Source organism: Calypte anna, chromosome Z (genome assembly GCF_003957555.1).
Source record: "Calypte anna isolate BGI_N300 chromosome Z, bCalAnn1_v1.p, whole genome shotgun sequence".
NCBI classification, from domain to species: Eukaryota; Metazoa; Chordata; class Aves; order Apodiformes; family Trochilidae; genus Calypte; species Calypte anna.
This window is the reverse complement of record NC_044274.1, coordinates 49,135,154-49,252,623: the sequence shown is the minus strand read 5'-3', so window position 1 is coordinate 49,252,623 and position 117,470 is coordinate 49,135,154. Positions and strand designations below refer to the sequence as shown.

General features: G+C 37.6%; 1 protein-coding gene across 1 annotated transcript; it reads left to right on the top strand.

The window, feature by feature from the left end:
- The first annotated feature begins 787 nt into the window (after positions 1-787).
- On the top strand, positions 788-102,574 carry RFX3 (regulatory factor X3). The gene is made up of 17 exons (XM_030467339.1): positions 788-1,002; positions 48,424-48,548; positions 54,977-55,074; positions 64,730-64,988; positions 75,030-75,104; positions 80,405-80,586; positions 81,115-81,234; positions 90,029-90,150; positions 91,393-91,505; positions 92,320-92,435; positions 93,524-93,678; positions 97,610-97,707; positions 97,991-98,140; positions 99,618-99,826; positions 100,694-100,847; positions 101,396-101,438; positions 102,336-102,574. Exons 2-17 carry the CDS (start codon positions 48,432-48,434, stop codon positions 102,572-102,574), a joined length of 2,250 nt encoding a protein of 749 aa, XP_030323199.1. The 5' UTR covers positions 788-1,002; positions 48,424-48,431.
- Positions 102,575-117,470: the final 14,896 nt, after the last annotated feature.

Genomic DNA, 117,470 nt, shown 5'->3' with positions numbered 1-117,470 from the left:
GGAAAGCAGGCGGTTTTTACAGCTGTGTCAGCTCCACACTCACGGCCTGCCCGGCCCCACGGCCTCCACAGGGCTCGAGGCCCGGGCGGCAAACAGGCACCCCAGGGCCCTGGGTCGCCCACAGCCCGGACCTCCGCCTCCCCGCCGGATGAGCCCAGGACAGGCAGGGACACCTGGAACCACAGGGCTGCGGGCCCGACCGCCACCTCCGTCATCCCTCCAGCCTCAAAATGGCGTCAGCCGGGAAGCTCCCCCACCACCAGCAGCTCCTCGCAGCCATTTTCCTAGGGAAAGAGGCGTGGGGCGCCTGCGACTGGAGACGGTGGGAGGGGGAGAGCAGTCGCCGCTGGGCCTGACTTCCTGCTCGTCCCGCCCGGCAGCGGCCCATCTCCCGCCGGCGGGCGCAGCTGGAAGCCCGCGGCGAGCAGCAGACAGCAAGGCCCCGGCCGGACACCTCCTCCCCACCCGCCGGAAGTGGCGTCAGGCGGCGGCGGGACCGGCCCAGGCGTCACCCGCGCAGCCCCGCCCCTCGGCCTGGCCTGGCGCCGCCAGCCACCGCCCCGCGGGCAGCCCCGCCGGCTCTGCACCCTCCCCACCACCGCCCGCCCGCTCGCCCGGCGGCCCGGCTGCCGCCTGAGAGCCGAGGCGGCGTCCGGACCAGCCCCGGGAGCCGCCCCCGCCCGCCCCGGCGCCGCCGGTGAGGGCCGGCTCCGCCTCTTCCGGGCTGCTCCGGCTGGGCCGCCGCCTCCTCCTCCCTCGTTCGCTCTCCCTTTTGTGAGTTATAGCAACCGTTGCCTTGTGAATCAAGCGCCATAGTCACCGTAGTCCTGGCGACTGTTACCCATCAACAACAACCGCTCCTCTCCTGCTCCTCCTCCTCCTCCTGCTGCTGCACCTCACCCCCTTCCTCATCGTCACCCACAACAACAACAACAACAACAACAACAGCCACCTCCAGCAGCCACGACAGCGGGAACAACACCACAGCCCGCCTCAGCCCAGGTGAATATTCTTGTCGGGCGCACGCCGGCCCTCCCTCCGCTCTCCCTCCCCCAGCCGCTGCCTCCCCCCTCCTCGCAGCATCCGGGCCGGGGCTGCTCCCGTGGGCTGCGCGGTTGGCGGCGGTGTGGTGAGGGGGACGTGGATTGCCCTCCTTGCTCCTCCGCTTTCTCCCGCCGCCTCCCCCTCTCCATCCATCCATCCATCCATCCATCCATCCATCCATCCATCCATCCATCCATCCCTTCTCCTCCTCCTCCTTCTCCCCTCTCACTCCCCGCCCTCTCCGGCCCCACTACCCCTGGGTGTACTTTGCGGTTGGGCGGGGAGCGGCTTCTGGAGACGTGCGGTTGGGATGGGGGTGTCCATTGGGCGGGGAGGGGAGCTGGCCGCGGTGCGAAGTGAGGAGGAAGAGAGGCTTGGCGGTGATGGGGACGATGCCACGCTACTGGGACCTCACGGACAATTACTTGGATGCGGTGGGTATGCATCTTTCTCGGTCTCTCGTTTGCCAGGGTGGGGGCATTGAGGAATAGGGGATCGAAGCTCTAAGGTTATTTATTTTAAACTCGATAAAAGCCGTGAGGGTAGGAGGAAAGATGCGGCCAGGGACGATCCTGTAGCACACCGAGAGCAGGAGGTGTTTTTTCCTCTTTCACTTGTAGGGGCCTTGTTGGGATTTGACGCAACTGCTAAATGTTGCAGATTTTGAGAACTTGCTGTCTTTTAATGATGCTGTCTGGTACGGATCACATCAATCACTTTTCCGAGCTTTATGTCACTTTGAATTTTTTCTTTTATTCATAATTAATGTTGCTTCTTATTTTAGTACAAGCTGTCTTGTATTGTGAAGAGTTGTTTTTTGTTTTTTAGGAATTTTTTTTTTCCTGAACTCCTTCAGCAGGAGATTATTTTTTTAATTACGCTTTCATACAGCCAGTGTAATATGGAACAGTGCATGTGTAGATATAATTTATGCAGACTGAGTTATTTTCATGTGGGTAGAATCCATTTCAGTTAACCTAAACTCTCTACAGTGATGAAAATTCAAGATACTGGCTGAGTTTGTGTGCTCAGCAGCAAAGAAGGGAGAAACCAAGAAATAGTATTAAAAAAGCAAAGTGACTTCATTATACCCACTGTATTTTGATAGTATAATTGGGAATAAAGGAAGCGGCAGCATTTTAGCTCTCAAGAAGCTTTAGTGGAAATTGTGTTACTAATGAAGGTGTTTTGCCTTTTTATTTTTTCAAAATGCTTGTTTGCTTCATCCTATTTGTGATGACTTTTTAAGATCTAAAGATATGTACTGTTAGTGGTGTCAAATCATACTTTATATACTTTTAAAATTCTTTCAGATAGAGTGAGGTTTTGGCATCTATTATGGCAATGAAATTTTCTTTTAACATCTCCATATGCAGTTGCACTCTCCCCTTTGACTTGCCGAATAATATGTTACTGGGGGAAGCTTTTTGAACATTTCAAAATGACTTGTTTATTTTGTTATTCCTTTATTTAGTGAAATACTTCTTGTTTTTAATCTAAGCTCTTCCTTTAATTGTATAAACATTTTTTCCCTTTTTTATATCTTTAGAACCCAGTGTAAAATGTAGGGTTTCTCTTTATAAGCGAAGTATTAATTTGTCTTACACTGGTGCTACCAATGAATGTGATAGGGGCAATTTTTCCAAGTAACTGTCAACTACAAACATGCTAAGTAGCTAGTGCATCGTTTGATATTAATATTTCTTGAGCTATGGAATAATGAATGCATTTTTCCTTTTCCTTTTCCCTCTTCTTCTTTTTCTTTGTTTTTTAATGTGTATTTCATGGGCCAACAAGAAGTTAGAAAATGCTTCAGTATTTTGAGTAATGGCTGAAGGTCTCCATGTTGTCATGTTTTTACGATTTTACAGATTTTCTAGGTCTGCTGTCAAATAAGTTCTAAAGACATTAAGAATTCATGTGAATTTAGTACAGTATTGGCTATATGGCACATTTACACCTTAAATATATTTCCTGTTAGGTTTTTTTTTTTTTGATAATTCACAAGATTCGCTGGTAGTGAAATCATTCATGGCATCTACTGTGGTTGAGAAGACAGGATGTCAGATTTTCACTATGCCTTTCTTGAGCATCCCTCCAGACAGTGGGATAGAGTACCACTCAGGAGGGAATCCTTCCTGGGTGTTGAAATCTGTCTTTGGAGAGCTTGTATGCAGACCACTGGTAGCAAAGAGGTGCATAGGCAATGACACAAACTTTCTCTTTTGACTCTGTCAGGAGATGTACAGATGTTTCTTAAAAATCCAATTAAAAGTACACAGTCTTGTCTAAAGGTCTTAGCCACATTTTCCTTAGGCAGTGACTGCAGTTTGGAAAATAGTAATGCAGTCATAATAATCTCTTTTGATATCATGGGACTATTTCACTTAGAAAACTATTGACTCTATTCTCTCTGAAATGCTGTAGTGATCACAAATGAGATCGGCATTACCTGTTCTGGTCCCCTAATGCCCACAGCTATCAAAATAGTTGGTGTTTGTGATGCTAACCAGTGTTTGAAAATGTGGTGGCTTGTAATTTTTATATTATTGGTTTTCAAGACTTGGACTGTGTAATTACCTAAATGTGTTCCGGTGTATCTTAATGAGCCTATCTGGATCATATGCTCCATTGTGTTGTTAGTGAGCTAACCTACATTGTACTGCTGTGGAGAAACCCTTTCAGTAATGTAGTGTAGGCAAATGAAATGGGAATCAAAGCTGCAGTGCCATTAAAGAGTTTAAAGGGTGCTTTATTTATGTCTCGATTTCTTAGCACGATCCCATTTCTTGTTCCTGCCTGATACAGTAATTCGTTAAGCACAAAACTGTGTAGAGAAATAAATGTTGGCATTTCTTTTCCTTTACTAAACATAACACTGAGACAGAAGGCTGTACCCTTTTACTCTCTCTCTCTTTGTATCTAAAATACAGTCTAGTCTTTAATCATTTCAGTAAATTTTGGTGGTGCTGGTTTTCATGCCTTACCTTGTCCTGTTCTAAAACGTCTTCTTCCTTCTTAAAATACTCCATGCTAGTTGTATTGTTACCTGCTGTCTCCAAAAGCTTATCAGTTGCAGGTATTGTCATGTAGAATACTTAAAAAAATGAACAGGCTTTTAAAAATAAAAGATATATAAGTCTTGAAGTCCTTTAAAAATGTTTTCATTTGAAACGTTATGAATTCATTGTAATACAGACAGAATGAAAATTAAGCTTTCGGTGGTACTGCAGTGTCCTTGTAGCTGGAGTTCCATTTCAAAGTCTGTGCCAAATAAACGTGTTAGAATTCCAAAAGCAATATGTTTTTAAATTACGAGTGAAACTTTTTTTTTCTGAGAAAAAGAGCTGAAAAATTAGTGAGGTTTTAAAAATGAACAGTTTAATGGTTAAGACAATGTTTTTCTGTAAGACAGTTTTATTATTTATATATATGTGGTAAAGCTGATTCTCAGTCATAACAATACTTTTTTTTCACAGATGTAACATACACCCATAGTTTGGAAGTTTAAGGAGAAGTACACGTACTAATTTGGCTAAATATAGTTTGTTAGGACAGATGGCTGATTTAAACAGGTGTCACTTTCATTTCTTGTGTATTGAGTTGAGACTTCCAGAGGTTTACAAAAGAGCTTCTTAAAGCAGGTGGTGAGCTCTACTTCTGTGATTAGCAAAATGTACTTTTGGAGGAAATTATTTTTCTCCGTGACTAGATGTATTTTAACAGTCAAATGTGGTTTAGTAATTTAACCTGTCAAATCAATGATGTTGTTTATTTCGGTGTGAAATTTAGTGTTTTATGACTGTGTGTGTAGCTTTAGTCCTGCTTGATGTAACCTTTAGTTACATTTGATGGAACATTTTGTTCCACTAAATGTTCCACCTGTACTTTTTAAACTAAAGAATGTATAATTCAATTTAATTTCATTTCACAATATTTACAGTATTTTCATTTTCACAATATTTTTAATAAACATTGCCTACAATTTTGAATAAAGGAATATAATTTCAAAGGTTTGGTGTTTTTTTTTTTTAATTAAGGTCTTTTTTATACAATAACTGCTGCTTATTCTTTCTTTCTATTAGATGCACCAGAGGGTGCTATGCTATTTGGAATACCAAAAGGAAAGAAAATCCTAAAAATTCTTTCATTGAAATACACCGATAATGTGTATGGAATTTAAATAAATCTTACAACAAATTTTCTCCTTTCTTCTGTTCATTGCAATATAGCAAACTTAGTATTTTGGCAATATGCTTGAAATCATGGAAGAAATTGGCTGTTCTGTTTCTGGGTATTTCTATATGTGTTCATATTTTCTTTCTGAAAAATCTTCCTGAATGAAACTAAGGTTGCATCTTATCTGTTACATATGAGTTGCAGAAGTGACAGGAACTTTAGTTGACTAGTATAGATGTCTTTATCAATCAGTAGTTCTGGAAAAAAAACAATGCACCCCTCCCCACAAAAAAAGCCAACACCTCTCCCCTCCTCCTCAGAAAACACATCAGAGAACTAGTATAAACTACATATTTATGAGTACCACTATGTTTCAAAATTTCAGGAATTTTTCTATGGATTTATGAACCCTACAGTTTAAAATTTTATTGTTTTAACTTGTATAGTTTAGAAGTATCCATTGTTTTTCCATACACTGTAATTAATGAGCCAGGTGTGGTTTTTTTTGTGTGTGTGTGGTTTTGTTTTTTTTTTTTTGTGTGCGTGTGACTGGATAATGGAGTCTAGCTCTGTAATTTCCCTTTGAAAACGAGTAAAGGTGCAGGCCAGTGCAGGGTCAGTACACCTTAAATTGCACGGTACCTTTTGTTGTTTTTCCTATTTCACCATAGTAATGTTCCACCGTTGCTTGTATTTGGTCCCCTAAATTCAGATTTAGTGGCCAAAAATGAAAGGATGTTGATAGCACTATATTTTGAGTTCTATTTAATAAACAAATTAAATGCTTTATAGCAGAAATTTTGATGAAGCTCGGAAGTTTAAATTGTAGCAATTCAGGCTCTCTGTCCAAATTCCTAATTTATTTCCAACCTCTCTTTTTAAATTCTTACATAACAGTGATAGCTACACCACAGGAATATCAAAGTTTGTTTATTAATAACTAAATTTGATTGTACTTCTAATATTTTTGACTTCATTAATGAGAGTGAAAAATATGTAGCACTATTTTTAAAGCTTGTTTCATCCACTCATGGATATTTAGTACCCTGAGTATATCCTGGCTTTTGAGAACTTCTCTGAGTTCTTTCACTTTGTTCTTATTGAGGTCTTAATTTAAATAAGTTTATGAGGTTGCAAAGGCAAGTACCATGTCTTTAGGTTTTATTCAGGCTTTGAATGCTGCCACCACAGCTAATGAGTCAAAGCCTTGTTTACTGTTTATCTGCCAAGTAAATGGCTTCTCTCTTCTGTTTTATTACCTCATAATAATTAATCTAACTGTTTTTTCTCTTGCATACTGCCTCAGGGATGCTTTATAAACACTTAAACTCATAGTTAAATCATGCAACATTACAAAGTAGGAATAGAAACAAGTAAATCTGTTAAAAGGTGCAGTATATCATTTCGCAGGTTCCATTGAGTCAGTTTATTCTACTTCAGCTAAAGTGTTCTGATTTCTTGTCTGATTACTTCTTTTCTGTCATGTTAACTATACTTCACTTACAAAGAATTGAAAAAGACTGATAGGATTCTAGGACAGAATAACACGGTTAGTAAGGTTATTTACAATGCTTCTGTGGAGATAAAATCTGAAAGTACATTTTTAACTCCAGTGAGATAGCTTATGTCTGCTGAATCTTCAGGTGATGCATTGTATATTGTTTTCAGGGTACCTTTGGTCTGATTTTCTTTTTGCCCCCCAAATGTACTTAAATCTGCCGAGGGAGAAAGAGGAGCAGTCTTGCATACGTTGCTCCCTTATAGGCTATCTGAAGAGTTTACTCGATAGTGGCTGGATGACCAGAATTTTGAATATGAGCTGACATATTTTGATGTGATCTATTGCACATTATTCACAAAATATTTACAAAAATTGCTGTTCATTAGTGTAGCCCCATCTATCACCTGATTTTTTCTTCCTCATCTCTTGGTAGTGTTCTGCATTGTGAAGAGCTTGGTGCAATTTGACAGTGCAATTTTGAAATGGACTAAGTCTAAGCATGACTAAGTCTACTCACTATAGGTAGGTGAAAGGAAAAATAACAAAATAATTGTAGTTCTCTTGACGTTGGAGGCACTTCTGCCTTAAGTTAAATGTCTGGTAAATTTGAAGATTATCTTTCTTTTTAACTGCTGCAAAAAGATCACTCAGTTCTCTGTCTTGAGCCTTAACTGCTGTATTCTTACCTTAATTATTCTTTAGCTTAACATAAGCAGGAGTGACAATGGAGTTACAGATTTAGTGAAAGAAGAATGTGTCCTACTCCACATTCCAGTTCTTGAGCTGTACGTTCTTCCATTAGGAAAGATGTAGCTGTACATAATGGATTGCTAATTTTCTAGTCAAGTTTTTATGTACTATGTGTATTATTCAAATTCAATGTTAATTTCTTTGGGTCTGAGAGAATTTGGAAAGATACAATTATGAAAAAACCTCTTGTCTTAAACCAGCTTGCCTTAGTTAAAAAAAACATAGTTGCTTTTCAAAGTATTTTTTAGGACAAGAGTTGATCTATAATTGCCATTTAAAAATAAAATTTACTCAAAATTTCTTACTGAGAAATCTTACAATTTAATGACCAGATTGTACACATTTTACAGTTAATTAATGGTTAACTAAATAGCTATCACTCTACAGACAGTTGCAGCCATTTGTAAAATTATTATATGCTTATGAAAAGTAGATTACCTATGCAGAAAGATCTTATTTTATTTAAAGTTGCATTAGCCGTGACTAGTGAGGAGGTGTTGAACTGCCTGTGTAGTACCTGACTTACTGAAACTTTTTAGCCATAAGTTGAAATCAACATGCTAGTTGAGCATGTGGTAGTCATATCACCATGTGGCTTCCTGTTTAATATTTCATTCACTCTTGTTTTATTTGGTCCACTCTGTGTTAAGCCACTCCCATCTAAATTGCAGTTTGCAGAAAGAGTTGATAAATAACGGTTCCATATTAATTTTATTGTTTTCTATCATATTTAGTAAATATAAAAAAATGTAGAATCCAGTATGTTTTTAACTCTTCAGAGTTGATTCCGTGCAATAGTCATAGCAATTTCCTATAACTTCTAGAAAGATTATTCTTTGGGCAGAATGAAAGCTCTTCTGTGAGCTACACCATCCTTACAGTTGTTCTAGGGAGTAAAAAACATGCTTAGCTACAGAATGAAGGTAATTAGCACAGAAATCCATCTTCATTTCCTTATTTTATGGAAACCCTTTTATGCTTGGATTTTGGGTTTGAAGAGAGGCAAGTATCAATGAGCTAAAATGAGAGCATGAATCTTTGTGGTATTCTCTCTTCCCATCTTTCTGGGTCCTTTCTGACTGAAGGTTGTCCTGAGTTGCTCTGTTAGTCTCCAACTCTCTGAAACTCCTTTGTACTGTAAGAAGCGTAGCTCTGACAGGGTATTTCATGGAACAACAGTGGGCAGGTAAGTTTAAAGAGGTTTTGTGCATTGGGTCTGTAGTTGTGTGGAGACTAGAGGGGCTTAGGATTTCCCAAACCTCTGCCTAGTGCACAGCATTTAGATTTTGTGGCTGGAGTAGACTTCACCAGCAAGCTCATGTCAAACCAAGGGAATGTTTATTTGCAATAGACTGAGAATCAAAATTGGTCCTACAAAGCAATAGCATAATTTGTCATGGAAGTAGTGATTCTGGTTTATGAAACAGTGTATTTCATAGTATTTTAAAGGTTGTCTTTTTAATACTGGTTCACTTGCAGCTGTTTGGTGTTGCTTTTTAAAATGCTGTTATTTGAAGTCATCCAGATGGCCAGTAGCTGAACAATATAGCTCTATGAACTTGTGCAGTCTGAGCTATGTCAGTTACTGTCTTATATCTTTCTTCTGGGAGGCAGCTCCTACAAGGATTTAAATTTCAGGTACAAAAATTACCTGCCATGATCCTGATAAAAGCCACAGAGTCAAGTTTCCTGTTTTTAAAGGGGCTTGAAGTATTTTCACTGCTTGTCCTTCCTTTAGCATATACTTCTCCTCACTGAATTCTGAAGAAACTGACATTTCCTGTCGTAAGAGTTAGATACAAGATCATGATGTCAGTGCTGTGACCAACTCTGTTAACTACATTCTCTGTGGCCTTGAGTCACAAGTTGTGTATCACAAGTGTATTTTGGGCAGCTGAGATGAAGTTTTATGATTACTTTGCATGTGGAAGATGACCTTTTAAGTGTTTCCACTGTTACATTGCGGAGTGACATACTAGGTTATATGGCTGGGACCTGGAATAACTCGGTGCTGGAAACCTCAGCAGCTCTTAATGGCTTGTGTTCGCTGCACAGTCATAAGTTTGGAACACTCGAAATTTACTGTGTCAGCATAGTTGTGCTGTTGGCTAAATGTTATGATCCAAGGATGGTACCTCTTCCGAATCTGCTGAATTTTTCGAAGGTTCAGCATCAGCAGGCTTACCATCTATAGCCTAATTTTGCTTCTTCTGACCCTCATCCAATAATCTGCAAGCTACAGGCTAGGAACAGAGTGGCTGGGAAGCAGTGATCTGGAGGAGACCCTGTGTTACCTGGTTGGCAGTGAGCTGAATGTGAGCCAGCAGGGTTCCTTGGCCATAGGGAAAATCAGCAGTGTCTCTTTGGCTGTCTGAACAAGGGTATAGGCAAGAAAATGGGGGCAATTATTTTCCCTTCCATCTCCACACTTGCTAGGCAATGTCCATGTGTAGTTTTGCCATCACCATACATCATCACCATACTGTTGTGAAAGGAATGACACTGCTAAAGTGGACGAAGGTCAGCAGAGGGTGACTAAGGCAGTCAGGAGCTGGAACACACATCTCTGTGAGGAGGGACTGAGAGACCTGGGCTTGTTCAGTGTGGAGAAGAGATCGTTTCAGGGGTCCTAGCAGCACCCTTCCCTAATGCATGCAAGGAGGCCATCAAGAAGATGGAGCCAGGCTTTTCACAGCAGTACATGGTAGAACTGAGACACAACGCTTGTAAGTTGAAACAAGAGAGATTTAGACTGAAGATAAGGAAAACATTTGTCCTTGGAAGGGCAGGCCAGTGATGCAGGTGGGGCCAAGCAAGTTTTTGCCATCTTTGTCCTCAAGAGATTTTCAGGGCCTGACTGGATAAAGTCCTCAGGAACTGGTCTGGTGGCATGTCTGAGTGTGCTTTCAGGAGGAAGGTGGTCTCAAGAGCAAGTGGACAAACTCTATCATATCTCAAAAATTATACTAATAGTATGCAGTGTTGGTATTATATGTGTTCTAGGTTAGGTGCTTATCTTCCCATATTGGAAATGAGATAGCTAGTGGTATTTAATAATAGCGTTATTTTACTGTTAGTTGGCAACTGTGCAGAACAGTGAAATTATGTTATGTAGTCTTATGTCTCTGTTTTAAGAATTATAAATCAAATTCAGTTTTTGTTCATGACACATGCCCTTAATAAATATTGTCACTGAATGTTCTTTATATTTGAATTGTTTTCTGATTCTCTATGTGTGCAGTGGATGGAGTCTAATAAAAGAAATACCAAACAATTGTAAAAATCATTTTAACATTACCTTTCATTAAACCATCTTTTGAAAGTACTAGTGTTTATATTACTTGAGAATGAAGGGTTTTGTGAGATTGAGATAATTTGAAAATTTGTGTTAATAGTGTAACCTTTCTATATCCTTTCAAGACAGAAACTAAACAAGCAAGGATTCTTTGAATCCAGTTGTGCAATTCTCGGTATTCCATTTGCATTGTAAGTACAATAACTGTAAACACAGAGAGTTGTTAACTATTCTCTATTGTGCAGTGCTAGTTTGATTGGTGACATTCTTTGCCTTTTTATAATTAATGGCTTTTCCCTAGTATTTATTTGCATGTTCTCCATTTCTCTGTGCTGCACTGGTGTTCAGTATTCATTATTTCATTTTGGTTTTACATGTACTGCCTATTTGTTCTGTCTCAGTGTTTTTTCTTTTGAGGGAAAAAAAGCCATGCCAGATAACCTTAGCTAAATAAGAATGATTATATGTGTTTTTCCGCAGTTTCACGTTTTGACATGCTTTCTAGGGTCAATCTTAGCTTAGAGCTTCAAGGGCTGTTTCTTTTAGAGAAGTGCAGTGATAACTAAGAAGGATTTTAATAATTTTAGATTTTTTAAAATAAATATATGCCTTTAATCTAAAAACAAATGTTGAAGTGGTTAGTTTTAAGTGACACGTGGAACAGAATTAGAAGTATTGACATCTCTCCATCTAAGATGGCTGAGACTTGTTCAAATGACTGTCTTTTAAGGGGCTGTGTACTGTTAGTATGGAAAAGCAGAACAGAATGAACTGTTTGGAACTCAGTTGTTTTTCCAGCAAGGCAGAAACATGTGGAAGTCTTTTGGCACGTTTGGGTTATGGGGTTTCTTTATATCTTTATGTATGAATTAATATACATTCTTACATTAAAAATATCTCGTTATTTCATAAGAGCCAAAAATCAAACTTTATATTTGAAACATATTTGTTTATAACAATGTGCTGTGAATAAATTTATGCTTGTGAAAGAGAACATTGGGAAAAGTCCCATGAGAAATCAAACAAGATTAAAATGAATATCTTAAATGTTGTTGTTCAGTGTGATACTGAATTTCAATGGTGTTTGGTAAAGCAATATTCTTACTATAAGAATATTTCTTTGTCATTGCTTCCAACACAACGTTTCTTGTGTATTTCCTCCAAAATTGCTATTGCTCCATTTGCTCTTGGCTTGATACACCTTTTTTAGAAAGAAAAAAGAACACTGTAAACACACAGTGAAATATTAGTTGCCTCATGCAACTATACTGGGATGGAAAAGGACACGGATACTTTTATCATCAGTTACTGTTTGTCTTTTTTTTTTTTTTTAACATTCTTTTACCAAAGCAGAGTGAGATTCATGAAAATAATTTAAATACAGTATTAGGAAAACAATACAGTTTTAAAATTACTGTACTTTAAATACATGGATACACAGCAAAACAGTACATTTTTAAAGACATACTTAGGATTCAGATTTTGGGGTAGGGTGCTGGATATCTCTAGGACATAAAGCAATATTTTAAAATAAGGTAGCTTTTTCCAAATGTACAAAAATTTATAATTTGGATACTTGTTTGCTTGTTTTCTTTGTAAAGACTTAAAAATTGATCATTTCTTTTTGAGACACAAAATTAAAGTATATATCACTCCTTAAATCTTCTGCATCAACAATTTTTTCTTCCTTTGCAGTGTATGCTTTAGTCCTTTTCTGCTGCCTTATTGTCACTGATGGCAATGATACTTGTTTATGTATATTTGTAGTTATAATTTTCACTACTTTTGGCACTCATGCTTAGTTATTAAGCTCTGCAGTTCAATATCCAGTGTTTTTTCCTGTTCCTTTTTGGATGCCTGGTGTGCATGTGGTTTAATATTTAACAGTTTACCTGAGATAGCAGGATGTGACAAGGCTGCTAAGCATCACACATTGCTGACATGTATCCAGCTAGGCTGTGGGGATTGCCTACACCTACTGATCTCTGCTTCCAGGGACTGCACGATTCTTTCTCTGCCAGTGGCCAATTTTCCTTCTTGTTGGCTAATCTCTGTCTTTCTTTCAGGGTACTTTAGCCTGCTTCATGTCAATGTACACAAAATAGACACTAAAAAATTACATTCCGAGGAACATTCTTTTAACCATTTTTTTATAATTGGAAAGGAAGGTATTGAGAAGTTCAGAATCTGTTTCCCTTACCAGTAACTTGGGAATAGACAAACCTCCAGACTATAGGAAAAAATCATATTGAGGAGTGAGGAGTTCTGAGGGTATCTTAAAATAAAATTTTTAATTGTTTGGATATTTTGTGTTTGGACTTCTTTTGTTTTGTTGGGTTGGGTTTTTTAGGTTGATTTGTTTGGTTTTATTAGTTACTTTTATTAGTAACTTTAAAAATTTTGCTGTCAGCTATAGTCAGCTTCATCATCAGTCAGGGGAGGTGGTTCTCCCCCTCTTCTCTGCTCTTGTGAGACCCCACCTGGGCTATTGTGTCCATTTCTGGAGTCCCACACATAGGAAGAACATAGAGCGCCTCGAATATGTCCAGAGGAGAGCCACTAAAATGATCAGAGCACTTCCCCTCTGAAGACAGGCGTCTTCAATTTGGAGTTGTTTAGCCTGGAGAAGAGAAGGCTCCAAGATGACCTTAAAGCAGCCTTCCAAAATCTGAAGGGGGCCTACAAGAAAGCTGGGGTAGGGCTTTTCACATGGGTGTGTCGTGAGAGGACAAGGAGAAATGGTTTAAAATTTGAAGAGAGGAGATGAAAGTTAGACATTAGAAAGAAATTATTTTCTGTTTAGGGTGGTGAGACACTGGCAGATTGCCCAAGGAAGTTGTGGCTGCCCCCTCCTGGCAGTGTTCAAGGCCAAGTTGGATGGGGCCTTGAGCAACCTGATGTAGTGGGAGGTGTCCCTGCCCGTGCAGGGGGCTTGGAACTGGGTGATAAGGTCCCTTCCAACCCAGACCATTCTATGATTCTACAATTTTGAAGTAATTCTGAGACTTAGGCCTGTCCAGGACATTGATTGAGAGTTCTAAAGGACCAAGGGGTTCAGGAAGGCTGAAAGCTCTTCAAGAAAGAAATCTAAAAGGACAGGAACAGGAGAAGAAATGTCAGGGAAGATGACTAGCATGGCTGAATAGGGAGCTTTTGCTGAGGCTCAAGTGAAAAAGGAGAGTTTACCTCCTTTGGGAGAAGGGCAGGCATCTCAGGATTACTATAGGGATCTAGTTAGGTCATGCGGAGAAAAAAATCAACATCCTGTTGAATTAGTCAGGAAACAAACTGTGCTAGTGTGTCATTGTATGGATCCATTTTAAGGACCAAGCTGGAGGACGTAGCATTCTTAACTATGGTGCTGAGAACAACTTGGGTTTGGTGCAGGCTAGAACACCCTCAGATTATTAGCAAGAGTGGAGAAAAGCCCTAATTCTGCTTTTCTGCATGTAATCTCTTAGCCATTCTCCAGAAGGTTTGCAAAAATATTGCTGAAATAAATGAATCTGCAGAGATATATGTAGGCTGCATAATTCAGCTTTCATACTGTGTAAAGTGACAATGGCACACCAAGGCAGAAGTCTGTTTGACTGCAAGGTCTTTAAAGTAACCTACAGACCTGATGGACATCTTTTGATATAGAGAATAAATACTAATCACAGAATTACCTTTGTAGGAAAAGACCTTCAAGATCATCCAGTCCAACCAGTAACCTAGCACTGACAAGTCCTTAACTAAACCATACCTTACTAATAATAATACCTTCAGTGATGGTTACTCCACCACTGCCCTGGGCAGTCTGTTCCAATGCCTGACAGCTCTTCCAGTGAAGAATTCTTCATAATATCCAGTCTAAATCTCCCCCGGTGCAACTTGAGGTCATTACCTCTTGTCCTTTCACTTGTAACTGCACAGACCAATCCCCACCTCTTTACAACCTCCTTGCAGGTAGCTGTAGAGAGCTATAAGGTGCCCCCCCCAGCCTCCTTTTCTCAAGGCTAAACAGCCCCAACTCCCTCAGCAGCTCCTTGTAAGACATGTGCTTCAAACTTTCATAATTTTCATTGTCCTTCTTTGGACATGTTCTAGTAGCTCAATGTCCTTTCTGTAGGGAGTGGCCCAAAACTGCACACAATACTCAAGGTGCAGCCTTATCAATGCCAAGTACAAGGGTAAGGTCACCTCGCTGGTCCTGCTGGCCACACTGTTCCTTCTACAGGCCAGGATGCCATCGGTCCTCTTGGCCCCTTGGTCACACTGCTGGCTCATGTTCAAGGGTTGTCAGTCAGCACCCCAGGTCCCTCCCTGCTGGGCAGCTCTCCAGCCACTCCTGCCCAAGCCCATAGCACTGCTGGGGATTGTTGTGGCCAAGGTGCAGTACCTGACATTTGGCCTTACTGAAGCTCACACAGCTGGCCTCAGCTCATTGATCAAGCTTGTTGAGATCCCTCTGCAGAGCCTCCCTCAGGCAGAAGGATGCTTCCACCCAGTTTAGTGTAGTCTGCAAATTTCCTAAGAGTACACTCTATCCCCTTGTCTAGATCATTGATAAAGATGTTAAACAGGATGGGTCCTATTACCTATCCCTGGGGGACACCACTTGTGACCAGCCACCAACTGGATTTAACTCCATTGACCACAACTCTCTAGTCTGAGACGTCATCTAAGTTTTTAACGCAGCAAAGTGTATGCTCATTGAATCCACAAGCATCCGGTTTCTCCAGCAGGGGGAAATGTGTCAAGATAGGCAACATCCATCGCCTTTTCCTCATCTTATGAGTGGCTCACCCTGTCATGAAAGATCATGTTTGTCAAACAGGATCTGCCTTTCCTAAGCCCCTGCTGACAGGGCCTTACTAAGTAGTATTATGCCAGTTTAAAGCAGTTTGAAGTATTGTTTTAAAGTATTGTTTTACGATCCGAGTATGAAACTAATGTATTGTTCTGTCAGGCTTTATATCCATGCGAAACATATCGTGCAATTCCATTGTACTAGTGGGTGAAAGTTGAAACTAGGAAGGGTTTTGAAGTTTACGGTTACAAACTTTTTGAAATGCTGAATTAGAGGAACTGTTGCTGTTTCTTGTAGCATGTAGTAGAGATCAAATGTATTGCTTTTGTGCTGCTTTTCTGTTTTCTTGTTTGTTTACATTGTTCAGATCTGTCATTGCAACTTTTCTGAAGGGTATGCCTGAAGTTGGGGGGTGACTGAAGAGAATGTTAATCTGCTGAAATAAACTGGTTAGAGCCAAAAGAGGCAGCCTGTGGTGTTTTCAATGCTTCTCAGACTGAAAGTGCTGCATAACCCTTTTTGGTTGCATAGCAACAGGCTCCTAGCAACAATAATTGAATTTCCAATAGCGACCAGGCCGGATGTAGTAATAAAACAAGAGTACAAACAGTTTTCATGGTTTTCTTTTCATGATAAACTAGTCTGAATTTAGAGGGATTCTGTTTTTCAAAGTGGCGAACCTCTTTGCTAAATGAAGATACTTTTGAAAAGTTGTGGTACTGAAACCCTGACAAAGCTGCATATAATGAGTGACTTCCAAGACTGGTACTTTGACACACAGGAGAAAACAAAGCAACACTGAAATAGGGTATTTAATAGTGACTTTAAATGGCTTGTAAATTTCAGCTTCTTTTATACATTTATCTGTACTCTAACTTTGTAGAAGTCCCTAGGACGTGTATGAATTCTAAGAATATGGCCCATCACAGCTGAATTAATGAAGTGGAAAAGACACTACCCCAAATGAGGGGTACTATTTGGATTTTCACATGCTATCTTTGGAGAATGTGGCATCAGCTATTGCTGGAGAGTGGTTGCTAGTTACAGTCAGGCTTTTCTGAAGTTAGTATTTGCTCTGTTATTTTCTCTTGATTCAGCTATGCAGCAGTTCTCCTATTTTTGAGACACATGTTGATTTAAAATACCCATATGCAAAGTCTTGTTCTGTAAGATACATAATAAAGTAGGCTATGTCAAATCGTTAGAATTCTAACAGTATTTTAAAAAGTTTAGAAATCTGTTGTGATGATAAAAGGGGGTAGTGAGTAAAATTGAGCAACTTAAATAAACTGGCAAGTTTATGTGATACCAGTCTGTAGATATTTCATGTTTTCAAAGATCTGTCATGTGGGAAAGGTTGAAATGTATGGGCAAATAGGTGATTTTGGATAAGAGACAGAAATTGTCTCACAAAATTATGATGAATGTAATTCCAGATGATTACTTTTGAGTTTAAGTGTTTTGACCTGGCTGAGTTGAAAATTGAAACACTGGCTGCTGTGCAAAAATATAGATCTATACTAGATAAACACCTATTTTCATTTCCTGTATCTTATTTTGGGAATAGTAACATTTGAAATGTCACTATGGTAAAGGCCAGTTACTTAAACAGAAAGGCCAAATTAGTTATTTGCAAGCTGTTATAGTCCATTAAAGTAACACTTTCTTTTTTTTTTCTCTCTGAGTAGCTGAAAGCTGTTCCAAAAGTATAAAAAACACATCTTTAGTTAATGGTGAAAGGTTGACTCTAGGAGCTACACAGCGTAGAAGAGAATTATCAAGTGTAATCAACTAAATGTTAGAGACTTGACTTGGATGTTACTGTGTTCTGCTATCTCGGTGGATTCAAATGTTGATCAAGTGGTTTCTTTTATCCCAGGAACCATAATAACTGGATTCTGAAAAAGGCTTACCTTTTAAACGTATCTTGGACTATGTAAATAGTATCCTTCTCCTTAACTGTTCACTAAATGTTTATCTTCTGCATCATTTAACACAGGTTTGAATATATTCAAGAAAACAAAAAAGTTTTATCTGATTGTATTTGAAAATTAAATTTAAATGTAGCATATATAAATCCAAATCTAGAAAAATAACTTTAAATGTAATGTGGGTCATCTGAGCAGTGTTTAGGCAAATTGCTTTAGCTTATGCTAAGTTTCAGGTATGTGAGTTCTCTTAGTTGAAATGCAAGACAAGTGCTAGTCTGAACAATATTTTTAATTTTTATGATGTTTGTAGTTTAGACTATCAACTCATTTAAACCCTGGAATTTTAAAATTCTGAAAAACTGTTTCAGCAGTGTGATCTCATCTGAGTATGACATTTACTCAAAACTGTTTGAGTAGCAGTTGTGGACTGCTAATAAATGTGCATTACAGAGGTGTTTGTTTGGCAAAGCGTCCAGTACTGCCACAGCTGGAGAGCTAGGAGAGTTTCAAAGGTTTATGACTGAAGGTTAAAACTGAAGGTTTATAATTTAAAAAGAGGTTAAAATCTGATAATGAAATTCTAGCTAATATATAAAAGCAGAAATTAAAAAAGCCAAGAACATACAGTGTCCAAATTCATAGATGATACCATTCTAAAGGTATTTTAATCAGTTGTTTTATATAGTAGAGTTGTGACATTTTCCAAGGAATCTGAAACATTTTCAACTTATGCTATAAAAATAGTATCCAGTATTTATTATGGCAAATTAATAATCCTGAATTTTGTAGATGGCTTTCAGAATTTCTGTAGGGGTGTAATTACTTTACAGAACTGCTGTAATTATTTTTGTTTGTTTATCCATATCCTTTCTCCCAAGCAACCGGATTTCTGTATATTGGGTTGGTGCTTATCTGTATTTCTAGAGTCAATGATGTTGCTCATAGTAGTTACTTCCTAATAGTTTTCTTATTGGACAAACCTGAATAACTTGTTTTGCAGGTTACCGCAAATTGCATCTAGACCTAACCTTGTGGGCTATTTGCTTCATGGTTAAAAAGCCCCAAAGCCCCCTTCCCATTTCAAAGAAAGAAGCAGAAATTAGATAATGTTGTGTGCCAAATATGATAGTAATGACTATTTAGTTGCTTCTTATGAGGCTAAAGTGAAAACTGTATATGAAACGATACTTTGCATTTTTTAGTCCTTTACCCTTCTTGTAAAATGAAATTTAAAACCACCAGTATTTAAGGTAACTAGAAGAAGGAGAGGTCAGAGAACGATAGTGTATAGAATGTTCTATACACTAGAATACAACAGTGTAGAACATTCTACACTGTTCTGTAGAGTGTGTAACAGTAACAGTAGAAAATCTTGAGGACTGAGGAACAAAAAGGAAGGTTAAGCAATAGAGATATTTTAATATAACAGTATGTAAGTTTATGAAATATGTTTATCTGCTTGGAAATACAGAAAAATGAGCTGAGAGGAAGTAGACCACTGAAGTCCAAAGGGCAACAGAAAGGAGGAAGTTTGGCAAAAAAATCTGTTTGGTCTGTTTACCTGTGCATCTATCCCTTCAACTGAATTTTCTTGCAGTTTAATGTATTGTGGCATTCTGTTATATAATTGTTCCTAATTTCTTTTTTGATTACTATTATTGACAATCAAATGTATTTCCAAAATTTTCCATTTCATGTAGATGTGGCATATTCTCATACTGATTAAGTGTAAAAACAGTCATTTGTAGATGAAACAATTATTATATTTTTTTTTATTTAATGTCTGTAAGGTAAAAGCATAGTTTATCATAAGGAGCTGGACACCAATTCTGAAATAAACTTCTCGTCTGTTTTCTGTTTAATTTTTGTGGTGAAATCTTTTTTCAATACACTAACCATTCCTAAAGTAACAAATAGGAAAAATAATGTTACTTTATGTACTGTTAGTGAAATGTTGTGTAAAATTGCACAATGTTTAAAAATACAAGTTGTTTTATGTAAGGAGTTTTACGTATTGAACGCTTTCAAGAAAAGATCCATATTGGCATAAAATGTTCTTCTGTCATTGTCTACAGAATGTAATTAATTTTCTGGGACCCAGCTGCTATTTATGTGCTACTAGAGCATCTGTGGTATTTTATTGAATTAATTTACCAATATATGATATTCACCGTGGGACTGTATACTGTATTTATGGCACAATTATCTGCCAACAAGAGCGAAGTATATAAATGAACTGTTTTTCTGCTTAATTAAATACTTTAGACCTAATTTAATGGGCCTGCATCACATAAACATAGCATTTAATCAGATATAAGTACAGAATGCTGTTTGTGCATTTTAGCTACATTTGTGTATATTAGTATCTCTCTTCTTGCTGTGCCCTTGAAAATTTGTTAGTGACTTGTATCAGAAAGGTAGATGTAAGAAGCTACAATGCAGTATTGCAGTTATCTAGAAAGGACGAAGGTATACAAAAATAATCGTTGCTGATTACCTGTTGAACATGTGGATGGAATTTTCAAGTTGGCAGATTAACTAATGCCTGTTAATTCAAAATGAGAGCTGATGTTTCAAGAAATGGGCAAAGCAAAATTAGTTTCCTTGTGAATCTAGGACAAGTATAGAAAGGATGCAGAATTTTCAAAATACCATTGTCGGGCAACTGGAGAGTTATTTGAAAAATTATTTGTGAAAATAATTTAGTTTTACTTTTAAACTTCATATAAGAAAACTCCATTGCATGGGTGTATCTCTCTTTACTTTGAGAAATCTGAATATTATGTTAGCATTTGTATTTTCTTTACTATAGCCCAACCTGGGTAAGTGTTAGATTCAAGTCCAGGACATCACTTTCTAATTAGGAAAGTTACTTGTGTTTATTTGCAAGAAAGTATAAGCATGGATTTCCAGTTGTCTGGAAAACAGTCTTCTAAAAGTTTGTAGCTTCTCAGTTCCTAGGAAGTGACCATATACTTCAAAGACTAATGAAGCCAGAAAGTTCTGCTGAATCTTGCTATTTATAGGGAAGTGTAAAGAATCTTCAGGTATAATGTGATCTAATTTTAATAGTTTGTACTTATAATAGTGACCTCGGATTCCAAGGGATCCTTGGGGTCTGGCGGTTTTGTGTGTCACTTGTATTACCTGAAGGAGAAATAATAATTGTAACAATGGCCTCACAAGGATTTGACTATATGCACAAATAGGAATTAGAGCAGAGATGGGTAGGAGTTCAAAAGTGTAAGTAATCATCAACATGTTTCCAAAGTTGAAGACTTAACTTTAGCTTTCCTTTAGGTTGAGGAACCTGTGTTCAACTGTGTTCAACTTGAGTAGCGTTGTAAAGTTTGATAGTGAATTGGACTTATTCTGGTATTTAAACTCTCTTTGAAAACAATGTTAGGTGTGTATGCTACACTGGAAGCCAACGAAAACTTAATTTTTGATCACATGTCCTCTGGGCACCAAAAAACTGTGTGGTCCATTGTGCAATGCCTGATTGGATACTGTAACTTCCCTCATGCTTTGCTGTTACAGGAAGGAGTTGTGGCTTCTGTCAGATGAAGAGTCCTTTTTTAGGCCTTTGGCAGTGTAAGTCTGAAGTAGGCAATAGTAGCTGCTTTGCAGGAGTACTTGCCATCTTTGTGCAACTTGTTCATCCAAGCAGGTCTCGATGCATTCCTGTCTGCATTCCTTTTTGTTGGAACACATTGCTTTTGGCTTGGAGGAGGTGATCCTTGAATACTGACCAGCTTTCTTGGGCTCTTTTTTTTTTTTTTTTTTTTTTTTTTATGGCTTTATCCCATGGTACCCTACCAAGCAGATCCCTTGAGAGGTCAAAGTCTGCTCTACTGAAGTCCAGGGTAGTGAGTTTTTGCCCTAAAGGTCTTGATTTCCACCATTTAGGGTTTGTTGCAGCCAAGGCTGCCCTTAAATGTCACATTCTCCACCAGCCCATCCTTGTTGCTGGGAACAAGGTCCAGCATAGCACCTTTCTTCATTTGTTTCTCTTCCACTTGGAGAAGGAAATTGTAATAAGGGCATTCCAGAAACTTCCTGGATTGCTGGTGCCTTGCTGTGTTGTCCTTACAGCAAATGCTGGTTTGGTTGAAATCCTCCACGAGCTTGTGAATGCAGAGCTGCTCCTGTCAGTCTATAAAGAGGACTCATCCACTCGGACTTGCTGGTCAGGTGGTCTGTAGCAGACCTCCACTTTCATATCATCTGTCCTGTCTTCCCTTCAATCAAGGTCTCAGTCAGCTCCTCATCCATCCCCAGGTGGAGCTCCATGGACTCCATCTGGTCACTGATGTGGAGAGTGACACTCCCTTCTCTTCTCTCCTGCCTGCCTTTCCTGAAGAGCTTGTACCCATCCATTTTCCATGCTTCCATCATAGGAGCCATCCCACAATGTCTCAGTGATGCCAGGAACATTGTAGCCCTGCAGGCATGCACACATGGGTAACTGCTCTTGTTTGTTATGGTTTGTACATACACATAGAGGCATTTAAGTTGGGGCCCCATTGAAGCTGTCTTGCTGTCTGAGATTACGCTTCCTTGCATTTCAGGTATTCCTGCTGGTTTGGAATCCTTCTCCAGGCCCAGGACATCTGGCACTGTTCTCCAAGTGGTGGCAGTGGAATGTCACCCGCTAAGGGTTGATTGAATATCCCCTCAGCCAGCAACTGTAGTTTGAAGCCCTCTTTACTCAAAGCAAGCCTATGACCAAAAGTTTGAGAGATCAGAGAAATCGGACCTGATCAGCCCCTAGGAGATCAGGTTTCTCTGGAAGCAAGTCCCATGGTCTAAGTAGCCAAAGCCCTGGCTGTCACATCCTCCCTACTGTAACAAATCTGGTTTTCCCAGTTCTGTTGGCCCTTTCAAGCCCTTTCCCTTTGACTGTGAGAGCTGATGAAAAGACTGTCTGCTCTCCAGAGTCCTTCACCTCTGCTCCCAGTGCTCTGTAGTCCTTCACAGTCGTCAGCTTGCTCCTGGCTGTATCACTGGTACACATGTGAAACAGCCAGAGTGGCTGATAGTTGGTGGGACATCCTATCAGCTGGTTCTTCTTGTTTCCATGACAGGGCTGTCTTGCTTGGCTCTAGCAACTTACCTGCTGCAGCATAGTTTTCTTCAGTCTGCAGAATGGTGAAGCAGTTTTGTGGGGCCATCTTGGTCTTTGAGGGAGGCCTTTTTTTCCCCACTGGTTTTTATCTTTGAAGTCTTCCATTCCCTTTCATTATTGACATCATTACGCTTACCATAATGATACAGTGATAAATGTTACTCTCAGGGCAAAACGATTTTCAGTGCTACCTTTTTGTATTAGTTACCGATTAGAAAGTTGTTTTTAAGGAGTTCTCTTTCAAAAAAACTCTAGTTATAGCATATGAATTGCTGTCCCATGAGATTTGGTATTTTGGACCTTATTAAAACAAAAAGGCTTGGGTAATATGTAGAACTTTTTAGAAGCAAAGAAATTTCCTGCTACAGTGACTAAAAGTGCTGACCTATAAAGCAAACTTTAATTTTCTCTTTGTTGGTCATGCAGTATTACTACCAAGCCAAAATCACCATTTATAACAAAAGGTTACTCGTGCCTACAGCAAATATACCATTCAATTCTTACACATTTATGAGAGTGATCCTATCTTCTAGTCATTTAGAGGAGCACTTTTGGGGCTTCTGAATGGGTGGAATACATACAGTGATCAGAAGGAAAAAGCTGCTTATTGCAGTAATTCGTCCTTGAAGATGTGTTGTTTATTTCATTTGATAGCCTTATGTGTCTCTACTACAGTCTTGAAGTACTTTCACCTCGCAAAAGGGCCAGGGGGCAGCTGGCTCATTATGTGAAGTGCATGAGGTTGTGCATGAGGACGTTTGCAGTAATGAAAAGGCATAATTTACCCATCAGTTGCATGTAAGTCAACATTACATTTTAGAGATTGGTTCTCTGATATGTAGGTGTAATTTAGTTGTTCCATTTCTACAACTTCTACATATCTTCAGACAATTCTGTCACATTATTGAAAATACACAGTAACAAAGATTATTTTTAGTAGTGTTTTTTGTATTATGTTTCTGCTCTAGGTGTTCTCTTGGTAGCTTCCAGGTTGAGTGTGTTCATTTCAGCTAGCTCATCTGTTCTTTTTATTTTTTCTTTACCAGGATGATGAATATTTCAAGTCAATTTCATTGCCTATTCTGACTAATTCTTGAATCAGTCAAGATCAATCAAAATCTATACTTTTTATTCACCTACTTCCTGACAGTAAGCTTGAACATGCTGGTTTTTGTTGCAGTCCAGACTTCCCTGATGTCTGGACAGTTGAGCAGCACATCACATCCCGTTACCATCCAGTGTGGAAGCATGAGGCATTTTGAAGAAATCTTGGTGTGACCTGAAAACCAGGGAGTGGGCTGGGAGGTGAAGATGGGCATGCAGAATGATGCAGAATGATGAATTAATCTGGGAAATTGTTAAACTGCGTGCAGACATTTCAAATCTATGTCAAACTACAAAAGTCATCTCTTTGATTAATTTATAGTTTTTCACGTTGCAAAATAACCTTTGGAATATTCAAAACTACAAGATATTGTATAATGAAAACTGTAGTTCCGGGGCATATTCTCTAGTGAATCTGAGTCCTGTCTAAGTGATGGAGTTAGATATATAATGTCGAAGGACTGCAGTTGTTATAAAGAAACATTTTGCCTGTATCTTCAGGCTAATTCACAAAACACACAGTGTGGGGATGTGTTTTAACTGCATTTCTGATCCATGCTGCTGTTTATATGCAATTATCACAGAGACATAATTGTTTTCTCTATGTTCTCATTAAAAAACCACACGTGGTTCTCCACATGTATTACTCCATTTTTAAATTTTTTTTTTCCTGATTAATTGTTACCTATCTGGTGTTCACTTTTAGTTTCCTGGTACTATATTAGCTAAAGATAAGTATTGGTAATCTTGGCTGCTTTTCTGTTTCATTTTCTTCCATGCTGTTCTAGCATTGGATAATGAAGCTATTCAGTTATGAGTTACAGAAAATTGAGGTTCATTCTGAATGCAGCCTGGTATGATTTAGATAGAATGCTTTCAAAGCTGCTTTTCTATTTAATTCAGATTTATTCAAGCTGCTTTATGGTAGTCTAGACCCTCCTAATAGAAGACTAACATGAGGAAGTAAACAAAGCAATATGTTTGTCCCCAGCAGGTTGGATTTTATTAATTTAGTCAGTTAAATAACTTAATAGATTTTAAAGCCTATTGAGCCAAATCTGGTTAAATGCCAGAGTAAAAGTGGAGCACATTGATAGTCTGGATACTAGTAGATAGTCTAGATACTTACTTTTAATTTGTGCTGTTTTGATAGAAAAGGTCACGGAACTTGTCAAAATATTTAAGGATTTGTTACTTATCTTGCTAAATGATCTGCTGTTCAGCAGTGAACTTAATTGTCTTGCTGATTTGCTTTTAAATTGGAAATCTTAAGTTTTACATATTATATAATTGCCATCAGTGCCTCATGTCAGTCTGAGGCTATTGGGATTTAAGTGACAAGTTATTTGGGAATCGATTTATAGGTCATAAACATTAACCAGATAATATTTCGATAAGAAGTATCTGCTAGAACTCAATTGTTCCCGTCAGCAATTTCAGGTCTAGAAATCTGAGAATATTCTACTTTGTGTTGTATACTGCTGTTTATTTACTACTAGGTCGCAGTGGATCAGAGATGTCAATGTAATTTCCTCTTCTGATGTGTCTGTGAAACAAAGAAATACAGCTTTTGCTCTTTCAGAGTTAGTTAGGTTGAAACACTGTCAGGCAAAGTGACACGCTGAAGGTCAGCCTGGAGAAGAGGAGGCTCAGGGGCGACCTCATTGCTTTCTACAACTCCCTGAAAGGAGGTTGGAGCCGGGGGGGGGTTGGTCTCTTTTCCCAGGTAACTCTCAGCAAGACAAGAGGGCACGGTCTTAAGTTGTGCCGAGGGAGGATTAGGTTGGATATTAGAAAGAATTTCTTTGCCAAGAGGGTGATCAAGCATTGGAATGGGCTGCCCCTGGAAGTAGTGGATTCTCCATCCCTGGAGATATTTAAAAAGAGACTGGATGTGGCACTCAGTGCCATGGTCTGGTAACTGCAGCAGTAGTGGTTCAAGGGTTGGACCCAATGATCTCTGAGGTCCCTTCCAACCCAGCCAGTTCTATGATTCTGTGATTGTGGGAAAGCAGGATACTGAAGATAGCAACTGTTAGGCAAGGAACTTCACTGCATGGTCAAGGACTCTACTTAGAGTTATTGTGGTCTTTGTTGCCTAGAGGCTACGTAGAAAATGAAGTGTTTTCTACTGAATCTATTTAGAATTTATTTCCTACACCTATCAGTGAAATGTGTAACATGTAAACAGTTAAATGATCTACGGAGACAGAAGGTCATTGTGTGTATTATTAAGAGTCTAGAGCTAAAGGGAGTCCTTTTTGTTGGTAGTTCAGGATGCACCCCTCTAATAATATGACTGGTATCTCTTTTATATCAGTCATTAAAATTATAGTGATGAGAAAAGCAAGTGAGTTAGTACACTGGTTGCATTCTAAATAAATTGGTAAAAATAATATAGATCTTTATTTATGAACTAGGTATTTTCATTATTATGGTGCACAGTGCACCCTTTCTATAGTGATCTTAGTGTTGTCTAAGCAAGCAAATCTGCTGAAGCAGCATAACAAGCCAGCAAAGCTTGTCTGAAAATGAAATCAATAAGCAGCCAAAATAAAGTTTCCATTGACTAGACCCTTCATGATTAGAAGCAGATTAGCTACATTCTTAGTCTATTCAGGCCTGTGTAATTCACATGTTCATAGTTAAATTTCAAAAGCTAGCATAGTTAATGAAGTTTTTGACATTTATATTTGTCTGTGATGGTAACATAATACAGGAAGAATGGAATTGGTTTATCTGCTTGACTTCAGTGATACTATTGGAGTTGGCTTACTAACAACTTCATTAACTGAATTTTAAGTAAGTTTCAGATGGGTGGTCACTGTAGGGGAACACTTAATGTAGTAGTTTTTCTTGATGGCCAAATAATTGATTTATCAATGTGATCTAGTCTGAGAGATATATCTACTGAAAAGCATTTACAACTATGTTTCATTAATATTAAATGTGTCATATTTTAGAGAAATTTCTGCATAGTGCCACAAGAAAAATAATTAAACAATCCAAGTTAAATTCTGTATAGGCATCAATCTGTCTCTAACAGTTATCATGAGAATACGGGAAAGAAATAAGATGTTTGGTAGATTTTGTACAGGCATGCATTTGGATTTAGAACTTCTAGATATGTGTAGTTATTTCTAGTAGGTGCTAGTCTTACTAAGGAGAGGTATATCACCCTGTTCTCAAATGAACTATCCACTAGCCTATTATGTTTCTCTGCACTTGGTGTTTAAGGTTTCAGGGAGTTTAAAGACTTTTTTTGAGCTTTTGTGCTGTACCTTTTTAGAGATGCTTGTCTGAATTACTGTTTTGCTTTCTTTGTGCTGCTTCTCTAGTAATATCATTTATAAAATCACAGAATGTTTAGGTTGGAAGAGACCTCCAAGCTCATTCAGTCCAGCCAACACCATAATCTAACTACTAAGCTTTAAAGTTTAGTACTAACCTAATCCTAAAGGGCCAGGTCCAAATGCCTTTTAAATGCCTCCAGGGACGGTGACTCCACCACTGTCCTGGGCAGGCCATTCCAATGCCTCACAACCCTCTCAGTGAAAAAATGTTTCCTAACATCCAGCCTAAACCTCCCCTGGGACAGCTTCCATCCATTTCCTTTAGGAAATTTAGGTACTATATTTAGGTACTATGAAGATAATGAGAGCAGACATTTTAGTTGGGAAATACCAATTTTTGTAAGTGAATGAAGTATAGGAAAAAAATGTAATTTATAAGTACTTCTTACAATATACAACTCAAGATAGCAGAATGTGTGTAGTTCAGTTTTTTTTTATAATAATACTGTTATTTTAATTTCTCATAAACCAAACCAAGCAAAAAAAATTTAGAATAAGGTATACAAGTTTTGTCAGAAGAATATATAGGCATATTATAGGATTTAATTTTGACACCTGGCTGGAAATACTCCATAGTAATAAAAGAAAAAGTTATTTTGCTTATATAATTTGACTCCCTGTTGCCCTCTGTAATGTTAAGCAGTTTAGTCTGAGCTCCTGTTGGCTCCTGTGAGAACTGAATGTTCCAGAAGGAATTAATCCAGTAAATTTCAAGTATGTATTTTTGAAGAATGAAAAGAATAAGTGTTCATTTTCAGGTATCTGTTCTGGAATCAAGATATTGTCCTGCAAAAGCATTGAAGTTTTATTTCAGTGTATGTTCCAGTGTGACTCCTGACTGTTACTTCCGCTTTTGATGCAGGTTAACATGTTCTTTATTGAAATAAACTAATCTACAATATATTTAATAATAATATAGTTGCTAATTTTAGATATTTTTTCCCCTCTTCCTATGGAAGAATCAATATTTTCATTAACTTTCTCTGTTTATGGCATAAAGAAGTTAAGAATTAGTTTAAGGATTTTTCACACATTTGGTGTTTAGAAGTCTGTTTTCATATTGTGATTTACCATCTTGCATATGTTGCTAAATTTAGAAGAAAATGGCTAGGATTTAAGGGATGCAGGTCTCGGCATACCATGCTTTCTCTCTTCGGTACTTGTTGCATGTGTGGTTTTGTTTTTTTCCATTCAGATTGAATAGCTTCTATTAGAGGAAAAGAATATATTGGTATAAAATTTCTAATATCCTAATCAACAGAGAAGAAATGAGGCTAAATTGAGGGCTCATATTGTTAGCATAAACCAGTCTTTAAAAATGTTTCAGAAATGTTTCGGTTTTAAATTTTCCATGTATTTCATAAAGACTATACCTTATCACTGTTTGTGCAAGAATGCATAATACAGTAGAGAAAAAGTAATTCAAAAGCATATCCTTTGCATCCTGGGTTTTAGTCTTTCTCAGTCTTTTTTTCAGTCTTTCTTACTAAATATAAAACAGTCCTTGCAGTTTTTTGTTACCTGCAAGCTTGCTGAGGTGTGCTCTGTCCCACTACTCTGTCAGTAGTGGAGATGTTAAACAGTATCACTACTTGTGGCTACTCAAATAAAGACTATCTTCCAGCTGGACCTCTCTTGTTGCTAAAATCCATTCAGGGCTCTTCTTTTGAAATATGTGTACTAACAAATACTTCTTTCTAAACTTTGCAGGCTTGAAGATGTACACTTTCTAATTGTAAGAGGTCATTAGTGGTACAGCATTCTCACTGAGGCCTTTACTGTTGCACGTGTATGCTTGTGCAAATTGAGTACTCACAAAAGATACTGGAAGGTGTGCATACCCTGGCTGAGTGACTGGTTCATAAGGATCTTGTGACAGGCATCTGTAGTCATATAACGTTATTAGTATGATTCTGCTAAATAAATCCTTTTAGCTTCCATTGGCATAAAACGGTATACTGCACAAACACTCACTACTGTAGCATGAGATGCTTCAAGAAGATTTAGGACTATATTCCAGTTACGATATCCATGAATATCTGAACCTTACCTATAATTCGTAACAAAAGTTTCTGAGCTACAAGTCTAAAATTAGTCTTCTCTTATTATAAACTTTTCCAGTAATAGTTTTCTCTCTCTGAATTTGTTTATTCCTACTAGTTGTTAACCAGTTAGGCTTTTGACGTAAACACATTTTCTTTTATCTGTCCAACACAATTGTTGAAACAGCTTTATAATTTTCATTGCTCTCTTCACAAATCTGATTTTTTTTCCTGTAATGATGTCTGCGCTACTGTATTTCTGATAACATGGTCGTTACCAAGTTTTAGCTTTTTGACCAAATTAACTCTTATTTCCATTTTAGACATGAGAAGAGAGTGGTCTGAAATCTTTTGACACGCAAGATTGTAATTATCAAAATTCATTTCCTATTCAAAGTAGATGCAATCCTTTCAGTAACTTTCCCTTCCCCTTCTTATGCTTTCTTTAGGGTTAGTATTTTTCCCTTTGCTTTTTATTGTTTTATTAATTTATTAGCTAATGTTCTGATTTACTGAAAAAATATGAGTGGAATTGTGTATGTCTTTCTCAGCTTTCTTATGTATTGCTTTGAAGCTTTCACTGTATCATGTTGGAGTGAATTGCAGATTCAGATGAGAACTAAGCTTTGAGATGAGCCCAGTCTCAATGAATTGCTTGTAGTGACTAAGCATGCTAAAAACTTGATGACAGAATCAGCTCTTAAGCTGTTATATTTTATTTTACTTCACTTCCTATAGAAGCTGGAATCTGAGTAAAGTTTGTGTTTTCTGCTGTATGAGACACAGTGCTGAGGATAAAGTTATTCCTTGTCAGTTTTTGAGTCTGTGTTGGTCATTACCTTCTCCTTCCATTTTCTTAATCTGTTTTCTGACTCTTAACACAGTAGTGCTTCAAATAATATATGGCTTATCATGAACTAACAAACAACAGAAGTTTTTAATAATTTGATTATCATATTGATCCATCAATCTTCATAGAAACAATAATTCTCAAAGACTGAAATAATAAAATGCATTATGACTTTGGTGTATTGTATTAACTCCTGAGTGTATTTTTATCTAGTTTATTGTGAAGTGTGATTACAGCAACCATTTCATTTATGATGGCTTACTAAAGGAAGTATACCTCTGTTTGCTTGAGATCATATTCTGCTTTTGCGTTTTGTATAGTACTGGTGTACTTCCTGTTAGAAGAACTTATTTCCTCACTGATTTATCTTTCTTTCTTTCTATTTTTTTTTTTTTTTTTTTTTTTTTCCTTCTTGTGCTTGCTTAGATAGACCTAGAAACTTGTTAGTATTTGTTAAAAACAGAAAACACCTGACTGCTTTCTAAACTGTGCAATATAGCTTCATACAATTGTCTAATAAAAGGCAAAGAACATCTATGTTTTTTAAAAAAATGTGTAGTTAAAGTGCAATTGGTTTCAATTTGTGGAGTCCAGAGGAAGTTCAGGCAACAGACTTTAATTAAAGTCTTAGCAAAGATCAATATGTCCTCTAAAATTTAACACACTATTTTACCCTCTTTCTCCTTGTTGCCCCTGGGAGTCCCTGCTTTGTCATTGCTGTCTCCCCACATGTCTCTCCCTGGGAGTGGCTCAAGAAGCCACCCTCATCAAGGTGCCCAAAAGAAGGTGGAACTGCAGGTCCTGTCCTTTTACCGAGTCAGGGCGACCCCTTTGCTTCAGCCATCATCTGATGGCAGGAAGCAGTGATATATGGCTACTTCGTAATACACATCCTGCAGTTGGCTGACAGCACTGCCAGAATCAAATGCATGAGACCTCAGCACATTCTGTGGTTGGTTGCTAATGTCTTTGGACCAGAAATTCACAAAAATTAATAAATGTCCATTTCTCTGTATGTATATTCATATGAAATCTAGGTATAAAATGCTTTATTAATGTTTTAAAACACATTTTTTACTTAAACTCTGTACCTTATATCTTCGTAGTAGTATTATATACAATATAGGTATATATACTTCATGTAGTGTAAAGATACATCAATTAAATATATATGTCTACATAACATTGCATGCATAAAATGTGTAAAAACTTGTTACAAAGAGCTAATGAAATGAAGTTTAAATGCGAATGGAAATAATTTCCATTCACATTAGATTTCCAGTCAAATAACAGCATCAAGTAGGTTGAAGGTCCACCACTTCACAAGTCCAGTGAAAAGATTCTGACATGTTTGGGGTTGAAGGAAGTACAGGAGGATGACGAGGGGGGTTTGGTGAGGCCAGTGAGGGGAAAGGGCATCATCAAGTAGGACCATGGTCAGAGGCTGCCATACCTGTCCTCAGATACAGCTCACCAAGGAGCCTCCGTGCATCCCCCACCATGTGCAAAGAGGAGACAAACCATGGCCATCATAGGATGGCCTTACACTGCTAATTACTGGGGGAGCTTTGAGGCTTGTGCTGTATTCCTGTCTGTGACAGTGGAAATCCAGGACAAGAGGCCAACTTCAAAAAAATGTGTGTATGGAGATAGTAATGACAAGTACCATCAGGACTCCTGAAAAAACATCACATGAAGCACATGAGCCATCTGCCAGGCCCGTGGATCAGGAAATCAAGGTAAGTTTCATAGAGAAAAGGCAAGTGCTTTTGCAAGTTTCTCTTTGAAAAAAGCTCTGGATGATTAACTGAGGAGGCAGAAGACAGAAGTGTTCCTATATGAGCCTGCATCAGTTTAAGAATGAAGAGATAAAAAACAATGACTTTCCCAGAAGAGGACAAAAATACCCAACAAAAACTAGGAAAAGCCTGACAAATGACTGTCACCCATCAAACCTAGTTAATAAAGTATTCCTCTGCATGACTTAAACCATGGTGAAGTGTTTAGTTTCTTCTGTGTGCATATTGATGGCATGTCGATACAGATGGTCATGCTGCTGCTTCTCTTGAAAGGTGTTTGCTGTGCTTCTGGAGAGGTGGGAAGCAGAGGAGAGGAGTGGGGGATACAGATCTCTTTTTAGAAGCTCCTGTAAAAGACTACTGATTTGAACTGGAGCCAGTTTGCAAGGTGGGTTGCAAACCAGGATACCCAATTCAAGCCATGAGAAAAACACTTTAGGAGAAACAAGGTGGTTGTGGCAGTGGTGGATGCTTAGGTATCAGTAAGCTTGGTGGAACTGCAGTGGTATTCCAGATATAACGCTGCTGTTAAGTGCAGCTTAAGTACAGTGCTAGGCATATTGCAAAAGCATGTCTCTGCCATTGTCCTAAAAGGCAGAATTAATTCTGATATAGCAGGGGCTTTTAAGGCCTTTTTTATCAGGCAGTGCGCATGTCAGAAGTTACAGATAGATGGTGAAAGATTTTTAAATCAGCCTTTATACTGCTTTAACAGCTTGTTTAATATTCACCAAAAGCCTCCAATGCAGACTGTGTTAACAGGTCGCTTAAACTAAGATGTGGGGATAGTTTAATGTGCAGTGCTTTTTTCTACATTGATGTGTTACCAAGTTTTTTAAAGAACAATAACCACAGTTTCCAGAAAGCTGTCAGAGCCAGTCCAGTGGTTATGGTTCTTTTGAACTCTGTGAGGGTTTGGAAAACCCATTGCAAGGATTGATTTAAAATTAAAGAATGTGTGCCTTTTCTCAAAAAGGCAAACCATATCACAGAGTTTATAACAAAAGAGATTTGAAAAGGCTTATTATGAGATGTTTGGAAGTGAAGTCTTGATAGCTGAAACTGGGAAGGAAGCAGGTACTCACCTGTGCAGGTTAATAGACTTGTCATGAAGCAATGGTGGGCACATTTTACCCTGAAGAATTTCTAAGTGAATTCCAGTGAGAACAAAATCTACAAAACTGACAAAATTATTGCTGCAAAAGTGAAAATAAGAAAGAGCAGCCCAAGCCCAGGGCATGTAGCGGTTGTATTTCAAATGAGGGTAAAATAAGGATGGCAGATGGCAGTTTCTACATTATACTAGCCAGCAATCCCAGCACCAGGTTTTTTCCACAAAATATCTTAGACTTCACTAGACTTGGTACAAACCATCTTACTAGCCCCCAAAACAAAGCTTCAGCCATTGACATTCCTGCTTCCCATGGACCTGTCCCATGGTCCTGCCACAATGAAAACAGCACAAAATGGATGAAAATCCTTACCATAATCTCTCATTATACAATTCATACATGTATTGTATAAATATATGTATATTGTATACGTATAAATAAAACTTAGAACCAAATTGAAAGTTTAGGAGTGTGTGTTCTTTAACTGTTCCCTAAACTATTTTTTAATGAGCAATATAGACACCCAGGTTGAAAGTTTTACGATGATTTATGTGATACACTAAATACTACAGGGTGAGGCATTGGGTGTTTTAGGTATTTTTCTTTTCTAATATGATGTGTGTGGTATTTCTAAGTTCTTCCCATTCACCTTTAATAGTTCCAAGAGATCTTGGCTTGCTGTATCAGTTGTAACAGAAGATCGGACGCTCACTGTAGGCAGGGTGATTGTAAATGCATTAAAATCTTTAAATAATAAAAGGTATTCTCAAGCTTAAAGGGACTTGGGGCAAACTCTTGAGGCCAGCTACTCAAACGGATCCCAGGGTGCTCTGTGCACATGTGGGGAGACAGCGATGACAAAACGTTGGCTTCTTAGGTGCTCAAAGGAAGGGATGGAGGCAGAGAAACCGGTGATGTGGGTGGAGGTTGAGGGAGTTTGGGACAAGGTGTGGTGGTGAAAGATGGAGGAAGCAGATCTCCCTTTGGATGCTGAGAAACAATGTGTCAGGTCCAAGATGAACCCTGTCCTTTTACCCTTTGTAGATGGCACTTTCCCCACCTGCATTCTTTTTCTTTCATAAGCTCTCAGAACCCTGCCTGGTGCTGGCTCTCATGCTTGTTCCTTGGGTTACACGTTCTGGAGTTGTGCTTTGACACTTTGCTAACCCCTGGAAGAGGATTTCATTGTCTTGCCTTTCCTGCCCACATGGCTGCTATGTGCAGGAGGAAGGCTGAAGGTTTGGGCTGTTTATTTATTCAGTTGTTGATTGCACACTGCCTCTGTGAGTCAAATGGTGTCTGTAGGCCATTACAATAACGTAGTTTCACTGATAAAATGACTATATTTGATTTTATTTACATACTTTGTTGTAAGCTTCCTGTCATGGACAGATGTAAGGAACAAAGTGTAGGATGTTGCAGAGTGTCTTGGGTCTCTGTAGGTTACTGTGTTAGAAGTGTAAGAACTGTTATATGTGTTGATTCTCCTCTTCCTGACTCATTTTAAGAGGTGCAAAGTTACACCACACAGATTATTTTTTTACAGCCTTTCTTTCCTGGCATAGTAAATGAGAGCTTTATTTATGTAATGGCATACATAGTGCAAATGCAACTGTTGGAGGAGGAAATAAAAATACGCTTTTCCACACAACCAATTTAGTGTGCTCACACCAGGTGGTTTTGAAAGAAAGGTGCTCTGAAAAGATTCTGGATCTTTATTCAATGTCTACAAAGGAAATGAGCTGTGCTGTCAGGGACAGCATGTCAAAGCACAGAACAGGCCCATGGGCAGGGCTAGCAGGGCACTCACTCCCCTGCAGCCTGTCTGGCAGAGGTGTCAGAGGTCCTTGGACCTGTGTCCCTCCGCTCCACTGAGTGCCTCCCAGCAGACCCTCTTCTCCCAGAGGTGGACTCATTCTTTTTGTTGGGCCTTGGGCGCAGGTGGTAGCGCTGCTGTAGGGATCTGCTGCACACCTTCTGCCTGGCTGCATTCCTCTGGCAGCGGGTGGATGAGCCCACCAGGTACTCCTGGTAGTCATTCTCCGCTCTTACTGTGTGCCGGATGCAGCTGACAGGGGAGCTGCAGAGCGGGCATGCAGCTGTCAAGAGGGCCCAGTGCTGGATGCAGACAAAGCAGAAGGTGTGGGAGCAGGTGTCAAGGTAGGCTTTGTTGTCCACCTCTTGCAGGCAGATAGGGCACTGGTCACCTGCTGCTGCCTCCTGCTGCCCTGCCCATTGCAGCTGGCTCGTGCCCGATGCCATGTCCTGCCAAGAGACATGCAGAGGGTCTGAGCTTTTCTGGCGGCAGGAATGGAAGAGCAAGGAAAGCCCCCACAGGTGGTGAGAGAGGGGAGGTAAGGGCCTGGAGAAGGGTCCCCTTGCAGGCTGGAGAGTGTCCATCCAGCCCCACAGGCTGCCTTCCTCCTGTGCCTGCCCCCCTTGGCTCCCCACAAGCTCCCACTGCCCCAGCTCCAGGGCCCTGTGGCCCCTGCACTGTCCCCCCAGCCCCAGGCACCCAGCATGACTTGAGCTAGCACATGGCAGGTACCTGCAGGAGGTGGTGGTCAGGGAAGGTGGGAGCCTTCAGTGGTGCTCAGGAGCCCGACAGCCTCCTCAAGCCCTCAGCTCTGGGACAACTGTCACAGAGGACCTGCAGGACCCACACCAGCCACGACTCCACACCAGGAGAGGGGAGGTCCCCACGTCTGCTGGAGGGCACACGCTGTGTGTCTGCGCTTGTGAGGGGCCTCGACCAATGCACTGGGACAGAGCCTGCAGAGGATGAAGAGCAGCAGGACTGGGGCCATCACAGGTGCCCCCCACTCACATCACAGAGGTTTCTAGGGCAACTGTCATGGCCCCTGGTATTCAGTGTAAAATGGCTCCTCAGAGACCCCCCTCCAGGCTTCTGTGTCTGGTGTGCTGGCTAGGTCAGGGTTCACTTGTTTGTCTTCTCTTCTTGTTCTGGCATTGCTGCGTGGTTTTTCTCACTGGAGATCTTTGTTCACCAAGACATACTGCCTTCGCTTACCTCCCTGAGTAGGATAAGCTCGGGGGCTCCAAGGATTTTGTGGACTGTCACTGGGACCTTGAACTCAGCCCCTCCCTCCATGTGCTTCTGAGGGCAGTTTGGGGTTTTTCTGGTGGGAAGTAATTACCCGATGTGGAGTGTGAATTCCATATCTTACGTATTTGTATGCAATTCACCATCATCATTATTATTTATTATTTATTATTATTTATTATTTCATTGAATCTATCCTATTTTTTTTTTCCAACCCTAAAGTGTCTCTCCCATAGTAGGGGAATAATGGCATCTGTCACCCAGTTATTGGCTAAAATAATGACATGTCCTGACTTGGCTCCTTGGAGAGTTGTCAGAGGAAAGCCTCAGAGGTGGGAAGGGACTTCCAGAAGCCATCTCTTCCAGGCCCCCTTGCGCAAACATGACTGGATCATGTCCAGATGGCTTTTGATGATCTCTAAGGTTAGACATGTCACAAGAAAATACAGCTATTTTGAAAATACAATGGGTATAACAGGAGCTAGAACACGAATCTGTCAGTTATTAAAGCCCTGTAGGTATTATCACTGAGTTTACACTGTATTTGGTGTTAGTTAACTGTATTCTTTCTCCTGCCTTCTTGAACCAATTAAAGTGTGTTGTCATCTTGATTCACCAAAAATAATCATTTGGGAACATACTACTTTCTCACATTTTAGCTGACTTTATGTGTTTTAATTACAGTTGCAGAATTTGGATTTTTGTATTTTTTTATTCTGTAATAGAAAAGGGAATTCTGTTTTCTTGACTTACCAATATACAGAAAACTGTTTTTTCACTTGCAAAATTTGAAAGAAGACCTAATTATTTGGTATGGGGGTAGTGATGTTTGTTTTGTATTAACACAACGCAAGATAGCAAATCAATTTTCTCTCACTTAAACTGGAAATAAATCCTGCAATAGCTTGGCACTTTATTCTACTTTGTAATAGAAACTTTAATCTCAATCCATAGAATTTAAGGAAAGCTGTTATTACTAGAAATAAAGAAAACCAGCCCTTTTCTAGGTATGATGTAGTCGGAGTGCTAACTTTCAATTGATCAGAGATATTAAAATATAAATCTAGTAGTTTCAATGGCACATATGCTGTGGGCAGTCACACTTCAGCAAACTTGTTAAAAGCACATAGCTAATTATGTGGAATCTGGCAAATTTTCTTTTACAGCGAGGGAACTTCCCATACAGAGACTGATAGTTTTTGCATGTTTTTTAGACCTAGTAGGACTGTATGTAGTGTTTATTTCTCTGTATGACAAATGTGTACATTTGAGAAGCAGTTGGGGCTTTCAGTTCTTCATGTTACAGTTGTCTTCCTAAAGTTACAAAAAAAATAAATTCCACACTGATTTCTATTGCAGGTGTAGTAAGAACTATATGTTATATCCAGGAGAGAAAAGTAGTTTGCTCTCTGAAATAGGGGTGAATTTGCAGACTTGGAATATTAGTTCTATATTTGCAAAGTTCTTACATACTCCCTTATAGAGTGCAAGTTCCAAATGCAGGCATTGAGCTGCTTGCTCTCTTTCTGTGTAAAGAGAATCAACACATGAGTTATGGAAGGAATGTTTTCAGCATAAATTGGATTAAGAAATCTGGGCACTCTGCGTAAGCACCCATTTTTAAAAGCAGTGTCTAGGTTGTCTGAGCAAAACTACTGTATTACTGATTTCAAGTAGGAGGAAGGTATAGAGATAAAGGCTTGTGTGGCTAAGCAGCTGTCAGGGACAGAGTGACAGAAGATGCAGATGAGTATGATGAAGTTGCATCTGGACACAACTTTGTGTCATTGTCCTGTTCCACACGCTGTACCTGTTGACATCTTAAATCTGTTTTTAGTTGCATTGTAGTTCAGAATTATCTTGCATACCCAGTCCTTTAATTTTCAGTTTGCAGTGAGTTTACACCACGCCAGATTTCCAGGTGCAGCTATGATGTGAATTGTTGCATCTGTTATCGATGAATAATTTGGGAGTGCTGTAATGGGAATACTCTGAGGGACACCAGCCAACTCTCTAAATTTCAGGCAAGCATATATTTATTCTCAACCACTAGCCAATCAGTCTGTTAAAAGTTAATAATTCAGCATTAATTAAATACATTGGTTAAATGATAGGTTTACAGTAGTGTAAGTCTAATGGCTATTGTTGGTACTGATGGCCATACACTTTGGTGGGTTTTAGACTCTGAGGTCAAGAACCAGGCTTGTGAGCTCTTTGACATGGGAAACTATCATTTTTCCTCTTTCTCCAGCCTCCAGGCATTCAAACACTCTCCTGTGAGCCAAGACCAGTGGTCCAAAGGCAACCTCATGGCTGTGGGTTTATTCCATTTTTTTTTTCAGTGGGGTATTATGTATTTGCAGACTACTTTCCAGTTAACCCTTTCTTTCAAATGGTTGCAGACTATGCCAGGCAAACAGATATGGCAAAGTACTGTACTTGCTATTCTTTCTAATTCAAATAGGTTTTTTTGGTGTCTGCATGTGTCTGATTTTTTTCATTTTTTTCTGTTAAAGCACTCAGTGTCACATCTGAGAGAAGGAAGGAAGGAAGGAAGGAAGGAAGGAAGGAAGGAAGGAAGGAAGGAAGGAAGGAAGGAAGGAAGGAAGGAAGGAAGGAAGGAAGGAAGGAAGGAAGGAAGGAAGGAAGGAAGGAAGGAAGGAAGGAAGGAAAGGAAGGAAGGAAGGAAGGAAGGAAGGAAGGGAGGGAGGGAGGGAGGAGGGAGGGAGGGAGGGAGGGAGGGAGGGAGGGAGGGAGGGGGAGGGAGGAGGAGGAGGGAAGGAGGGAGGAGGGAAGGAGGGAGGAGGAGGGAAGGAGGAGGGAAGGGAGGAAAGAAGAAAGAAAGAAGAAAGAAAGAAAGAAAGAAAGAAAGAAAGAAAGAAAAAAGAAAGAAAGAAAGAAAGAAAGAAAGAAAGAAAGAAAGAAAGAAAGAAAGAAAGAAAGAAAGAAAGAAAGAAAAGAAAGAAAGAAAGAAAGAAAGAAAAGAAAGAGAGAGAGAGAAAGAAAGAAAGAGAAAGAAAGAAAGAAAGAAAGAAAGAAAGAAAGAAAGAAAGAAAGAAAGAAGAAAGAAAGAAGAAAGATAAAGAGAGAAAGAAAGAAAGGAAGAAAGAAAGGAAGAAAGAAAGGAAGAAAGAAAGGAAAGAAAGAAGAAAGAAAGAAAGAAAAGAAAGAAAGAAAGAAAGAAAGAAAGAAAGAAAGAAAGAAAGAAAGAAAGAAAGAAAGAAAGAAAGAAAGAAAGAAAGAAAGAAAGAAAGAAAGAAAGAAAGAAAGAAAGATTCATGCTGCTAATTGAAATATTTAGCAAGTAGACCTTGCATCGGCAGAGTCTAGCTGCCTACTTTTGCATTCCTAAGACCCTTGGAAGAATAATCAGTCAGATAGTGTTAAGTAAGAAGCTGGTGTTCTAACATGAAAATACATTTGCATCTAAAATTCTTTATAGGTTTCTTTTCCCCCCTCTGAAGCATGTATAATAGCATCTTTTTTGCTGCTAAACACATATAAATGTTTCCTTCGAATCAAAAAATAGTAGGAGGCAAAGTGTTAGAAGGGATCCCTCTAGCCTGATGAGCTATATCAGGCTATATATATCTATCTATATTGATATATATATATATCTATACTGATGAGATGCTAATATGGTAAGTCCAAATAGTCAGTGTTTTCTACCTTCTGCTCAAGTCTATAACCAAAATGAATAACGGGGAGTATTCCTTTCCATTCCTTTCATCTGTCTTGCAGGCATATATCTCAAGGACAGGTTGTTGACTACCTGGGACATGTTTTTCTCTAATTCTTGCTGGTTCAGTATTATATAAGCTATGCTTTTATTCTACATGTCTCTCTTTTATGTGATTTTTTCCCTCAAATTATACTTAATTCTATTACTGATATCACTATTGTTCGGGAACCAAGCACTCCATATCACTTGCTGAAACTTTATGTTCTGAGGAGCTTTCCTGGACTGTTAAAGAATTCTGTGAAGAATTTCTTGCCGGAAATTCTTAATGAGTTATATTGGTGATTCATCATTATAAATAGATAAGATCTTAAGATTAGTCTTTTATTCTGACCACTAAAAACCTGCCATTACTGCATGTGATTGTGAGATCTAGTTCACTTTACATTCTGTGGTGTTTTATTTAGTCTTCTAGAGGAGAAAAAAGAAATTTCCTGCTGCACTTGAAAGTAAATTACAGGCTTTCATTTTCTTCATTGAATTAAAGCCTTCTGCAGTGTTTGATGTAGATAATAAAGCATAGTTAGCTGAACTAAACTTTGCAAATTCTGGTAGATTTTAAAAAGAAATTTAGTTCAGGGTGAAGGAGTCCAGGAACGAAATAGACATTAATCATTAATCTGACACATTTTAACAATCTCATTTGATAAGTAATTGAGCAAGTTAGGCTTGTAAGTCATTCAGTCTTACTATTTCAAGTCTAGAAAACAGGGAGAATTCAACTGAGAATTTGAGGGTATTAAAAAGTCTGTAGGGAACTCAACAGAGAAGAGGAAATTGCCACACAGTATACTGGAAAGGGGTAATTTTCAGCATAGTAGCTTTGCATGAGTTCTGCCCTTTAGATGGAAAAAGTACTAATCTTGTCACATTCAGCAGCTGGGCTTGAGCAGTATCTTTTCCCTTCTTGGAGGGGCTAATTAACCTTCTTTCAGAACGGGGCCTGTTCATTTTACATGCACATGATGTAACAAGCACTGACTGTACAAAGCAAAACCACTGAAGAGGGATGTGTCCAGCTGCTTAATTAGCCAGAATAAACTGGATCTTTGTCAAACATTCATCTGTTGCATGTGATACACCTGACAGTCCCATTAGGCAAGGATGACATCTTTTTTGCTGTAATATGTAGGTCCTTTACATTCATGCAGTATCTGTATAAAATGGAGAGACTTCATTTCATGTAAATACTCAGTATTGGTGCAATGTAAAAGAAATACACTGAGACCTTCTCTAGAATGATGCTAGAAAAACTTCCAGTGAATAGAAAAATGGCAAAATTTGACGGTGAAACATACTGTATGGCATCCACCAGGAAAAATCTATACTGTGTTGTGAGCTATAGTAAAGAATTGCATCTAGGAGAGAGACTTGCCCAGTGAAATTGTGGCTGTCCTCTCCCTGGAGTGCTCAAGGCCAGCTGGATGGGCCTTTGAGCAATCTGATCTAGTGAAAGGTATCCCTGCCTTGGGACACCACCTATGGCAGGGTGGTAGGAACTAGATGATCTTTAAGGTACTTTCCAAACCAAACCATCCTATGATTCTGATACTATGACTTAAAGCAAAATTATGGAAGCAACCTAAGCACTTCTGAATAAGTTGATATTAAGTCATTAGATTTATTTCTACTTAAGCAAAACTGATGGCAAAGTTTGAATTCCACAACTGCCCTTTAGCTATCCCAGTTTCCCAATCAGTCTGTAGAGCACCCAGTTCCCTATCAGATTATTAATGAAAGTGCATCTGTGGTAGAGAAGTACATCAGCTTGAGTGCTTAAATATAGGGCTGCCACCAAGTTGTCAGTGTGGAGGTAAAATTGACTCAGTCACCAAAACACTTCAATTAAAAACATATGTGGAATCAACAAATTACATGGCTATCCTGTCCTGTGGATGGGATGACAGTTTGGAGTTTGGTAGGTCAGCATGGCAGTGATAATCGTGCAATGGGTATTCTTAGGCTGGGCCATAGGGCCCTCTGGGGTCTCTCCAGTTCTTCCTGAAGGTTCTTTCCCACCTAACTGGATTCTCTCTTGTGTGTTCTGATACATCTCTGGATATTGTTACTTCCAGGACTGAGCAGAGAATCCCCAGTTCTTGGTTTCTGTTATTCAGCATCCCTCACTGCTTAACAGCAGAGATTTTTGGGTGGCACTGACACTTGCAGTCTGTCCATCTCAAAGCTTCTCCACAGTGACTAACACTTGGCTTAGAACTGGAGTATCCCATGTTCTTATAATGAAGCTGTTCCCTTTTCTTAAAGGAGTATTAATTATGTCAGACAGGAAAAATTCTTGACAGCATCTGCAAGGAAAGGAACAAATTATATTCCTTACTTAGATGAAGGTACCTGGTTCTGATTTTTTGAGCATCTTGAATTCCAGCTGTAATGATCAAGTACTTAATGCCTGACATGTGACATAGCAATTAACAGACACATGGCAATATGGAGCAGTCCCTCACAAGTAAAAACTGATTTGAGTGCAGTAGCAATCCTCCCTTGCAGTAGTTGACATATTTATACACTATAACCATGAAAACAACATACAGTCATGTGAGGCTAAGAGCTGTTAAATAGAAATATAAAAATATAAATATAATTGACATTGTAATTCTTTTCAACTGTTCAATTGTTGTTCCAGTTTGGGCTACAGTATCCAAAATGATCATTTAGTGGAACTGGTGGCTTAAACTGATCAGTTTTTGTGCTCGACTGGAAGTGCCTTTTATAGGTGCAAGATTGTTGAGGAAATTACTCAGCATCTAGCTTTTGATTTCCACTATTCTGCAAGTCTTTGACTGGGTTGCATACCAGGTTTGCTGAGACAAGCTGACTCTTCTTTTAAACTCAATTTTGACGGAATTTGCCGAGTCAAAGGTAGTGGATGAGGAAAAAAATAGAGATGGTTAATGACTAAAGGTGTAGTTACATCCTGAAGTGAGTAGACATATCCATAGGATTATTAGGATGCTTTTGAAAGATTGCAGTTGGTAGAACTGTTGTTTAGACTAAACAGTAGTGTGTATATACAGCAGTTTGTTTTCCTTCTCCATTTTATTTTGAATTTTTATGCATAAAAAATGCCCAGTGACTTTTGTATGGTTATGGAAAATAGCAATTACAAAAAGGGATGGTTTTCTAAATAATTTCAGTATAAGAAAATTAGCCTTCATTAAATAATAGTTGTCTTTACTTTCTAAATAGGAAGGATATTTGTTATAATACCTGACTTCATTAAGTGAAACACCATTTACAGGTCAGTTAAATGAAGTTTGAAGTTTGCAGTTTCTCTTAAAAGCCAGGCTCACTACATTTCTTCTGTAAAAATGTTGATCTTTTTACAACTTACATTCTTTTTTGTTAGCAGCAACTTTGTGCTGTATAAGGACTGAGTAAATCATGAATTGCTCCAATTTATAAAGTGGTTACAGTGTTTAAGTATCAAACAAAAACACTCAAGTCATTAGTATTCCATTAAGAGTGTTGCTATTGTCTATGTCATTTGGTATGTTTTGGAAACCCCACAAATTATTTGGTATCCCACTGTGCTGTTCTGTGACTCTTTGAAAGCTGTTGTAATCACTGCTATGGCTATTATTTCCATATAGATGTTTAAGCATGCATATAAAAACATAGACTTATGCCTAGGTTTATGCCTTTTAGGCATAGATTTTGCAGGGCCTTGCTTGCAAAAATAGTTTTCTAAAATCTCTGCCTCAGTTTATTTAAGCTCACACATTTAACACCATGGATGAGTTTGGTCTAGTGTCCTTAGGGACGTCTTGTACAGCAGAAAGTCTTGTTAATTTGTCTGCAGAAACTTGAGGGCAACTGCATATTGGAAAATAAAGAAAATTTTCATTCTGGATGCTATTACAGGAAGCTGAATGTTCTCATTAATATTGGAATAACAAAAAGCTGTATGTTTTGAGCTAGCATGCACTGATATTTAGATATTTTGGTGTTAAATCTTTATTCTGCATTTTATACATTTACTTTAGGCAAACAAAGGTATGAAATTTACTGGTTTATAGTAAACATAGAAGCACAGAATCACAGAATAATTTGGCATGAAGGGACCTTTGAAGGTCATCTAAGCCAAGGCTTCTGCAATGATCAGAGGCGTGTTCAACTAGATTAGGTTCTGCAGAGCTCCATCTAATCAGGAAAAATGTTTGCAGGGATGGGTGGGTCATCCACCACCTCTCTGAGGAACCTGTTCCAGTGTCTCACCACCCTTCTTAAAAAGGTTTATTACTTAGATCTAGTCTGAATCTACCCTCTTTTAGTTTAAAAACATTACCCCTGTCCTGTTGGTAAAGGTCCCACTAAAACATCTGCCCTTTCCTTTCTTCTAACTCACTTCAAGTTCTGAATGGTCACAGTAAGGTCTCCCTGGAGCCTTCTCTTTTCTAGGCTGAATGACCCAACTTTTCCAGCTTTTCTTCATAGGAGAGGTGTCTCAGTACAGTTACCATTTTTTGAGGTCCTGGACTCACTCCAACAGGTCCATCTCCCTGTGCTGAGCACTACAGAGCTTGATGTAATACTCCAGATGAGGTCTCACCAGAGCAGAGTACAGGGGCAGAATCACCTTTCTTGACCTGCTCACTTCCCTTGATTCAGCCCAGGATACTTTCTGGGCTGTGAATGCATGCTGCCAGCTCATGCCTGGTTTTAATCCACCACTGCCCCCAAATCCTTCTCCTCAAGACTGCTCTCAAAAGACTGCTCTCAATCCCTTCATCCTCCAGCCTCTACTGGTACTGGGTGTTGCCCCCAGCTCATTTGCAGGACCTTGCACTTGGGCTTGTTGAACCTCCTCGTGTTGACATGGGCCCACTCCTTGAGCTTTTCCAGGTCCTTCTGGGTGGGCACCCCATTGCTCCTGTGTGTCAACTGCACCATTACGCTTTGTGTCATTTGCAGTCTTGCTGGGAGTGCACTTGATCCCACTGTCTTCTGATTAGTAAAGTTATTAAACAGTCCTGGTCCCAGTACAGATGTCTGAGGGATACCACTCATTACTGATCTCCATCTGGACATCGAGCTGTTGACTACTAGTCTCTGGATGCAACAATTTCTCATCCATTGATTATCAATCAAATCCATATCTCTCCCATTTTGAGAGAAGGGGCCTCATGGGATGCAGGCACCCAAAAGTATTGTGGGAGCTGGTGGCCTTTCTCACTAAGACACTTTCCATGGTGTGTCAGCAGGCTTGGATAACTGGGGAGGTTGCAGTTGACTGTAAGTTAGCAAATGTGAGGCCTCTCTACCAGATGTGCCAGAAGGAGGACAGGGGGAACTGCAGGCCTGTTAGGCTGACTTTGGTGCTGAAGAAGATTATGGGGCAGATAATCTTGAGTGTCATCACACAGCACTTACAGGACACGAAGGCAATCAGGCTGAGTCAGCATGGATTTATGAAAGGCAGGTCTTTCTGTAACAGAGTGACCCGCTTAGTGGATGGGGGAGAGTCTGTTGATGTGGTGTACTTAGACTTTAGTAAAGCCTTATGGCAGTTTCTCACAGCATTCTCCTGGAGACACTGTCTGCTCTTACAAGTTGATAGCACAAGAGGAAATGGCCTCAAGGTTTGCCAGGGGATGTTTATACTAGATATTAGGAAAAATTAATTAACTGAAATGGTTGTCAGGCACTAGAACAGGCTGCCAGGGGAGTGATTGTCACCATCCTTGGAGGTATTTAAAAGAGGTGTAAACATGATGCATAGGAATATGAATTAGTGGTGGACTTCACATTGCTAGGTTAATGGTTGGACATGGTAGTCTTAAGGGTCTTTTCTAACCAAAATGATTCTATGATTCTGTGTTCTGGGGTACCATGCCAGAGGCCCTACAGAAATCTAGATAGATGACATCATAGTTCTTTGCTTGATCACTGATGTAGTCATTCCATCACAGAAGGCCACTGGATTGGTCAGGCAAGACTTGACCTTGGTGAAGCCATAGTTTCGCTTTAATAACTTCCCTGTCCTTCACATGCCTCTACTTTAATTCTAGGATGATCTGTTTCATGATCTTTCCGGGCACAGTGAGGCAGACAGGTTGGTAGTTTCCAGGGTCCTCCTTTCTACCCTTTTCAAAAATTGATGTAATGTTTCTGTTTTTGTAGTCACCAGGATGACTTTTCAAGTATCATGGCTTGGCAACTACATCAGCCAGTTCCCTCAGGACTTTGGGATGCATCTTGTCAAGTCCCACAGACTTATGTATGTTCAGGTTCCTCAGGTACTCTCGAACCTGATCTTCTCTTACAGAGAGAGGGTCTTTGCTTCCCTAGCTCTCATCTTGTGGTCCATGAACTTGGGTGGTGTGGGAAGAGAATGTGCCAGTGGAGACCAAGGCAGAAAAGTAGATGAGTACTTCTGCCTTCTCTTCTCCCTTGTTACCATTTTGCCAGTCTTGATCATCGGTGGAGGTGTACTTCTTTTGACCTTCCTGTTCTCTCTGACACACCTATAGAAGCCCTTCTTAATATTCTTTTTGTGCCATGCCAAATTGATCTCCATTTTTATCTTGACTTTCCTGACTCCACCCCTACACTACTGGGCAGTGTCCCTATCCTCTTCCCACAGCACCTCTCCTCTCCCTGCTTCTACTGCTTACACATTTCCTTTTTGCCCTTCAGTTCAGCAAGTGGGTCTTGACTCATACCTGCTGGTCTATTGCCTTCCCTTCCTGATCTCTTACATCTAGGCATCAAGAGCTCTTGCAGTTTATGGAAAGCATCCTTAAAGCTCTGACAATTTTACTCTGCTTCCTTGCCTCTGAGGAGTTTCTCTGGGGGGTCCTACTAACTCCTTGAACAGCCAGAATGTTGCTTTCCTAAAATTCAGGGACCTGACTTTACTCTTCGTCTGACCCATATCCCTCAGTACAGGATCACTGCAGCCCAGGCTGCCTTCATCTCAGCATCATATTTTAGCTCACTTACACTGGAGACCAGAAGCCCAGTATCCTCTCCAGTAGCACTGTCTATTACCTGTCTTAAGTTATCCTTCATGCACTCCAGCAGTCTTCTGGATTACCCACAGCTCACTGTACTGCTTTTCCAGTAGATGGTGGTGTGGTTGAAGTCTCCCAGCAGGATGGGTTTCTGTGAGTGTGATGGTTTCTGTAGCTACTGGCTACATCCTCAAAAGGCTGCCCTTGATTAGGCAGCCTGTAGGAAATATGTACCATAAAGTTCCTTTTGTTGTTTCAGTCTCTTAATCTGAATCCATAAGCTTTCAGCCTGGTCATGGCTATTCTTCAATGTCAGCTCTTCATGCTCTATCCCTTTCTGGATGTGTAGGACAATCCCTCTGCCTCCCCTTCTTTGCTTGTCCTTTCTGAACCATCTGTTGCCATCAACAGCCACACTCCAGCCCTGGGATTCATCCTCCCAACTTGGAGTAATGGCAACTAGGTTGTATCTTTGTAGCAGTACAGTGGTTTCCAGCTCTTCCATATTTTTCCTGTGGAGATTCATTTTCACTTAGGATTTTTAACCTTTCAGTAGACATCTGTGAAATTCTGTTCCTTTTTCTTTTCATTTCGTATCCTGATTTTAGTCAGGCATGCTGGACAGAAGTAAGGGGTTCAGTCACCATGGTATCAGTCAACATGATAACTCTGAGAGCCTATTGATAAAGTCTCAGATAGATTTGATCAGCAATTTATCACCCTTTCTGAAAATTTCAGAATAAGCTGTTGAATCTGCCAGGTAGCATAGCCATGGTTCCATGGAGTTTAAAATAATGATGGTCCCAGATGGCGAGGTCCTGCTTGTATTTCCCACACATGTCCCAGATTATACCTGTTTGCTTCTCTTCACTGACAACATTTGAATGCAAAACGAGTCAGAGGTAGTTGGAGGGAGGGCCTGCACTAAGCTGGCTTTAAAACCAAAAAAGTCTAATTCCTAATGTTCAATGATTTTTTTTTCTTACCCAGTTTATTATGTGGTCTTTGCTGTGTAATATCAAGGAATCCCATATTTCCCAGTCTGTTTCCTATGAAGACATAAGTCATCTTCAGTTGTCTTTCTGATGAGATTACTTTTTAAGGCATTTTCCTGTATTCTCAGACCATTTCTGTGTTCTATCTAAATTTCTATTGTTCCCTTTAAATGTTTGGGTCACAATTTTAGGTATTTTTTTATCACATTATGTATTTCTAGATGGTTTTAGTGCTGAAAGGTTTCTTCTCAGATTTGGGCTACAGTGGTTGTTACAATGCATTCAACTGAAGAAAGTTATTTCAGTTGCTTTTTCACTGTGACTCACTAAATGCTTTTCAGATTTTACTTCCAATTTACAGCTCATCATTCTGTGGCCTGCTTGAAGTTTGACTTTGAAATTGAATGTAGAGTTTTTTGTATAATTCAGTAGTCCAGAGAAAAAACATATACAAATGATGATAAGTTATTTACAAGCTGAGAGATTTGTTCCTGATTTTTCTAAATTATTCCTAAAATGACAAAACTCGAAGAATCGCTATGCTTTTCTGCACATATAAATAAAAGATATTTTGAATATAAGTAACATAAAAAAACGTTTATATTAACTCATTTGCTAGTAGGGGGAAACTTTTTGGGTCATACCAAGATTGATATTGACTAATTTCCAGATCCAAATACAGATAAATGACATATTAGCATGCTGCCATAAGTAACAAAAAAAAAAAAAAAAAGAACTAACCTTTTAATTTTACTTCTTCATTTTATTCAGAGATCACGATGCAGACATCAGAGACTGGGTCGGATACAGGTTCGACTGTGACTTTACAGACATCTGTGGCTGGCCAGGCAGCAGTGCCTACACAGGTAGTTCAGCAAGTACCAGTTCAGCAACAGGTAGGTGGATGTTAGTTTTGGGAAGATTAAAAAAAAAAAAAATATTCAGGAAGGATATGTCTTCACAATGTAGTGAAGAGCTTAATTTTGTACTGGGCTGCTAAGCGAACTATTTTGTTCTGTTTTTATCAATTTTATTTTACTGAAGAAAGGCAAACTGTTTTCAGAATCTGTTGCTTAATTAAAGCATCTGACAAGCACCAGCAGTACATATGCATGATTTTAACTGTAGGTTATTGTGGAATTCATATAGTAGTTCACAGAAATTTCATTTATCTTACTGAATACTTACTTATTTTCAATAATGAACATATTTCTGATATTATGTGCTATGCAGTTTCTCCTTTTGTTTGGATATCCAAGTAAGTTCAAGGCAAATGTAAGAATGAAAAGCACTGTCCTTGCCATCTTTAGACTTGACTCCCTAAAGATCTTTGCACAGTGTCCTTAAAGTACTTATGGTGTGACAAGTAGGTACTTCATTATGTACACTTGCCAGGAAATAAGAAGACCCTTGTAGCAGCCAGCACGCTGCACACTTATCTTGAGTGAGAGTCACTCACCTGTGCAGCACCAGCAGGCTGTGGAATGAGTGGTGGCTAGAAGAAAATGGAGACAATAGAAGGAAAATTTTGAACATAGAAGCAGGGACTAAATGTGAAAGCTGTGAGACCTGTCCAAGACTTTGCAAGAATACATAGAAATTAGCTGTCCGTGTGACGTACTGTAGGTGACATCTGATACTGTTTGTCTCGACAAATTGACTTCACAGTTTCATAATTGATATATGACACTAGACATAGTTTATTAGTGTATTTGATTCTGTTCTGCCAGTGAAGCACCTTTCCCTATATTAAGTTCTTCAGTATTTGTTGAGGTCTAGAATTCTATGTGGTGCCTTTTAAAGTGTGTGTTCCAGTCTCATACATTTCACTAACGTTTTTTTCCTGATTGACAGACTCAGTTTATAATGCCTCATAGTTCCATTGCTGTAGTTTCTGCTTTTATGCTTATGTATCTTTTAGCATGCAATCTAGTTGAAAAACATTCCATTTGAATTTCGAAAATTTCATTTAAGTGTTTGTCCAAGTCTGTTTGCTCAAATTTCACCACTAGTAATTTAACAGTTGTTTGAAATATTTTCTTTTGAGTTCAGACTGTTAAATAGCTCTCGTCTCTCTCTTTACTTAAATGTTGATATGGACAGAGACTTTTGCATACTATGGGAGGTTTTACCTGAAGCTTCCGTGATGCTTGAATTCAGCTAAACTCTGTAGAACATTTTGTCTGCCTAATTCTTCTGTAAGGTTTGTGAAATGAAAGATGTCTTTTCTTTGTGAAGTATGATCTGGATATTTTACTGATTTTTATGTTCTTTCATAATAACAGATGTTTAATAGATGTTCCTTATGTGGTTTGTTATTCCTGTATTTCAGCTTCTAAGGAAAAAGATGGCATTTTGGTAGTGCGATACAGCTGCTTGTTTTAAACAGATATGATATTTTAAGCATATGAATTTCATTCGTGTGAAATTCTGGTCAGTGTAAGGGTTGAAGGCTGGTAACCAGTTCATGGCATAGAGGATATTTTAGTTCTAATCATTGGATTGATTAAACAATAAGGATAGGATCTGCTATGGACTTCTATTTTTTGTCACAAGCAGATGAAGAATAAACAGGATTTTGGTGTTTATAAACTTTGCTTGTGCAAAGTTTCCACCTTTCTGAAAGTGTAGGATGGAGCTGGCTCCATTTTTCCCTTACATAAATAATGCATTAATCTTTGTTATCAACAGTTGGTATCTTTTCTGAAGTTGTTCCAGTTGTCCTTTATTAATGTAATACTCATGTCAAAAACGCAGAAGCCTAGGAGTAACTGTTGGGGTTTTTTTTAATCATACCTCAATGAGAAGAGGAAACTGTTTTTTTATTGCTGAGTATGTAAAACGGTGCCAGATAAACAAACATCTCCTTTAGTACGTCTCCTTCTGAGTATTCCCTTTCATTGAATACTCCATTGTTATTCTGGGTATTTTTTTGCAGTGGGGATTTTAGGTTACATTTTTCCAGCTGAACTCAAGAGTGACCATAAGAATCAGCATAGTATTTCATAAAGAAAAGCTAAGGGATCAGCCTGGCAATGGAAGAGCAGTTCATCAAAAATTTCAGGGAATGAATATGCAACAAGAATGTTAGAAAACCAAAACCAGACAGTAATGCAGTGATTAAAACTCAGTATTGTGTGGGAGATGTGTGTAGAGGCAGAAGATAGATTACAAAAATGGATGTGGAGTGAGGAGAAAATAGGAGTGTGTATATGAATGTGGTATGCCAGCAGAAAGTGTGATGAAGAATTAAGTGGGGTATGTAATTTCAATTGCAGAGTTAAAAAAAACAAACTAGGGAATATCAAACACTGAAAAAAATTTATTTTTTTTTTTTTTTAGGAAATTGTAAGTGTGATCTGCTCTGACAAATTGTTTGCATATAGGTCTAAAATTCATGTTGGCTTTACTGCATATTTTATAGGAATGGGACAGTTTGCCTCAAGAAAATCAGGAGATAGAATGCTAATCTCATGGAGTTATTCTTTTGATGATAGAGGGAAGACTTGGAAAAGTTGAAGGGAACTTGAAGGGACTTGAAAGTTGGAGGGAAAATATTAGGTGCAGTATATAAAATATGCTTTAATTTTTTTTTGCTTTATAAGGATACTGTAACATAAGTGTCTGTGTAAATTCAACAATTTGGAGTAATCTGAAACTTCTACTTTATCATGTTTGCAGTAATTTATTGGTACTTTTTAGTGAATAATGCCATTCTCGTTGTTTTAAATGTAAAAAGTGGTGTATATAATTTCATTTTTCCTCATGAGGTCTTTGTTTCCCATCTTTCCATTCCTGGAAATACAACTCATGCATACATTAATTTGGGTTAATTTTTCATTGTGGCATTAGTGGTTTTTTTATGCTCACAATATGTTTCATATCTCAAAATGAAGCATTTTTGCCCTAAGGAAGAGCAAGTGAGTAAGTGGAAGGGTGGACTAACAGCCTTTTTTCTGCAGCTGTGTTTGTATAGAAAAACATACTGTCTCTTGAGCAAAGAATGGAGAAGTAACTTTAGACATTTTCAGATGGAATAAATCCTTAATATGAATAATGCTGGTGTAAATATGGAGCTCATAAAAATATTCTATGATGGTCCAAAAATGAAAAAAATAAATGTTTTTGTTAGTGAAAACTTGGGCTTCCCCCCTGGTAAAAGTGGCACTGGTGACAGCTGGTTTCATGCAGCAGAGCAGCTGTTGTTGTTGAGAAGGGATAAAGGGGAATTGTAAGCAGACAAACGTGTCAGATCTAAGCAAAAAGCAAGAGTAAGACCAGAAAGGTAGGAGTGTAATTAAGTTCTGTTTTAATAGCCTGAGGAATTATCTTAATCTTTTGTTGTCTCAGTGAGTGCAGTAAGCTTCTAAGCTTACTTATGCACCTTACTCTGTAGGTTGTGTAATGCTTTGTGGAAGAACTGGAGAAATAAAACTAAAAATAGTCATATAGTTTATTTTATAAAAGTGTATCCTGGCATCAGAAGTTGAGCAAAGCATTTCTTTATGTTGTGTTTACAAGATGGTTATCACACTCACAGAGCATTATATCATTAGCTTAAGATGCAGATTTCTGCTAATCAAAATTGCTCTTAATGCAAAATCATATTTAGTGTATGAAAAACATAACCATGAACTGACATTAGCCATTATATAAATATGAATATGCTTAGAATATTACAGAATCTGCTATTTATATGTTGCTTGCTGGAGTTATCCAGACTAATGAAGGTACTAAATTTATTTTTATCTCTGAGAACAGAAAATTATTCACATCCAAGTCATTTGCATAGGCCCTCTGGATAATTATATGTTCTTTTTTCAATGGAGTTTAAAAGTCTTTATGTATTTTGCCCTTTCTTCCTCCTCTTTACTTACTAGTACTTTGAATATAGTTCTTTTTATTGGAAATTAAAATTTTCTCATAAATTTCATTTTTATACCTCAGTGTAATTTCTGCATTTCAGTATGCTTTTATATGCTTTATTTTTGTTGACAAACTCATGTAGATACAATATAGCTTAGTCCCTTATTTGTTCCTCTGAGGTAGTATAATTAAGAATGTAATTGATTTTCCTCTTTTTTTTTTTTAAACTAGAAATTAGAATTACACATGGATGTTGAAGTAAGTTTTCATTTGCCTCTTGTTCTCCTGCAACATTTCAGCTGCTTCTAATCCAATTTCAGTTATTTATTTCAGGCTGAAGCAAGAAGAATGAAAGATCTTATGTCTGACCCTATTTAACTCATTATTTCCTATACAAGTTAGTTAATTTTCTGTTTTCCAGAAGGATAATAGCAGTGATTACCATGATTGGCTCACCAGTCCACCCTAGAACATACGATTTTTGAACTTGCATACTTTCACTTTTTAATAAATATTTCATTGTGTTTTCTATTTTTAGCCCAACTAACTTGGAGTAATTTTTAATACGATGCCATTTAGATCTAGATCTCTGTTGAATATTCCCTTTGTGATCTCCGCTTTCTGCTCTGCCTCAAAAACTAATAAACATGGGTAACAATTCCTTTAAAAGCTTAATAATAGATAGTAGGAAAGTAATAAATTTATATATATATATATATAAAATATATATATAATTTTATATGTATATTGTAATTGATAATTTTAACAAACCTCAAATAATTTTGTGCTCGTAGAAAATAGATGTATACATTTCATTTCTCCCTGTCTTTGAAGATTAAAAAGAAAATCGAGAGGCACTAGATTTGCTTCTTGTAAAAACATTTTTCCCAAGTGAAGTAAAATAAGAAAGATGGTTACTAGTGGAGATATCATATGGCAAATATTTTCAGCATGGTAGAATTTTCATATACAAGGCCATCCTGAAGGCCACTTACTTATTTTTTTGCTTAGAGGAAAAATACTTACCTCTGACTTTCTCTACCTTAACATTGTTATGTACATGTTATGTACAATACAATGTAGCAACTAAAGCTTCCTTGGGCACAGAATCAATGTAACTACAGCACTACTGTGTTTCAGAGAAGCTGAAGTAATTTTTTTTTTTTTTAAATTAAATGTCTTTTTTCATTACTATATCGGAAAAAAATTAACATAATTCAGTGGCCTTTTTTCACATTCCTGTCCAAGAGACACTGAGCTTTGATACAGGCTGTACCATTTTATCTCTTCCGTGTCCTGTTGGCCTGTAGTAGGACTCTAACACTGTACTGAATCTGCTGGTTTTGAAATGGTAGCATCTTGTATCCAAGAATAAAGGGAGGATACAAAACGTTTTATATTGTGGGAACATAACCTGAATTTACTGATAGGAAGTTTTAAATTTTGTGTTTGTACATACTGTAGAATTCCATTTTACCAGTGTGTAGGCTGGGGGGAGGAATACACATTTCCTTTATTAATGGAAAAATAGTGTGGATTTTTTAAATAGAGGGTAAGCTATGTCAGTGTGTATTAAGAGGAAACAAAGAGCACTTTGGGAGAGGTTGGACATGGAATTCATGCTGACAAAAGCATAATTTTCGCAGTGTTTCCCAGGTTGTGCTACTGGAACAGAAAATGGTGCATATCCATACATGACAGGTGACAACTACCGTTTTTAAGAAGAAAGCCTACTTTCAAAATGTTTTCTCACTGTATAGCTTGAGTAGATCAGTTTTGGTTCTCTGCAACAGCCAGATCAACAATGACTCCCCTTCCCCTGTTTATTGAAGTTTGTAGAACTTGAGTCACCTAAGAGGAAGAGATGCTTTTAGAGTCAGACCACAAAACTTATACTTTTGGTTCTTGTAGCTGCTCTGGGAAAGGAGTTACACAGACTTGGGGTTTTAATCCATGATTACTGGATACTGAGGAAAAAACTTGTCTTACTCTAGATTAATTCCAGTTAAACGCGAACTATACCATCTCAATGTGAACTCTATTTCTAAATTACTGCAAAACATCTCATTTAAGCTGTGATTTTAAGGCTTGTACTGTTCAGGACTGAAATGGAAAGGCATATATGTGGCCAAACGATACTTTCTTCTGCAGTAATGCAATTCTTGCTACAAAGTGAAGTTACAGTTTATTTCATCTTTATTAATACTTCCCAGTTCTGTCTTAGCACTGTCAGAATGTATATGTATGCTCCATCTGTGTGCATCTTAAATTTCAGGGCTCCATTTACCAAACTTAAAGTGCAAATGTAGTGTAAGAACAGTTAACTTTGCTGTTGCTATGACATACCTTGAGAAATTATGAGAACAGAGAGATCCCATATCATTCAGAAGCCATTAGATGCACTGAATCATCAGTCCTTCTTTGCAGTGTCCCAAGTTAATAATATTTTTGTTTTCAGGTACAGCAAGTACAGACTGTGCAACAGGTACAGCATGTCTACCCAGCCCAGGTTCAGTATGTGGAGGGAAGTGACACAGTCTACACTAATGGAGCTATGTAAGTTGGCAAGTGATTGGTGTTTCAATGTTTATTAAAATGTGAAGTTAAATATGTATATTCAGTTAGATTGTACCAACTAGTGTATTTTAAGTTGGAAAAAAATTATTCAATCAAAGCTCTTAATTGTCAAAAGAGGTTTTTTAATTAAAAGCTGAATTCACACTTTTTAGTAAGGCAGTATTTTTGTGTAATTAGAATTCTTGTGATAGTTTTAGATGGATTTACATGAAATTACATATACTGCATAGTGTTTGAAAAAATACCTTTCAGCTTATGGGCAAGTTCTGCCTGTGGGAAGTACTGTGTTACTATTGACCTCAGGTAGAACACAGGGCTGTCTGTACCTTCCTGGCATCAATCCTAGTTTCAAAAGCACAGAAAGGTGCAGCTTTAGTTATTATTAAATGAAAGTAATCATATAATTTTGTTCCTGTGTTTAATAAAATAAGTATTTTCTTTTCCAAAGTAATGAGGAGAGGCAGAGGAAGAACAGTGACATGGGCTCCTTTTGGTGCTTCTTTAGCCTCTTCTCTGTTCACTATTAAACATTTCTTGCTTCCCATTTGCCATCTTCAGATTCCTTTTTCCAATATGTAAATTTACACACATAGAAAGAGTAATTAAGTTTGGTGGGATTTCTGGGCATGACCAGTCTAACTCATGACCTGGAGAAGCACCAGCTTTGAAGCTTACTCAAACATAAAAGTAGGATTGGGTTGCTTGTGAAGGAGCTTCTTGACCTCTTTTTTCATTTACCCTCATTTTGGCATTTTTTGCTCTGTTGCTGGCTTTAGGAAGAAATACTATTTAGACAGTTTTTTATTGCTTGGGGGGTACTTATTTGTTGGTGGTAACCTTGAAGTGATTCAGAACAGCATTATTATTTGTATCAGACCTCTGAACACTCTCAGCTTTCTTTGGTCACATCCATTAGCATATTTTCTTTCACTGATTTCGTTCACATACTGTCCTGTCCGAATTCTTCTTGCCTGTACAAAAAATGTGTTAGATTTTCCAATTGTACTAGTTTTGTCTGGGACAGAGTTAATTTTCTTCGAAGTACTTGGTCTCATTTTAAGAGCTTGTGCTGCAAACAGTGTTGCTAACACAGGGATGTCTTAGTTCTTGCTGAGCAGTGTTTACAAAGCATCAAGACCTTTTCTGCCTTTCACACAATGGCAGTGATTAGGCTGAGTGTGCACAAGAAGTGGGGAGGGGATGCAGCTAAGATAACTGACCCCAACTGACCAAAGGGATATTGCATACCAGATGATGTGCTCAGCAATGAAAACTGGGGAAAGAAGCAAAAAGGGGGACATCTGGAGATACAGTTTTTGTTTTTCCTAAGCCCTGCGTACCTGCACATGGCTGAACATCTGCTTGCTGATTCCTTATACTGCTCTGATTGTATTCACAGCTTTTGTTTTACTTACAAAACTATCTTTATCTCAACACATTAATTTTCTCACTTTTACCCTTATGGTTCTTCACCATATCTCCCACTGAGAGGAGGGGAATGAGCAGGTGACTGGAGGTTGCTTGATTGCAAGCTGGAATTAAATCACAACAGTCCTTTTTTGCCACCCAGGATTTGACTGTGGTCCTAGGGTGTGGTGCAAAGCATATTTTTTCACAGCTTGTCCTCTTCAGACTTGCCCAACTGCTATGGCATTAGATGTATCCTGTGGAACTCACATTCCAGTCCATCAGAGAATCACAGAGTGATTTGGGCTGGAAGGAACCTGAAGATCATCTAGTTTGAACCTTCCTGCGGTGGGCAGGGACACCTCCCACTAGACCAGGTTGCATCCAGCCTGCATCCAGCCTGGCTTTGAACAGTTCCCCCTGGACAGCCAGTTCCAGTGTCTCATCACCCTCACAGTAAAGAATTTCTTCTGAATGTCTAACGTAAATCTACCTTCTTCTGGTTTGAAACTATTCCTGCTCATCCTATCACTACAAGCCCTTACAAGAAGTCCCTCCACAGCTTTCCTTTAGGTCCCCTTCAGGTAACAGAAGGCTGCAGTAAGGTATTCCCAGAGCCTTCTCTTCTCCAGGCTGAACAACCCCAACTCTCTCAGCCTGTCTTCATATGAGAGGTGCTCCTGCCCTCTTACCATCTTTGCAACCCTCCTGTGAACTTGCTCCAACACATCCATATCCTCCTTGCTTTGGTGGCGCCAGAACTGGACCAATTACTCTAAGTGGGATCTCACAAGAGCAGAGCAGAGGGGCAGAATTACCTCCCATGATCTGCTGGCAGTGTTTCTTTTGATGAAACCCAGGATACAAATGGCAGCCAATTTATTGTTCAATACTTTTAGGAACCTTTCAGAAGATTATTGTTATATATAAAGAAGAGAGTACCACCAGTCTGTATTTCTACTCAGAATTTTTAAAAATTGTGTATTGTAAAACATGTTTTCCTGTATACTTTTATACCCCAGAATAAGAACAGGAAAATTTCATTTATGTGAATGTAAGTTAGGATTACATGTTACAGTACGATTTATTTGATTGGTGAAATAAAATAGGGATCTAGGTAGCTAACATATAGTTCCCTTCAGAGATGAAAGAATTGCTTTTCTTTATGCTGTTTCTATAATTATTGAAGTTCTCTGGTTTATAGAACATTGTATTTCTTTCTCCTTTCCTTGATTTGCCATTGGATTAGCTTGTACAGAGCTGTATCAATGGCATAGTGACATTTTAGAGTTTTGGAAGCAAACAAAAGGCTTATCCTATCCCTAAACAAAGCTGCTGTAGATTGTATTGAGTTCTGCTGTGACAGAAAAGACAGAGGCCATTCTCTCTTGCCCTAAAATATTTAGGCAGTTGTTCAGATTGCAGTTAATCTTTTTCTATTCTTCCCAATGAAATTTGAGAGAGATGAGTCTTGTGGATCCTGACAGCACCACAGAAGTGTGTTACAGCCAGTTTGTCCAGTTCTCCCACTCCAGAAATTGTCTGCTTTGCTTTCAGATTAGGTTTGTAAATGATGCAATTGACTAGAATGATCAATGGTTTGTCTTCCAGGTTGTCTTCTCATTATTATATGTTCGATTAACTTTATGACAGTCCTACATCAAAATCTTAATTCTAGCTCAAAATCCTGTATAGAATGCTTCCGTAATTTTATCAAGTGGCAGTGCTATTCTAGCAATAGACTAACAAGTCTGCAACCCTTACTTAGGGTGAAGAAATTAATTCAGTGTACAGACATCTCTGAAATAAACACCACAGCATGTCTGATGAAATAATTAATCTTTATTTCAAAATAAAGCTCTTGCAAACCAGCTTTGATTTAAGTCCATCTTTGATAGTAATAACGTGTGCAGTTAGAATACATATGAGGAAAGAGTTAGTTAATTCCTTCAATTCTAAAGAAGAGAGGAGTTTGTCAGGTTTCACAGTCTTTGTCAGTTTTAACTGTTGTAGTCTTAAAAAAATTCTTCCCACACATTTTTTATCATGATTTGTCTACACTTACAAGGTACTTGCTTTTATTGTAATTGCAAGCATTACGGTAATACAAGGGGTGTAGCCTGCAAATTAACACATACTTTGTACACTTTAAAAATCTCTTTGAATTTGCACAAATGCACATCTGCATTTGTGTTTGATTAGTAACAATTTTTCTTGCCAAACATGTCACTCTATCCTGAAACAAAAGTGCTTTGTTGTTGTGATGACATACAGGCTTATCTGGCATTTTAGGATATGTAAAGAATATTGGCTGCACCTATATTAAGCATCCAAGGGAGTCCCCTATACTAAACATGAACTTTCTTCTTACCTAGATTGTAATGTAATGCGCTAATGCAGCCTTTTACCTGGATAACACTGGTGTTGCAAAGAGGGTTTTAATTGCTGGGATTGTCTAAGAATTGCTGTTGCTGTTGAATCCAAACCACATTCTTCACCAACATATTGTACTACAATTTGTGTGGTTGGTGTGGGCAAAACCAATAATTTACTGTTACTGTAAATTAAAACTGTCAAATCAAAGAATTAATATCAATATAGTTAAAGCTGTTAATCTTGCTAGTACTACCTGGTACCCATCCCTTTTTCTCTGGCATCATGGTAACTCTTTGACTATGCCTCTGCACAGTCAGGTCAGTGGCTTCCACCTAAGCATTACAGCTTCACCACCATCATAGATGCTGTGCCTGGAGACATATCAGGGATTCTGCAGGTCTCTCTACTTGCACTGGGCCCACTTGCAGTAATTTAAAAAATGTTTCAGAGCACAGTCTACACTTTATTCATTCTTCACTGGTTGCATTTTCCTTATTACTTCTTAATTTACTAAAGATGGTGCGTTCTACATTTGCTGAACTCTTCTTGAATACTGTCATCCCATGGTCATGATCGTTGTTGCTACATTTGTAATCTAGGGTCATGTTTTGTTTATTCTTCACAGAATAGCTATTTGATACTAGTTTCTCTTAGCTAGAGCAATGCATCAGCTTTTTAGCCATAGGTTTTATACCACACAGTGTAAAAAGCTAGGCTTAAATGGAAGCAGATTAAGTAACGTTTCTGTGGTTATTTAACAATTACTGTTACAGCTAAACCAGAACAAAGCCCTAGGCTGGCACAGACAAGTCTGCACAAAGGAAGCCTGACAAGCCCGACTTGAGGTCTTTAGGTTTAGTATTAACACTGTGACATGTTCCTAATAGTGGCAATACCCTATTTCCTGGACTGTAGGTCTGCAGTGCTTCAGCAGAATTTTTAGAGGTCATAAATAAGGCTTCTCTATCTGTCAAGATTACAGGTTTATAAGATTTTCCCTGTGTTTTAATTTTCTTTGTTCCATAGTTCACAGGGTCTTTATACAGTTGTGCTTTTATTATGTGTGCTTTTCTTGCTTTATTTCCATGTGGAAAAGGATCTTTTACTGAATGTTGAAGATCTCAGTTTTTCTTCATTGATAAATAATGCCTATCAGTAACTCACTTGCTGTAATTTTTGAATGTGACAAATAAGAATTTCTTACATGGACTAATGTAACTCTGTTTTAGGTAAATTTTATAAAGCTTTTTCTGGCTGATACGGTTTAAGTTGTCTGCATAGAGAAAATGTATATGCATAAGGGAGGTCAACTATACACTATTACAGAATAAATTGCTTTGAAGTTTTGTTCTCTGGTTATAGATGCATTAATTGTCCTTTCATAATGTGGTTTTGATATTTGGCTTTAGTGATTTTGTTTGATAAAGGTGAAAGGAAGCAATGACTTACTGTCTTACCAGTTTTTCCATGTCTGTCTTTAGTTCAACTGAGGAGGCTTTTGTAGAAGAAGGTTATTGCTTCTTTGGGATTTGATCTGTTATTAAAAAGTCCTGAATCAATATTCTTGTTATAGAAATAGATTTCTTTGAAGGGAGGCAGGCGGTTGTATGAGACAGGCTGAGACATGATTTAGCCCTCTCAATTACCATTTGACTGCTGTATCATGATCTCGTGTGGGTGTTGGGGTACATCATGTCTCTTGCCCTTCTTCCCATTGCTTATGATATAGCACCTCCAGGGGCTGCAGCAATGCATCAGCAGCAAGGCCTGCCAGTGTTAGATGAAGGATTTTGTTCTCACCAGTTTCAATAAGCTTTAGCACCACAGTATTAGAGTAAAATCTAAGAAGAGTTTGAGGATATTGTTCTGGCATGAAAGGCTTTCTTGGCTTCTATGCATGAAGTAGAAAACTATATTGCAATACTATAGCATTATAATGAACAATAGCTACTCTCCATATAAATAATGCTGTCTGTTGAAATATTTATTTTCACCTACTGTTTATTGTATTTGTATCCCAGGAAATAATACATTAGTTAGTGAATTACCATAAAAGGCTAACTTTTATTGCAAAGATGACAGTGAAGAAATACTTACATGCCTGCCTACTGAGCCATGTAGATAATCCATACCAAAGCCTACAAGACCAATGCTGAGGTTATTACTTGATGAGAAAGAGAATAATTATGTTACTTGTTTGTTGGATTAGAACTACAGGGAAAAAACCACACACTGCATACTTTTCATGTTTGAAACAGGATGCTGTTCTTGGATGAACTTGTCTGTTCTATTACAGCCACTTTGAAGGGATGCTAGTATTTCAGGTTGTAATATAAAAGGTATAGATCTTAAAGTACAAAAAAATAGATTTATGATCATTTTACACAATATTGGAATTTCCTGACACTTAGTGTTAAAAACTCAGTGGTTAGTTACTTCTTTTGCAAGACACAGAAGATACTGGGCTATAATTTAAAGTTAAAACCTGATTTAAAACAAACATAAATTTGAGTTAACTTGTCTGGACTTCTAACCTGATTTGAGAATTTTTACTTAAAGATGCTGTGCATTTTTCAATACCTGGAAAAGGAAATTATTCTGTTAGGGATTTGTTTGTTTGTTTGCTTGGTTTGGTTTGTTGTTTTTTTTTGGTTGGTTGGTTTTGGGTTCTGGTTTGGGTTTTGGTTTTTGGGTTTTTTTATTTTATTTTTTTAACTGAAAGGCAGAGTAATGGGAAAAACTTTAAACAAGCAGACATTTCCGAGACATAGATAAAGCCAACATAAGTCTTCAGATAAGGTTTTGTAGACAACTATAAATCTGGGAAACATAAGTCTCTCCCATCAACTACTTGTTCAAATAAAATTAGGGGCCATGATCAGCCTATGTAAATTACTGAGACTGATGCAATGGCAGGAACACTGATTTGTAGTAATCAATACAGCAGATTCTTGACATTTACATAGAAACAAATAATAGATGCAGCTGGGAATAAATTATTTCCCTTGTGTGCATATGCACACTGACAACTAAGGGAGGACAACAACTAGGTTGAGTCTCTCTATGCTGTTGCTTTTATTTGTCTCCTTTTTTCAAAGTGTCAGTATATTTGGAGAGACAAAAGTGGCTTTAAAAATGAAGCTCAGTAACAGTGGATACGTGTTCTGGATTTGCTTAATCTAAATTTAATTCACGCAGTGTCTGACCTTGTGTGATGATGTAAAACACCATTGAGTTTTCCGTCATCTGAAAACTAGGATTCTGCAGCCTAGCTACCTAGACTTCAAACTTACTAGTTTCTAATGAACTTTCTAATGCTATGTTCTAGTAAAAACTGAACTTTCACTACGTTTCAGTAGGCAGACCTATTAGATTCTGATACAGAGTACAGTTATAAGCAGCTGTAGGTGTTTTGATATCATCCATCCTTATTTAGGGATATACATGATATACAGCTATAAACCCGCTAAAAGCAAACCTTTTGTCTCTCTATTCCACACCAAGTCTGTGACTTAATTTTCCAGTGACGTTTTGACTGTTCTCTAGGATTTGCATTGCTTCAAATAACTGCCTCTTTAATTCCCTTTTTTCCTCCTTGCGTCTCTAGGACAGTCATTTTCTTGTAGCCGTATCTATTCTTACCAGTCAAAATAGCATTGCCCTTTCATTCCTTTCCTCAGTGATACCTGATACTGACATCATGTTTTTCTCTTTTGAGAGTAATTACAGTGTTCAGTCTCATTTGCAAGATCTGTTTCCCCTGAGATTCCATTACTGCCTTTTAGTAAATTTTCCTCTGCTGCATAGCACTATTCATACTCTGTAAATTATATGTTTCTTACACAAAAGTAATACCATATCTGCTAGTGGTTATTTTGCTTACTGTCAGATAGTATCACAATGGTTTCACAAAGTATCACAGTGATATCTTGGATTGATAAAACAGTTTAGCAAGACCTGCACATTACCTAAACACATGCATTGAATATTACAATGAAAAGATCAGTTGATTTTAATTCTCCAAAGGAAATGTTAATAGAATAAGTGTCTGCTTGAGCATTAGTCCCTAAAAGAACTGGGTTTTTTTGTTTGTTTTCAGTAAACTGCAATGCATTTCTTTTAGATCAAATCCCAGTTGCTTGCAGCTGTTCTTGAGGTTTTTGAAATACTATAAATACCAAGGAAAATGTTTAAGTAGCTTAAGAATGGATGAGAGCAAATAATGTAGTATTGAGGCCTGTGAAATATTTAGGATTTTATAACTAAAGTTTTGGACTTTCTGCAAGTTACTGAAGAGGGAGGGAGAGACTGTTTCGGAAGTAGTTAATACAACTAAGGTTCTGTCTTTGGTTGTTGATAAGGTGCCATGTGTTGTTCAGTTCGTTAAAAATATTTCATGAAGCTAAAGAATGAATCGTTGATGAGTCCATTGTTTACTAATAAATTGAACTTGGTTATGTTCTCATAATTAAAAAAAACCCAACATAACAAACAGTAAATTCACATAATCTGTAACATATATCGATACAAAATTAAACCCTGTCAAGATAAATGGGAAAAAAAGACTGATTTCAAGTTAATGGAAAGGTGTCAATGTCTGAACTTTTTTGTTGAAATCGTTTAGATGAATGATGGTACATGATTTTTTTTTTTTTTTTTTTTTTTTTTAGTATTCTAAACAAGTTGGAGGCTTAGGCAGAAGTTGGGCACCTCTCTGTTTCCTATGTATCATATTACCTTTAATTTTTTTTTTACTTGGACTAAGTCATCTCAGCATATGCAACTCCAAGGTTGGAGAAAATTGAATTTCAAAATGGTGTTGCCTGCTGATTATTATCAATATTTTATATTTATATGCTTAATTAAGAAAATTAATGTTTGGGTAAACTGACTGGTTTTTACATTTTGATTTTTCTGTTATCATGCTTGACATGATACAAACCTTAGCAGTCATGAAACAGGATAAAATTTACTAATAAACTGCCAGAAAGAGGAATCTGGTCTTTGAAATAATGAATGCTGTTTACTTAACAATTTTGAACTGCATTGATTTGAAGATCAAATTTAGCAGGAACACATACACATTCAAAAACCAGATCATGAAGTGTGAAGAATAATGATTCAAGTTAAGTTATTAAGAATACAAAACACACGATACCTGCTTTCATCTTTATGTCCTTCTTACAAGTTATAGTTCTGCTTCAGTTTTATTTCTTAAATGCAGCTTTTTAGTATGATGTGAATTCCTGTCCGATTTTGAGTTCACCCTTAAAAAATAACTTCATTTCCCAAAGCACAAGTGAACTCAGAATTTCAAGCTTCAGCTGTGTGCTTTAATGAATTTAAAAACAAGAGGTAACAGGGGAATCGTGAACACTGGACTGTCCTTGCTGACATTTTTGTTAACTGTTTGCAATTTTGCAACATGCGTAACATGCAAAATATATAACATCTAACTAAAATTCAAAATTTGATTGTCAGATTAAAAAAATTTAAAACAGATGGAAATTTATAAGTTGCTTTTTAATATATTGTCATTTGGATGAGCTCTTTCTGCCTTTCTTCTCAATATATGCCATACTTCTCTTCAGGTAAGACTGACAAATTTTTCTGTAAGGTTTCGTGAATACCTGATTTAGCATTGTCACTGAATTAGTTATTTAGTGCTTTAATTTGATTAAATGTTATTCTCTGAGGAGGCAGAAGCTGTTTGGCAATTGTATTTGATTTGGTTATAGCTTATATACGCATATATACATTATAGATATAGGTGATATATACATTCCTAGAACTGTAAAATTTCTCTCAGCTAACAAAGCAAATAATTTCCTTTTGTTTTCTTTTCTTGAAGCCGATCGACAACTTACCCTTACACAGAAACCCAGATGTACAGCCAAAACACTGGGGGAAATTATTTTGATACTCAAGGAAGTTCTGCACAGGTGACAACAGTGGTCTCATCTCATAGTATGGTGGGCACTGGAGGGATTCAGATGGGTGTCACAGGAGGACAACTCATTAGCAGCTCAGGAGGAACCTATCTGATTGGCAATTCAATGGAAAATTCTGGTCATTCAGTGACTCACACAACACGGGCCTCCCCTGCGACAGTAAGTATTTCAGACTGTAGCAAAACCTTTGAGACTTTCTTAAGTCTTAAGATGTTCTTGCAGACTGATATGGTTGTTGTGACAGATTGTGTAGCAATATTATGTTGTCAGAATAGTACTGCATAGTACTTTCTGTAAAATAAGTAATAAATATATATGGAGGTAAGATACAGGAGTAAGAATACTGTGAACACTTAGCAATAAAAGCAAGACTTTCCTTTGACAGCTTGCCAATTTACATTCCTTAGGTTAAATTTTTGCATTCAAGTAGCATCAGTGAATGCTTTGGAAATGCTCACATAATAATTTGAGCTGAATGTTTGTCAGGCTGGGAACTAAAACACCCTCCTTTAGCATTTTGTAAATTTTCTGAAAACAACACAGTTGTTATGTATCTGTAACCTCCTGGCTTTTATCAGTTTGTTTACTTGATATTAGTGAAGCTTTGGTAGCTTATGTCCAAATATTTCCAATTGTTCAGAATGCTGAGGTAATATCCTTTAACCCTTTTTTTATTATTCTAAGTCTGTTCCAGATTTAAAACTTCTTATGGAAGTGTCTTACAATGCTATGGGAAGATTCGTTCTGGTACAACTGTGATAGATAACACTCAAAACACCGAGCTTTCCCTTAAGAGTGTACTTAATCAGACCTTATTTCAATTAGGCAAATGGGTTTATCCCTGGGCTAACTTTGCTGCATAGCCCTAATGAATACTTTTACCTCACTCTTCTGAGTGTTCTTGCTTTGGATGTAGAGATTTGGAAATAATGGGGAAGAGAATTGTGAAACAATGTAGTAAGAGTTGAAAAATATATTAAGTCATTATATATAGTAAAGCATCATTGATAATACAGGTTTATCATATTAAAAAGGGCTAAGAAAGTGGGACAGAACATTGTTTTATTTTTATAAATTTAGGGTCTTGGTGTGAATGGTTCACCTGACATATTCAAGAGTCAATTGAAACACAAAAGGTTCAGCTTAAACTGCAATTTTAAAGCAAAAAATCTGCTGTAATTTTACTAGGGGGCATTATTCATCTATGCAAAATAGAGCAAAATAATGTTTTATTACCATTGCATCTTAAATAGGTAGAGCTTGTTTCACCTGTGATCCTCATTTGATCTCTGCCATCATAACATTTTTCATCCTTGTGCAGTAAATTTATTGTAGTCATCAAAATAGCATGTATCCAGATTGTTTTGCTACTATAATACTCAGTAAATATTTCCAAATTATTAATTATTTTGGTGAATTTTCATATGGAGACGAAGGGTGCAGAAATGAGTAAGAGTTTACTCACTAGAATGTGTGATCATCACAAACTCTGTTTTCTATTGCGGTAGAGATACTAGTTCTCAGCTGATTATCTGATACTAGTTATCTCAACTGATAACTTCATTTCTGTTACTATTACTCACCCTCACTGATCAAAGAATTACCTTCTGTAATAAGCAAATCCCTTGTATTATTGACGTTATATATTTTTGATACATCTAGCTTAAGATGAAAGAAACAAACAGGACAGTTTAAGGTTAAAAGTCAAATCTATAAAATAAGTCCCTCTGAAGACTTTCTATATAAAAGATAGTGTAGAATTCCAAAATTTTCATGTGACTATATTTAGATATGTAAAGAATAAATTGTGATTGCATTGAATTAGAAGTGATTTACCTTAGCTGTGTGACTATTTGAAATTAATTCACGTATTGAAAGATGTATTAAAGAATCATCTGTTTGGTCTATTGGCAGCTAGCATAAAAGAAAGGGCAGCTGTATTTAAGAGACTAACTTGACTATTGAATTGCCATGTTAATAATGAAATCTAAGTCACTTTTTTTTTCTTTCATGTGTAAAGGATGAACTAGTCATATTTTATAATGTTACAAGATTAAAATATTCATATAGTTTTAGTAATAAATATGCTGTGCTTGTTAGCAGTGAGAGGCTCCCATCTATTAGTCATGTTTTCTAACAAACTTTAAGACTGATCTGCAATTACAGTTGTCAGTCATAAGTCATCGTCAACCACAGAAGGTCTCCACTCATGCTGTTGCAGTACTTGATCCTATTTTAGTGCATATCTAAATGTGAATGAAAATAAAAGGAAAATTAGTATAGATATGTGTCACCACAAATTGTAATTCTGGTATTAAGCAGAATATGTAAAGTTTGTTTTTAACTTTAAAAGAAGCATGGTACCTACTGAAAATGTGTTGTAACTAATGGAGGAGGAAAACAAGAAGCAAGAAAGCACAGTCTAAATATCATACCCTGATAATACAGTTTTAGTGAGAGTTTTGCAATTATTTTAATAGCATAAAAGTAACTAATGGTCTGTTAAAGGTGGAGGGGTTACACTTTGAAAGTAGTTTGTGATGAATTTTTATTTATTTATCTCTTTCTTGGTAGACCAACTTTCTCCTCCTCAGTTCCCCAACTTTTCTGAAAGTAATTTTTATTAGCTGGATCCACTATAGCATGAAGCAAACCATTTCTGATCAGATCAGAGATGCACAGATTTTTACGCTAATCAGATTACCTAATTTGATCTGACCTCTTATACTGGCAAGACATTTACATATGAATTCTGCAATTGAGTACAATGACTTTTTTTTGGAAGGAGGTGGGCAGGGAGGGTGGAGAGGAAGGCATTTCCAGATACAAGGACAATATATCTGTATTTTTTCTTTTTTAAAATTAGTCATCAGAATGGTTAATCACTGATGCTGGAAAAAAACACTTATATGGTATGAATTAACTGGAGGAGTGGGAAGTTTAGAGGATTTGTGGATCTTGTGCCATTATAAACCTTTGCCTCCAAGACTTTTTGTCCTTGGGCTTCTCCTTCAGAGATGTGGAGCCTCATGGCTTCTCCCTCCCTATTTCAGAGGTTTCAGTCTAGAATTGTGCCCAAAATAAATTTTGACTTTCCCTGCCCCTTTGAGTGTCTTACTGCTTCACTGTGATGTCTTGAATTGAGACTGTGGCCTTTTCAAAGGAATAGAAATGTGGGGAAAGGGAGAATGACCCTACTAAGTCTAGCTATACCTGCCCTGGCTTTATTCTAGCTTCACCTGCCCATGTGCCTTTTTTGTCTTCTGATACAATCTGGCCTCAGTTTTCAGTCTGGCTCTTGATTTGTTTTTTGTGTAAAAGCTCTGTAGCACCTCGTAGGTAGTTTCCATTTTTGGTCAGGAAGTATTTATTCTGGTATTTGAGTGTCAAAGATCAAGACACAGTGTTGCTGGAAACTTAATTCCTTCCAATATAGCATTCCAAGTACTTTCCAATTACTTACTAAAGAATGCTGTAAGAAGCATAATGTTTGGATTTTTTTAATCATCAGATAACAAATGTAGGTATCTTTGCATCCATGAGAAGAATTTCTCTTAATTCTTTTGATTTTAAGCTCTGTGATGCAAGAACTTGTGGATGCAAGATGACTTACTAATGATGTTCTCTTAACAGTTTGATTACCAGTATGCATGGAGGCACCACCATTCTAAAGGACTGGATTTTTACTTGTTTCTGATTAAATACATATTTGTACTAAAATGACCACTGTACCTCTTTTTAGGCTCTCTTCCTATAAATGTCTTCAGATTTGGTTTTAATAACAATATGAACTACACTTCCCTTTTAATTTCTCAATTCAGATTTTCTGTTCTGATTAAGTACGGTGTGCTGTCAGTTTTTTAGTGTTAGATGTAATGTATATATTTCAGCAGTCCCTATATTCAGCTTGACAAGGGATATTTTTCTTTTTTTTTTTTCATTTACATGTTTGTACAAAATACAGGAAAACCAGCCATGAATAAAAAAGTTTAAAATCTTCTTGAAGATGTACTAATAAAGATGAGGTTTAGAAATAACTGAAGGATCCAAGAGAGAAATGGTGAATTGGTTTGTTTGGCCAGATGGTGGACAGAGAACTTCCAGCAAGGAAGATAAACATGGGACAGCAATGTTTCATTGGAAAATTAGAGAAGAAAAAGTAATCAGCTCCAAATATTTCATTTTTCTGGCCTTGTGGCTGTTAGGTGTGCCTTTTCCCCTGTGTTGACTCTGTATGTTCTTTTGCAATCACTAAAGAACATATTCATTAGTCAGTGTGCATGCCTTCTGTACTTGCAGGCTACTTGGAGGTATGTATTTGCAGCAGGTATTTTGAGCTGTGTTTGTTCTGCATACTTAACTTGGATGTTATATTTAAAAATTCATAAATGGCAGGTGGGGGAAAAAAGCTTTTTTTCTATGATTGAAGGTTTATTAGCATTTCTTTTATGGTCAGCATATATAAAATACTATACTTTTTTAACATCTTTTTGTGTTCTTCCTTTTTTCCCTGTTTACATTTCTTTCATTCCAACAGACTTAAAGTCTCTTTCTTTCTTTCTAGCTCTAAAGTATTGTTTCTTTCTCTTGAGCTGAATTTTACAGAACCTGTTTACACCTCTGCCTGTTTTGAAGAATGCAGATCTTTTAAATGTAATTCTTACAACTGCAAAAACTAGACCTGAGCTGTCTTAGTATGTTCAGTACTATTTAATTTTCAAACTTCTTATTCCTGTGCAAGCCTCTCTGTGCAATTCAACCCTCAAGCTTGTTTCAGAAAACATGACATACAAGGAGTACTCTGTCCTGAAACAGATTTGAAAATTACCCTTAGTAATGCATGTCTGTGACATCCTAGGAGTGAAAGCATCACATTTTCAAAGCCCTGTAGCTTCAGATTAGTTCTTGGTATGTATACACCTTCTTTAGGTAAGCACAGTTTTCATGAGTACGCATAACCTAGCTAGCTGTACCTTTCTTACACACATTATGATGAATTAGTAATTCCTTCAAAATGAAGTATGTGTGTGAGAAGTTCCTTTAGAATTTCACTTCCTTCAAAGCCTTGGGCAAAGGGCAAACCTTTGGAAGTGGATAAAAGGCATTGTGAATGGGAGTTCCTGGGGAGATAGTAACAGAAGTTCATTTCCTTGAACACGATGGAGCAATAAATTGAAATTTAAAATACCAGCTAAAGTTGCCTGCTGTGCTGCTGTTGGAGGATGGTTTGCAGATGGAAATAGGTAAAATAAATTGTAGGGTATCCAATTTATCACAAAACCTCAGGGCTTAGATTTCTGCAGATTGTGTTCTTTATGTCCTTTGATCACGTCAAAGCTACTTACTATAAATACTTCATGTTAATTATTTTAATTGTTAGTTAATCAGCTGAATCATGATAAAGTGCTATTTCTTTCTACTTCCTAAGAGGAAGGAAATTTTTTTCAAAGTGAATTTAGGATAGGTGTTTGCAATGTCTATGACAGCATAGCATATACATATCTGAGTATAACATCTGATAGCATAACGTGTCTGAGACTATTAAGTGTGATTTGTTTATCTAGTAACATGTTAGGGAATGCTATGACATCTACTAGCAAGAACTGCTAATAACTACCAAATCAGTAGATCACATAAAGACTGACTTGGTAGGATTCTGGATGCTTATACTGGGGTCAAACTGTTGAATTTTTTACCACTGGGGAAATACCATTAATCATTAACAAGCATGTCAGAGTACAAAGCAGTATTTCAGCTGGTGTACAAAGTACATTGAGGAAGTCTTCAATCATAGTTTTCATAGTTGTCATGCTTTAATATATTGTCTGCCCTTATTTATTACTTTAGTTACTTTACAGGCTGTGTACCTACCTACCAATAGTGTAACATGTAGCACAGTTACTTGGATTTGCAGTGGGAGTGGTGATGTACATTTTAGTTACCAGTCAGAAAGATCAATGGTTGTAATCTTGTTAAGAGAAGAACAGGAGAAATGCATGACCGATCACATTTCAAATAAATGAATGTGTAATTTGTGTTGTAATTTAGCATTTCGGATGTGTGTGTAGTTAGTTGTGCCTGGAATCTCTCACTGCTTATTGCCAAATATGCAAGGGTGTCACTCTTCTTATTGTATTTATGCAGAATAAAATTTTAAATGTTAAAATTACTTTCCAATTCTTTCCACAAAATACCATAATAAAAAGTACTGCATTACTCATGTAACTAAGCTGTGTGTGTACTTAAATGGTATTTTGAATAGAGTTGAAATTATGTTCAGTTTTTCTAGAGCCTAAATAAAAATCTCTGTCCAAAATTTAAAAGCTTGAAGGAATAGGTCCTTCACATAAACAGCTTTTTACTCAGGTAGCTGTTGCTCCCTGTACACATGGTACTCTGTGCCCTCTATATTTTCTTGAAAACCGGAAAGCTTGGAATAAGAGAATAAAGTGGAACATTTCAGTTGGAAGGGACATACAGTGATCATCTAGCCCAGCTGCTAGATCACCTCAGTGCTGACCAGAAGCTAAAGCATGTTGTTAAGAGTAGTGTTTTAATGCCTCTTAGTCACTGACATACTTGGGCAAGGAAACCGCCTCTCCAGGAAGCGTGTTACAGTGTTTATCCACCCTCTCAGTCAAAAAATGCTTCACATCCAGTCTAAACCTTCCCTCGAAGCATTTTGATGCATTCTGTCACTGGATCTGAGTGAGGAGAGGTCAGCACCTCCCTCTGCAGTTCCCTGCTTCAGGAATCTGTGGAGAGAGCAATGAGGTCACCCCCAACCTCTAGTTCTCCAAACCAGACAAAACCAAATCCTTAGTTGCTCCTCAGGGGACACGCCTTCCTTGTTGCTTTCCTCTGAATGGATTTAAAGACCTTCACATCTTTCTCAAACAGTGGGGCTCAGAACTGCATGCAGTTCTCAAGATGAGGCTGCACCATGGCTGAATATGGTGGGGTAGTCCCCTCTCTTGATGGGCTGGTGATGCTGTGTTTGATGCACCCCCGGATGCTGATTGCCCTCTTGGTGACTCGTGCTGATCCTGTTGTTGACCAGCACCCCCGGGTCCCTTTCTGCAGGGCTGCTCTCCAGCCACTTCTATCCCAGTTTATACTTGTACCTGACACTTCTGTCACTGAAATCTAGCATTTTGATGTGTTAAATTTCATTCTGTTCATCATAACTCAATGGTCCAGTCTATCCAGAGCACTCATTCCTCAAGACAGTCAACAGCACCTCCCGATTTGGTACCATCAGCAAACTTGCTTATGGTACATTAGACTCCTTAATACAGATCACTAATAAAAATACCGAACAGAGCTTGCCCTAGAATTGAGGCCTGAGGAAAAGATGTAGAGGAAAATAAGAATTAGCTGGAAATTTTCAGAAAGGTCAAGACCAATTATTTGTTCTCTGCAAAACATGTCTTCAAATCAAACATTTTATGCTCAAAAACACTAAGTGATTGGATAGCCTACAGAGGAAGAAAGTTTCTGGCATTACAGAGATATGTATTTGTCAAATAAAGCTGAAAGTTCATTTTATCAAAATTTGGGCAACAAATAATGAACAAAATTATTTGCAATGAACAGTTTCTCTTGAGAAGCTTTCCCTAGTAGAATATGATGACAGCTCTCTTAAAATGTAGATAATGTATCTTTCTGAGCTTTATTACGGTATCCTGGAATGGTGTGTGTTGGAAAGGCCCTTAAAGACCATCTAGTTCAAATGACCCTACCATGGAGAGGGACTCTTCCCAGAAGACCAGATTGCTCAAAGCTCCATCCATCCTTAATCACTTTCTGGGATAGGGCAGCTTCTCTTGTTCCAGTGTCTCACCACTCTAACAGGAAAGAATTTCTTCCTATTATCCAATGTAAATCTACTCTCTTTCAGTTTGAAACTCTTCCCCCCTTCCCCTATCACTATATGCCCTTGAAAAAAGTCCCTCTCCAGCTTTCCTGTAGGCCCCCTTATGTTGCTGGGAGCCTGCTGTAAAGTCTCCCTGCAAGCCTTCTCCAGGCTGAACCACCCCAGCTCTGTCAGCCTGGCTTCACAGGGGAGGTGCTCCAGCCCTCTTTGTGACCATCTTTGTGACCCTCCTCTGGACTCACTCACGCAGCTCCATGCCCTTCTTGTGCTGGGGGCTTCAGAACTGGACAAAGTGCTCCAGGTAGGGATTCACAAGTTCAGAGCAGAGAGAATCACCTCCTATGGCCTTTTTTCATGCAGCCCAGTGTATGGCTGGTTTATTGTGTTTTAGTGGTAACCAACACACCTTGAGTTATGCTGTGCCATGAAAGGGAACACAGCTTCATTGTCCTCAGTCACCATACTGATGAAATCTAGTTCTGAAAGAAAGTCCAGCAACAAAAATCCCCCAAATAACACCAAAAAACCCAAAAAACCCCAAACCACCCCAGTTTCTCTATTTGCCTCTTTGCATAGCAACAAAAAACATTGAAGCAGTTATGGTAGTGAGGAGTATGTGTCATCTGTGACATCAGTTTTCTTTGTACGTGCAATTACTATGACTTTTTAACAGATTGGTTCTCTGAAAAAACAAGGCCACACGTTGCAGCAACAAACTGTGAATAGTTCAGTGGTGGGAATGAGGAGCAGGAGGTGTAATTTCAGTGCTGAACAAGAAATCTAGGATTCAGAATTAGGATTTAAATGTGTATACAGTCTTCATTTTTTAATTGCAGCATCATGCAAAGGAGAAATTCTGTAGCTACAGTATTTAGTAAGGTAACTTCATTCTGATTATGATGTTTTAAGGTTGCAATTTTATCATAAAGCACACTTTAAATGTGATCTTTGCACTGTAATTGAATACTTTGACCTCATAGTTTCACTGAAGCAATAAGAGATCAGAATATTTTTTAAAATTGCCACGTAAGATTATATTTTCTTACATAGTAACTGTATTTTTAATAATCAAGTTTTATGAAAAGGCTTGTATGGCTAGTATTAAACAGTTGCCAGAGAGAAACAGAACTGACTCCTCATAATTATTGTAATAAAATAATTGTCAATTGCCCTGTAAAAAGGAAGAAGTTAGTTTAATATATACAATAAATTCAAATATCAACTGTGGTATTCTTCAGTTTCTGCTCTACAGAGTGAATTCAGCCAGGATTGATAAATTATGCCACTAAAATTATGGATACGATGGTGATATTTGAAGTAGATTAGGCAAGGCTCATTTTGCAATGTCCATGGAGAGCTGGTGTTTTAAAAGTATGTGTTGTTTTCCATTGCTTTTACTTCGCCATTTAATGTAGCTAATTAATTGCATGCCTTTTCTTGCTGTGCATCCTGTTGTCTGTCATTTTCATTGTTTTTGCTCTTCCAGCTCCCCAGTTAAACTGCAGTTAAGTTCTAATTTTTTTTCCTCAGTGATGCTGTTACCAAACTGATCAAAAATTCTATTGATATTAAAAACCAAAAGAATGAACATGGATGTGAGAGTATTCATACATTTGCATTTGAAGAAATACTACTTTGTATTTTAGTAGTGATGTGTTTTCTTTTCCTTTTAAAAGGCAAAACTATTGTGAACAAACCTGCTTTTCCAAAGGCTGGATCCTGCAGTCTGTATAACTCCTGACTTCCCACTTACTTTGACAGCTGGGGATAATCAAAGGGTGCTGGCAGCAGTAAGGGTGACACCTTGTCCCAGTGAAGCTTATGGTGGAAAACCTATTAATTATTTGGGTTTGGGATTTATTCTGTGATTCCAGAGAGCAAAAGTTTTGTTTGTAATTAAATTCTTACTGCAAACTGTGCATGTCTTTCTGATATAGTAGAAGGGGAAACATATGGAGGCATTTCTTTAAATTCTGTTTAGAAATATACTTATTTTATTTTATTATTTTGTTAATTATACATTTGTTCAGTCAGGATTACTTTTGTTACAGTACAGCTCACTGGTAAATCTACTCATTTCATTTCCTAAGAAGGTAGAAAGGTAAAGTGGACTTTGAGGCAGTTATCCTGCAATATATATGCAAGCAAAATGCCTTTCTGACCTCATTCTCTGGAATGAAACCTTTTAGTAGAATAAATGCCCTAGCCTTGAATAAAGGAGGCATTTCTGTTGATCTGTAAGCAATCTGTCAAAACTTCTCTGATCAGGCTTTTTTTACTATCTCGTCTTGAGTCCTTTTTTTTTTAATGAAATCTATTATCAGATTGAAATGGCGATTGAGACACTGCAAAAGTCTGATGGTCTGTCCACTCACAGAAGCTCTCTTCTCAACAGCCATGTAAGTTGTCTCTTCTTCACATACACTCTCTCTTGCTTGTACTGCATGCTTAGCCTGCCTCTAAATGTTTATTTTATTTTATTTTATTACTACCTTCTGCTATTTAATCTTCTCATCTTAGTTGCTTGTAATCTTCTACTACATCTCCCATGGCTCTTACTTTGTCAGATGAAATGTCTTTATGGTATATTGCAGAGTGTTACCTGTTTCCTATGTAAAGACAAGTTAAAACATTTGACTGTTGTGTGGATTATAGTGTAACTATCACAATAAAGTTAAAATAATTCTTAATTAGCTAGCTTTTGACAGCTTAAATAAAGTTGCCTTTATTTACACAAAGCAAGGTCTGTGAAGGCATGTGAAGAGGGAGACAGGAAACAGACAGCATGCCCAAATAAAATCTTCAGATTATTTTCAAGTGTTTCTTCCTTTATTGTAAATAGAGATTTTATCATAAAGTTACTTACTTACGAATCCTAAATATCCCTATGATGATCTGAAAAAAAAGTTATCTTAATTTAAAAAAAAAAAAAAATCTTAATTTGAAGTACACAAAATTATCTTATTTACTTGCCTTTTGCTGTGTTATTCTGCAAATCTTATCGTTAAGATATTTCCATATAAGAAGTGAAAAGATACTTGGATAAAAATCTCCAGATACAGCAATAAATCCACTATTCGTAACTTTAAAATAAGGGAAAAGGCCCAAAGTTAATTTTAACCTTTTTATATAAATAATGTGTCTTTGTAAGTTACTAGTTTTTCTTGAAATCTTTTTCTCCTGTTGGTATTTGTGTTTTTGTATTTTTGACATGTTAATTAGTTTGTATTCATCTTACCTGTATTTTCCTTCTCAGCTTTTCTAATTATACAAATTCAAATTCCTTTGTTTTACAGAAGAAACTTAAATTTGGTTGGTGTTCTTAATGTAAGAATACAGTGGTAGAGGCTGTCTGTCAAGCTAAAAATACATGTTTTAGAAGCTTTGAGTCTTGGATTTTTTTTCAGTATGAGTCTGGTGATGTCAAAGTCAAAACTGGAATTGTTTTGTGATTGTTTCAATTAAATTTGAAAGAGGAAAATTGCATTACAAAAATGTTACATGAAATATTATAGAGGACTTTTAGATTCCACTTTGGATGTTTACAAAATAACTGTTTTGAGGATATGACATTATAAAAGTTGTTATTTAATAATAATAGTATTAGACAGAAATTATCAGAATTATTATTCAAATGTAATTTTTAAAGGGACCATATTTTGGAGGAGCAAAGTCTAAGAAATGTGTATTATGACTGGGAACACTTAAACTGTTGATATACTCGTATTTAATACTACTGTAAAGTCTTGATATAAAACAAACAATAATTACAAGATGAGCTGCTGTGCCCCCGTGAACTATGTTCCATTCATTCCCGGTGTGCTCTTCAGAGTGTGTTCCTAATAATGAGATTTGCATCCAGCTGTTAAGTCTTACCATGATATTTCTTTCTTGACTGTGAAGGCTTTTTCGAAAATAATGTAATAGGTATATATCTCCCAATATTTCCTGTGTATGTTTTTGTGGTCATTTTGGAAGAAGCTGAAATTCTAGACCAAACGTACTGATGTTTTGCTTATTTTTAAAGCATTGCTTATTGTCTTTAAACTCAAATACAGACACTGTGGTGGAAGTTTTGGTATAGGTTCATTCTTTGTCTCTTTAAACTTCCTAACTTTGTTTTCTAGTGGTTTGTTCTGGCATTTATTGAAATAATTTGTTTTAATAGGTTTTAAAATAGAATTCTAAATTGTGTGCTTAATTGCCTTTCACTTTGCAGATGATACGTTAATTAATTAAAGTACAAGTTTTGGAATTGGGATTTTTGCTCTATGATTCCTCTGTGAGGTTTTCTGTGTGCTTTTTTTTTCTTACCTGATTTCATATGTGCTCATTTTAAGGAGGATGTAATTTTTTCTTTGTTTCCTATTATTTCCTAATTTATGCATGAGATTGACTTATTTAATTAATTGAGAGTTTAATGTTTTATAAATATTTCAGTTTAACTGGAGTCATAGTCATTTAGTCAATTATTTACCAGGGCTGACTCTCTAAATATTTCATACCTTTACTCATCTTACCCATACAGTATGGTCTCTACTATGAATTTTAAAAATAGGTTTCCAACCTGAACAGCTCAGTTTTAGATTTATATTTGATTTTGGTAGAAAATGGAGGTTTATTAATTTTGCTTACAATATTTTTATAATGGTTGGAGATAATTTCCCTTTAAAAATCGTATTTAAGTGCATCTTTTTTTTCCCAGGCTATAACCTAGCACGTAATGACTTTGAGCATTTGCTGCTAAGTAACTCCACCCAGGAGCAAAAGTTCTCATATTGCACTTATATTTGATTTGGGTTGGGGTTTTTTTTGGTGTTGAATAATGTAAGTTGTGGTTGAAATAACATCCTTTAGAAATTCATATTATTAATTAAGTGTACTTCAAGTGATTCAAAATAGGTTAAAAGCCATCTGGAGGAAAATACCTTAAATGCTACATACAGAACTTAATTGGAAAATAATTAATTTTTGTTTGTCAGTCTTTTGGGACTAATGAAGTTATTCTCTTTGGGGAAAACAGATGTAGGTCAAATTCTGTATCTGTTCTGATTAAATTTCAGGTTTACGAATGTATGAAAAATTTATATAAATGCATATGATCTAAATAGAGATGTAATAATAGATTTAAAATATAGATAAAATGCAACAGTTGAAAGATATAATTACCTTTGTTTTTAAGCCCAAGCAGGCTTATGTGAGGTCATTAGTGAGGTAAGTTTAATAGACTCAGATAAAAATTAATATTTACAGTTACACTTTTTCTTCAGCTTTATTTCAAAGTGACAGATGCTCAAATCAGAAACACTTGTGGCTTTTAAGATTTTTAAATAATGATATAACTGATACAAAGATGATGAACAGTATTTTTTCATTTTGTCTATTTGAAACATAAAATTACCTGCAAACCAAACTAAATATTTTATGTCTTGGAAGTATTTACATCTGTTTCCTGTATATATCTGTAGAGCTTATGTTTCAGAAACACGGAAAAGATAGGTTTATCTTTTCAATAAAAATGGTGAATAAATATGAAAGTGGTGTTTGAATGGTCTAGAGTAAATTCTGTAGTGCTGTTTTTGCATTTATATTGGTGAATTTCACTGTGACTAAAACGTTGCTATAAATTAAACATATTTGGTGTCATCTGTACGTAACAGTTTTTGGATAAAGAAAAGGTCAAGTTTGAATCATTTCATGGCTATTGCACTAAAACATTCATGTTCTTTGCACAATAAGCTACACTGAACATTGATGGAACAGAGTGTTCACTTCTCTAACAGAAAATAATTTTGCAAAGGAATTAGTAACACCTAGGCCATCTATGTCTTCAGCTGTTGCTTAGTTGTATTTTGGTTATACTACTTACTGCTGTGCTGTCATTAGTTGCAAATTATTCCACACACTAGTGAATCTAGCTCATCAGAATAGAATCTTGTATTAAATCTTCAAGACTGTCTTATTTTCATCTAGGATAAAGCTGATTTTCATCGTAGTAGCTAGAATAGCACTGTGCTTTGTATTTAGTATGGGATTTGGCATGAGATGAATCATGATAATGATAACAGATATTTGTAGTTGCTGCTCAGAAATTGGAGGCCTTTTCATTTTTCCATGCTTTTGGTAGTGTCTGGGTGCACAAGAAGCCTGGGGGGAGCATAGCAAGAGCAACAGGTCCAAATTGGCCAATGGGGTATTCCATACCATGCAATGTCATGCTGAGTATGTAGGTTAGGGTTGGCAGGGAAATTTTTTTTCTTCTTCTGGTATTTCAGTATTTCTGTCCTGCAGGATCAATATCCAGACTCAGCGTTGGTCAGTAGGTGGTGAGCAGCTGCACTGCACATCACTTGTTTGTATATGCTATTATTTTATTATTATTATTGTCAATGTCATTATTTCATTTGATTTTGTTTCAATTATTAAATTGCTTTTATCTCAACCCACAAGTATTTTTATCTTTACCTTTCTACTTCTCTGCCCCACTCCTGGGGGAAGCAAGGAAGAGTGAGGGAGTGGCTGCGTGGTATTTAGCGGCTGGCAGGGTTACAACCACAACAAAGACACAACATCCTGAGTTTGCATTTTCAGTGCATTAAATCAGGAGTTTTGGTAAAATCTCTGTTCCTAGCAAGCCTGAATATTCACACTAATATTCTAATATAAATACTTAGGAAAATGGACAAAATTCGAAGAGAAAATTACATTTGTGAATAATTCAAGCTATTTTTAAGGGAAAATTACAGGGAATTGAAGGCATGGCAAATACTGAGGAAAGATAAGGAAAATACTAACCTATCAAAAAAAATGAAACTACAGAATTTAAATGTGTCCTCAACCTATATTATTTTTATCTATTTTGTCATTCTCTTATGGGGCTAAATCTAAAAGTAGCGGATGGTCATGTAAACTTTTTGGAATATAAAAATATATATAGTGACAGCTAGAAGTGTTTTCTGGTTGTGCACTACCTAAAAAGTCCAATGATGCTACATAAAAAGTCTTCTTTAGCATGTGTCTAAAATTACCTACCACAATTACATGAAAAGATTAGTAACTTTACAAGAATCCCATTCTGTTTGTGTCAAAAGCAAACAGGCTACAGCTGAAAGTGATTTTACCCCTGACGCTTTATGGCATACAAGTTATTTTCAGTGTTAATCTAGGTTGCTCTTCAACTTACATGCAATATCTTTTTCTTTTATGTATTTGAGAGTAAAAAATTCCCTATCCAGTTAAGTGTCTTGATGTTTTTTAACACAAAGGTAAAATATATTATAATCTTTGAGGTTTACAAATTCATTAACTACCTGTTAGTCCAAGGAGTTTGGTTTTTGAAATTTATTTGAATTGCTTTCATGATTACTTTATTTCTTTGCAGTACTGTTTGTCCCCAAAACATGGGTATCAAGTATTGTGTGTGGTACTGAACCAATAATATTTTAAGAAGTGGATGCTTATCTGATAAAAGAAATAGCAGAACTCATTGCCTGGTGATTCTGAAGATCCTGAAATGCAATGGTATAGCTAGCATTTAAGTAATCTCTGAAGAAGAAAGCGAATGTTTAAGAGACCTCGATAAGTGATTTCAGAACTGTTGTAAGTTAGTGCTGTATGGTTACTATATTTTTTAAAGTAATAATGCATAAAAATTGTTTAAAAATTGTATTATTTTCTTCTCTGTTTTGTATGTGATTAGCTTCAGTGGCTTTTAGACAACTATGAAACTGCAGAAGGAGTGAGCCTTCCAAGAAGTACTCTTTACAACCATTACTTACGACATTGTCAGGAACACAAATTGGATCCAGTCAATGCTGCCTCCTTTGGAAAACTCATACGGTCAATCTTCATGGGATTACGGACCAGAAGACTTGGAACTAGGTTTGTGCTAATGAAACCCGAAGCTATAATAGAAAATACAAGTTACTTTTATGAGTAAGAAACTGCTAGTAAAAAATAAATAAATATGTATTTAAGTGATATAGTGTTTTACTCTCAGTGCTGGCTTTTAAACAGTTTTATGTTATTCAGTTTTACTTCTCCTGGTTTTGACTATTATCTGTTTACATTTTGATAAATACACTGCAAATTTTTATCAGTACAAATAAAATATAGCTAGTGGTTTGGAAATTACTAGAGATTGTGTTTCTCTGTAACTAGATAAATTGCACTTATTTGCTTATTATTTTTCCTACTGAAGTGGGTTACAGTATGTAATGCTGGAAAATATTTGTTTAAGAGAGTGAATTAAGTTCCCAAAGGTCTCAAATGACACCCATGTAAAGCAGCTGTTAAAGGAGAGTTCACCTTGATTTATGGGTATTGTTTTCTAGTCTAAGAAAATTGTAAAGTAACTGTAATGTAGGGTAGTAAAACTAGTGCTACTCTAATTCCTGTTCTTTCACAAAGGGGGAACTCCAAATATCATTACTATGGGATTCGTGTCAAGCCAGACTCTCCTCTTAATCGCCTACAAGAGGACATGCAATATATGGCTATGAGACAGCAGCCCATGCAGCAGAAACAGAGGTAAAGTGTGAAATGAACAGTAGTACTTATTATTACTTGTAGCTCATAAAGCCTCAGCTTTTCTTACACAGAAAAGTTGAAATTCTAATGCAATTTTAAAAATTTTCTCTGCTGTGGAAAATAAAAGCTTGCCATCACTGAAGTTAGCACATATTGGTGGCTCATGTTAAGTTTCTGGTCCACCACCACCCCAAGTCTTTCTCTTCAGGGTTGTCTTTAGTCCTTTCTCCTCCCAACCTGTAACTGTGCATGGGATTGCCTCGATTCAGGTGCACTTGTCCGTGTTGAACTTCATGCAGTTTGCACAAATCCACTTCTTGAGTCTGTCAAGGTCCCTCTGGGTTGCATCCCTTCCCTCCAGTGTGTTGACTTCACCACACACTTTAGAATCATCAGCAAACTCGCTTAGGGTGCCCTCAGTTCCACAGTCCATGTTGCTGACAAAGGTGTTAATCAGCACTGGTCTGAGTGCTGACACTTGGGGAGCACCACTTGTCACATGTCTCCATCTGGACACTGAGCCATGGATCGCATTCTTTGAGTGCAACCAGCCAGCCAGTTCCTTATCACATGAGTGGTCCATCCATCAAATCTGTATCATTCTAGTTTAGAGTTCAGAATGTCATGTGGGACAGAATTGAATGCTATGCACAGGTTCAAGTAGATGACGTCCGTTGCTCTGCCTTTGTCCATCGAGGCTGTGATGCCATCATAAAAGGCCACCAAATGCCACCAGATTAGTCAGGCAGGACTTGCCCTTCGTGTTGGCTGTCACCAATCACCCCTTTGTTATCTGCTTGCCTTAGCAGAGCCTTCAGGAGGATTTGCTCCGTGATCTTACCAGGCACAGAGACTGGTCTGTAGTTCCCTGGGTCTTCTTTTTTTCCATTTTTGCACTTGCACATTTTTTGAAAATGGGGATTGTGTTTCCCCTTTCCCAGGCCTCAGGAACTTCACCATGACTTTTCAAACATGGACAGTGGCTTTGCAGCTTCATCTGCCAGTTGTTTCAGGAGCCATGGGTGAATCCTATCAGGTTCCATGGAGTTGTTCACCATCCAGTTCTTGGGTGGTTTTGAACCTGCTTTTCATCTATAGTGGGAGGATCTTCCTTTTTCCAGTCCCTGCCTTTGGCTTCTGCAACATTGAGGGTGAGATGGGAGTCCTTGCTGGTAAAGACAGAGGCAAAGTATTCATTCATCCTTCTCAACATCTTGAATGACCAGCTCTCCCATTTCCTTCTGGAGTGGGCCCACATTTTCCCTAGTCTTCCTCTTATCATTGACAGACCTATTGAAATTTTTCCTGTTGTCCTTAACCCCCCTTGCCAAATCCAACTGTCTTTGTGCTTTTGCTTTCCTAACCTGATCTCTTGCTTCTCTGACTACTTCTCTGTACTTCTCCCAGGTTATCTGTCCTTGCTTCCATCCTTTGTAAACTATTTGCTTAATGAGTAGCTGCTACATGAAAAATATTGTGCTGTAGTAGGAAAGTTGGTTATGTATTTGTCATGACCTGGATGGGGCACCCAGGGAGACAAGATTGGACACCCTTGTTTTCTAAACTTCTTCTCAGAGACAAGTCTAGGTTTGGCTGGATCCAGCCTTAGAGTGTCATACCTGCCCCTTCTGGGGACTGTGATTAAACTGTTAAAGACCAAGGACATGCTCGACTGTCACATTCCCCTGGATTGACTTAAGGTGAAATGACAATTATGGCTAGTGTTTGAACATAAGATTTAATTAAAACTATAGAAAAAATAATTCGTAAAAGCTGATACTTCAATTGTTATATATGCTTAGGCTGTGCAATCATAAAAGCTGATACCTAAATGACAAAAGTCAAAATACTTGTTTGTTCAAGATGTACAAACTGGGGAAAAAAATCCAGGCCTTGCGTTGCTTAGTTTGATTTAAGGAAGGAAAAGAAATATATATAGAGAGAAAGAGAGAGTGAATAGCAGAAGAAAATTCAGAGAGACAGATGTCAGAAAATCACAGGTCCTGGATCCAGCATTGGGCTAGCCACCCAGGGAGGGCTGGTGTCAGTAAAACTCCCAAAGCCCACCATCACTGCTCCTCCTTCTATAGGCCTGCTGGCTTAATCAATCATTTCACAACAGAGTAAGTGTGGTTGAGATAGATCAGATTGAGCAACTGGAGTGGTCAATCCTTATCTCCATAATTGGCTCGATTGTTACCTCTATCACTGTCTCCATATGCAGGCCCTAGGCCATATGCAGGCCATTATTTCCATGGGTGCCAGTTCTGGCAGCCCTTTTGTTTTCTTCAAGGGCTTACAGTGGTGTTAAAAGACCACTTTCCTGAATTAAACTGCTAAAACTGACTGCAAAAAAAGACCACCATCTACTTATATGTTAGTAATAATGTTTTTGTTATTAAATACCTAAAAGCAGCTATACTTGAATACCTCCCTTGGTGAAGCTGTATCTTTTTGCTCAGGAACTTGGATTATTTACCTTGTCTCTTAAGACAAAAGACAGGCTGATCTCTATACACTCTTGGAATCTTGCAGTGTCTGGCTAGGTACCCTAGAAACAGAAGTATTGTTCACAAAGTCCTACTGGTGTACTGTTCATACAAAGTAGTCCTGAGGATATTTTTTCATTGTTCTGTTCAGGGTGCATAGATCTCAATAAAATATTTTCTCTTTTGAAATCCCAGCATCCTAATCAAATAAGCAGAGATCAAGAAGCTAGCCAGACTGACTATTGCATTGTAAAAATGTACATAATCTCTGTTCTGCACACTATCAGATATACCAGTAATACAGAATAGAGTATACAAATTTTCAGAATCTACATTTTTATATAGTAACATACTGGAAATTTTCATTGAAAAATGGAAACTAATGAGTCAATATTATTTTAACTTACCCATTCATACTTCTCTAAAGCAAAAAACTGCAGAATTCTCATCTAGGAATAGGCACATTTAAAGCCAAGTGTGATGATTCCAGAAGATTTTTGTCTCATTGGAATGTACAGATTATTCTAGAAAAATATTTTTAAAATATATTAAATTGTTGCACAACCTACACTGTTAACTTCAGTACAACCATTCTGGAATGCTACAAGGCTGAGCTTGTGCATTTTTCTCTCTTTGTAGCCTTAGTTTTTAATTTTAAAGTAGTCTTTGGTCTACAACATCAAGCATTATTCCACATTCTCAGAAATAAAAATGTCTGTATTTTGCTTGATTAATTTTAAAGGAAACCAGATACACTGCTTTGCACAGAAACTAGAATTTTTGGAGAGAAAAACTAAATTCTTAATATATATATTGTTTATCTTAAAACTTTCAATGCACAACACAGAAACTGAACTTGTATTTTTTAAGTAAAACTTGTTCCACATTCACAGAGCATGCTTAGTATCTAGGTTTGGTATACATATATATGTTTGTATTTTTATCAATTATCCTAGTATATTGAAAAAATTAATTTATTAAGAGATAGCTAAAACAAGGAATGTTATAATTTGCATGATTAGGGTAACATGGCTGTTTCCCCAGCTTTAATAGTAATTCCAATGTTTCCCTTTTTCTCCTCTAAATCTGGTAAGGTCCAGTCAGTATACTTTTTCTGTGTGGTTATACCAGTTCTGCTACCTCTGTCAAACACATCTTGGATCAACACTTCTAGTCCTTTTTTGTCAAAACCTGTAGACTAAATATATGCTACGGATAACTTTGCTTCATTCCTTTTCTTAATTTGAGTAATTCCTGTGCTTAATTTGAGGGTCATACACCTTTTCTGTTTGCATAACTTGAATACCTTAAAGTGGTCTTGTATGTTCATATTCAGAGTTCTGAGACAGAATGCAGGGGTTTGAGATTTATCAGGCATAAATTTAAGATAGAAGGTTAGTTAGTTAGTTAGTTAGTTAGTTGCTTAGTCTTGGTTGTGATGAGTGTGAGCTGTGGGAGTATTCTTTCTGTGTTCCATCAAGAAGAAAAAAGTGTAACTACAGATTGCAGGTGCTAGCAGTCCTATCTTGCAGCTGAGGCAGTGGTTTGATGACAATGACCACTGATCAGGAGACTTAAAGCACCATTAAACTGAAATGCACAGATAATGATTAGTCTTGGCTGGAAGATAATAGGTCACAACCTGCCTTTCAGCTGCACCTGTTGTATGACTCAGATTTGCAAGGAAAGGCCTGGCTTACCCTTGTCTGCTCCTAGATGTTTTCCAGGGTTGGAAAAACCAGGATATTTAAGTGGCTATGTTCTGAAGCAAGCACAGGCCTGACTAACAATGAATAGTCATCAGAAAAAGATTGTTAAGAAATAAAGTAATATCCAGCCCAAATATTATGCCAAATATATTTGCACAGGGTTAAGTATGGTGCTAAACTCTGCAAATTTGAAGTACAATCTTACTATGAAATATCTTTTCCATAAGTATTCCGTCAGGCCATTTAAGAGAAATATATCAAATGTACAGTTCCTGAAATGAAGTTCCATTTTTAGCCTGGTTTTATTTAGCTCTTCATGAGTAGAAACTTGTGGCTCAGAACCTGAATTATCTTTAAGGGTTAGTCTAGGGAAATTGATACAGCATGTTTGTCTTTTCACTTGTGTTCATAACAATATTGAAATTCTATATTCAGAAGTAAGCCAGCAGCTTTCCAAGTTAATTTCAGATATACCCTTCAGTTCTTGCATACACCAATTACACATTTTTTGCATTCACTTATGGGAGCTGAACATAAATACATAATACATAAATACATAAAAATCTGTATTATATATAATAATATACATAAATAGTATACAGATGCTTCTTGGGTATTTCTTAGTTACTTAAAAGATTTTTTAATTTTTTAAAGCATTTGAGTTTACTCAGTTTTCCTGTACTCAACATCTTTAGTATATTTAGTACTGTGGTGTTGCAAGCTGTTTGAGTTAACTTTTGCTTTCTGCTAATTTTAAAAACTGCTTTTTTCCCCCCCTAGAAGCATCGGTATCAACATTTTATTTGCATGTATATTTTGCATATCTACTTTAGAAGCCTAAGCAGAATTTCCTGCTTTTTATAAGCCATAATCACCTCAGCATCGTAACGACAACGTACACAGTACTTTAATATACTTTACATGTTGTTAAGCATAATGTTTGGTATGTTAACTTAATTCTCACAGGCATCAATGCAGTCCTGGTAATAAATCAGAGTAATAGATTTGAAAGAAAAATAGAAAGAATTGAATACTTAGAGCAAAACTAGAGCTTAGGTTTGTTTCTTTCTAAAGCCACTACAGTGTTGGGGTTTTTTTACCAACCCAGAGGGACAGAAAACTTAATTTTTAAGAAGATAGAATATTATAAATTCTATTATATAATTAAAATACTAAATTCTGAGACTTAAAGTAAAATCCAAATCGTGGCTGCATGGCAGCAGTACAAACAAAGTGTCCTGGTTTGAGCCAGGACAGAACCAATTTTCTTCCTAGTAATTTTACTTTACAGTTAAATTTCTTATAAATAACTGCACTTGCTGAAATTAATGGCATGTTTTCCAGTCACTGTCAGCTTCTAGGACTGATAATGCTTGATGTTTATAGTTACTGCTGTAGAATGGTATGCAGAACTAAGGCCACTGCTGCGTTGTACTAAACCTCTTATGCTCCAGAAACAAAAGAGAGGGAAGGAGTGACACCTCCAGACCTCCTCTGGAGAGTGCTGGAGCAGACCCAAATTGACCAAACTGTGTATTCCATCCCATATGTGTCATACTTGGTATAAACTTGAGGGATGAAGACAGCAAAGCTCTCTTCTTCCATGGATGGCATCCTGTTGAGGACTGACTCAGTCTATTCTGCCTTTGATCCAAATCTGTGCCTTTCTGAATTTGTGCATTCCTGCATCCAGCTCCCATCTGCCACTGACTGCAGGAGCCCACTCCAGGGATTTGCTAGGGTTGCCCTGCAGCCTCGGTGGTGATGTGAGGGTTAAGGGGGGCTGAGGGGAGTTACAGTGTGATACTGGTTTTGTATATATTTTATTATTTGCTTTTTAATTATTACTGTTTCATTAAAGCTGTGTAGTTTAGTTTCCAGCCCGTAAGTCTCTCTCCTTTACTCTTGTTCCTTTCTCTTTCTGGGAAGGGAGAGGGGCTAATTGAGTGCATCTCTCATCCTTTTTATTGCTGCCCTGGTGTTAAACCTTGACATAAAAAACCCAAAACAAAACAAAACAAAAACAAACAAACAAAAACAAACAAACAAACAAAAGCAGAAAAATTAACTGAAAAAGCTGCTATCTGGTTTTTGCCTGTCCTGTGACTTAGTCAATCCAGTCTGACTTCTCTTGATTTTAATGCTTTTCAGCTTTTCTTTTCCCTACTGATTTATACGGGCATTTCAAAGAAAACAGGCATTTTATTGTATTTCCTGTTTCTGCTTTATGAATATAAATTGCTTACAGCATATGAATTTTAGTCAGGAAGTTATTAATATGTTCTGAAGTGAGAGAGGAATCTTATGTTAATGAAGTCATGTCACAGTCAGGAGTCAGTGAAATTTTACTGTAAATTAACTGCAAAGTGAAACCAGTGTAATTTCTGAATTGCCTGATTCCATGTTCTGATTTCAGTGGTTTAGTGGTTTATTTTGTTCTTTTTGTTATTTTCATAGCTTTGCACAAATTGAGGAAATGCCTGTTGTTGACTACACACTTTGAGAACTCTTACTGTGTTTATGCTAACCTACGTAAAATTCAAATAGTGTCCTTTCTGTGTCAAATACCATTAGAAACCTGTAATATTCATGTAAGGTCAGCAGCTATTTTCTGCTCCCAATGTCCTAGCACCAGGTAATTTAAAAATAAAAAAAAGGGTGAAACATGAAGTAAAGTATAGGCTAGTAGTGAGTAAAACGGGGAAATAGTGTAAAAGTCTGGATAATTTTGGGGGATGTAACTCTTAGCAGATAAGAAATTTTAACTATTTTTTTCATGCAATAAAAGTAGCTTGAATTTAACTAAAGAATTATGTATAGCTGTTTGATTTCTAAACTGGGAAAGCTCTGCCTGTACAGAAACAACTGCAACTCTAAAATTGTTAGCCACTTCCTACTTCTTTAATCTGAAGGTTCTGAAAAAGATTATTTTTTTTTTCTTCATCCATTGGATTTATTTTGCAAGGAATTTTCTAGTGCTGTTGGAAGTGGCTAAATCCTGTGGCAAGTTACTTGTCACAGTGCCAGAAGTAAGAATTTTGCCCAATATGTTTTTTAAAAAGCACAATGGATTAAGTGCATGGATAATACTGATTGGTAGCACTGAAGGAATGTTTTCTGGTACAACTGAAAATCTTGTATCTATTCTAAACATTTTGAATCCTAATTTAGTAGCTGAAGTATCAGTATAATAATACATTTTGCAAAACTTAATGGAGATATCTTAATGTATAGGTTTATGTTGACAGATATTTCTAAAAGTTAACCTTCTCCCTGGTATTTGTAATTATAATGTATAATGAAAGAGAAGTTAAGAATTCTTCCATTATTGATTGCCTGGATTGCAGGTAGGTTATCAAGTAATAACTGTATTTTCCAAGAAAGTTCAGCACTACTGTGATACCAGAGATAAAATTTTATTCTTTTTACAGTTGATCAGAGTTTCACTATCGAGTTCTACAGCCATAGAATTTTACACTGAATCATTGCTGAAAGTGAAACTTGGTACAAATGCTCTAAGATCAAAGAGTTATCCTTTTTTTTTTTCCCCCCAAGCATTAAGTTCATAAATTTCTGAAACTGTTAATGAGGCCAGGATTATTTCTATTGAAAGTATGGTTTCTGCATGTCTTTTGTTATTATGTATTTAGATTCATGTCAGGAATGTCCAGAATATTGAACAGATGTTTTTCATGGGAACTTCCTTTTAGAGTAAAATCTCAGTAATTGCACGAGACACTGCTTGTTTATGTTTTCTTGAACCACAATGTTCCCAATTGATAATGCATGAGGAGTGGAATTTCTTGTCACATTTTGGAAGTTACTATGGAGTTTTGCAGTCTGAGTAACAATTCCCATTTTAGTGATTGTTACTTAGCTTTGGTGTTTGTCTTATTTATTTTTCCAATGGCCACAATTCCCTTTCAGAAGTGCAAAGTCTCCAACATGCTAGCAGTAAGATCTGGCACAGAATAAATTTTCAGTTGTGTTGGAAGTCACAGGCATGGTCTTTAGCCTGTCATAGCAATTGTTGAGTCAACACTTGACCATCCAAACCAGGGTTCCCATTTGCATTACAATTCTTGTCCTTTATAAAAGTTTCTGAGCGTGAACTAGTGAAGTGTTTAGGTTTTCAAGTAGCATTCTTAGCCTTTCTAGGCTTATAAGAGAAGTTTATTGGATCTGAAGTCTTTCAGTATGCTTAAAGAGTAGTATTGTTTTTTCTTAAGGTAATCAAACACTATTTTTTAATTACATAGTTATTGGGAAGTTAAGATTCTTGGAAAGAAAATATTTTATTCCTTTTGGTGTAAATTAACTAATCTTGTGGTATGATGTTCCTAAATTAAATTCCACAAGAAATTGGTAATAGCTGCAATAACACCTTTATGAATTCTGTAATACATTGCTAATGTTATAGTTCCCTTAATAATTGTCTTCTGTTATTAAAAAATAAGTAGAAACATGTAAGTTGTGTTACTTAGGCTCAAAATTTTATTTTGACATGGAAAAAATCAGAGCGAACGTAGATTGCATATGGTCTTATTTATGAAGAAATGAACAGAAAAGATAACTTTGCACTTTATATTTTTGTAGGTACAAGCCTATGCAGAAAGTGGATGGAGTTGCAGATGGCTTTACAGGAAGTGGTCAACAGACAGGAACATCTGTTGAACAAACTGTAATTGCCCAAAGTCAACATCATCAACAGTTCTTAGGTATGAAAAAAGATTTTGTACTGATGTTTTAATAAGATGAACCTCTTTATCCCTGTGAATATAAATACACACTACAGCAGTTGCTTTGAAGTTATCATGCTTCATTTGAAGTTCTTGCCCACAACAGAACAAAAAGCACTTAAATTACGTGTTCTGTCTTTTGAGCTTTATGTAATATTTACTATGCATATGGTAAGTATAAAAGGAAAAAAATATGCAAATTCTGTATTTGAGGGTTATATTTAATATCGTATAAATCACAATGCAGTTGCTGTGCAAAGTTGTATTAGGTATACGTACTGAAATACCTATGCATTATGTTCATCTTATTTCACAGAAAGTGGGGGCAGTGGCGTTGCACTACTGCTGAAGGATAGTCATCCAGCAGGCTGTTTAGAAAGTGTGCTGCAGTTTTACAAGTGGAAAGAGCCAAACAGTTTCAGTTAGAACTCCAAAGTTCATGTTTTAAAATGTTCAAGTTGTGACTTTGTTGATCCAAATAAGCATGTGTTTTCTGTAATAGAAGCAAATGGTAATTAAATAATTTGTTTATCAAGAAATACTGCTTAACTTTATCATGGCAGAATGTGTAGGTTTATTTGGTTGGGATTTTCCAGCAAGAAATCATTTAGCTTAATTGTGCTCTATTGAAATCACTGTCAACAAAGGGGCAGCATAAGGATAGCATTCAGGTGCTCTGAATTTTTCTTTCCCGATACCTTTCAGTCCAGCATTTTTCTCTTTATCAGTTTGTCTCTTGGAAACATTTGTGACAAACAGTAGAAGTAAATATTGGCTCTACTTGAAATATTAGAAAATTTAATGAAAAAATGTATAATGTGTCATGTGAACTCCAGCATACCTGGCTACATAGAAACTCTTCAGTTAAACAAGAAACAAAGCTATTCAAGAACTAATCTTTCACATAATGACATAGTTTTCTTTTTTCATCCTATAATATTTTGAATGTGTGTGCTGGCTTTTCTGCATAGATGTATGTAATATGTACATGATATCTTTTCTAATTTCTTCAAGAATAATTCCATATTTCTTTCTGATTAAAAAATGCTGGTTGAAGTTGTTTACAATTCTAACATACACCAGGTATGAAAGGCTTTCCTCTTTTAGCATTGTAACATTTTTTAATGTATTTCTTTGCATCATCCTTAATTTTTTTCTTAATCATTCTATAACTAACACTGTTCATAATACCTCTCTTTCATTATGTTGTCATGCAAACAGATGCATCTCGAGTACTTCCAGAGTTTGGAGAAGTTGAAATATCTTCTCTACCAGATGGTACCACCTTTGAGGACATAAAATCACTGCAGAGTCTTTATCGAGAGCACTGTGAGGTATTTCCTATAAACCTTTTATATTTTTAAGATCATGACTTCTTGTGAAGGTCAGTACAAGACAGTAGTGCTGAATATATGCAGCCATGTTAGTGGCATATGACTTTCCCCCCAAATATTTTCCTTATTTCATTGGGAAGGAAGTAAAAATTAAAGTAAAAGGTTTTTCCAGAGGGTTTCCTTTATAGAGGAAAAAAGTAATATATACTAGCTGCAGAGAAGTGTAGGTACGTGTATGTTTCCAGACTGTTAGAGAAACTAAACTTCAGACTTTACATGTAGATCTTTGCTTTAGTCAGTAGGGAGTATAAATCAGACTAAATTACAGTTATTTTGTACATTAAAAACAGTAACTTTTGTCTCATTTTAAGGAAACATTGAGACATTTAGGCCACATTTGGTACTTAACAATGTATCTTTTAAAATTATTTCTTTCAAGTCCTTTCAAAACTATACTGAAACATGAAAAACAATAAAATGGCAGGTTTCCTTTGTGTTTGCATTAGTGTTAACTATCTTCTTTGGGTGAAGTCCTCTGAAATGTTCACATGGGCCATACTCAGTTCTGGAGGCTTCCGTGTATGTGCACTTGGCCTTATTCAAATTTTCATGCACAGCAGTTTGTAATGCTCGATTTTATTTTTAAGTTATGGATATCAATAGTGTTAAACCAGGTATTATTTATAACTTGAGAATTGTAGTTTGCCTTTCATCCATTACTTGATGAATGAAAAAAAAAGCTACATATACAGTTGGAGTTGGGAGGGGGGAAGCTGAATTGGAGTCAATCTGTACTTGTATTTTATTTCCTAAGGCAATACTGGATGTGGTTGTCAATCTTCAGTTCAGCCTGATAGAAAAATTGTGGCAAACTTTCTGGCGCTATTCTCCCTCTGCTCCACCTGATGGCACTACAATTACAGAACCAAGGTCAGTAAACATTTCGTTTTCTGCTTCTCATGATAATGTAATACAAGTGACAAATAAAAAACCATCTTACTGGTTTTACCTACAGAGTAATAGTTCTTTTCACATCCTGATGTTTCAAATGAAATTTATGTTGTCTGGCACTTCTGTGTAGGCTGGCGTCACAGTTTAGGCCCAGCCAGTACCAACCTGGCCTCCACGTGCTCACCCTGTGCTCCTACTGTGGGAGAGGGAGGAGAAAATCCACTCTCTCAAGGGAGAGTCCTTCAGGAACCCCTGCAACATGAGTCCCTCCCACAGGTGCAGTCCCTCAGGAACTGCTCCAGCCCGGGCTGCACACAGGGTCACGGCTGCTTTGTGATCAGTCACCTCCTCTGGCACGGGGTCCTCCATAGCTGCAGATCCTGCTCTGCTGTGCTCCTCCACAGGCTGCAGGGGGACAGCTGACATTTAACCATGGGCTGTGGGGAAATCTTTGCTTTTCCCCCTCCTTCACAGACTTCAGTGTCTTTTCTCTGGCATTGCTCTCTCACTTCATTCTCTACTGTGCTTTGAGGGCTGGGTTTTTTTTTCATACATATTTTTGCAATGCCCCTTTCCTAAATGTTACATGGAGAGGTGCATCCGTATCTGTTTGGCCTCAGGCAGGGTTGAGGCCAGGTTTGGAACCTGGGGAGCTTCCATCAGCTTCTCAACAGGAGCCACCCCTGTGCCCCCCATCTCTGAGCTTCCGAAACAGCACTGCAGTAACCCAAGACAACTGGGTAGATACCAAAGTGTATTCGTGACGTTGTCATACACTTTTGGTTTGTTTGGACAACCACAGTAAAGGTGTCTTTTCCCGGTATTCTATCCAGTTCTTTTAAGATAAAAGGATTATTCATACCTCTCCATAATGTATAGGCTGTAGAGAGCTACGGAGGCATTTTTTGTAATCCACTTGAGTGTGACATAACAAATAAATTTTGCTTGGTATAGTTAGGACATCTGTAACATCTTTATAAAATAATACATTTTAACACCCATTGCAGGTTTTTGTGTGCTCTGAATGCATTACGATTTATTATTTCACTACATTTTTTTCTCAACAGCAATTTGAGTGAAATAGAAAGTCGACTTCCGAAAGCAAAGCTGATTACTCTGTGCAAAAATGAATCTATTCTGAAATGGATGTGTAACTGTGACCACGTGATGTACCAGGCTTTGGTGGAGATTCTCATTCCTGACGTCCTTAGACCTATTCCTAGTAAGCTGAATATATGAAACAGTTTGCAAGGGTTTTAGTGCATGCATGTGTATCATGATGGTGGTTTGTGCCTCACAGGACAGCTTTGGGAACAAGTTTGGAAATTAGGAAAGTATTGTGTATCGTTTATCCTTAATTTTGTTGTATAGCAAGTTGTTCTGAGAATTGATGTATGCTTTGTATTTTAAAAGTAAGTGAGAATTTTAATGCAGTTGGATGATACAGTTTTCAGGGTGTGGTTTCATAGGCACTTTTCTGTGTGTTATATTTTCAGATAAAAAAATATATGATCATCCTGATGGTATGGAATCTTTGCAGAGGGATCTAGACAGGCTTGATTGATGGGCCAGGGCCAACTGCATGAGTTTCAATAAAGCCAAATGTCGAGTCTTGCACTTCAGCCAGAACAGCCCCTGACACCTCTACAGGCTTGGGGAGGAGTGTCTGGAAAGCTGCCCAGCAGAGAGGGACTTGGGGTGCTGACTGACAGCTGAACATGAGCCAACAGTGTGCCCAGGTGGCCAAGAAGGCAAACAGCATCCTGCCCTGCATCAGTAATTGTGCAAGCAGCAGGGCCAGGGAGGTGATCTTACCCTTGTACTCAGCCTTGGTGAGGCTGCAGCTCAAGTACTGTGTGCAGTTTTGGGCACCACAGTATGGGAAGGACATTGAGGTGCTGGAGAGAGTGCAGAGAAGGGCAACCAGGCTCTTATGAGGAAAGGCTGAAGAAACTGAGGCTGTTCAGCTTGCAGAAGAGGAGGTTGAGGGGAGGCCTTGTGCTCTACAACTCCCTGAGAAGAAGTTGTAGTGAGGTGGGTGTTGGCCTCCTCTCCCCAGTGACTAATGAGTGATAAGACAAGAGGAAATGTGTTCAAGTTGCACCCAAGGAGGCTCAGATTAGTTATCAGGAAAAATTTTTTCACTGGGAGAGTGGTGAAGCATTGAAACAGGTTGCCCCGCGAAGTGGTAGCATCTCCAGCCCTGAAGGTATTAAAAAAGCAGGTAGATATGGTGCTTTGTAAGATGATTTAGTGGTTAAGGTGGTGTAGGACTGATGGCTGGATTTGGTGATCTTGAAGGTCCTTTCCGACCATGATGATCATATGATTCTATGATTCTACAATTACCAGTCATATATGAATAATTGATGCATACTGTGTTTGACATGACTGGTTTTGGGCTGATTATCAGACTTTTTATGCCAACACATCATCTGATCCTAGGACAAATTAATCACATGAAACTTTGTGAACAGTCTAGTGGTTTTCTGCTCAGAAGTCCATTCACTGACCTACTTTTTGAAGACAGCTACTCTGGTTTTTACTTTTATTTTTAGAAACAGCTAACTGAATGGCATTTTCTACTCAGCTTTGCTGTACTGATGGTCCTTAAAAGTTATGCCTTCTTTGTTAAATACTTGAAATATTATTAGTATTTTCAGTCCTGCTGTTGAAGTAAAATATCTCCAGCCATCACAAGAGACCAAGAGGATGGTTTGAAATTGTGCTTAATGGTTGACTATGACAATATAGAGCTGGGTGAAGTAGACCAAATCATCACCTGTTGGAAAATAGCAGTTCATAGGGAAGTTTGGTCTCTGTGGAGAAAAAGGGACTGTAAATGCTCCATCAAAGGCATGTTTATGATTTTTTTCCTAAATAAATTGAACAATAACAACAGCAGCTTCTCAAAATAGGAAAAAATAGAATTTGAAAAGTGCTTGAAGTAGCATGTGACTTTAAGAAAAGTTTATCTTTGTTTTTTTTGATGTCTGGATTTTCAGTGTTTCTCTTTTAGGGAAGTCTTACTGTGCTACTCTGCTGTGTGATACATGTTACCAGAGTAGAAAAAAAATTATCATAATTGTCTAATGTCTTTGACAATAGACCAGACCTATTATGTTTTGGAATGCAGTTTTTGCGCCTTCACAAGTGAAAGAATGGACAGTAGCACACTTGCTTGTGAGTTAGTTTTTGTCGTAGGTAGCAAATTTATGCTAAATGTATTTCTACTCTGTATTACACAATTCCAGGAAGAAAATCTTTAAAATATTGGAAGGACTGTAAAGCCTTTTTTTAATCAGATTTATGTTTCAAAGGTTTTCAGCTGAATGCTGAAGCTTTTTAGAAGCTTATCCAGATCAAACTTCGTATTGGTAACTTCCATTACAACACCATTTATTGTGTGTCTAATAACAACTAATTCAGGCCATTTACTTTTAACCATACTCATGATGTGATTTCTTGAAAGGTTTTTCTTGGTTTTTTATGGTAACCAGATGAATTTAAAAGAATGCTTTGAGGATGTAGATACTTAAAGTCTTGCTAATGGCTAGATGTGTTCTAAAGGATGGAATATTGGAAAAATTCAGTATCTAATATGATATCTGCAAATCTTAGTAGACATTCATGCTTGTTCTATGTAATACCAATGCCTGATTATCTACTTCAGCTGCTTTATTTCTTCAGAACTTAAAATTCCTCTCATTTGCTTCTCTTTCTTCCTAGTTAAAAGCCTTTCCTAAGGCCTGGCTGCTTTTTTGTATTTGTTTTTGAAGGAGATCATAATTACAGTGATGCAGATACTTTTGTAATACATAGCTGAGTGAAAAAGAGTAATTAGTTGATTACAAGTGAAAAAGTAGTAGTATTTTTCTTAAATATTTAAGTGTCTTCCATGCAATATTTATATTATTTCTTCCACGCTACATTTCCCAGTTCTATGTGAGTGAATGCATAATTAATTAGTAAGTGCATAGAAATAATTTACAAAGCAGCTCCCATGTACATACTTTATAAAACCAAATTGGGTTCACCTAGGAAGCTAAATGTGTAATCCGTTACATAAGTTTCTGAAAGGGATTCTATGGCTTATCTCCACAAATTTAAAGATGTGTAAAAGATGTTATGAAGAATACTTTTTTTTCTTTAAGTAAATACACTTTTTTATTTAAAAAGGTATCATCAATAATTTGAGTGGAAAAAGCAATTTCTCAAAGACAAGTTCTATCAGCATAGAATTCAAGTCTATAACCAGAATCTATCCACTCTTTACTCAGGGTGTTTCTGCTCACATGGAGGTAAAATAGTTTCAAATAAACATGGCCTCCTCTTTCTAGTTTTTTCCTCTTCACTTTTGCAATTGCATCAGTTCTCAACTGGTCTTTAAAAGCCTGTAGTTGTTTTCTTTTTCTGTCTTCCTTTTTCAACTGTTTCAGTGGATGCCATTATGACAATGAGCAAGTGATAGGTATGGAAAAGTGAGATAAGATTTTTTTTTTTCCAGGTGTAGTTCTTTGGGAAAATCCTTCCTTCCCTCCTCTTCTGAAAAATTTAAAGTGCAGACTACTGCTTCTTGAGTTTTTCTCTGAATCTCTATCAGTGACTCAGAAGTGCTGTGGGTGCTGTAGTAGAGTGAAAAAATGTGCACAGATTCCACAGCCATTTCAATAATCTCACTTTCTGTGAGCAAAAAGATACTCCTGCATCTTCCTTCTTGATAATATACTTAAGCACTGCCTATTGGATTTTTAGAACTGAAATCAGCAGCACCGTGACGGCTTAAGGTTACTTTGGGCTTATCAAAGGAAATTCCAATAGTTGGAATCTTTTCCAAAGTTTTGCTTTTTAAAAGATGTGCTTAGATGAAACAGGAAGCTTGAAGTTTGTGGTGGACATTTCCCTCACAGTAACTGCTTCAGTTATTGATGTTCTTCTATAGGCATGCCCAAGACAGTACTGCTGGTTATAAAGCAAAACTAAAACCCTTGTTGCATAATCTATATCTGAATTTTGAAACTTGACTGATTTGTCTTTTATTAAGCAAAAGCAGTAGACCTAGATGTTGAGTATGCTGGTATTGAGGATGCAAAACATTTCAAGATGGGTACATTGCTTTATTTTTATTTTGTTTTTTATTCTCTAACGCACAGGTGCCTTGACCCAAGCCATTCGCAATTTTGCAAAAAGCCTTGAAGGTTGGCTTTCAAATGCCATGAACAATATTCCACAAAGGATGATACAAACCAAGGTAAACAAAACTGTTGCAATTTTATTCTTGCAGTGGCAAAGCATAAGGAGAATAGCATCTCAAAGCAGTAGCATTTTAACTTTAATACTAAATTCCATGTTTAGCATCAAATGTCAATAAGGTAGAGGAAATAACTTAGTTTTGTCAAAAAATTTTAGGGGAGACATTGTTTGGTCTGCTATATGGACATAATATACATATGGAAGCTCATTAATAACAAATATTATAATGAAGGTAATCAATATTTAAATGAATATTTTAAAATAGATCAATTTCCTCTTAGGTTGCCGCTGTAAGTGCCTTTGCCCAGACTCTGCGAAGATACACATCTCTCAATCACCTGGCTCAAGCAGCTCGTGCTGTACTTCAAAACACTTCTCAAATCAACCAGATGCTCAATGATCTTAACCGTGTTGATTTTGCCAATGTTCAGGTACGGTTTAGCTTTAAATAATAGGCTTTTTATTTTAAAGTGTTGTTTCCTCTGTTATTTTGAACTTTATTTTTCGCTGTGATTATTCTATCAAGAAAGTGAAGTGAAAACGTCCTGATTCATACATGTAGTGATTCAGTCCAAATGTAACAGCTTAAACTTTAGGAAATTAAGAGCTCAGCCTCATTATCTGGTTCCATTTCCTGTCCTGAAGTACTCATATTCTTCCAACTTTTATGCAAATATATAACAAATATATTCTTAGAATGGGTACCACGAATGATGTTTTAGCAGTAACATAAATGATACCTTAGCTCTCAGATAGTACTGCAGTTTCTGAATGTCTCTAGAACTGGTTAAATGCACTGTGTTTCTTTTAGCAGAGACTGTTCCATTATTTCATAAACTAGTATTAGTATACGTTATTTAAGTGCCTGTGCTTAAAATGACAAGATCTCCTGACTAATTGATTATATTAGCACAGATTAGAACTCATTTACAGTTATCTATAGAATGTGTTTATATTTTCACTAAGCTTAATTTCTCTACATTCTTCCAGTCCTCTGATGAAAAGTATTTTTTTCCTTTTACTGAGCAAAGTGAAATATTCCAGATTAATCACATTTTTGTATTTGTCTCTTTTCCTTGTGAACAAGTGTTCTAAATTACTTTTTAATAGTCTGCACAGAAGCCAGTCAAGAGTACTCGACCAAAGATACAGTATATTAAGTATCGTATGTACTATGTTAACACAGATGCAGAGTCTGTGGATGTTCAGATGTTAACTTGGCAAATGATAGCTAGAGTTTGAGGACACGTATAGCAGTTAGTGAGTTTCTGAACTGATCAGCTAGTCTTATTAAAATTGGTAGTACTGATTAAACAGCTTATTATTGTATGCAGAAAATGTTTCTCCATTTGCAGGCAGTGTATGTTCTACTTTAGGTAATGTAACATCAATTGCTATCTATAGTCAGCAAACAGGACAATCCTTGTTCACATACAAAGCTTTCTTTTAGAAGGTGATGTAATAGCGGTTGTCTTTAGGCTTAACCTCTTCAGAATTAAAGGAACCTTGCACACTTGCTACTTCTTTTATTACTTTAACCCCCCATTTAAATGTTCTTCCTGATTGCCCTGCCTGTAGTCCCAGAAAAAAGTTTCAAGTCCCAAATGTTTCAGTAGAAAAATGATAAATAAGGAAAGTAGAATACTTTCTTGAAATGGATGTGGTAAGCGACAACTTACTTGTATCATTTCCATTGTTTGTTCTTGTTTCTTTATTTGTTATCTGCTCTTATATGCCTTTCTTGCTCTTTTGCTTTCAACAAGATTAAGATGAAACTGCTTCTTATTTTGTCTAGTAAGTGGGTTATGAACTTTTCATCCACTGAATTGCTTAATCTTTGAGAAAAAATTACATTCTGTGCTTTGGCTTATGTCTTGTTAATTCAAGAGTTGCCATGTACTGTAACAGGAGCAGGCTTCCTGGGTGTGCCAGTGTGATGACAACATGGTTCAGAGACTAGAAACAGATTTCAAGATGACTCTTCAACAGCAGAGCACTCTGGAGCAGTGGGCTGCCTGGCTTGATAATGTTATGATGCAAGCTTTGAAACCATACGAAGGAAGACCCAGCTTTCCTAAAGCAGCACGGCAGTTTCTCTTAAAATGGTCTTTCTACAGGTAAGCTTTCTAAAACATTCTAAATGTCCTACTATTTGCTGTATTGCTTACTAAAGTAACATTGATAGATGTAGTATCAGACAGAGGCTTGCTCATCTATCTCTTCTAGAAACGTTCTTGACCTGGAACTCCTGGCTACTTGTAAATTGCTAGGGACGCAAATGTTCCTTATTTATTGTCTTAAAGGACAGATGCAAATTCATGTAGGTGGAATTTTGTCATGAGTTATAAACATAGTATGAATTTTTTGATTGAAAACCCACACAATTACTAAGCCATTATTTTAAATATTATTTATTAAAACACTGTGGTATCTGTGTTTATTATACATGGAAGAAAAAAACTGTTTTTAATGTGAAAAAAAGAACATTAAGACAAGGATTCCGTGTTAGCTTCTTATTAAAACAGTTACCTAACTAACCCTTGTTCTTTGAAAATTGCTGTAGTAACTTCTTGTTAAAGATACCAGTATTTATTAATATAATAAGTACTCTCATAGCCATCTTCTTGTAATTTTAAGTTTCAGAGTTTTAACATCACAGAATTAAAACTTTTGTACTAGGTAGGTAAATGCAAGAGACAATATTTAAGCCTTGTTTGAAATAGAAAAGTTTTCATACAATTCTCATTGTTTATATTGTCTTTAAAGTTAAGTTTTACACATGCTCAGGTATTAGTGGTTATGCAGACATCAAAACAAACAAAAACAGGAAACAACACAGTCTGGTTATTTCTTACTGAAAACACCATAACACATTTGTGGATAATGTTACTTTTGAGAATATTGTTCTTGAGTTGAAATGTCTACGTGGAGGTGTTTAAATGACCATGACATAAGTGCATGTATTTTTTCCTCTTTTTGAACAGCTCAATGGTGATTCGAGATTTAACCCTGCGCAGTGCTGCTAGCTTTGGCTCCTTTCATCTGATCCGCTTGCTCTATGATGAATACATGTTTTACCTGGTAGAACATCGTGTTGCTCAGGCAACAGGAGAGACACCTATTGCAGTTATGGGAGAGGTAAGACAGTGTGTTAGACACAAAACTGATAGATTTAATGATGAATTTTGGTATCTGTCCTTGCAAATTTTTTAAGCATTTATGTGGAGAGCTGTAGGACATTCTGCAGTAGGTTGGGTTACAAATGCTTACATCCATTTCAATCTTAGTTGGTTTATTTTCAGAGTACTAAAATCACACTGAATTCAAACAATCTATTATTTCCAAATAAACTTGCTCCTTTACAAATCTGCCTACAGATTTATGTGCACAGTTTGAAAACTGTTGTTGAACCTAGAAAAAATGTTTTTCCAGTTTTTCACAACTGAGTATTTTATGTGAAAATAAAAGAAGAACAGAGTACTAGGAAAGTGTTCCCTACATGGATCTGTTTACATGTATTTGCACAAATGTTCCCTTGCAAATGTTAATACACGCAAGGTGATATCCCCATTGACTTCAGAAGGATTGCTTATGTGCAGAATTCTGATTTGCACAGCATATAATTAAACTCTTAAGTACACAATTGCGTAAGATTATGTCTATATATTTTATTGTTTATTTTGCAGTTTGGTGATTTGAATGCTGTGTCACCTGGAAATATGGATAAAGGTAATCATTTTAATCTCTCCAGGATGTAACTCTGTACAAAGCTAGTGTGTCTCCTTGAGCAAAATAGGTCCTTGTGTTTTAAAAATTAAGTCAATAATAATTTAGAACTGTATTATACTTTAAAAGTGCATATATATATCTTACATAGATATGCTACTATAGCATATGGATACAATAAGCTGTGTAATATACAGCATATAATAATGACTAGAATACTGTAGGCTTGTTTTAAAATAAGTATATTTTAAATATGTTTAATATTGACACAATAAATATTCCGATTTTCATGCAGATTTTAGTTGGATAGGACAGAGACGTGTAACAGCTGTGGAAAGAAATACAGGAGTATGCTGATACATGTTTATCTGTAGTAATGTTTTGCTAAGTGAAGAAGGCAGAATTGCATGCCAGTAGTTGTCAGGTGACTTGTTAGTGAAGAGGACCGAAAGAAATTAGCTCCTTGAAACTTCTTCGTGGCTTTTTTTGTCATACAGCCTTATACTCACTAGTTGGGTGAGCATGAGAACATCTGTCAAAATTCAGGGTCAGTCAACCCAAATCTCTTCATCTCAGTTTCCCTATCTGTAACCAAGAGCATCTTATTGATAAGAGGCATTTTGCAATGTGAAGTTAGCAGTGTTTGGTAGAAATTGGGTTTGAGAATGCAACTGGTTTTATCCGCATGGTGTATCAGAAGTTTGTAATTCAAGTGGTCAAACCAAAGAGTCTGTTTACTTAGTTGAGAGAATAATTGACTTTTTCCATTAAATTTTCAATTTTCAGATTGTGCTTTAACAAAATGCTAGTCTTGTGTTTCAATTGTTATTTGCAAAAGAAAGGTCCATGGTTTGGAATTTTCTCCCCTCATGATAGTTTCCTGGTGTTATGTTTGTGCAGATGATGGCAGTGAAGTTGAAAGCGAAATAGATGAAGAGTTGGATGAAAATGGAGAGCCACAAGCCAAGAGGGAGAAAACGGAGCTGAACCAGGCGTTCCAGGTGGGCTGCATGCAGCCAGTGCTTGAGAGTGGAGTACAGCAGAACCTCCTGAACCCAATTCATAATGAGCACATTGTTGCAACTACTCAGACTATAAGACAGTGCAGTGCTACTGGAAATACATACACTGCAGTCTAATGTGAAACCTCCCTCTCCCAACAGACACCCCAATCCATTAGCCCGTTGGGTTAGGATGGAAAAAAAAATAACAAAGAGAATAAGTCTGAAGTTCGACTGTTGTCAAATTTTAGCTGTGCTGAACGTTATTTTATTGGAGTCATTAAATGGAATGGGTGTATGTATTTTGCCAGGTCTGTTTAAAAAAAAAAAAATTTTTCTTTGTAAACAGAATCATTTTACATTGGCCGCTTAATAGAAATAGTTTTGTTAGTATCAAATGCGAGGAAGATTTTTGCAAAGCTTAATGTTAATGTTTTTGTCCTCTTATAATAATTTAAAATTTTTCATAGTTTTTTAAAAATATTTTAATGTTAATTATTAGTTAAGATGATGATTTCATGTACATAGGTTTTTAATTAGATGCACTTCTGTGAAATATCAAAAGAACTATTTTCTTTGATTTACACTGGAGGCATACTTATTTGACAGCAGATGTATCAAATTTGTTATAAAAGGTGCTTTTCATTGGACAACTAGAAGACACTATTTTGATAAAATTGTGAGCATTCAGGGGGATTTTTTTGTAATAATGCTGGAGGGTTGAGAAGATCTTGTTTCTGTGAGAAAGAAACAAGCTTAAATGACAGAATTGTAACAGAATGTGGTGATGTGTACATCATAAGTGTAACTAATTATATGACCATTGTGCAAACAATGCAAGCTTCCTTTAAAATCAACAGTCCAGAGATTATTTGCATACCAGTTTCTCTGTTTTGAAGACTACTGATTCTATATGTTGGGCCACTGAACAGGTGCTTTTAGCTGTTAAGTGGTACTGTAGTTGTTAGAGACCGAAGCTAAAAAATAAGTTACTTGATTATTATTATTAATTTTAAGTGTACGTGCTACTTATGCTGAACTGGACATACAGAAAAACATTCCATTTGGATGACTTTCTTCTGTTCCAGGTCTTTTCCTACTAGTGGTTCAATCTGCTGCTCTTAGAAAAGATGATTTATAGAACGCAAGGAATGTAGCAACCTGCATAATTTTCCTTTCAGAAATATTTCCTTGTTGTTAAAATGGATTTAAATTTTTACAAAAATTAGATAAGGCAGTGTAACTGGCACACCTCACTTGTACTTATTCCCAATTGTGTAGAATTTGAATAGGTGGCTAGATGGACCATTGCCATTTAAGAATGTACATCAGGGATCATTGTACCTCGGCTATTACATGGTGCCTTAAACAGAACTGAAGCTAAGACTTAGTACTTTTTGTTATTCTTAACTCTTAAATTAATTCAACAAGGTGTGCCTGTCATTTTCAAATTCCCTAAGAAATAAGGACAGGTTACATAGCCTTCAAAAGGATACAAGGATTTTTTATTATTAAATGATTTTAATATCCCTCTTAGAATGACAATAAACCTATTTTTTCTCACTTTTAGCTGGATTTCACTTTATTACAAATAAAATTTGCTTGGGAATTTGGAAAGCAAAGCTAGCTTTAATGCCAACTTCAAATGTCAAAATAGATTGACCATTGTCCCAGGCATGATTATATATTTTCTACACCCTTGTCTACTTTTAATTTTAAAAACTAAAAAGAAATAATGGAGCAGGTACATAATGCAGTGCATGTTTTCAGTTTCTATATTTTGTGGGGTATCAGCCAGATATTGCATTTTACCAGTTAAATAATTAGATTTTATAGAAACCATTCTAATTGACATTAAACTACTCAAATTTTTGTTCTTAAACATTTCATTATGCAGACACATGAATTTGCTACACTAAAATAGTGGAATCAAATAAGCAAAAAAGCCAAAAAGTGAAGGAGAGCACAAGAAGATCAACTTTATAGAAAAGACTGTAAGAAAAATAGGCCTTCTTTTATTTTGGTTTATCTAGTGTGTCTGAAAGTGACTTTAAGGTGACAAATACCAAATGGGAGAAGAGCATGTAAAGTGAACAAGTTTGTTGCTAGAACTTACATGTGCTCCAAATGCAGCTGCACATCCACTAAAATGTCCTAACATTATTGGTATACAACATTAAGTTTTAATACCTTTGCTGAAATGGGAGGAGAACCCATCCTGTTCATTCTTTGTAGGCATAGTTCCTGCTACTATGTCAGTAGATGGCTTTTGCCTCAGTAAAAAATGAAACTGAGGTTTATATTCATTGTTTCTAAACTGATAAATGCACTGAGTCTCATTATAAATTTTGTTCTCACTTATATCGCTCAGTATGTCCTGATTTTTCCTTGGAAATCAGCACATCTGTACCCTTCACCAAAAATGCTAAAACTAAGCTGTGATAAATATTTGCTCCCCTTCATTGTGCATTATAAGATGTTTACAAGTAAAATAAACTAAAATAATTCAGCAATTTTTTTTCAACTTTTTTTTTAATACTGTAGTACTTATTTCAGTTTTTGTGTTGACAGAACTGTAATGGTTTCTTATTATTGTCCTTTCTTGGTTTAATGTTGGACTTGTTGTTGCTGAGAAGAGAGTACGATTGTAAGTAAATCTAGACTGCTAAAAGAGGTGGGACCTGAGTATAATTATTTAGCTCCCCACTCCACTCAGTTGTTCACTGTTCATGAAGTGCAAAAGAAAACTGAAAAAACAATCTGGATACAAAAATGGAATGTATGTCATAGCTCCTAAAAACCAGTTATCAAAACAAATTTGAACTATCCTGGTTTGAAAAAACTGAATGGAGTCTGTATTCCTATGTTTAAATTCTAAATATTTTACCATATTTTTTTTTAGAAGAACTGTGATACTGTAAGGTGCATTGTATACTTAGAGGTTTGGGGGTCTTCTGTTTTGTTTTCACATCTACTGAAATTTTAATCAAACACATAGATAAAACATTTTGCACACTCTTGCTAGTTAATACTTGGGTTTTAGTAATCATTAAGCTACAGAGATACGAATACCTCAGTCCATATTCTAGTAACGTGTAGCATGCAGTTGCATTGCCACACCAGCTCTGTTGTTAGTGCTCTAGCATGTATCCACAGAGCAGAAGAGTTGATGTGTGTTTCATCTGATCTTGACATGGAATCCAAAATCATTATTTTAGAGATGTGTCCCATACTAGCACAGTGAATGGTGAACCATGTGGGGGAATGGGTGTTGTTGAACTACTTTTTCAAAACACAGGGCCCAATTTTCAAAAGTTTTTTATTTTATAAAACTTGGTACATTTTCATCTTTCTCATGTACAGCAGTTTTAAAGATTTTTTTTTTTCTGTTTTGAATTATTATTTCTGTGGTTTGCTCTTGTACTGTAGCATGTTCTAAGCACCTTTTAAAAAAAGTTCCATAAAAATTTGGAAAAGAGATTTTAAATTACTCACCTATAAAATGATTACTGCCTTTAGTTCACAAATAAGAAAAAAGATAATGTTCAGTCATTCAGGAATGTGTAGATCTATATAAAAATTTAATTTAAAGCAAGGTATTTTTAGATATCTAAACCACTTCTTTTGTTCACCTTGTTTTCTCTAGGACAGATGTTCTGATATCTGTCTCATTCTCAATTAACATCTGCATTGAAAAAAAAAATATTAGAGATGCACTGCAATCCAATTTAATTCAGAATATTTTTACAAAATAAAAACAACCATTCATAGCCATAAAAGTCCTGATGAAATACAGATTTATTAGTAATATAAGTGATACTTAGAAACAACAATAATTTCAGAGTTAAGAGCATTCATTTGAGCGAGCAGTATGAATTTCTGAAAATTGGGCCCTTGTCTCTCTAACAGGACACCCTCACTGTATGTGGTTTAAAGCGAATCAATAAATGGAATTCTAGTATCTCTGCTAATTTGTTTGGTGATTTAAGACAAACAAACAATAAAAACTGGAATACAAGCATAAACACACAGTGCTTAGTTCTAGTACTAGAAAATTAATTTGATAGAATGCCTTGCATTAACCCTTTGAGCATTGTAAGTAACATGATGGGAACTAAGCTTTTTAGATAATTTAATTAGTCCATTGAGCATATACTTTGGAATAGCTGATAGTGTTCCAGATTATTTTATTATTATTATTTCTAAACTAAATACTTGCATACTATACAGGAATTACTTGTTATAGGAGGCTCAATAGCTGTAGGCAAACTACTTACTGCCATCTGTGCTGTCTAATAGAAAGCAGTACTTCAGCTCCCTTGTTTTCATCATTGCATAAATATATAAAGAAAAACAAGCATGCGTTTCTACAGATACGCAGCTGACTACTTTTTGATAACCTTAGAAGATAAAGGTTTAGAAAATGTATCCAGACTGTTTTGAAGATCTCCTGAAGTCGGTTAATATTGGAATATTCTGGTACTGGAAAAGAGAATCTTTAGGATTCAGAGAAGGCTTAGTGAAGAAAAATAAATTTTGCGTAATATTTAGCATGTTTGCATCAAAATGCTTGGCAGTGATTTTGACAAAGAAGATTAAAAAGTGCACGATTGTACTGATATTCATTTTTAAAGCTCAGTCACTGCAATAATGACGAGCTAAAAAATTAAGGTATTTTATTCATCTTCATCTACAGGGGTACAGTTTAGATAGCCATCACTGGATGTCAAAATTTTAAAAGCAGCCTAGAAATTGCACAAGCCTTTTGCCATTTTAGAAAGCCCTTTGTTCCTACAAATACTGCTTACCAGAACAAGGGAACAAGCATAGTAGCAGGTAGAGATTCTTTTAACTTACAAATCGACATGCCACCTTACTAAGTGATAGTACATTTTCTACTCATTTCTTGCATTATCAGTCAGTTAGTAAATGCTAAGTGCAGCTGTACTTACTTAAGTCTAGCTGAGGACAAAAAAAAAAAGGGGGTCTTATTTTAAGTTATTTAATGGGATTACGTCAGTAGTATAGTGCAAGTAAGTTGTAAACATTTTTAGTCAGTTAACGCAAATTCATGCATAATTAATTACTTAAATGCAATACTCAAAGGGTTTTAATTTAACAACTTTTAAAATTCATAATTTACTGTAAATGCTTCTGAGTTTGCATGCCTTGATCATTGCTGCTAGTGATTTTATGTGCCAGTAGACCTGAGTTTAATTTACTAGTTTAACTAAGAAACAGTAAAAGCCACTTACGAAGTGACTGCCTAGTGTTTGTTTGGAAATATGCCTTAGTTTGAAAATGGTTATTTTAACTCCTGTTTTATTCTGATTTTTTCCCTTTTGCTGTTGAAAAAAATAAATTAGCATTGTGGGATTGGAAGCCCTGAGTAGTTAAGTATTTGGTAGGCATTGTTTGTTTAGATTGCTCATTAAGGCAGAAATTCACTGTAGAAAAGAAGGCCCAGAACAAGCCTATAAGCATCAAATGAGCCTCACTTAAATCTAAATCAGGAAAATGTTCTTTGTATGTTCTTAAGCACTGTCTTGATTATGGTGCAGACATCTTGCAGAAGTTTGTAGTTCTGGATGAACTTTACTCTGAAATAGTAAATGTCTTTGTCTGAGGAATTTAGACTTCAGAGGAACAACCTAACATGGATTGGTGTTTACCAGGAACTCAGTTCAATTCTTTTTGAACCACTAATACCAGCAAGATATTTTTACACAAAAAAATACTTAAAGAGTTCCCCAAGTAATCTCTCTTTCAACACAATAATAAACTGAATGCCTTGTATTTAAACATTAAATATCCATCTTAAAGTAACACAATTAATCAATTTAAAGTATTCTAGAAAAATACCACTTTGTACCAAAGCAAGTTGCCCATCTCCACTCATCTTTACTGAAAATTTGGACTTACAGATAATAACCAATGAGGCTGTTAAAGAAACTTTGAGTGCCTTTCAAAAACTTGGAAAATTGTGCCTGAGGTGGTAAACTTTAATTAGGTTAATTCTAGAGCTACCAATCAGTAATTTTATCATCACTCAGGGCTTTCTTACCTTCTAGGAAACTTCCTTTGTTGCATTTATTTTATAATGTTGGGTTTTTTTAAGTGCCATCATTTAAATTTCACTTAGTAAGTGGCAGATTACATTATTCAGTCCCACAGCACAGAAACACCGTAACACTAGGTCACATTCAAACTTTTATTTTCCAGTTGACTGAATATATTATGTAAATGCGGTAAGCAACTTTTTGTAGATTGTATGTGTGAGATAATGTAATGTTCTTTTCCAGTTTTTGGACTACAGTTGAATATACTTTTTAATTATTTAAAGGAGACATCTTTACAGAATAACGTGATGGTTTTTTTGTATAATGTATTTGATTTTGTAAATACGTATTTCCTGATGTGATTTTTGTGAGAAATGCTAAATCTTTTAGTATATCATGTCCTCTCAAAACTGGCAGGAGCTAAATAATAGTTTGTGGGCAATTTGTATCGTGTACTGTACAATAACTGGGGAACTTTTATAATTATAAAAATATATATTAACTTTTAGTGTGTTGTTTAAAAAAATGACTGGAACATACTAAAGACAGTAGGATTTTTCTGAATATTTCAGACTTGAACTCAGGCTAGCTTTCTTGTGTTTTTCAAAACAAAATTGTGTCTTGTCTTTTAAAATCAATAAATTTGTTTTCTTGTTACAAACCTACCTGAATTGCTTCAGTTTTTATATAGGCAGATATTTTGGCTTGTGGTACGATTGACTTCAAGAGAAAAGTTATTTCAACTTGGTACTTTTTAAATAAAACCTCAAATTTTTTATTTAGCAACAGAACTAACTATTGAGTGGATCTCAGACTGCAAAAGAAACTTATATTTTGAAGTGTCAGTTCAGCTAAGTAGCTATCAATACAGACAGTAATAGAGTTTTTAATTTCAATACATTGACAATAATTACCCATTACAGCTTTAAGTAGTTAACAGCTGTCAGTGAGGGGGCATGCAGACTTTTGCCTCCAGGAACTAGTGATATTTGTTCATTGCCAGCAGAACCTACTTGTGCAAGTTTCACTCTAAATATTCTGTGATATGGTAATGCGTTGGATGTTTAGGCATTTCCACAAGAAGACAAGGGCCTAATCTTCTTGGGTCACATACCTTCTGAGTTTCTAGTACATATTGCAGGCATTATTTCATGTGAATAGATGCAGAATATTATTTTAACTCCAGGACCCACTGAGCAATAGATGCGAGAATATCAGAATCATCATTAAATACCAAGATTAAAACAGGTATTTCACACAAAACTGTGGTAAAGATATGAAGCTGTGTCCGAAAGCTTATTTTTTTCTTAGGAAAGTCAGCTTAAATTTATGGTCCAGTCATAGAATCATAGAATCATAGAATCATAGAATCATAGAATTGGCTGGGTTGGAAGGGACCTCAGAGATCATCGAGTCCAACCCTTGAACCACCGTTGCGGTTGCTAGACCATGGCACTGAGTGCCACATCCAGTCTCTTTTTAAATAGCTCCAGGGACGGAGAATCCACTACTTCCCTGGGCAGCCCATTCCAATGCCGGATCACTCTCTCCATAAAGAAATTCTTTCTAATATCTAACCTAAATTTCCCCTGGCACAACTTAAGACCATGCCCTCTTGTCTTGTTGAAAGTTGTCTGGCAAAAGAGACCAACGTCCACCCGGTTACAACCTCCTTTCAGGTAGTTGTAGAGAGCTATGAGGTCTCCCCTGAGCCGCCTCTTCTCCAGGCTGAACAGCCCCAGCTCTCTCAGCCTCTCCTCATAGGGTCTGTGTTGGAGTCCCTTCACCAGCCTGGTTGCCCTCCTTTGGACCTGCTCCAGGACCTCAATATCCTTCCTGAACTGAGGGGCCCAGAACTGGACACAGTACTCGAGGTGTGGCCTCACCAGCGCTGAGTACAGGGGCAGAATCACTTCCTTGGACCTGCTGGCGACGCTGTTCCGGATACAGGCCAGGATGCCATTGGCCTTCTTGGCCACCTGGGCACACTGCTGGCTCATGTTCAGCTTCCTGTCAATCCAGACTCCCAGTTCCCTTTCTGCCTGGCTGCTCTACAGCCATTCTGTGCCCAGCCTGTAGCGCTGCATGGGGTTGTTGTGGCCAAAGTGCAGGACCCGGCACTTGGCCTTGTTAAACCTCATCCCATTGGAATCAGCCCAACTCTCCAGTCTGTCCAGGTCCCTCTGCAGAGCCCTCCTGCCTTCCAGCTGATCCACACTCCCCCCCAGCTTAGTGTCGTCTGCGAATTTGCTGATGATGGACTCAATCCCCTCATCTAGATCATCAATGAAGATATTGAACAGAACCGGGCCCAACACTGATCCCTGGGGGACACCACTAGTGACCGGCTGCCAACTGGATGCAGCCCCATTCAGCACCACTCTCTGGGCCCGGCCCTCCAGCCAGTTCCTAACCCAGCACAGGGTGCTCCTGTCCAAGCCACGGGCTGATAGTTTTTTCAGGAGGATGCTGTGGGAGACGGTGTCAAAGGCCTTGCTGAAGTCCAGGTAAACCACATCCACAGCCTTCCCCTCATCCACTATACAGGTCACCTGATCATAAAAGGAGATCAGGTTGGTCAGACAGGACCTGCCCTTCCTAAACCCGTGCTGGCTGGGTCATTGCCTATCATTTAGTTTCAAATAAATACCAAAAATTTAGTAGATACTTGTTCTTGCAATGCATCCTACCAAACGAGACTAGAAATTCCCTGTGCCCGTGAACACACCTGTGTTTACAGAATGCTTCTAATCGGTTTGCTAATCAAGACCAAGTCTCAATTCCCTACCTGGTGCCTTGCTGAGACTGATGTATTGGTCCTGCTCCTGCACACACACACAAGGAGATGCCTGTAGAGGAACACTGCCCTCTGCGGTGACCGCATAGCAAAGAGCAGTTGGTAGAGCCAACAGAGGAGATTACTTGGTTCTTCTCCACTGACAGTGTCACCAGAAAGACCCATGGCCAGAGAAGTTGTGGCTGCCTCATCCCTGGAAGTGTTCAAGGCTGGACTGGATGGGGCCTTATGCAAACTGGTCTAGTGGGAGGTGTCCCTGCCCATGGCAGGGTCATTGGAACTAAGGAATCTTTGAGGTCCCTTCCACCTCAAAGCATTCTGTGATTCTCTAAATTCAATCTCTGTTAATGCTGTTAATATTAATTAAAGTGATTTCACTAGTTAACTGATGGAAATGTAGCCCAGCATCCCAAAGAGCTATGGTCCAGACCTCAAAGCATGAAGCACAGCTGAAATTTAGGAGAAATTCAGATGTAAGGAATGTAAAGAAATATAAGAAAGCATGAATGTAAGAAGGGTTACAATGAAGCTTATTTTTAATAGATCCTTGAGGTCATTTCTGCACAATGTTGATAATAAGAAATAAGCAAGACACATTCTATATTCAGTTACTTTAAGTGTATTTAATTTCGCTTATCTGAAGTGTTCAATTCTATTACATAAAATGATTTATAGCCTCCAGCACTCCAGTGTGCAGCATTTGCTTAGTTCCATATCAAGATCTATGCCAAAAGCCACCTGGCATATAAACCAGTTATTTTTCAACTAAGTCATCTGACCAAGGCAGGGAAGAAATCTTGATCCATTTTTCAGAGAATCATAGAATAGTTTGGAAGAGACCTTTTAAAGTTAATCTAGTTTAGCCCCTCTGCAGTGAGGAGGGACATCTTGAACTAGATCAGATCACGTGAAGCCCCAAGGTTGGAACCTTACCTTGATTGTTAGTTTTTGGCACCGTTAATGGTATGCCAGGGTGAGTTTTAATTCTGACTTGACCTCATTCCAAATTTTGCTAAATTCTGTTGCTCATGCTCTTCCTTGATACCTGAATTAACCTACGCAGTAGGACTGTTATATTCGAAACACAATGTGCAGCTGATGTCAGTTTATTCTAAGCAATTTTATCAGCAGAATTACTCTAGTAAGAATCACTCTGCATATAGGCATTTTCTACTGCTACAGCGCACACAAAATCTGCTCTTGTTTTTATTATCAAAGTTAGGGTCAGACATAATATTTCAGTACTTATTTAGTGCCTAGCAGTTAATAAATCTGCCATGCTTCTGGAGATCTGGCTGGAAGTGGTATAGAAAAATTGCTGCCCTCAAGCTGTTTTCTCTTTGGGTATTACCTTTCCCTGCAATGGAGACAGACTAACAGATGGTGTCCTGGCACTGTTCTGCTTTAGCCACGTTTGCTCAGACTGCTGCTAAAAGTGGTCTGTATTAATGTCTCTGCTGCTGGAGAAATTTTTTGGTTAGAAAGCTCTGACAGCTTGCTGAAAGCCCAGGATTGCTCATATTCTTTATCTTCTTTCATTAAGTATTGCTGATAGAAACATATTTACAACACTTGTGTTATTGAAGTACAACTAAAGAGAGCTGCCAGTAGCATTACTGTAAGCAGTAATACCCAAAAACCATTAGTATGCACTTCAGAAGAAGGGTTTGTGAACTGCTCCTTTGCAGAAGCTGTAATCTGAGGCTGTATTGTCTTATATCGGTACTGAAACAATGCAGGAACAACTGAAGAAGCTACTGTAACACACTGATTTGCACGAGGGACACAAAGAATTGTGTGTAAAGCAGCTTTTGTTAGCAGTTGCACCACAGGCACTGGCCTGTGTGAGTGATAAGGTTACTTCTGCTCAGAATAGGAGCAATTAGTTTAGCTTTTTATTTTCCCGAGTTTCAACAGTTGCTTTTTGCCTAAAAGAACTTTAAACTCCCCTTCTTCTTCCATTTTCACCCCAAAAAAGAAAAACAGACTAAAATCCAAAGTTTCAGCAGCATAGCAAGGAAACAGGACAATCCTGGCCTGGAAAGCCCATATTCACCATCAGAGGGAGACTTGGAGCTGAAGTAGCCTGGCGTGCTCCCCTGATTGATCTTTTCACCAGCTTCAGGGTCACAGAAGGAAGACTTCTGCCTCGGATCCACCAGTGACCAGCTTGACATCAAAGTAATTTCAGGTTGGTGGTATGACATATCAAGTAGGAAAGCTGTCGCTTTGATGTTGCTCATCTGTTGGAATAATGCTTCTCCCTGACTATGCAATCTTGTGGATTTTTACCCTACAAGAAATAAACATCTACAAATGCTGCCAGAGGTCAGACAGAGCTGCCCAATGCTTTCTCTCTCCCAGATTTGTTAGGCACAGCTGCCTGCTTGCTATGGGGCAGGGCAGACTTCTTTGAAAGGACTTTGGGAGCAGGTAAGTATTACAGTCCCATGTAACACACTACAGTTTTTGCAGCCATACTTATCCTCAAGGCTTACAAAGGTGCATGTTTTCCACAAGAGGAAAATACTGACATTACTTTGTCTGTATAAGTGTGAAACACAGAAAAACTTACTCCATGAGTATAGGTGATCACCGCCACATAAAATATATCATTATCTTTGTGTAACCTTTTGGTAGAGGGTCCATTTTGTGTGTCTTTGGAAAGCATCATCCTTCTATCTATGTTTAGCCTCCATCCACTTATTTTGTCAAATGCAAAACAAACCCGTGCTTCTACTACACCAAATGCATTATAGGTAGTTAAGAAAATGTTTTGTTTTAGGCTGTTTCTGCTGACAACGTTTCTAACAATATCTGTGCTGAATAATGTACTATAGTTAAGTCTTTTTTCTTTTTTTATCCTTTTTCTTTAAAAGTGAATCAGATTTAAAATTCCTGAAAGTTTCTTTGGATTATGCTTTTTTAAAAATAAAGAAGAGGCCAAGTAGCTAATTCATGATAGACAAAGCTCATTGCAGTGTTTGGAAGACAAAGAACTTCTCTCATTTAGCATCTCCAGAATCTGTACCTTTAAACCCACTAAGTAGGATCTTAACTGTAATTACTCTTTAACACCTGATGGTACATGCAGACTGCCTTATTCCTCCTTTAGACAAGGATAAATAACACTAAATTCCTTCACAGAAGAATCAAGAAGTGATACCTCATTTTCATTCTCAGAAGTGGTAAATAAGTCTAGGCAGAGAACTCTGCAGTTGCAGTGATGGAATTGTGCTGTCTTTATAGACAAACTATGCTATCCTCAGTGCAAGCACAGCTTCAGCAACATGCATGTCACTGCAGCACATTTTGTGACTTCAGAGGCTCAGAGGAAGAAGGGGAACAAGTATGTGGGAGATCTCTTTGTACAACACTGGACTTCTGACACAGTCGGGGGGCTACATTTGCTTCCTTTCCAGCCAGCTAAACAGGATATCCCACGTCACCTGGGTCCAGGGATCAATACTGACTTGCATATTACAATAACATCTGGAAAATCAATTGAGCTGAGGCCTGTTAAAGATTTTTACAGACCTTTTAAACTTGGAACACTTCTCAGATTAACAAACAAAAATGACCTGTGAATTTGGGTTTTTTTTCCCTTTTATCAGGCCCAGTGGTGGAACCCAAACCAACCCACCAACACCAACAAAACCCAAACAAGCCACCAGGGAAAACTTAGTGAAATTGTGTCACCCACTGCTTAACATTGGACTTACACCCTGAAGACACACCTGTTAGAAAATAAAGCAAAAGGGAAAATGAGAAAAAGATGAGAAAAGAGATGGAATAGCGAATTATCTGGGATTTAGGGGACATTATATCACTGTAACAAGCTTCCAGTCCCAATGCCAACACGCGAGATGTTGCACTGTCCGTTCCCACCAGCATCATCCCCCCGCCAGCTGCCGCGGCCGATGTGCGAGGTCCGCTGCCAGCCTGAGCTGCCGGTGAGAGCTGGGCTCCGGCGCTGCCACGTCCCGGCGGTGTCACGGGGTGCCCATGACGGGACGTGCCGGTGTCGGGGTGCGGTTTCACCGCCTTGCTGCCCCTGCCCGTCGTGGCTGCCTCCCAGGACTCGATCTGTGCCCGCCCGGCAGCAGCGCGGGGCCGCTCCGCAGCCTCCGAACGCCGCCGCCCGCTCCGCTGAAGGGGCTCGGTGGTGGCTGAGGAGCTCTCCAGAGGCGAGGGGAGGCGGCGGTGGAGGTGTCCCAGGAGGCGTCTGAGCCCTGGGAGTGCTCTGTCGGCGAAGACTCCGCAGTGTGCGCTTCCTCCTCCGCAGCCGCCTTCCTCCCCGGCTGGGCAGGAGGACGCGGGGAAGGCGGCAGCGCGGCTGTGGGAGCCCGGCCGGTCCCGCATAGGAGCGGGAGCACGGCCGCTCCGTCTCGGCACGCCCGGCAGCTGCTGCGGTGCAGCTGATCCTCGTCGTGGAGGAGCTGCCAGAAAGCCCGAAAGCCCCGCAGCCAGCCGGCGGTGGAGAAGGCGGAGGTGACAGTGACGGAGGGTTAAGCACCGAGCTCCTTGGCGCCGCTGCTGGGCTGTTCCGTACTGGCAGTGTCAGAAAGAACTGCACCGGTTCAAGCCTTAACATTTCCCTTTCATGTGGGTGCACTCTGGGACAATACAATGTCTAAGCCCAGGAGATCAATACAACCGCTCCGTTCCCTAGAAAGGAACCTGAAGGAGTAGAATTTCTCTGTAAGTAGAAAAACTGATGATCTGAGAGAAGCAGAAACTGACAAGTAAATGCAGGATGTTAAAATAAGGAGGAGTGGAAGATTATGCTTTATCAGAGAATGGATCTTGTTCAGCTGTGAGACTGGAGAAGACAAGAGTATTTATAAATGGATGAGGAGTGGGAAGAAATTCACAGGTGCCATCAAGCAAGTCTACTTCTGAATGATGAGCTGGAGTTACAAACATTTGAGAAAAGTGTCATAGAATCATAGAATCATAGAATCATAGAATTGGCTGGGTTGGAAGGGACCTCAGAGATCATCGAGTCCAACCCTTGAACCACCGTTGCGGTTGCTAGACCATGGCACTGAGTGCCACATCCAGTCTTTTTTTAAATATCTCCAGGGACGGAGAATCCACCACTTCAGTGGGCAGCCCATTCCAATGACAGATCACTCTTTCCGTAAAGAAATTCTTTCTAATATCTAACCTAATCAGTCTGCCCGACAGTGATTTCTGGTGAGTTTTGAATCCAAGGAGAGCTGGATTCCTCCTGTGGAACAAAGGTGTTGCCAACAGGACAGATGACCACTTGGCCCTTCTGATTTTCTGTGACAGTCCTCCCCACTGATTTGGAAATGAACATGCAGTCTGCAAAACTACTCCTGAAAGGCAGCCTGCTGCTGTGGGAAGCCTGACCTTGAGTCAAAATATTTTTAGGTTGCCGTGCAGAAGAAATCTTGTTGAATGACACAGTCTACTGATTTGGGAGGCTGAGGTATTAAAAATGTAATGTATTGCTAATTTTTGGAATGACCATAACGAACTCCCAAAGGTTCTGGTATACATCAAGAGAACTTCTGGGAAGAAAGTAGAAAATCAGTGCCTAGAAAGTGTTCCCAGGAGATCAAGGGAAAACCCTGGGCTGAAACCTACCTGATCCTTAAGGATCAAAGGAACCTTAAGAGCAGAAGGCCAAATATCATAAAGATGCAAATGTAGCAGTGTGGTGGCTTCTCCTGGGCTGGGACACCTTTTGAATCCTGTGATAAGTGATGATCAGAGGTGGTGACCTTAAGCAGAGGCCAATGAAGTTCCAATTGAAGTGTTCAAAACCTGTCAGTGTCTGGAGGCTTCTCCTAGCCACAGCAGCTCTACTTTAATTCTTTTATATTCTTGTTTGGTTGCTCTGAAAGACCATTAGCTACTGTTTCTGTGATGTATTTTCCCCCTACTTCATCTGATAGCTCTTTAGAAGATTAAAATAAGCTTCCTTTGAATGAATTAGTACAAAAAGGGAAAGCCCCAAGGAAAATCTGTTGTATTTTACCACATTTTTATATTATTACTTATATTTAAGATCTTTCACATCTTTCTTTTGAGTTGCCTGAGTTCCAGTTTCCAACTCCAGAAGAAGTTACACCAAATATTTGATCAACCAGAAAAAAACATTCAGGAATCATCTTCAGGAATTAGTTCTGTGACCCCAGAAGCAGAT

Coding starts and splice junctions, on each gene's coding strand:
- RFX3 (XM_030467339.1), top strand. CDS start 48,432: ATGCAGACATCAGAGACTGGGTCGGATACAGGTTCGACTGTGACTTTA. Junction 55,075..64,729: donor GTCTACACTAATGGAGCTAT/GTAAGTTGGCAA, acceptor CTTTTCTTGAAG/CCGATCGACAACTTACCCTT. Junction 93,679..97,609: donor CGTCCTTAGACCTATTCCTA/GTAAGCTGAATA, acceptor TCTAACGCACAG/GTGCCTTGACCCAAGCCATT.